Below are 144,179 nucleotides of genomic sequence, written 5' to 3'. Positions count from 1 at the left end.
GAATGGCAAGAGCAGCAATATTAATAACAAAATTGTACAAAAGTGACAGAGTGATTCACATGCAAAATGCTCAGCGTGGAGCCCAACCTGACCAAAGCCATGCCACCCTGACCACTCCAGCTCAGAACCTGCACCAACCAACTGCTCCCCCTGCCTCGCTTACGTGACTGGAAGAAACCCCTTCTCCCCATAAGAGACACCCTGCCCTGGCAATGATGAACCCAGAGGTGCTACAGAATCACCTCTGGGTCCTGGCCACATCCCTCCTGGCTACAACAGAAGTTAAGCCTGTCCTGGATGGAACCAGGAGAACCACATTGTGCAAATGCTTTATTCCAGACCCACTTTCAAGAAATGCACAAGTTTGACTTTTTGAAAGATCAGGGATGTCTTACAAATTGATAAGCAAGGAGAAAGAGAAATGCCTGAAGTGAGAAGCACTGGCTCCTTTTGGAGTCTGACTGAAGTGCCTTAAAGATGCCAGGGGCTCACTGGAGCTTTATGAGATGCTGTCTGCAGTAAGTGTTCTTTGGTTTTGTTTGGAAATCAAGATCTTGCTTTGATTTTGGTAGCTGCAGACAAAATCAGCACAGGAGACATGTTGGTGCAGATAGGCCAGATTGTATTTCTGCCCCTGGTAGACTTGGCTCAAAGGGATAATGTGCCCTGATCCTGCCACACAAAAATATTATCTCTTTCAGCTCTTCACAAATTCAGTTACTTTGCCAAGAAGCAAAATTAGCAGGTTCACTGAAATAAAATACATGATATAGTTGCTACCACAAAATCACAAATGAATAAGAAATTAATCAAACTAGCTATACTTAAGGTCAGAAAAGTGCAAGAACAGACAGGTCTGTCAAACCTTCTGCAAAAGTTTAATACCAGTCTAAGGGTTGTTCATGTATGCCACATACTGTAGCAGTTGCTTGACAAAGGACAACACTGGAACCATGCTATTTATTACTATACACTTGGTAGCTTTTTCTTCTCCTCCTTCTTTCATAAACACATTGGCTGAGAATCATTGTTTTGCAGCTGCCAGATGCAATAAATTTCCAGCACACTCACATTCCTAGCTCTAGCTTGTTCTCAAAGAAAAGGCAAACACTAAAATTTAGTAAACAGCTAGCCTGCAAACTGAAAATGACCTAAAGACCTCCCTGATAATGTCCCTCAGACAAGACTGAAATCGATTTAAGACAACAGTTATAATTATATTTTTTGGCCAAGGAAGGAAGGGGTAAAGTGTGGTTTTCATTTCCTTGAGAAAAAAAAATGAAGACTTTTTAAAATTTGACTTTTGAATTTGTTAGCTTTCTCTGTCATAGGCACAATGGCTAGTCAAGGGCATCACTTTTCCAGAGGCAGAGATGGACAGATACTAGTTATGGCATAAAGGAAACGATTGGGTGGATCCATCAGAGAACAACACCACTGAACCTTAGGAAAGGCTGAATTTGAATCCGGCATTTAGTGTTTAGGCTCAATTCTAGAACAAACAGTTCTGCTGTGCATGCTGCAAAAAATGGAAGAGTGATTCACTACAACATGCTGGCCTAAAACAAAGCCTCCTATTCTGCTCAGAAGTGGAAGTTCATTCAGGAGCCTGCAATAGCGCTGGATCCTGATTAAAAGCTCATAGTAATAAGTGGGAGATTTTGAGTGGCTAGGAGTGGCTTTCAATCCAGATGAATTCCACTCTGTGCTTTAAATACTCCTCATCCTTCCTCCACACCTGCATATCAGCAAAGAGTCATGTTGAAGAAGTCCAGATGAGCAGGATGGGACTGGAAGCACTCAGCAAAAGCTCTCTGAGAGTCCTCTTCCCCATCTTCTTAACAGTTTTCCTTTCTTCCTCAGTGTTGATTTTCCTTCTTGTTTTCCAGGCTTTTCTTTGCTAATGTAATCTGGATTTAAAACATTTTGGAATTGTAATTCTTCCACATTCTTGCCTTGAAGACAATTATAAACAAAGATATGTTACTAAGATTCATATTGAAATGGACCAAATGGGGAAATCATGGGAGAAAATGTGACAGTGATGCAAAACTCACTGTGTGAAAATCTACTGGGTTAGATGACTTTCAGAATTTCCTACGAATACCCTGAAACTATTCTTTAAACTAATGCTTTCATCCAGCAGCCGCTCACAACTGGAGAGTTTATAGGTCTATTATAAGCCTGCCAAGAGTACTGTGGTCAAAGGCAAGTCTAAATAGCCTCTCTGAAAAAATCCACATTGGGAAAAAATGAAATAAGTTTGGTGTGTTTGGACAGAAAAAAGCAAAAGAAAATTTAGTGCATAACTAACAATTGCCATCTGCCATGCTAGGAATCAGTATTTTCACTTCCCAAGATAAAAAACAATAGGCTGATAGATTCTTAGTCATTACTGCAAATGACTATTATGAAGGGGAAGTTGGTTCTGAGTTTAAACATTAGAATCTAACTTTAAATCAGCTGAAAAATCACAACACACAGAGTAAGAATTTAAATACAGACAGGAAGAAAGATGCAAGATCCTGACTGAACATTAGGCCTTTTGCACGTTTCCCAGCAAAGGAAAAAAAAAAGAAATAAGGAAAAAATATCCACACTACAAGTACAGGAAATGATTCAGCCTAAAAATTTAAACAGCAGCCCAGAAAAGAAATGGGATAAATATGCCAAATAAACATATATATTTCTGCAGTTGCTATCAAAACTTAAAATAAACCTCTCTCCATATTGAGGTCTCCACATTGAAAAACTATCCATTATATAATTTCCAGTGAGGTCCTCTAGGAGCTGGGATCTACCAGATCAGAAGGAGATTTGCCTAAGAGTTTTACACTGATCTCAGCTGCTCTGAAGAATATATCTCCCATCATCCAGGTTCAACAATTGGACAGTGCATCTTGGAAAGCAATTTTATTCTGCTTTTCAAAACCACTTGGACTAGACATCGGGATTACTCCCAGTATCTAGCACAGGACAAATGGACACGATAATTTCCTCAGACAGTCCATTCTGATTTTTTTCAGAAATTGGTCTCTGCGGGGTTTTTTGGCAGCAGCTCTCAATCTGTTGCCAGCTCTAATAACCTGCCAGAAGTCTTTGACCATTGCCATTCCCTATGCCAGGCTAATAGTCCTGAGTTTTTGTGCCTACTGCTCATTCCAGGCCATTGTGCTCTGTGGCATTGTTATGGGACTCAGATCAGGCTCATTGATTCTTGCAAGGTAAACAGGCCCATAGACAATATGCTAAAGAGCTCAACTAATCCAGAAATAATCCCACTATTAAAGCTGTTTCTTCACAATGAAAATTAAAGGAGAGGGGGTGGGTAAAGGTCAGGAGCAAAAATGAACATCTAATGAACGTAATCCTGCCAGACTGACGTGACATGCTGTGCTGATTCTTCTGGAGGGTGAGTAGGCAGTTGTGCATATGTGTGTGTTTGAGAACACATGCATCCTGAAGAATTCTTGAATACAGAAATTTTACGACTCCAAACATGCCACCATAAATTACATATACACTGAAAAAGAAAAAAAAAATTGCCACAGGACTGAATTTCATATTTTTTTTGAAATCTCAGTCATGACATCTTTGGAACCTCACCAAGAAAATCTTTACTTCACATGGCAATTTGTGATCCTAATTATTTAAACTTAATGTTGACCAGAGTAAGATCCTGCACCAGTTTTCTATGCTTGTCTGAATACCTAGTTGAGGTTGTTTTACTTCTGAGTCTATCATCAGAATATATCACTGTCTGTAATAGGGATAAAAGCCAAGTTTCCTTGCTGTCAACATCAAAAGCCTCATGCAATTGTCACACACTTAAAGCATAAATGTTCAGCAGGTTCAGATTGTCACATTGGGCCTCTGCTCTAAAATCCAGTCTAGGAAAGAGATAAGACATCTTGTCTTAATTCACATACAGAAGATACTTACAGAAAGTATTTGCTAGTGTTAACACATTTAGAAATTTCTAAGTGAGCAGCAGTTAGGAAGGGCTTTTACTGCAAGGAAATTTTCCAGTGGCAATAAGATGACAACTGAAGGATGGCATTTTGTCCATTGATTATCTCATCACAAGGTTATCAAGAACTAGATGCTGGAGGAAAAAAAAGACCATGTATCTTGTCATACGGACTGATAAATCATAATATTTGAAATAATTATGAGTGTCAGTGTGCATTCTTCAGTTTATTTCTGGCTAACCAAGGACAATGACATTGTAAAAGACACAGTAAAGGCCTCACTTTATTATCCAGAACATACAAATAACATATATATAAGTGTGGCACTCTAGACCACAGAGAACATTTGCCATAACTATCTAGAAGAACTTTAGAGTCAAAATTTTCATCTCCAGAAAATATGTTGACCTTCAGTTTGTCTATGATTTTGAAAGTCATTGGATTACAGCTGTAAATTGCATTAGACCATCAATACTACAGCAAAAAACCCAGGCTTGACCATGTTGGAAGTCTTCTTTTACCAAAAGGTATAGATGAAAAAATTAGAGAAAGTTTCTCTTAGACAAACCCCTTGTCAGCCTAAGATGCTTCAATCATTTTAGAGATTTTTACTCTTACAATCTTTCCTCATTTTATGTGTTCCCATCTCCTTTGAATGGTTACCAACTTCTGACCCAAATAGAACTTCAAAACAGACTTTTATTTGGAATAATAACCCTGCCTCAAAAAGCATAATACTATCTTGCTCAATTTACTAACAGCAACAAAACCCAATTAATGATTGAATTTATGCCAAAATGAAAATCTGGGTTGGTTGAGGGTTTTTGTAGAAAAACCTGTTAATGATTTCATATGACTGCAGAATCTTGATCTCTGCAGATACATTTACCCCTCAAACAAATTACCAGAGACAGTACCACATTCTAAACCAGACAGGAGAAAAAAAATTTAAAAGACCACCATCAGAGGAAAAATTACCAGTATTGTTCTCCAGCAACAGAGCAACTGTTCATTTTTCTGGCCATTGCAACACACAAGTAACCACTACTCTTCAGATGATATGACATACTCATACTAACAGTGATTCTCCTCCCATCTCAAGAGGATAATTTGCTATTTCTTTCTGAGGTCTTTTACAAACCAAATATTTGTTCCCATTCTGCACATCCTGAGTGCTGATCCCAAAATCTTTTGCTAGAAAAGTGTGTTCTAGTGTATGTTCTTTTGCATGAATAATTTGTACAGTAATCTCCTTTCCTTTCCCCACATGACTGGATTAAAGTTTTATGGGGCACAGGGTAAAACCAAACAATAAGAATAATCTTATTGTCATCGTCACCAAGTTTCACAGCAATTCTGTTCTCCTGTTTTCCTCATTCCATCCTTTTCCTCCTCCCTTTTTTAGACAATTAATTTCTCAACTTGCTGTCCCTCAGTCTGAAGTCTTCCCTGCTGCTCACATGAAACAGTGTAAGTTACTGACTGTTGAAAACTTCAGCTGAAATGCAGCCAGGTCAAGATGAGGTTATATAAAAGTTTAAAGGCAACATTTTTAGGTCACATTCTCAGCAGCGCAGATTCCAAATGTTTCAGTAAGCAGACTGCACTTAACACTCTAACTGACAGTATTCATTAAATTAATACTGTGCCTATAGACAGTTCATAAAATGTATTTTTACCATGCACACCATATAAGCATATGCTGTACCATTCCCAGACTACCTATACAGCCAAGCATTTATTTGAACTCAGGCACAGACAGGAAAAAAGTTTAAAGTAGTTGTTTTTCCCAAAATACTTTAATAGAAAAAAGATGGCTTTTCTTTCCTTCTCTGTGTGAAGATTACCTAATCTTTGAAATTACAAACAAAATTAAAAGCCTAGTCATTCTAAATACTTTATACTGTGCATGCTTATTTCCCTTTCTTAATACCACTGCGTGTGCCAACTCTCACCACCGTGAAGAATCCTCACTACATAAAACCTTAGTTTTGATTTCTTTTCCTTAGTAAAATGGCCTTTATGGTATTTTGGTTATGCATTCTTATGACTGGAGATTTATTTGAACATTTTAGACATGAAACCTCTTTGTAACTCTTGGGAATGTATTCTGTTTGATTGCAAATCCTGAGAAAACATGTATTTCTTCATAGCTTCAATAAATTGAGTCTATGACTACAGGCATGAATGGATCAGAAAAGAGCAACAATATAGCTCTAACAGCAGGGCAAAACCTATCTGCCAGAAAAAAATCACTACATTTTCCTTGTGCATTTCCTTAAATTATTTTTTAAGCAGTTTTCTAGTGAACTAGTTACAACACATTACCTCCTATTTCCTGCTGGCTTCTGACTGAAATGGATAATTTGAAGTCTGGTGGAATATTAACAATGTATTATTTGACATAGATAATACTTTAAATGCACTGAATTCATAACATTATTGTACCTTTGATATGCTGTATGTATTTCATGGCTATCCTACCATTTGTGCTATGGTCCTCATTAATGGGTGATTGGAGGAATGAAAAATTGATTTGGCTTCTACATGGCAACCAAAGCAAGTGAAGGGCAAGGCCCAGATAGGTAGGCTGCTCATCCTTTGTACTCCCACCAAGTGTACTTATAAATGTTCTCCTCTTTTCCTTTTTCCCTTCCTACTTGATTCTACAGTTACTCATCTTTATGTGGAAATCTCTGTGGTTGTTTGATTGCCAGACAAGTTTACATTTTAATAATTGCTTATTCAGAATTATACAAGCTGGGACGGCAAAGAATCAAGAACAAAACCAACATTCCACAACAGGATGAGCTTCCAACTGTAGAAATAACAATGGGAATTAAAAAGGAGTTTTGCAGTTATAAAAATTCTTTAGCTATAAAAAGGAAATAAATGAAAATACTCATGGTGTCGCTAACATCTTGCATGATGAAACAACTACAAGCTAGTGTCCTTAAATCATCATTTACAGGACAAATAAATAAGCCAACACACTCCCAAAAGCAGTTGGATTACCATACATTAGCCACCATTCCTTCCATAAACATATCAATACATGTATTATAAACACTGTCAGAATTTCTCCTTTGTGGTTAGAATTGATATGCCAACTAAAAACCCCACAACCTTTATACACATACTTTCTGTATTTTGTTTTCATGTATTCACTTATACAGTCCTCTTTAACTTATTAATATACTAGTATCTTGTTTATATGTGAAGTTCAACACACAGAATGTCTCTTTTGAATGAAGAAAACTCTTGTTTCATCTCCTTCAAAACATGATGTGGCTACCAATATATTCCCCTTAATGAAGATGTCCTTAAAGAAGAAAAGGAGTCTTTTGGTTGACAATCTACTACAGGTGAAAAACATGTGGATCATCATGCAGTCAACAGCAGCTAGCTCATTCAGGTCTAGGTCCCAAAATCATGGTCATAACTGGGACAGCAACTGCTGACTATTGGCACGTTCCAATCTGTTAAAACCTTATGATCAGGCATGTTGGGGCACAGAAAACCATGCAGAATATCCTATTTCTAGTTCATATACTTAGATGCTTGCCTCCAAAATCAAGACCTGCGCTGCCCAGGGAATTTCTCCTCAAACACCCCATTCCTTAACGTACTATAGGCAATGGGGTTTGGATTTTTGCTTTTTTTTTTTTTTTTCCTTTTGTCCCCTTAAGCCTACATGGGCTACCTGACCTCAAATAACACCTTCCAAAAAAAAAAAAGGAAGTCGCCTACTTTTTCATGCCAATCCACATACCACATTCCACTGCCTTTTTAGTTTCTAACTCCTGAAAGCTCTGATTAAACATGTCTTCCTACTTGTTCACAGAATGGCTATTTTGTGTGGAGTATCACTGGCTCAGAAGTAAAACCTCAAACACAAAGCAACATAGAGTGATTTATTCAGCAACACAGGGGCAGTTTCTAGCATATGATGAACCGAAAAGCCACAGGCAGAGTAATGAACTCTAGAAACTAAACCTCTTCCTGATTTTTTTTGTCTATTTTTATCTAAAAGTAGAAATACTGTTTATCTGTCCCTGAGGATATATAAATTATTAAATGCAATATGCATATACTTTATCTGCTTATGTTTTTGCAAGTGAATTGGAGGCTTTTTCCTGGTTTGTGACTATTGGTCATACTCTGAAACATGTTCTAGCAGTTTCAGCTTTCTTGCATCTGTATGTTGAATACTATCCTGTCTTTAGCATGATTAAAAAATTGTCCAGAGCTACAAAATCAGCATTTCGTTTTTTAGGCCTCTTTAGCATATGGAGTATATTTGTAGGAAGAGTCATAAGAGGAGAATACATGTACTGAAAGTCACAGTTTCTTGAAGGTAAACTTCGTAAAGTTTGAGAATTGTTTCTCCTTCAGTAATTTAGTGATGAAAGAGAAAAAGATAAAATCCAGAAAGGACAGGCTCTTTGGATTAAGAATGGCATAATTTAAATCTGTATATACCTGCGAATGTGTACAAAGATACTGGATGTGAACAATTGCATGCAGCAGTCAGCAATCTAAAGGAGATTCTGCGCTGATGAATTACACTTTTAATAAGTATATTTGGCACCACTGTGCACTGGGAAGCTACAGGTGGTTAAAAATTTCTGAGAGAAAATTGCAGCTGGTATCCTCAAATCTTCACTTTTATCAACAAAAAATGTTAGGCTGCCAATGTGAGGCAGTACAGTGCTTTGTCTACCTGTTGAGGAAAAGACTGAGAACAAAGATTCAGTGTTTGTCTAAATGAACAATGGAGATAGTCTTGTATTAACTCTACTCACAGACTGAGCCAGCTAGACACAGCTGTGGTACAGAGACACTGCTGGTGAGTGCTGTGCTGGAGTTAATAAGCATAGCTGCAAGGCTGTATATTTTACTTCAGACCTGTTGCCAAGACATAAGATAGTATGTACTCCTAGATACAGACACTCAAATTACATTCCAGCTTATGCCTTGTTTATGCCTTGGCTTGATGTTTTCAGATAGGTTCCTTAGGACAAAATTTTCCAAATGGTCTTCAAGTTTGGATGTCTTTACCATTGCAGGAAATCAGGCTTATTCTTAGGAAGCAAATCGTTTACATTTGGCAAATACATCCAGGGCTGCTCTGCAGGGACAAAATTTTGGACTGGCAGTTTTTTAAAATCTTGTTTTCAAGTCCTTCCCTCATGTCTCTATTTTCCACCCCTGAAATTGAATAAAAAGTCCACAAATATTTAAAAATATTCTTGAGCACTTCTGTAATAAATCCTCTAATACTGATAGTAACTTCCAGGACTTGCTGGTTTGCTCTGTGCAGTCATTCTTGGTCTTCACTTACCTTAGCAAAGTTGTCTAAAGCCATGTTGAAATGCAAACTGTTTTACCTTATAAATAGCCTTGTATATAAAGAACAAAGTTGAAATTCATCACAGGGAAGACCAACTCCTATATATATGAACAAGAAATTAAATACAATGCAAAAATAACTGGCAAGACATCAAAAAACATTGACATGACCGAAGGTCTGCATTAAACTGCAGGTAGCACAAAAATTAATGATATGACACTTTGCAAAACTAAAATTCAAGGAAAGAAAGAGGAGACCACTGTCATACCAGTACATGCTACCAGAAATAGTCTATATAGAAGAGACTAAATTTTTTCCCTAAGCCTTACTAAGTCTTTAGATGGAGAATTGCATTGCATAAGAGTTTTTATAACCATGCCTTTCAAAAAGCTAAAGAAAAGCTGGAAAAAGTCCAAAGTGGAGATGAAGAGGTTCAGAAAATATGAACTATGAAGAGAGACTGAAGAAACTGGCTTTGTTTAGTCTAGAAGGAAAGACATGATAGGAGGCTTTCATGCATACAAGATTGCTTGTAAGGGGATGGCAACCAATCTCTATGTCTACTGAAGGAAGGACAAGAAGAAATCAGTCACTTCCAAAACACAAAACTCTACTGTGAAAGCAACTCTACAAGAAGAGAGGAGTAAGCAAGCTGCATGGGAAAGCTGTGGAACTAAACTAAAGGTTTACAAAACAGGTTGGGCAATTGGAAATGGTCTGCTGTACTTGAGCCTCTTTAAGCTCTCCTAAGTACTAGAAGGTCTCGTTGGAGCTTTTTCTTCTCCAGCATAAACATCCCAACTCTCAGCCTGTTTACATAGGAGAGGTGCTTCAGCCCTCGGATCATGTCCATGGCCCTCCTCTGGGCTTGCTCCAGCAGGTCCACAAATTACTCATGCTGGAAGTCCCAGAGCTGGATGCAGTACTTTGGTGGGGTCTCACAAGGGCAGAGCAGAGACAAAGAAATTCCTCTCTCAACCTGCTGACCATGTTTGTTTTGATGCAGCCCAGGACATGATTGGCTCTCTGGGTCGCTGTCACTGTCTGAGGGTCTCCTTGTGCCCAAGACCACTCAGATGGACATAGGATGGTGGTTCAAGGCGCAGGGTATTCTTGAAGCTGCTGAAGAAAGGCTGCAGGAGACAATCGTCCGGTCTCAAGGTCTGTTTTTTATTTCTTATCGATACAGTGTTCACGCTCGCGAGCAGCAGTCTGATCAGCACCGTGTCCAGGACGAAAGTCTGCCCACGAAAGGCAAGACTTATCTTTTATACCTTAAACTACGTATTCTATGTTTACACTATCTTTCCAATACTACAATATCTTATTACTATGTCTAGTTTTGTCCCCAACCAATCTGTGATTCCCAGCATCCCTCACCAACATGGAGAACAAGAAGAAGAAGAAGAAAGAAGACACCACACCCCAAATCCTCCATCTTGGCCTTGTGGCTGCTAATATAAACCATCCCAAAAACTACCTTTTCTACATACTAGCTATCTAATTCACACTCTAGATTCACTTAACGGTTGCATTTCTTCTCTGAGAGAAGGCAGATGTTCCCATGGTGCAGGACCCAGCTCTCTGACCCCCCTGGCTCTATTCGGGGGTCTTTCAGGGGTCTGACAGGGGGGTTCTCTCACCCACAGAGGGTTCAGAGGGACTCCCTGGACCCCCACAGGTTGCAAGTGCACATTTCTGGGTCATGCTGAACTTCTCAACCATCAACACCTCCAAGTCCTTCTCCTCGGGGCTGCTTTCAATCTGTTCTTTGCCCAACTTGCATTCATGCTTGGGATTGCCCTAAAACTGGTGCAGGACCTTACACTTGGCTTTGTTGAACTTCATGAGGGTTGCACAGGCCAACCTCTCAAGTTTGTCAAGATCCCTCTGAGTGGCACCCCAATTTGGGTTGTCTTTCCTTACACAGATGCCAATTTCCATAGACCTTCCTTAAATATATATATATATATATATAAAACTTCCTTAAAAATGCTCTTCCTCTCCTGAATTTGTGTTTGACTGTGCTTGAAAACAGTTTTAAAGTTATCAGTGGGGTAGGAAGAGAAGAATTTGTTACACAGACATATCCAAACAGACACAGAGCATGATCACAGATGTCTCATCTCCTTACAAAATTTGGCTAAAAAAAAAAATCTACCCCCATTCAAATCAGATGCGAAGTAATTTTGATATATACATTCTCAGTTCCTAGGAAAGAGGGAGGTATGTGCTACACATCAGACTTCTTTAGCTCCCGCATGACTCTCTCCAGAACTGCTTACTCTACTCCACGTGCTGTGCAACTTGGCAATGTTACAGTATCCAGCAAACTGCTAAGACAACTTTCTCAAAATTTCCTCCCATTCCCAACAATTAAAGTAATTAAAGTGAAACAATTTGGGAGACAACAGTAATTGATATAGATATAATGCTATACATGATTTGAATTTAGAAAGCATGAGTCACAGCAGGCTGCACTTCTGTCATGGATTAACCCAGGAGGAACCTTAGCACCACACAGCCACTCACTCCCCCATCAGTGAGCATCAGAAGAAAAACAAATAAAAACTGTGGGCTAAGACAAAGATTAAAAGGACAGAAAAAGAAAGGAAAAATAATAACAATACTGCTATTAGTTATTACTATTATAAGAACTAAAATATACAAGGGATGCCCAATGTAACTGCTCATCACTCACTAACCAATGCCCAGCCAGTTCCCAAGCAGTGAGCCACCATTCCCACAACAATTCCCCAATTTTATCATACAGTATGATATTATACTATGGTATGGAACATTCCTCTGGCCAGCTAGTGCCAGCTGTCCTGGCTGTATCCCTTTCCAGCTTCTTGTGCTCCCCAGACTACTTGCTGGTAGAGTGGGGTGAGAAGTCCTTGGCTCAATATAAACACTACCTAGCAACAACTAAAACAGCAGTGTGTTATCAACGTTATTCTCATCCTAATTCCAAAACACAGTGCTGTACCAGCTAATGGGAAGAAACCCAGGGAAAATCAGGATAACTTCTATGAAAGCCGTGTAAGAACCTGATTCTGAAGAATTTTTGACTTTGTGTAAGCAAGTCAACAGGGCTAATGATGTATCTAAAATTTACAGGAATGGGAAAGGCTTTGCAGTATTCAACACAACTATTATGACCGCCAGGATAAAGAAAAGGCTAGACATAATATGTACCCATATTTTCTATGCACTTTTCACCTCATGTATATACATTATGTGGCTTGCAGTTCCACTAAGTAGCAGACTGCTTGTGAGTTTCAGCTGGGGTGTGTCAAGGATTCTTACTCATAAATTTAATAGATCATTTTATTTGCTCAAAATAATCTCTTGGCAAGACATCTTACTTCCCTGCCCCCAAGGCATTGTTTGTAATAAAAGCCTGAAAATAACTATACCAGGCAATTTAGTTATTCAGTCTCCTTCTTCAACATGAAATGGAATCTCTTCCAGTCTGTGTTCTTCCTAATGTGGTTATTCTTACTCTGTATGTGCATGTTGTGCAACTGCTTCTGCATTAAACTGTGCAGAAAGTTGTGCAGAATAAGGGAATGACTAAATGCCAGTATTCTTTATTTTACAGCTCAGTTGTGAAGTTCATCCTTTGTCTAGTCTTGTTAACTCTAGACCAAGTTCATAAGACAGACTGTAATATAGATAGATTGCACTAACAGTTTTCGTGCAAGTATAAAAAAGGAGAGGTACAGAAATTGTGATAACACAGAGAAAAGATTGGAAATTACAAACCAGGCTTTTTATTTTATATTTCTGTCCCTCCATTTTAAGCAACTGGCCTTTAAGAAACTCCAGGCACATCACTTCCTAGCACAAAGTTAATCTTCCCTCTCATGAGCACATTACTGTTTATTCATCAATTCTCTTAGTTATTTTAAACACATATCTTTCAAGTTGTGTAATGACAGAACAGTTCTTTTTTAATATACAAGTTATTCGTTTTTTCTACCACATGACTGCCAGCAACACCCAGCTATGTATTGCACACATCTTTCAATGCTTTTTTTCCTGATGATTGGAAGATATTATGCAATATTAAGCAATTAATAGCATTTTTAGGAGTGTTCTATTGGATCTGCAATAATTGATTGCTTCTGCCTAATTAAAAGAAGAAAAGGATGGGGTAAAGATTTGTATATGATATGGTATTTTGCTAAAGTGTGGTTTCATGTTGTGGCAAAATGTGTATGTTCTGTCTTGTGCATAATCAATCCTGCCTGATTGTGTAATATGAAGGTAATGGAGATGAGAGATGCCCTGATAGGTGAACAAAAAGTTAAATCTCTTTTTCACTTCATCATGATTATGCTGTGAGGAATATAAGCTCTGCAGCTGCTTGTTTACAACTCACAAAAACACACTGGAACATAGACTGCTAACGGATGTAAATGAACAGCTTTCTTTCACTTCATAGGATCAAAGGTCCCAGTATATAAATGTACAAACATTTGGTCACCTCTGCTGAATAAAACATCTGAAAACACATGTCCACAAGTATGTCCACAAGAATTCTAATGAAAACCAAGGAAACTCTACCATGTGCTTGAATGTGAATACATGCTCTAATGATTCACTGACTAGAAATACTTCACTGAGGCAGAGACTAGATGCCTATATCTACGGTTACTTTTGATCTGCTACATACAAAGGAAGTACATGAAAAAGCCTTTTGACAGAGAATACTAGGGTTTTCCTCTTTATGCCTTCACAGACAAAAGAAACCAACTTGAACTCTGAAGTACAGTAAATGTTTTTAGTTTCAGGAATAGAGTTCAGGGGATTTTTTTGGTTCATGATGAAAATTCTAAATATTTCTTTAAAATAAATGTTTTCTCCTTCTAGGGGGAAAAAAAAGGCTTTAAAATTACTGAATGGTTTCACTTTTTCTGGTGAAAAAAATGCTACTGACATTACACTCGTATAAAACTATATGCAACCCTGCAGGAAAATTTTATCACTCAATTAATCCCTTTAAAGTATATTCTTCTCTTTAAATTGTAGTACATTTTGCAAATCCCAAAATCGGACTCTTAGTAAACAAACGTGCTGCACACCTACTACAATTTTAAGAAATTAAAACATTTCTATTTTTTAAGGGGTAAGGGCTCAGCTCAATGAGTTAGCTATCTATTAATCAGACACTGTAATTTCCCACTTCTTTCTGGTATGGGAGAAGATCTATTTTTGATGGAAGAACTTAAAAAAAAAAAATCCAATCTGACTTGTGCATGCAGATGGATTACAGCTATGATTAGCACACAGAATATGCCTGCAAAAAAAGAACACTAATAAACAAGGTATTCTTGTCAAGAACGTACACACCAACATAATTTTTAACTCCAAATTATGTAGAATGACACTTTCACAGACATGACACAGGTTTGCCAAAAAGCAATGTCCTGGATTCCACCCCAGAGTGGAAGGGTTATGCCCTGCATTGAAATCTACACTCCTCCAACAGGTATCCACCTCCCCTTGGGAGGCAACCATTACATTCCTTACTGTCAGGACAATAAACAGCAACAGAAATCATGCCACAGAAAGCCATAAATGATGAAAGCCATAAATGGTGAAAGCCTTGTCATCTGACTTTAGCCACAGTCCTACATTCAGCCAGGACAGGGTTAATTTTTTACAGTAGCCAGGAAGGGGGTGTGGCCAGGCCCTAATGTTATTCAATACCATCTCACAGCAATTTCCAGGGACTGGATTCCCATCAGAGGGAGAAATTGTGGTGGGCAAAATGTATACACCAGTAAGTATTGTTTTACTTTCCCTCTTTCACAGGCAGGTACGCCTTCCACTAGACCAAGTTGCTCAGAGCCCCATTCCATCCAGAGATGGAATAAAGAATTTCATCCTAGTATCTAATCTAAATCTACTTTCTTTCAGTGTAAAGACATTACCCCTTTTCCCACTCCTACATGCACCTGTAATAAGTTTCTCTCCAGCTCTTTTGAAAGAGTAGTAGTGAAAGGCCACAATAAAGTCAATCCACAGGCTGAACAATCCCAATTCTTTAAACGTTTCCTTGTAGCACAGGTACTCCATCCCTCTAATTGATTTAGTGGCCCTCCTCTGGACTCCCTCCAGCAGGTCCCTGTCCTCCCTGTGCTGGACCCCAGAGCTGATCAGCCCTGCAGGTGGGGTCTCAGAGCAGAGCAGAGGGGCAGAATCCCCTCCCTGCCCTGCTGCCCACGCTGCTCTGGATGCAGCCCAGGACACACTTGGCTCTCTGGGCTGGCAGTGCCCATGGCTGGGTCATGTCCAGCCTCCCAGCCAGCAGCACCCCAGGTACTTCTCATCAGGGCTGCTCTCCATCTGTCCATCCCCAGCCTGTGCTGATACAAGGGGTTGTCTAACCTGGATGCAGCACCCTGCATTTGGCCTTGTTAAATCTCATGAGATTTCCTTGGGCTGGTTCCTGAGCTTGTCCCAGTCTGCCTGGATGGTATTCCATCCTTCAGGTGTGTCAACTCCACCGCTCAGCTTGGTGTCATCTTCAAACTTGATGATCCCTTCCTCTACGTAATTGAGAAAGACATTGAATAGAACTGGTCCCAGTATGGACCCCTGAGAGATTCATGTCCATCAGGACTCTGAGCCCTTAACCACCACCCACTGGATGTGACTGTCCAACCAATTCCTTATTTTGCAAACAGTGAACAGGTAAGCTGTTCTTTTTTGTACCATTATACTTACAGAAGCAAAATACTCTGTGATATATGTTATTGCATTCACTATGCTCTTCAGCTTTCTGCTGAGAATACTGACTGCAAGAAGGGAGAAAAATTATCTCAACTAGCATAAAAAGTTAAACCTGTCCAGGATAGAGCAGCCCATGTATCTTACATGCTCTCTCTCTTGATCTTTTAGGGTTTTTTTTACAGACAAGGCTCTCATCATCACCATCACTTCTCTCTCAATTCTTTATCTTGAGACACTTGAGGTTTTTCTTTTATGAATCACTGTACTGTAAGGAAGCCTACTTCAGATGGTATACTCTAAGTAAAAGGGCAGACAATAATTTTGGCTTTGCCCTAATATACACAATTCTGCAGCTATCTCAATCTTTGGGCCAAGAATTTCCCAGAGCATTTCCTAGGATAATCCATAGTGCAGTAATTCCTCCTCATACATTAGCCAGCACAATTGTCTGATGCATTTTACACAGTTCAGAGTCCAACTCAGTCACTGCTCACTCCAGTTTTCCCTCCCCACACACGCAATTGCCTGACTAGGTCCTTCTCGTTCACTGACACTCCACTTTCCACAGAAGCACATGCCAAGCATACAAAGGCCAGGGAATGCAGAGGAATTGACCATTTTTGGAATTCAATTACTTCAAAGCAGTTTCACACGCTCAAGCCACTTTTAATAATTCAGAATATGACATGATGTAGGGAACCTACCTTTTAACCTTTAGATTTCCTGTTACCTGGAATTCACATTACGTGGGTAATTCTTAGGTGAAGTTAGGTTAGTCATTTTGTTTATTAAACAAAGCTGCTATGGCAGAGTCTCAGCTGCAGTACAAAGATAGCAATTTTATTCCTATGTTTGAGGGTCATCCCCACACACCTTTCTCCAGGGACAGGGAGAGGTGGAGTGCAGAGGAGAGGGCAGGTCCCCGCTGCTCCAGCCTGCCGTCCTCTCTCCTCTCTTCCCCCTCAGGGCCCGGCTCTTCCAAGGCTGGGCAGCACGGGCTAACGGGAATTCACATTATTCCCCTTTCGTGAACCCAGTGTCCCGTGTGCTGTGTATTGGAACCAGTGGGCAGGCACAGAAGGTCTCATTAAGTGAACTGGGTTAATTAGGTGAGGGATGCTTTCGCCAGCGCCTCGGGACAGCCGGCGGCAGCGGCGCCCGGCCGCACCTCTCCTGCAGGGCCCCGCCAGGTGCGCACGGCCGGCCGCGGGCCCGAGGGCAGGCCCGGCACGCCGGGCGGGCGGCGGGGCTGGCGGCAGCGGGAGCCTGGCGGGTTCACGGCCGGCCGGGGCAGCTCGGGCCCCGCGGCCTCGCCGCGCTCCCGCTGCCGGCGGGGAAGGCGATGGGAAGGTGATGGGATCCGGACGGCGGGAGGCCCCGCGGGCCCAGCGCCCCCTCGCGGCGCCGCCGGGCGGGAGCGGCTCCGCGGCCGCCCGCTCCCCCGGCCCGCGGGGCGCGCCCGCCCCCGCCCCCCGGCCCCTGCGGAAAGTTGTCCCTGGCCCCGGAGCCACCCGGCTCCCGCCTCCCGCTTCCTGCCCCGCCGCCGCCGATTGGCCCGCCGTGCGCCCAGGAATGCGAGCCATCCCTTTATAGCCGCGCGCGGCGGCCGGCGCCCGCAGAGTCCCGGCAGCGCCGCCGCAGCTGCCCGCCGCTGCCAGCCCTCCCGCGCCGGGACAGCCGGGCACCCGCGGATACCGGTGCCGCTACCCAGAGACCGGCGCTGCCCGCCCGCATCGCTCTTCCCGCAGGTAAGTGCTGGAGCGGCTCTCGCTGTCCCGTCTGAGGTTGGCCGGGACACCTGCCCCGTGCCCGCTGCGCAGCTCCCTGCCGGCCGGAGCCTCCCTGGCGCCGGCCGAGGGTGCGACGGCAGCGCGGTGACCTTCCTCGTGTGTGTCCCCAGGCTAGTTCACAGACAGACCTTTGCCATGGGGCCAGCGACTGCTCTCTGCCTCCTGCTCCTCGTGCTCGGCGGCTCAGAGACCAAGCGCACTGCAGGTAAGGCCAACTCTGTGCTGGTACCCGGGGCAGTCAGGTAAGGGAGGAACAAAAAATAACTTTGATGCCTGTGTAGGCAGATGAAGTTGTGCTCCGTGGTAAAGTGCTCCAAAGCTCTCAATGAACAAAAGCGTTTTAACCTGAGGATCACCTATTTGGGAACGGGAAACTTATTTTTTGTGTGGAATTTGTGTAACCTTCAGAAACAGGAACGCAGAGTCTCCAGAACTTGAGCGTGTAGTTTGTGTACCTCTGCGCTGAGCAGAGGAAAGGAGGAACATGATGTAGGAACCGGCTGAAGAAGGAACGGGGTAGCAGACTGCCGTCTGTGGTAGGGTGATATAGAGAAGCTGCTGCTGCACTGCTGTCACTCAGCTGGATTATGCCATGTTGCTTTGCCATGTCCTAGCATAGGAATATTGCAGTCTAGGCTTTGCTCTCTATTTCTGTGCTGCTAGAGTGTAATGAGGTGCCAGAACGGCTGCTACCTTTGTGTGTCAATCAGCGGGTACCTGGCACTCCTGTGCCGACTGGCTCCCGTACAAGAATGCACATGTACTGCTGCACAGCAGCTCCTGGTGGGACTGCTGCACCGTCAGAGCTACTGTCTGTGCTCTGATGTGAGGCACTGTGCCTTGCAGGTGTGCACCAGGAGCCAGAATGTTAAGCAGTCCTGGGAGATTTGCACCTACTCAGCCTCTTGTCCTTTTCTCACGATGCTTGTCCTGATCTCTCTCTGCAGAGTCGAGGAATGATGATAACAGTGTCTTCGATCTCTTTGAACTCATTGGCTTCATGCGGAAGGGAGCCGGGCGCCGGGCCCCCGGGGTGTACCTGGTGAAGGGACCGGAATCCTCCAGCCCTGCTTACCGCATTGAGGATGCCAGTCGCATCCCTGCTGTCCCTGACTCGAAGTTCCAAGACTTATTAGATGCCATCCATGCTGAGAAGGGCTTCATTCTCCTGGCTACTCTCCGGCAAGCCAAGAAGAGCAGAGGCACCCTGCTCTCCGTGGAACAGAAAGATGGCTCTGGTCATGTCTTCAGTGTAGTGTCAAATGGCAAGGCAGGCTCCCTGGACCTGAGCCTTTCTGTTGATGGCAAGCAGCAGTTAGTGTCAGTAGAGGATGTCTTACTAGCTACAGGACATTGGAAGAATATCACCCTGTTTGTGCAGGAAGACCGAGCTCAGCTCTATGTGGGGTGTGAGAAAATGGAGAATGCTGAACTGGACATCCCCATCCAGAACATCTTCACTAGGGACCTGGCCAGCAGTGCCAGGCTCCGTATTGCCAAAGGGGGAGTCAATGACAACTTCCAGGTAAGACTTTCGCTTATGTTTTTTGCCTAGAATTTTCAGTCATCTGTTCTGAAGGTGCATTAGCTACTCAACGAGGCTAAATAGTGACAGAGACCTCTAAATCTACTAAACTTTACTAATGGAGTTTGAAGGGAAAAGCTTTAGATTTACAGGGATGGAACTTTCTGCAGCAATAAGAAAGCTCTGAAGCTTCCAGACAGGTAGTTTCAGCTTCATTGCTCTTATATGAGATTCAGAAATCCGTGGGTTTTTTCCTTCCTGCCTGGAGAGTCGCCAAGTCCTTATGCTTAAGGATAAGACTGCTAGGAAGCAGGGCTGGTTTTCATTAAGAAGAATAGAGCAATGTGTTTTACTTTTCTGTCTGTCCGTCACAAAATTGCTCTGTGAGATGTTGCATGACCTCCAGTCTTCAAGTGCCAGTGGTACTTCTTCCCCTTGCAGTTGCTGCAAGTAGCTGTAATTCTTCCTCTGTCCACAGGGTCTGCTGCAGAATGTGCGGTTTGTGTTTGGAACTACTCTGGAAACTATCCTGCGGAACAAAGGCTGCTCCAGCTGTAAGTTTACAATCTTCTGAATCCAGTGACCTATTAAAAATAAGATTTCTCATTACGTTAGAGAGACAAGTTGAAGCAGAACTCAGAAGTATGCTGACATGCAAATCCACATTGCATAAGAAATAAGATTATATTTCTGCAGGCACCCTAATGAATCTGGTGGCAGCTGTTTAGCAGGTGTTAGCCTGGAATGATAAATGCATGTGGTATAAAATGCGTTTACTTCACGTCTGTTTTTTTTTCTCTCAGCCACTAGTGCAACCATTACTTTGGACAACCCCATCAATGGTTCCAGCCCAGCTATCCGCACTAATTACATTGGCCATAAAACAAAGGACATCCAAGCAGTCTGTGGATTTTCCTGTGATGAACTGACTAATATGTTTGTGGAACTGCAAGGGCTACGGTCCATGGTTACAACACTTCAAGACAGAGTTCGCAAAGTGGTGAGTGATGGTTAATTTCATGGTACCTTTCATTAACTAGCACTTAGTGAATTAATTATAACCTGACTTTTGAGAGCCTGTGTAAACAGCAAAAACATTGACTTTGACTTTTTTGAAAAAGGGTATTTCTGTATTAAATTCTAAATATCTTCTTTTTGCTTCTTACCCCGAAGACTGAAGAAAATGAAATCATTGCCAAAGTAGTCCAAATCACTCCTGGAGCATGCATTCATAATGGAGTCCTCCACAAAAATAAAGAGGAGTGGACCATTGACAGCTGCACTGAATGTACTTGCCAGGTAAGATTCCTCATTCACAAATCACCTGAGTATAAACTCATAAATTGGAATTAACAGATATTTCTAAATGGCATTGTTTGAGAGAGTGAATCATACACAGAACTGGGTATACTAGAGAGGCTGCAGAATTACTCCATTTATTTCATTCTACTATATCTCTGCTATAAAGGCAGTTTCCATACCTCATCTCAACAGCAGTATTCTAGAAAGCTGTATGAAACATCATTCTGATATAGCTATTTACACTTTTTTTTTCCTTGATTTGGAGAATGCCTGTATTTTTTACATAAGTCCATCAGTAAACTAAAAGTAAGCATCAACAGAATATATGTATAGTACTATCAGCTTTGCTTGATCTACCTTCTGTCCTCACTGAACCTCCTGCTGACTTAGTAGAAAAAGACATTCTGGTACTCAGTAAAGGCACTTAAACTTGTGGTGTTTATGTGGAAAAATGCTTCTAGGTGTGTCCTGTTAGCATGTACAGATTATATGGAACAGCAATCCCTTTTGGATTTCAGTTTAGCTGTTTAAATCCCAGAATCACCTGGCAAGATACTTACACTTTGTGTTTTGCTTCTGCCCAATGTTATAAATATACATAAAACATACAGTTTCAGGGTTTCTTTAAATTACTTTCTTGTTACATTTAACTATACCTTAGCAAAAGCATTTTGGGATACCAGTGTACCAAAGAGTGGGTTAACTAGCATGCCACTCTTTAGAAACTAAAAGCTGACTATTTGTATATGTGCAATACGAGGCAATTCATATTCTGCATCTGCTTCTTGAGCCCTCTATACCTTTTGTCTTGTAGTCAGCAAATGATACTGTGACTTTTGCATTTGCCTTGTTCCTACCAACCTGCTTACTCAATGTTAGTTGTAATTGCCTTAATATAGTAATTTGTTTGGGAGATTAAATAGTAATCATAGGAGCATTCTTCTGACCAAGCTGCTACCTTCAAGAAGAAAAACTACAGAATGCCCTTTAGCTCTTATTGAGATTGGAGGTGGGTGTTCTTACCCTGCCTGGTTGGCTTACAGATCAAAAACCTCTAAGTATAAGTTCTAGATTGCATAGTGCTTGAGCAGAGTCCACTAAACTCTTTATCTGTACCATATAATCATCTTAAATCCATATTAACTGAAAAGGAAGTTGGCTTCTCATTATTGTTTTATTCCTTTGAAATCTGACCTTGTACTTTGGGTATCACATAATAGTAATTTACTCAATGACTGTCTGCTCGCTGATAAACTTTTAGAGAACTAAAATGTTTCTGCTTTTTGACTAAAAAATAATGGGTGAGAATGCAAACAAGATTAAGTTCGACTAAAAATTGAGTTGTATTAGCTCTAAATACAAGGGTCTTTGCTTTAAATATGCAGCTGAGTCTTAAAGTTCTGCAGAAGAGGTCTCTATTATTTAACCAGATTCCAGACATTGTTGATATTCCACTTGGTAACTGTCATTGTCACAACTCTTTACAGAACTCCGCCACTATATGCCGGAAAGTGTCCTGTCCTCTCATGCCTTGTTCCAATGCCACCGTGCCCGATGGGGAGTGCTGCCCTCGGTGCTGGCGTAAGTACTTAATACTTTCACAGCTCTGTAGCAGTTGGCCACATCTCACTGGGCACACACTGCTCTGCAGTATACCAGAACTGGTTCTCCAAGGGTAACCTTGTACTTCTGAAGTAGGTTAAGCTGATGTTTCTTTGAGGCTAATCACTTATGTGATACATGTTCAGATATTTTCTACAATATGCAACATACTGAAATGTTTGAGTTCATGGCCTTTATCTCATAAAAGAAGGAAGATGCATGTGGCTTCTGAGGGCAGTTGTGTCCTTTTTTGTGGAGAGAGGGGTGGGAGAAAAGACATGGAAAAGCATGTATCTGGAGTCTTACTCAGAGCTGTATCCCTCTGCAGCTAGCGACTATGCAGATGATGGATGGTCTCCTTGGTCTGAATGGACCTCGTGTTCTGTGACCTGTGGTAATGGGATTCAGCAGAGAGGCCGTTCCTGTGACAGCCTCAATAACCGCTGTGAAGGCTCCTCTGTGCAGACTCGGACTTGCCACCTTCAGGAGTGTGATAAGAGATGTAAGTACTTAGCTACTCATGCAGCTGGTAAAACAGAGGTTGCTTTTATTGGATGCATGTTAAGAGCAAAGATTAACATGTGGCTCTGTCACTGGCATGGATCCTGGGCTTCAAGCTTTAAGGACTTGTATTAACAAGGTAGAGGGGAGCAGACAGTTAATGCAGTAAACAGGCATGTTTGGGCACTGCTCCCAGAACGAAATGTGATGCCAATTTAGGTATGAAATTTCCCTAGTTGCAAAACTTGATCTGTGACAGTCAGGAGGCTATCCATTACACATGGAATCTTTGGTACAGTCCTGGTACATGCTGTGTCCTAGGTGCTGTACAGCTGAAGTCTTCAGAAACTATGAATAACAGAAATCTCTTACAGTTAAACAGGATGGTGGCTGGAGTCACTGGTCACCATGGTCATCATGTTCTGTCACTTGTGGCACGGGCATCATCACCAGAATTCGTCTTTGCAACTCTCCAGTACCACAGCTGAATGGCAAACCTTGTGAGGGTGAAGCAAGAGAAAACAAGCCCTGCCAGAAAGATCCTTGCCCAAGTAAGTGTCCTGGTGTTAACTAGTATTGGTAGCTTAAATAGTGAATGTCCTGAGTAGTTACTGAATAAGCTTGTTCTAGTATTCTTCTCTCTTTAAACTTAGAGGTGGGCTATGTGAAACCTCACAGGTTAGTTTCAGATAAAACTATTTTTATGCCTTTTCCATGGAGTCCATTAATTCTGTTACTTATGTCAGAACAGTGTTTAAACTGCTCTCACTACAAAAGTAAAGCCCTTAGGTAGAAACTAGTTGTAGCACTGAATTTCAAGCTATACATGTTTTCTAACTTTTCCCTTTAGTTAATGGCAACTGGGGACCATGGTCTCCATGGGATGCTTGCACAGTGACATGTGGAGGAGGCCTTCAGAAACGGAGCCGTCTCTGCAATAATCCCGAGCCTCAGTACGGTGGGAAGACTTGTGTAGGTGAAGCTAGAGGGACTCAGGTCTGCAACAAACAGGACTGTCCAATTGGTGAGTATCCATTTGCCCTTAAACACCTGAAGGTTGTTGATAATCTTGAAAATACCAATGTAAAGTCTGCAAACCTCAAGTGCTAGAGTTTTAACCAGGATATCAGCCAAATACAGTACTGTAGCAGCATGGTAAAGCATCCTTCATCATAACATTTCCCTGCTTGTTTCACAGATGGGTGTCTGTCTAATCCCTGCTTTGCGGGGGCTACGTGCACCAGTGCCCCTGATGGTTCCTGGAAGTGTGGTGCCTGTCCTGCTGGCTACCATGGTGATGGTATTCACTGCCAAGATATTGATGAGGTAAGAAGACTACAGTTTGCTTCTTGAAAGGGAATGAAAGAAAACAGAAAGGGGAGAATAGAATCACTGTTTTACAATGCTAACTGTTGTTCTCCTTTATCTCAAATTCATATTTAAGTGCAAAGAGGTTCCTGATGCCTGCTTTGTCTTCAATGGAGTGCACAGGTGTGAGAATACTGAACCTGGCTACAACTGTCTGCCTTGTCCACCACGTTTCACTGGAACACAGCCATTTGGCCGCAGTGTTGAGGATGCCATGACTAACAAACAGGTATTGGCATTTTGAGAATTGTTCTGGGTTATGAAATCTCACACAAAGTTTCTAAAAAACAGAAAACACCTATATGTTTTAGGTAAAAAAGACTTGGAGCATTTAATGAAACATTATCATTCGTGATTCAGAACAGAATCATTAACTAGTTTCTTTTAAAGATCAAAAGGAGTTTTAAGTATCATTGACCTCCACAGTCGTGGAGTGTTCAGAGGCTACCAATAATTTTAAGAGTAATTCAGGAGTAAATCAGTTTTCACTGATACAATAGTATGTGCCTCAGATATCTTAGTGCTTGGTTCCATTTGATAATACATAAGGCTTGAACAAGAAAAATAATTAGTGCTAAGACTGGTTCTAGAGTTGAGGACCAGAAAAAAGCCAGGGTTTTTTTTTCTTTTCCTGATTGATTAGTACGTATTTGAATTTGAGGGAAAAGTGAGGGATAAAACAATGTTTTCAGTGGGTTTAATTTTTGTGTGTGGTCTTCTAGGTCTGCAAGCCACGTAATCCATGCACAGATGGAACACATGACTGCAACAAGAATGCCAAATGCAATTACCTTGGCCACTTTAGTGACCCCATGTATCGCTGTGAATGTAAACCAGGCTATGCTGGCAATGGCATCATCTGTGGAGAAGATACTGACTTGGATGGATGGCCAAATGAGAACCTGGTTTGTGTTGCCAATGCTACTTACCACTGTAAAAAAGTAAGTTTACACTCTTTTATCATCTGCCATTATAACAGCCTAAGCTATAAACTATTCCCTCTGTAAATAGCTTTCTAGGGATAGAGGAGGTGTAGGGATACCATTGTCAAAGCATTGTTAGGAGTCTCCTGCTGTTGCTGTACTGCTTTATATATTCTTGTGATGTGGGAAAAAATGAATCCTGATTGTTGTAAATGTTCTAGGAAGATTCTAGTTTAGGTCATACCTATATCAGCTCTGTTCTGACAGCAATCTCCAAGGGAAGAAAAGCAGGGTAAGATTCTCAAAAGCAGTCTTTATTTTAAAAATAACTTAACTGTGGCTTTGTTAGACTTATCACTGTAATGACTAATTTAAGTGAATTACAGTAAGGTTACTCCTACCTGATTGAGGTAATACAATTTTGCCTTCTGATTAGATTTCTCCTGCTCAAATTCATATTGTAATAATGGCAGGAGTGAACATCTCTGTGTACTTCTTTCTTTGTAGGATAACTGCCCTAATCTGCCTAACTCAGGGCAGGAAGACTATGATAAGGATGGGATTGGTGATGCCTGTGACGATGATGATGATGATGATGGCATTCCTGATGATCGGGTAAGGAAACAGAAAACAGCCTTGAATGTGGCTTTCCCATTCCCCTTCCCAAAGCTGGGGTCTAGCTTCTAACCTTGAGAGGACCATTGGAAATTGCTGGCACTGACAGCTATCCTAGAAACCTTAAATATGTATAACTGTGCAGACAAACTCTCTGCAGCTGTTTGAGCTTTGGAAGTCAATTTTCATTTTTCATTCAGCCATTCATACACTCATGCCAGCAATGGGTGTTTTGAGATAGTTAAAATTCAGATGCTACTGTTTCCCCACCTTTCATTTCTTCTTTCGTATAGCAGTACAAGCATAAGCAGAATCTGGTTAATATGACTCTTTTAAAACTTGATTTTTCTCACTTTTGCAGGACAACTGTCCATTCATCTACAACCCACAGCAGTATGACTATGACAGGGATGATGTTGGTGACCGCTGTGACAACTGTCCCTACAATCACAACCCTGATCAAACTGACACTGACAACAATGGGGAAGGAGATGCATGTGCAATAGATATTGATGGAGATGGTAGGTGGCCTCTAACCACTCCTTTAGATGATTTTTCTAATCAGCCATTAATCAAATGAACCCAGTGTAATCCTGATTTCCCACCAAAACTTCATCCCTGAACACAAAAAAGTTCCCTTGTGGTGGTTTCAGGACATGAAGGCTAATAAGGAACAGTTAGGGCTAATAGAAATTCACTTTGGAATATATACATTTTGGCATAGTTCAATTCTAGCTCCACTCTCATAAGGCAGTAGGAATAGAAATGTGTGGCAGAGCTAGTGATGAGTAATGTTTCAAGGCTTTTAAATGCTGCTCAAAATGCTTTAAAAAAGGTATCAAGAAGTGTGTGGTGGCTTTATACAGTCCTTTGCAGCATTTAGATGTCTAACTTCCATTCATTAACTTTCACAGGGGTGCTTAATGAAAGGGACAACTGCCAGTATGTCTACAATGTAGACCAGAGGGATACAGACTTGGATGGTGTTGGAGATCAATGTGATAACTGTCCACTGGAACACAACCCTGATCAGGTAAGGGATTTGAATTATATAAGTAGAGGACTAGTGTGCTAAAAAATACAGCATGTTGTGTGTTGTAGAAAATACTTCAACAGGTTACACCTGAAATTTGACTTGTCAAAAATCATTCTTATTACTTTCCCAAATGGTGCCTTTATCAAATAACATGCCCTCAGAGTTTGAATCACTACCAGGTATTTTCTGAAAAGTAGCTATAGTGAAGATCTGTGAGACTACTGCATGTACTTGCCACCTAAACATTTCTTAGGTTTGTCAGTTGTGGTGATTCTCACAGTGAGAATATGAAATACTTTGGGAGCATTGTGTAAAATGTGGGTAGTGAAACTGCTCTCTTCATAGCTGTAGTAGTGCTGTGTTCACTTAGACACAAAGTTGTTCTTTAAACTTTGTCCCTGAGATTGAAGCCAGCTGCATTTTAGAAGGTAACTTTTCTAGCAGTAAGTAGAAGGCATACAAGTTGCTTTTCCCTAAGAAAAAGTCATATTCTGACACTTAAAATTCACCTTAATAAAAATCCAGGGGGATCTGGACTTGTAGACAACTTACTGATTCAAAAACCAAAAGCAGAAGTATATAAAGCCTGTGACATCCTGTCAGTTAAAATACTTAGTTAAACTGTCAGTTTAATAGCTTCTGGAATATAACTGGAATGTTTGAAGGGTTATAAAAGCTGTTGCAAATCAGTGGAATGTAGTGTAGTGTGGCCATGCAGCCTAAAAGCAGTGTTACTTGAAGGATATAAACAGATAATATAAAATGTCTCAGTCATTATCACTTGCTTTACTGCTTCCCCACTTGAGGGATGGAATTGCCTGAAGATCCTTTGAGGCAGCTCCTTTCAGGAAGATCATTTCTCTCGTGACTTTGAAATCTTAATTACAAGACTCCAATAGCTTTCCAAACACTATCCTAATCATGTTCTAGAAGTGGAGATATTAGATTTCAAGTGCCAAAATTAGTAGCTATTCCAACAGTGTATGGTATGCCTTCTGTCTACACCAGAGTCATCCACCTGTGTTCACAAGACTATTAGGCTAAATGTGAGGCAACCTCATGGGTGATGGGATTGTTTTTCTTAGATCAGAAGCTGATTATGCAAGTGATTGGCTAAAATAAGTGATCAGCAGACAGACTGCATTAACTAACTAGTGTGTCACCACCAGGGAACAAATGTCTTGACTGATGAATCAGGAGCATGAAAAGTATTTATGATAGAGAAAATTAGGCTGTTGTGTAGAAGATGTAGCACCAAGCATTGGTAGACTGTTTTAATGTTACAGTCTCTACTGACTAGGTACAGAGTAATCCAACCCTGACTTGGCCCCTGAAACCCCATTGCTGCCAGGGAAGGTAGGAGATAAAGTACCCTGCATCCAGTATGGTAGACTAGTGACAGAAGAGGCATGTGCAAAGGCACAAGATAGCTGATGATCACACTGTTTTCTGATACTGTGAATTAAAATTAAAGACTAAAGGAGCATAAAACCAGTTAGCACAGGCAGTGTTATGTGTGTATTAATCCACCCACTATATCCATCTTAGCTGTTAATAAAGCAAACAGAAATCTCAATTAATTCTATGTATTAAGACTCCTATTTCAGAGACTCCTTCCTATCTCAGCCTTCTTTAAGTGGCTTTTTAAAATATTGGGGTTTTTTCCTCCTCTGACAGGAAGACACCGATTCTGACCTCATCGGTGATCAGTGTGACAACAACCAGGACATAGATGAAGATGGCCATCAAAATAACCTTGATAACTGCCCCTATGTGCCCAATGCCAATCAAGCTGACCATGACAAGGATGGAAAAGGTGATGCCTGTGACCACGATGATGACAATGATGGTATCCCCGATGACAAAGATAACTGCAGACTGGTTGCCAACCCAGATCAAGCTGATTCTGATGGTAAGATAGCCAGTATCATAATAACATTTTAAGAGTATCTTCCAATAGTTTGATGCTAATGTTTTTTCACACTATTTAATGTTGGACAAAACCAAGTAAAAAAACCCCTAATGTCAGTGTCAGAAAAAAAAAATAATGTTGTTAAAATGCTTCTCAGGAGTAAAGATCAATGTAAAAATGACCACATATCCAACTTATTCCTAAGCCTATCAGGCTGGAGTGAAAGGGCATTTATACAGTAGCTGCTATGGCTTCTGTCATGTGTTTGCCAAGTACCTGGGCAGTCAGAGATCTGCAATTCAGACTTCAATTCCCAAGCTGTAAGGCTTCAAAGTAAACAGTGGTAATAAAATGGTAAAATTACCTTTATCTTACAGGTGATGGACGTGGAGATGCTTGCAAAGATGACTTTGACCAAGACAACGTGCCAGACATTGATGATATCTGCCCTGAAAATGTGGAAATTAGTGAGACTGATTTCCGAAAATTCCAGATGATTCCCCTGGATCCCAAAGGAACATCCCAAAATGATCCAAACTGGGTTGTTCGTCACCAGGGTAAAGAACTGGTTCAGACAGTCAACTGTGACCCTGGCCTTGCAGTCGGTAAGGGGAAAAATTTAACAGGAACTGTTGTTTGGGGTGATTTGATTTTTGTTTTGTTTTGATTTGGATTTTGGTTTGGTTTTTGTTTGTTTGTTGGTGGAGATGGGGTGTTGTTTTGTTGGTTTTTTTTTTAGTTGGGGGAGGGGAGAGGAAGAGAACCTGAGTAACTATTAGGGAGTTGTTTAAGAATTGTAAAATGTAGCACCTAAAACTTTATGCCTTTATGTCCCCATAGGTTTTGATGAATTCAATGCTGTGGACTTCAGTGGTACCTTCTTTATCAATACAGAAAGGGATGATGATTATGCTGGCTTTGTATTTGGCTACCAATCTAGCAGTCGTTTTTATGTGGTCATGTGGAAGCAGATCACCCAGTCTTACTGGGACTCCACACCAACCAAAGCTCAAGGCTATTCAGGTCTCTCCATCAAAGTTGTGAATTCCACCACTGGTCCAGGAGAACACCTTCGTAATGCTCTGTGGCACACAGGAAACACTCCTGGCCAGGTAAGAGTGCCACTTACTATGTGCTGAAGCACTCTTAATGTGATAACATGAGTACTCCAGTGTAATAACATACTCTTCTGCGTAAGGCAGGCTGTTCTTCCAGTGAATTAGACACTTGGAGGGGGCCTGCACATGCTGATCATGTAGGTTTCTTGGGAAAGACCAGTAGCTTTGTAACTTTTCCTAATCAAGCAAAAAATTGTATACAATTAATGGGATTGCTTGCTGCAGACAGGCATTCCAGCAGCAGTGAATCAATTGTTTCTGGAATTCTGCTGTAGCTTCCAATTTACATATTTAAAAAGTAAATTACAATGCAGTCAATTTCTATTATTTCTATCTTTAGGCTATTACAGAGCCTAATGATTTACTTGCAGCCTTTATTAATAAGGCACCTTCATGCCAAAATAACTGCTGTGTTATCTCTGATCTTTGGTTTATAAAAAAAAACATTCTTTCCTAGGTGAGAACTTTGTGGCATGACCCTCGTCACATAGGCTGGAAAGACTTCACTGCATACAGATGGCGACTTAGCCATAGACCAAAGACCGGCTACATCAGGTGAGCATCATCCTTTTATCTGAAGTAAATGTCACAGGAAAAGTGGGTGTCTGAGAAGATGAGCCTCACAGGACCTTGTCAAAATGGCTGAGCTGTTGTCTTTTTGTAGGGTTGTAATGTATGAAGGGAAGAAAATCATGGCAGACTCAGGACCAATCTACGACAAAACCTATGCTGGTGGTCGGCTAGGATTATTTGTCTTCTCTCAAGAAATGGTGTTCTTCTCAGATCTTAAATATGAATGCAGAGGTAAGGATGACATTGCATTTTAGAGATCCTGTATAAATGAATTGTTTCAAGAAAGCTCAAGACATAAGAGCCAAGAGGGAAAGTTCAACTGTGATCTTTCATGGTTCAGGTTCCAAGAGTTCTGCAAGCAGAAACACGACACCTTGATAAACTCTTCACAGTTAGAAATTTAAATATATAAAATCTAAGTATATTTCTGTTGTGTTATTTCAAAGTATCAGAAATCCATGTTGACTTCAAGAAATGAAATACATCTTGAATCTTCTTTGAAGTGCTGACTAGAATGAATGAGCACATTTGACAAAATCTAGGGTAGAAATGCAATATATTGACTTTAGCAAGTAAAAATCTTATTTGCTTAAAAGTAAGCAAAGTAGAAGGTTGTCCTTATATTGCAGTCTTGAAGTTCAGTGAGGTTAAGGGTACACAATTTGTTCCAGCTGTCCTAGTCTTCTGAAATTGTCACTTCATTATGTAATGATACTTCCTTGAGTTAGACTTCATAATCTAATTATTATGAAGTCTAACTCAAGGAAGTACCTAATTGAAAGTATTTCCAGTTTTCTCTACAAATGTCTCTCGGCATTAATGACTTGGACATAATAATCCATAATACACAGAAATATTTAAATATATATCTCCTTTTTTTTTCCCAGATTCATAATCACAAGATTGTTGGATTCAGAGACTATTTAAAAATGCTGGTAATTGCACCTTTGAAACGTTTAGCCTTACAAATCCTGGGACCATTATATTATTCCTTCCTTTCTTCTTTCTGCGTAAATGTGGACTCGAACACATGACCTGCCTCAAGAGAATGCTTTTGAGAGAATGAAAGTGAGAACATGCTTGGTATCTGACCTCTGCTGAAGTGGAAGGAAACAAATGTGTCTTGCAAATGAGAATTGTCACTGAACAAGCACACTTCTTTCAGTAGGAAAGACTTTTTGCTGTTTATCACAGTGCGGTGTCACTGCCTCTCTAACTGGAGGTCCCATGGAGTAGCATTTTTTAAAAGAACATCTTTGGATGTGCTGTGGACTACTTAACTGAAGACCTTTCATTGTGTGGGGGAGAGGGGGTTTGGGTGGGAGGGGGAACTCTAGGTTTTTCTTTTTTCTTTATGGGGTAGAGAATTTTTAAGGATGGCTGTGCTAATTTGGTTAACATCCATTTAACTTGGAGAAATTGTTTTCTATGTAATACCTTTCAGATAAAAACATAGCCTTACTCTACTTGTGGTGAGCTAGATCAGCTGCTGTACTAGGCAGGACAAAACAGATACCCTAAAACTGATTTGTGTCATGGCAGGGGGAAAAGAAAACTGGTACACTGGATCACACCAGCTTTGGGAGAACTGGGATTTATGATTAGATTCTGTTTTTTCCTGATTGAAATGCAGATCTTGCTTACCTTCAAATGTATTCTTTAAGATAAGGTGCCAGAAAGCACCACCATCTCAGCTAGTACTGTGCTGTCCTTCAGGAAACCAGCACATGCTTCACTTTTTATGGTTAAAGAGGCACAAAAATAATGTAATAAAAACATTCCTTTTCTACATGCCATAGATGTTTTAAACCCCTCGCTTCTTTAGAGGGGAGGAAAAGGGGCCTGTAGATAAAATTGTAAAATATTTATTTTTGCCTATTCTTGATGTTATGAGTGAGGGATTATTGATTAAAACAACGAGAAATGCGTCAAGACTATCCACCTAATCATTGTTACAAGTCTTCATGACTGTAAGATTGTAAATACAGATTATTTATTATCTCTGTTCTATACTGAAACTAGAGGGGGTTTAGTTGAGAAAAAAAACCTTGTCTGGAGCAGATAGTGGTGATGTATTTGTTACAAAGAGCAATTTTCCCATAAAGGCTTTGAGGCGCAAGGAAAAGTGACGGTGTGAGCAATGGGATGTTTGTTTTTCTCAGTCTGAGCTCAATGTTGGCTTTTTCTTTCTTTGTGCAAGGCAGTTGGTGGCCTGGCAGGCTGCAGTTCTGCAGTGCTAAAATTGAAGTCCCTTTAGATGGGAGCAGTTTCTGTCCCATCCATAGCACTAGAGGTGAGGGAATGCCATCCACCCTCCTAGTGTTCTCTAGTGCTGGGAGATGTCTGTGATGCTTTACCACTGGTCAGTGGCCTAACCCAGAGCCAGGATAGCTGCCCTGAGGAGATTGCAGTAAGAGCACAAGGACAGCCCTCAATAACCATTTAATAGCTTTTTGGGCCACTCCGTGCTCAGTTTGTAACTAGTGATGTGCAGCTACAAAGGAGAGAATTCATCACAGACTAGACAATTTCAGGAGCTCCTTGCAAAAGAGGGAGATGCCTTGATGTACATTAAAAGACTGTTTTCCCCTACAGAAGGGGCACCATCCTTATACCTATAATATTTCCTTGTCTTTTCAAAAAACAAAAAGAAATGAACATGGTGAAAGTTTTACGTACAAATATTACCTCATTGTTGTGTGACTGAGAAAAACCTTTGGAGCAAGCAGAGTTCAAATGTCTAACAAACTTTAAAGCTACTGTAGTACTAAAAAGTTAATGCTGTACATAGTCAAAATTTCTTTGCAGAAAATGTATTCCCAGAAAGGAAATGGCATTGGAAAAAAAAAAGTCAAATACAATTTCTAATGTTGTATTATATTTTTTCCTGTCATCTTGTATACCATTGCTTGTATTTTTATAAATTATTTTTCTCATTGCCATTGTAATAGTTAATCACATAATTGTGTAGATAGGCTATTTAAATAATTTATCATGAAATGCTACCTGTAGAGTTAGTATTTCTATTTTTATAAAAGGTTTGCACACTGAAGATTTTTTTGCTTCCCTTCTCCCAATGTTTTTGCTAGTATAATTTTCTAAGAACATGCTTTTTTTGTAAACATTTTTAACCATTTTTCCATTCTAAAGTTGTGTAAGTTGTACAATAAAGCTTCTTACATACAAAGAACAATAAACCACCAAGGACATTTATATGTATACCTTTTGTGCTCTGGTTTTATTTATGTTTTGCAATCCATCTCTGCATCACTGATGTGTTATTTGTGTCAAATTTGGCTTGGATACAAGATATTCTCTGCACTCTACATCACAGGGTTGCTGAGGGGGTGCCCTGAGCTGTTACCTCCATGTAGCTGTACCTACCTGAAGGCACTGTGGCTGTCGCACAGCATGAGTAGCTGGCACGTTTGATTCTGAAGGCTTCACTTGGAGACTTCTGAGCCATGCTGCCCTTGATGCAGCCACAAGGCAAAACAGTCTGAGTGCCTGTAATTATGCCCAGGCAGGCCTGCCCCCTTTCACATGAAAAGATGCCTTGAAATTTTGGCTATCTGCAGGGGCTGGTGCATTAGACTCTCACAACTGAAACTGTTAGTGTGATCAAAGAGCTGATGCCAGGGCCCTCAATCAACTTCTAGAACATGCTGCTAAAACTAAGAACAGCCAAGATTGGCTCCTCCATCCCACTTGCAGCAGCAGCAGCTTGTCCTGTGCAACCCTTAGCAAAGGCAGGTGCTGTAATAGGAGTGCTAGATACCCACATCAGAAGTGTTGGGGGTCCTGCAGGTGCAGAAGATTAATCTTTACATCTTCTTTTCCCGAGGATGAAGATTTCTATTCTATGTCACTATACTTTTGAGGGCAGTCCTGTATATTTGATTTTTTTCCCACTGAGAACAAGGAGAGCAAACAAAGAACTCCTGGCCTGTTATGAGGGTCCAAAAATTTCTGCCCTCATCAGTTACAGTGGAAGTGCACTGTCAGTGTAACCCATCTGGTATTACCTGGGGCTGCAGAGCCACAGGTCCTGCAGGTTTGGACTCTTTAATTTTTCTGGCCTCCAAAGGACACCTAGAGAACTACAAAAAAACAAAGACAGTTCCAAACTGGAGAAATCTCTTCATTTTCTTGCAGGAAGAAGGACATACCTTAAAGTCAACCAGTTTTCTGAGCATATATCTATATCTGAACATATCTATACATGGATATATGTAGGTTTAATCAAGTTTGAAACAGAAAACTGCTGCTGCTGTGGGGAAGACAGCCTTGGCAGCCCATTCCAATGATCTTGTCTAAACCATGCCAAACTTTCATGCTAATTTATTGCATGCATTTATGTAACTTTCCTTGTCATTAGAATAAAAAAAGGCAAGCTATGTGCTTTGTGGTAACCTATAACTTAAGTCCATCCACTTTTTGCTTGGTGGGTGTGAATGCAGTAGGACACAAGAAGGAGCTATAGCTGAGGTAAGTTAGGCCTTTACTTGTCCAAAGAAACAACTACTAAAGAAAAACTAAAGAGGAAGTACATGGAAGATGGCCAAACTTCACAGAGCAGAGAAGCCTCTGGGAAATTTGCTGTTCCCAACCTCCCTGGAGACTCATCAGTGGAACATGTAAGTGTACCAACCAGTGCATGCCACTTCTAGAATTACTTGGTATTGGCCATCTATTTTTGCATAAGTAATCTTTTAATTTCATGCCATTGTTGAGAACACAATGTTTTCCTTCCTCAACATGGTCTTCTCACAGCCCACGCAAATGCAGCACCTTAAGTTTTAAAGTGGTCACCTGCATCAAACCTCTATTCAACAGGTGTAATAGTTTAACCAGTAGGCATTCATAAGCTGTGGAGATAAAGACTGAGATAAGTGTAGAAAGATCTGCATCTTAATGACAATAGTGCATTTTTTACTGATACTGGCATGATTTTTGCAGAGAAGCCCATACTGGTAGATTTTCAACATAAATTCATTTTGTAAAGGACTGTTGAGATTGAGAAGTAAGCATCTTTAAGTATCCACAAGGAGAGTTCTAGTTCTTATTTCTCACCTTTTCCAAAGACAAAAAACAGGTGCACAAAGTTGTGTGAATATTTAAGCAGACTTACAACAAGAGGAAGAGAACTCATTAAAATAAGTGCTTGGCAAGCAGAAGTCTTAAAGATAAAATCTTTTACAGGAAATCCATAAAATCAGACAAGTATCATAGAGAAACTTGGATTTTCAAATTTAAACAAATCCCAGGGAGCCCAGACATCATTTGTCTTTCATTTTTCACCTGCTTTCAAAATGAAGAACTGCTAGCCTAGGCAGAACATACAAGGCTAAACTGAGGGCTGCTTAGACTCTGAGTGCATGTCCCTTGAGGCTCTGCTCACAAAATGTGTATGGAGAGACCATTTTAGTGTTATTGTAAAATTAGGGTAGAATGCTTCTGGCAATGCCCTTCCCACCAAAACTATGCATACCAAATACACAAAGCAAACAATAAGAAAACAATGGCACAGAGCAGTATTTCCACAAGAAAACAGCAGATTTTTAAGGGAAAAAACATTCTGAGTACAGAATACCTGCTTACAAAGCAAAATTGTTTATGCACTTTAACGCTCTACAAGTTAGTGCACACTCCAGAATATTGCAGTTTACTGGGGTTTTTTTTAAGCATAAGAAGTATTGCAGATTTAGTTGCAAGTAGTGAACTATTTCACATAGACATAAATGACAGGGAGCCTTTTATTCCAACTACTGGATCTGGATTCTAGCCAATCCCTCAATGAAACGTATAATTGGATAAATGTAGGTTATGGCATTAGTAGCATTCAAGTGCCTCTATTCTATTTGAAAAGGAAACAGTTTTTCTGACCTTTAAATCTCACTACAAATAAAGGAGCAATTATTTCTCAATAAGTGCATCTGTTGAAAATTAAATTAAATTAAAGAAAAAAATCAGTTACTATTTTTCCTAGCTTTCATAAACCTTCCTAACTTGTCAGCTTCCTGAGGATCTGCCAAACCACCTTGTCTTGTGTCTATCCTTCACACTGTGAGACTCCCAGAAGTGAAGCTCTCTCTTCATAAGTGGGGGAGGAAACACGCTTGGAAGTGTAAACTCTGGCAAATTTTTCATGTAAAAAGCAAGAGAGAGGGGATCTTTTTCAAAGCTGTGCTTAGAAAGCCTTTATAAGAAGCATAACAAAAAGGTGCATTCTCAAATTATTTGCTGAAATTTTATCCAGCAAGTAGAGGGTTTTAATAAAGTATAAAAGTTCTTGTAGTTAGTGAAATCACAGAAATTGAGCTGCCAACAACTGCCTCTCACTTATCCATCCCTGATGTGGAGGTGAAAAGGCACCTTTCCAGCACACGAATTTACTGGCATACTTTTTCTCATTTCTAGACTAGTCCTTGTTACTCTGATGACATGTTCAAGCAGCCCTTTCCTCTCTGATCTATGCAGCAGATAATTTCTGCACAGCCTGTTTTCACTCTGCGCTCAGCATGCCCACTGGCTCTGCAGGAGTTCTGCTCGGGAAGTGAGAAGGAAAGCATGCACTACAGATCCACTAAGCAGACACCAGCCCATGTCTGTCTTGGAAAAAGGCATCAGGCTGAGGATTTTTGTGGGGGTTCTCTTTTTTATTTAATGATGAAACTGAAAGTTTTTTACACCCCTTGGTAGAACTACTTTAATTTAAACTTGAATTCTGGACATAGAAGAACAATTTCACTAATTTTATTGCTGTCTAGATTCAATAAACTTTTTAAATTTTCTTTAATCAGGAAATTTACTATGTCATTTCTCTTTAAAATGAAAATCCCTCAACCACTGTAAAGCTGGAATGAACTTCTGAAACCATTACAGAATACAAAAATCAATGCTGCAATCATTTAAAATATCCCATTCGAATATTATATGTTCAACTAATACATACAATTTATATATGCATATATATATATATATATATATACACACACATACACAATGTTCACAAAATTATTGAGCCACCTTAATTTTCCACTTTCAGAGGAAAATAATACTCAGTTTGCCATTTAAAAGGGCAAACCACGGCAGCACCAAAACCTACCCACTGGAGCACTGGCCACCACAAACACCAGCACTGTATGTGTATCACTGAGGGGGCTCTGAATGATTTGGTCATGTACTGCTCAGCAATGAGATGCAAGCACACCAGAATCTTTTCTTCATGGCTATGTTCCTTTCACCAATATTACTTTTTTGGAACAAAGCATCTATCTGTGCTGTAAAATCATTGTGTGAAAAAAGATAAGGAGAAAAGCATAAATTTATATGCACACAGGAAACTTCTTGTTCCTCAGACATCTCAAAGCCCAAAAATCAGAAGGATAACTTTAAAAAACAGACTCCTGTGCTCTGCAATGTTTTGGATTAAAGGAGCTAGAGAGGACAGTAAAGAAGTTAGTTACCAGAATCTTTTGCCAAATACAACTTATGCTGAATGAATGTATGTATTTCAAAAAACCTGTTTCCAAATTCCAATTTAGGCTGAAAAAGAAAAGTAATTTAAATATCTTAATCATCAGTGCTGCATCACTCCCTGAGGAGAAGCTGCCACATTCCAGTGCAGCTGGAATTCAAGTGGCGGCCCCAGTCGAGGGGTTATTGCAGGTCACAACACAGAGTCACTGGAAAAACAAAGAAAAACCCATGAATCCTCCTGGGCTCAACTTTCTTTTTACTCTGGTATTGGTGATGTTTTAGCAGATGACCTTGTCACTATATTTTATATAATATCTCTCTTATCGACCACCTCTCACCAGTAGCACATTTTTCTAAATAATTTTATTTCCAACAGTTTTACTTAAAACTGAGAATACAAAAAGAAAGGAGGGATTAAATTGATATTTCACCTGTAACATCAAGAAAGAAATAAAATATTCCCAAACAACCTTTTGTTTAATATAATGCAGTAGAAACCAAGCACAGATAAATATTAGGTCACTAATTTTTTACAGTCTATGAGCTTTGGGTACTGACCCAACACACCTCTGGAATAGCAAGCCAGGAGTGCTAGGTCCCTGTGGTTTGCAGTGACTACAACTGTTGCAGGGTGCTCTGCACTTCCCAAGACTAAAAGTTAAGTTACAGACCTCCTGTTGGAATATACACTTCAAGTCAATAGCCATTCAAACTTACCTGCTTATCCCTGAAGTGCCAGATGCAAATAAAATGTTCTGTGGCTTCAGGAATGTTGTCAGTCTTCGTTAGCAACAGCAATCCTTCCTTGAAGGTGCTAGCAAAAGCTTTTTTATAGCAGGAAGAGATTCAAGATAAAAAAATAAAACAGGAAAATTAAGAATTATTTAGTATTTTTCTTAAAGATCTCTAGATTTAGATTATATATGTAATCTTTAAACATAACTCAGATTTCCTCAAAAACTTCCCAAGCACTTGAAACACTGCTTTTGAGAAGGTCTCTATAAAACACAAGTTCCATGTGAAAATAACTGGACTGTGGAAGGGTTAGAGTCAGCAGACAGTTCAAAATTAATATCATACAGACACAGTAAATACTCTTAAAAACACTTGTCACTATTGCTTTAATTATATTTATGCTAACAAAATTATGACACAGGCTATATATTTTTACTGTAACAAATACATGTAGGGAATATTTGAAAAGTTCCATGAAATATGCTTACAGAAATCCTGTGCAGAATATCTACTATCCAAAGGTTTGTTATTGCTGTTAAAAAACAAGTAGAAATATCAGAAAGTAAAAAAAGAAATAGAACTGCTTGTTGCAAATATAATGTCCCATTCAGATTTTTAACTAAAGCAAATAGATTAGATTCTGATCTCTGTTATATCCACACAAAAACAACTTCCCCAGAAGTGTGCATCCACTCCTAGGCAACTCTGTAAATTAGATTAAAATCTGGGCAAATATGTGCATTAATTTAAACATTCATATTAGATCAAGTAAACCCTATGCAATAACAGCCCATATACAGTAGTTACAATTAACTGTAGTTAATATTCTATCCATACATCTTTTCTTGCTGAATGTTAAATGACTATAGGTATATAGGATCTGAGAAATAATTTGTTCTTTTAGGTCAAGTCACATGAAAGCTCATCAATGGGATAAATCTGTTGAATCTTCTTTGCTAGACTATCTCTCCCCGCTTAAAAAAAACTTTTAAAATAACCACTTTTTTAAATAATGTTTTCTTATTCTGACATTGCAGCACATGAAATGGACAACTCACCATCAGCTGAGTAAAAAAGGAAAAAATCAGGAAAAAATACTAGTTAAAGACTAGACAATCAAAAATCTGTAATGAATTGTTACTATCCTCTCAAACCCAAACCAGCTGCATCACCCTCCCCCATCACTATAAGGTTTCACAATCTAGTAGCTGCCAGGGAAAACTTCTGAATGCCTCCACTTTTACTCCCACCAAGCCTTCATCAGGGGCTGCCATCCTTCCCCATTTAATTACATTTCTTAACTAGAAGAGATGAATGTTTGCTGTCTGGTTACCATTTTCCCAGACAAGAATCAGGGCAGACCTGAGCAAACTAGTGCTAGTCCTGATCCAGCAGAGCACTTGAGCAATTCCAGCCTTCAACCAAACCAGGGGTCCAGCCAACAGACAGCCCCGGGGCAAAAAACTGAGTAATGGGATGCTTCACTGAGTCAGGACTCTGAGTCAGGCAGGCTGCAAGCTCCTGCAAACTGCAGTGAGATAACAGAGGCCACGATTAACTAACTTGATGAAACAGCTAGACTGTCTGTGTGTGTGAAGAAAAATTAAATTATTATATATATATTTCACACCCTCTCTAATACAGCCCCATCAGTAAACACTAAACTTTATGAGTTTGGTTGGTTTTTTTCACTTGGTTTGGGTTTTTTTTACAAATAAAGACACACAGCTCCACAATATCTGTGTACATTTCTTTATTAGGCAGAACACTCCCAGGAAATTTAATGAAATGCAACAGTTTATTTTGAAATCAAACTGCAACAATATATGATAATGACAATAATAATTACCTCTAGAGAAAAAATCAACTCATGGAACATTTTCAATTATGATAATTTATTCCCATCAGGTTGCTTGATGTGATATTGTATCAGTGTAATAACACTGATAGAGGTTTAGCTACACCTATAGAAAACAGTTGTGCAGAGAAGCATAGAGATTTGCTCTCGCCTCAAATTTCAATATTCATTTGATCTGCAAAAAAGAAAAGAAAAAGGTGCTGAGCTGCTGTAAGCACAACATTATTTGCAAGATGAAAACATAATGGTTTGTGATACAGATTCTGCTTAAACTTAATATAGCCCCTCGAAATAGAACTGGAAATAATTATTTTTGGCTCATACAACTATGAGATATAGCAGCCTCTTCATATCCACATGTGGGCAAGTCTGAATTCTGTTAACCTCAGTAAATATCATCTATGTTTACATACATATGAGCTGGGTATAGATTAGTGCTTCTTTCATGAAACAGGAATTATTTATCTTTGAAGGTACATGAGAGTTTCCTTCATATACATACATTATGATAATAATTATGTTCCTTAAAATATATTTACTTTAATGTATTACAGTAAATCTATATCACAGAATACAGTACCATAAGAAATGCAAAACTGAAATTGTGCTAAACCAGTTTCACACTATTTTATTTGCTTAACCAGCACTATAAAGAATTTAAACCACATGTAGAGTGGGCAAGAAAATCAAATTACTTACAGAAGATTATGCATACATATTTAAATGTCTTTAGAATTAAGACAATAACAAAAGTCAACTATGCAAACACCTCTTACAAATGAAAATAAATACCTGACATTTCTCATACCATCATCTGCAGATGTATTTGCCTTAAACTGAATTGCACTGGGATCTCCATTTCTCAATACAATTAGCACATTTAATCATGTCTGAACTAACAAGCAAATTATCTACAGAATACGTTAAGAAAGTTTACAAATTTGATAAATAACACACCCTTTGGCCTATGTCCAGGACTAATTGCTTCAGACAAACTGAGTCACCTTTGTAGGAAACCAATTAATTAGCTTCTTAGTAAAAAAATGAAAAAAAATCAGGAACTGAAAATTCAGAATACTTCACCTCTCAAAAAAAGAATTGGTGAGCAAAAAACATCATAAAACCAAGATGCTTATTAACTTTACAGCTTTGAGCTCTACATGATTAAACATTAATCATCATCTGTTTCAGTCACTATTGAAAACAGATAATCAAAATACCCCATTACATTACTTTGACACAGATGATTTTAACTCAAAGATATTTAAATTATTATGTGATAAATGTCAACACATTCACCTTTTAAACTTCTACAATGAGATGTCCCATATGGAAATTCACTTAATAGTGAAAATCTCCTTCTACTCTTGTGCAATAAAATTACCTCACAGTGGTACCTCACTATATCTACAGTTAACTGCTCATTTCACTACCCAGTGGTCACAGTGCATGGCTCAGTCCTTGATTTAACACATCCCCTCTTAAAACACACTCATAAAGGGAGCTGGGAGCTGGGGCTGGGTCACACTTGGCTGTGACCATGCTACATCTGTTCAGACTAAAGGAGAATTTTAACTCAAGTGAAGGCAGCAAGTTACTGAGACTTTCTCACTGCCAAAGAAGCCTGATGGTGTAGCATGAGCTCAGGCTGCCCCTGGCACAGGTGATCTCTGTGGTGTTCCCCATGGCCACCACTGCCACCCTGCTCTCCTCTGGGCTCACCACTCTCTTCCCTTGCTCTGCTCCTCTGATGCCTGCATCTACACGAAGAGCAAATACAACTTGTGAAGGGAGCTGATAAGTAAACCACCAGGAAAAAAAAGCACTAAAACCACCCAACCTTTTCTACAGATACTATTTCTATTCTCTTCATGTAGAATCTATCACTTAAATCTCATAAGGGGAAAATGGTGCAGGTAAGTACAGATATCAACTTCATCTGGAAGTGTAAAAACAGTAATAACAAGACTTCCTGCATTCTGACAGGCAGAATTGCTTTGAAAAAATATTAACATTCCCCTCGCTGCAGAAAGATTAAGTACAAAGCATCAAAGAAAGTGTTGTGATCCTAATTACAAAATTATAACATAGCAGAGAGATATTCTAAATTACTAATGTATGTGAAAAAAACAGTTTCTCTAAATCCAGAACAGATTACCAGTATAATAAAGATTAATTGACAAACATAGCAACAGGTATTGATTTCTAGTTAGATTAGATTGTAGCACTATAATCACAAACTTCTTACTGTCAAAACCTTTATGAAAAAAGTGAAAGCTTTACCTGCCTAAAATCTGGCTTATTTGAACAGTTGGCCTTCCAGGAAGATAACTAGTTTAAGGTTAAAAATCTAAATATAGATTTAGATAACCATATCACTATGTAATTCTATATAAGTAAAAATGCAATTTATAGAAATTGTTCAGTATTATTAATTTTGGTATCTTATGCATGCAAATTTGAAATCCCTAAAAGCAGTTTATTATCTTTAATACAGCCAGGACATGTTTGTTTTTATATGACCGAGTCTACCTTATTAAAAACTCACATGGATTTTCATGTGAATTTTTTACCAGCTACTGCGAGAATATTTTCTCTCCACAGAACAGTGAACATGACTTTCTACTACCAAAAAGGTAATCCATATGTGTTTTCAACACTGTTTTCCAGTTGACAGAATTAATCAACATCAGTGATATATTTCATAAAACTCCTAGTCAATTATTTCAGGGTAAGAATTTTAATAAACATTCCGTTATTTTGTGTGTATTACTTTTGGCACAGTTTTATGTTTTCTGAAAGAACATTCTTGTGCCCCCATAATAATCAGTGTGTATTGGTGCATACCTTTGGTGAGAACCTGCTTAGGTTTTTTCATTATAATCAAAAGCCTATTCTAAAGGGTTGTTAAGAGTCTCACCTCCTTTGGTTTGCAGTGGTATGCTGGGAATGTCAGCCTCTGTGGATGGCTCATTGTTCATGCTGATGCAATATAATGGTTCACCCAAGAAAGAAGGTTTCTTCAATCTTTTTGTGTTGAGTGCTCTTGACATAAAGTAACCTTCAGTAATACTCTTATCTTCCATCTTCTGTAAACCTTCTAGGTCATCAGGTTCCTCTGTTTGGGCCAGTGAATCCTTTGATAAGTGACTATCAGCCAATGCTTTGCTGATATAGTAGCCAGGGATTTTGCTCTCTGCATTAACACACAAGCTTTTGTCTTCGAGTCCAGCCTTTTCCTGAGCCATTAACATCCCTACAATATGGTCTTCAACTAACATTTTGGAAAGACTAGATGTGGAGTGAAGAGTGGAGTCTTGACTTGTGTAACAAGGGGGACTTAATCCAAAAGAAAGGGATTCCTGAGACTGTGGCATGGTAACGTTACTTATTGTTCTCTGAGACTGCATACATTCTTCCAGAAGGGTCTTAAGCTGCTCCTCAGAGAGACTCGTTTGTTCTTCAGTCTGAAAAAAAAAAAAAAAAGCTAGAATTTCTTCTGTCAAAATATAATTAATGAAAAGCAGTGCCATAAAACAGCTTGAGAGGTACACTGGCAGAATCCTTAAACAAATATCAATGTTTTTCAATTCAAACAGAATTTAAATATACATTTCCATAATCACAAAATTTATGCAGCATCCTCTCTGGGTTCTAGATAGATTCTGTGATGAAATTTAGGAAAGAAGTCTGATGTTCACAAAGCACTGAGAGGCCTATGATTTTGCATAGTCTTCCTTGAGATCTGACTGATTTTTAATTACTGGTTTTTAATGTACTTTTTCATATTTCTTGGTTTGCTGTGAATACATACAGACACACACACGTGCTCGTTAAGATTTTAGTTATTGAAAGCAAAATAGCACATTGCTAAAAGGCTGTTGGGGCAATGCAGCTGAGGTTAGAAATGATTTTGGACAGCACCAGCCCACAAAGAATGTCACATACTGACTGAAATATTCCCAGTACGAATATTAAGAAATATTCTCATGGTAGAAATGCCACATAGTCTCTCTTAACCATGTGACACAAAGCACATCAGTTACCTAGCATGGCAAGCATGACCCATGGCATGTGACAGAAGAAAGCTCCTGTCCTGTTCTGTAGGACACCTTTAGTGCTTCCTTCAAGCTTGCAGATGTACCTTTTCAGTTAATTCCTTATTCAGAGACTGGCACACTCCCATCGTTTTTATCACACAGGTCTCCTTCATTGGACATTCCTTAAAGTTTGATATTAAAGATAATGACTGATATTAGCTGGTTATGGTGAAGAATAGCAAAAGAAATTTTGCTTAAAGAGGTTAGCAATAGGGAGCAACTTCCAGCTTTTACAATCTTAATGCTCCTGAAAACAGTAGCACAATATTCCCTGACAATTTAAAGATTATAATGATAAGGACAAGACTGTTTTTAGATATGTGTAATACATTTGCCCATTAAATAGGAGCTATAGAAGATATCATAATATATATTAAAGATGTTGGAAATGTTATGCAATATTTATTAGAGAAAAATGCTTTCTACAATCAAAATCTCAGTTTTACCCAACCTCCAAGACACTAAGGATCAGCTGAAACAGTAATGAACCCTTAGGCTACAGTGATTTATGTAAAACAAAATTTTTATTCATTGTGTGATGACTTCTACAGAGAATTTATTTTACATTGTGCTAGAGGATGGAGATACTGTCATTTCAATATTAGATGTTCAGCTGATCTTTTTTCCCTGAAGGTCTCTGATCCAACTACAGGAGTCATATTATCCTGTTTGCTGTATATGACATGACTTGGTTACAGCCAAGGTACCACAGGGCCTGTGGATTACACCTGAAAACTGATTATTCATGTTCATCAACAGGGACAGTTTCCAGTCAGGAAGGAAAGAATTTTTCTTTGAAAAATTTGTGGCTATTAAAAATTACAAATGACACTAGAAGGTGAAAAAGAATGGCATTTTAAGTTACCTTCAGTCACCATTCTGTCCTTGCATATTCAAACATTAATAATGGCTAATAATCACTGCTACAGACTGAATACTGTACAGCTCAGGCAATAACTGATGTGCATAAACTCAGCTCTGTAGTGTTATTTAACCCAGTAGTCTTTTCCTGCAGATATCTATTTCTTTCCCAAAGATATTCCAAGTTTTTTTCCTACACATAAAACAGAAGGCAACTGCATTAAAGAAATCAAGATGTTAAGGGCTTTTAAACATTAAAAAAAAAAGGAAAAAGAGCACTGACAGACTATCATTATGGGTAGAGATCATCATTTAGATGAACACATAATCAGGTAATTATATTGAGATTCAAGTAATCTTGGTATCAGTCTATGTATTGTTGATAATATTAGCTGAAAATAAACCACAAGCTTACACACTCAAAATTTGTCTTCTAAATTTTGAAGTCTTCTAAAGTCTTCTAAATTTTAATCCTAGTGCAGAATGCACTCACTGATGAAAAATAACTCAGGGAAAAAACTTAGTAACAAAACATTATGATGAAACAAAACTGAAACATTAAATTTTTAAATTGTCACTTTTAATCTAAATCACTAGCCCATCCTGAATCCTTTGATTTCTTGAAGAAGTATTTTAATTTGCAGGATAGCATTTATTTCCAAGCAGTGATTATCAGAATGGACTCACTGTAAGAAACAAGATGCATCCACACAGGAAGAGCAGAACATGAGACCACTACTGGAAGCACAGCTGCAGAGAGGGCATATCCACAGAGCAGATTATGCTGTGTAAACATAACTATATTTGTAACACAGAAGATCCTCACATCTGGAAACCCACATGGATTCCCACATGGAAATGAGTGTGTGGTTCTACACTAACATATTTCAAAACTCTCGGCCAAGATCATTTGGAGCTAATTTTATGTTAATGACAGGGCAGTTCACTCACTGCAGAAAGGAATTATGTATATGAAGCAAATGAATGATCAGTACAAAATTAACACTGTGAGGAAGATCATCTTGTCCTGCCTTTCTTTGGTCCTTTTATTTCCCCTATCCCCACCCCATTTATCTGCTGTCCATTTTCCCTCATTAAATTTTTTTCTTTTTTTTCTTTTTTTTTCTTTCAGGAAGATCATATGGCTTGTATTCATAGATTTCCTTGATTATTACCAGAGGGGGAAGATTTAGAGCCTAAGGCATATGGGGTGGGAAATGAATATAAGAACTATAGAGTTAAAAAGTTTGGGAACGAGTGGACTTGTTTTTCTCCAGAGTGGCAGGCCTGCAGCCAAAGCAGACAGTGAAAAACATTTCTTTGTTCCTTCCTTTTTTCTTTCTCTCTCTCTTTTTTGGATTTTTTGCAAGATATGCATGTAAAGATAAGCAAAGTATTTAATAAACCTCTTCAAAAATTACATTTTAAATACTAAAGGCACACTGTTATTTTCTTTTGCCAAACTCAAGAGATGACTATAGGCTTAAGGAAAAATACACAGTGGAAGAGAAGATAAATAGCCATCAGTCATCCACTCAACAGCCAGGAATTTACACTGAAATGAAAGCAGAAAGGCTGCTGTTAAAATCAGGGAACAGACTTTTGGGAAACACTGTAGGGAAAGATATCTCAGTGAAAAAGGCAGTGCATTTGCAACCAAATGAGCATTTGAACTCATGGAATTGCATAATAGAACAACTATTATGTATTAGGAGTCTGCAGAGTATATATTTGCACACATCAAAAGCAATCCAGTCACAACCAACTGTAATAGTTCAGAGCCATGACCTGGAATCAGTAACACAGTCCTAGGGAGACACTGGATTCTACATCTCCCAAGCTTTCACTCCCCTCATTGTAAATAATTTACAAGATCTATACAGAATAAATACTTCAAGACATTTCTTTAAAAATACAAGAACATAAAATGAGTGTCATTCAAAATGCAGAAACAACCCACTAGACAAGGGAAAATGAGGTATCAGGTCTGGTTCCCATTAAAAACTAGAAAACCTTTTAATTGTTCTGGCTAATTTTTAATAGGACACTGAGTCCTATTCATTTCCTAGGCTTTTTTACCGTTAATGATCCAAAAAACTAATTCCTAGCCAGGAGTTTAGGAGCCTGCTAATGACCTTTACTGTTTATGTGTGGTTAGCTTTTCACACACTTGTGGCCCTCCTCTGACTGAAGATTTCTTGTTCCTTGCTGAATTCCTCCGTGACAGGAGTCTATAGAGAAAACCTTACTGCATGTGGTAGGAATGCAAACTTGTAGTTCGCTGTGGACAGCCCTGCTGTGACTACAAGTTTTCAAGTTCAAATCTTTAGGCTTTCTTTCTATATCCATACAGTAACAAAAACAGACTAACACTGAAAGCCTTTATCAGATTTTACCATTGGGAGAAAGCTAACATGTCAGGATTATTTCTAATTATAGTAAATAATCAAAAAATGACAGACAGTAAATGAGTAAGCACTATAAAGTCAGGATATTTAAGGACTCATGTAGCTGGCACACGTATAAACATGGAAATTTTGTTCCTTAGTCTGAAAATGCTGCAATCAATCATTCTCATGATACTTTGTTGGAAATAATTTACTTTGATGCTTAATTTGCTGACATTTTTTACTGGTGTGTGAGAGTACAACAGCCAATTCTAAGGTAATTGCTTTCTTCCTGATAAAACTGCTCCATTTTAAGAGAATACTGATCTATCAAGACAAAGTTCAGATTTTTGATTGATCAGCCCAGGAATTTTTGTAACTTTTAGTTATTCAATAACTTATTGACAGTTTCTCAAACAATCCTATTCTGCTTTGAAAAGGCAATCCTTGCCTTCTATCTCCACATCACTCAATTCGATGTGCACCATCAACTCCAAGGTCTTAGCTTGCTGCATCACACCCAAGCATCATGTACTTATCTATGAACTGGTCAGTGCAAGTGTAAAATATTATTAATATGCTGCATACAAACCACACACATCAAGTCATTGTGGAAGAGCTTCTTACAATCTCCAGAAATGATGAAAGCCCAAAGTTCTTTTGCACCACAAAAGTCAGTTTGGTGTCTGTAACTTGTAAACTGATTTAAATTAATGTAATATGTCCATTGTGAATTAATCCCAGCAGGTAGCTAAGCACCACACAGATGCTTGCTTACTCTTCATCCCCTCATCCCAGTGGGAGAGCAAAAGAGGAAAGGAAGAGCAAAAAGAGGAAAGGGAAGGCGAAAAGGGAAAGGGAAAGGGAAAGGGAAAGGGAAAGGGAAAGGGAAGGCGAAAAGGGAAAGGGAAAGGGAAAGGGAAAGGGAAAGGGAAAGGGAAAGGGAAAGGGAAAGGGAAAGGGAAAGGGAAAGGGAAAGGGAAAGGGAAAGGGAAAGGAAGAGTGAAAGCAATAAAATCTGTGGATTGAGATAAAAATTGTTTAATAAGTAAAGAGAGAGAAAGATAACAAAACAAACAATGTAAAGGCAATCACCCAGCATCTCCCAAGGGCAGACCAACACCCAGCCAATTCTGAGGAAAAAATGGTTAACTTTGTAGAACCTTCTCTTTTCCCTTTATATTACTGCCCATAAGGTTATATGCATTGGCATGGAATATCTCTTTGGTTAGTTTGGGTCATCTGTCTCAATCCTAGCCTGCTGCACATCCTCAATCCACTCACTGGGAGGGCAGACAGAGAACCAGAGAAGGCCCTGATGCTGTGCAAATGCTGTTCAGCAACAGCTAAAACAAAGGTGAGTTATTGGCACTTTTTGGTCACAAGTCCAAAACACAGCACCCTACAGGCTGCTAAGAAAACACTAAAATCCCAGCCAAACCCAGTACAGAGACCCACACATCTGTTTTCACAAAGAAATTAAGTGTTCAGCATGTCATTTTACTGCTCCTAGTGGTTGCTTGTTTGTTTTACAAACACTACATTAGGAGAAAAAGCTTAATGAATGTAAGAGAAAGAAGTTAATCTTTCCTCTGTATGGCTGCTTCAGAAGGGTTAGTTCAGAATGCAATGACAGAAAATATTAAAAGGAGTAGACCAGAAACACAGTCATAACTCAATGAGCATGTTTTTGGAGAGATCAGTAATGTGCATGGATTTGACAACCTTAAAAATTGAGGTTGAAAGCTGAATAAGGATTCAGAAATTAAGAGCTCTTTACAATCATGATTTACCATCTGGTGGTTCTGTGCTTATGTCCAGTGGGCTTGGGGACTTGTGCAGTGTTTCAGCAATGACATATATCTTCAAGAATAAACAGGATTCCTAAGCCATAGGAGAAAACCTCCTGCTTCTGTTTTTCCCTTCTTCTGCTGTATTTCCTTCTGCTAGTTAGATTTTCCCTTCTCTTATATTTTCCACTGTTTCTGTTTGTGTAAGGGCAAAATGAAAAGGTCTACTAGTCAATTTTTGGTAGCTGCTGCTGCTGCGAGCCAAACTGCAGAAAGCACAGAAGTATCTTGGCAAAAAAACAGAAGCATCAGACAAAAAGAGGAGGAGATTATTGGGCATCTGGTAACATCACTGTCTGAAAAGAAAATTCAACTTGTACCATTATGAGCATCAGAACCTCAACATTAAAGTGATTATCAGCCTTGTGGAATAATATAAAATTTCCACTACAGAAAACAATTTAAAAATTTTAGAAGAGAAAATGAACCTTATTAAGAACTTGAAAGAAAAAAAAAAAAAACTTACAATTTTTTTCCCTTCTTTCTCTGACAAAGAGAAATTTTAACAGAAATCAAAAGAAGACATGAGTTTGTACAATTTTGATCTTATTTAGAGTAGCAAAGTAGGTGAAAACAGTGGAGACAAGACATGATAATTGCAGCAGTTTTTTAAAGGTAGGCTATAGGTTATACAGGTAAAAACAAATCAGTTTTGCCTCCAAGAACTTCTCATAAACATGCATATTTTAGTCATTACAAAGAGGTGCAAGACTTGTTTTAATTTTACCTTTTTCAAAAATATCAAGTCAATAGCTTGTGGCTTGAATGTCCCAATAAAGGAATAGTGTGTTTCATCAGCTATGCCACACTCTGTAAACTTTAGAAAGAAAAGCAACTGGTTGCTAGAGGCAACAGAAGTTGGAGGGAAAAATAAAAGGAAGCTTAAAGATCTTTTGCAATTATTTATTTTTCATGTGATGCTATAGACACTAAGCTACATTGCTCACAGCTGAGGAGTTTACATGGTACTATACAAAGATATAATTAAGCAGTTTGCAAGTGGGATGGCTGTGAGAATTACTTCTTGCAACTCTATGGAATAATTCCATCATTTTTAAAGACACAGAAAGTAGTATTTCTGAATTGCTACAAGTTTTACTTTTTACCCTAACTTTCCATTTTAACTTTAGTTCATGGTAGCTTTTGATCTACAGGTTGCACAACATTTTCTAGATGCTTACATATTACCAAGCTCTCACCCATGGGCACTAAAATCTAAATTTGTATGCCCTCACCAAGTTTTAAGGAGGTAACCTTAGGAAACAGAACCTGAAAATGTCATGCAGGCCTAAAGTTTCTAACATTTCTATCAAGCACATATTGCAATTATGAAAAAGCATTTTTCACCTAACTGAAAATTAGTCTGCATCATCATTTTCTCAATTGAGTATATTTGACTTTGAAGCTCTATTTTCATTATCTGAACCAATAGGCTATTTTTCACCTTTAGAGCCTAAGCAGTATTGGATTCAATCCAAACAGTTAAAATATCAAATATAACTCATTAAAATATGTATTTCCATTAGCATGATGTCTTTTTTCGTAATTTTGGAATTAAAACAACATAAGACTTATGCATCATGTTATAATGTACCATTCTCCCTAAGGTCCAAACACTGGTTGTATAGCATATTTGACTTTTATATATACTGTATAATAAAAATTTTCTTTAGTGAAGTTTCAACATTGTGCTGTTACTCAATTTTGGTCCAGCTTCCATCATTAGCAGCAGGGCACAAATTACAAGTAAGCAGAAATTACCAAAAGAAGCAATTTTATTCAGCATCTTTAACTGAACAAAAGAACTAAAATTCTAAATAAATATACTGTAAATTGTGTAATTAAATGTGCATATTTTCCTGGCTAAGGCAAAGAGATAGTGACTTGATGTAAAGAGCCTGTTTAACTGGATATCCTACTAGTCACTAAACAATAAGACTTGAGTGTTTCTTAATAATGTAATTTCAAAGTTTAAGAATTTTAAAAGCTGCATAAATCATGATGTAAATCCCCTTCATTTAAACACTAAACTATGAGAAAATTCTCCAACTTAAATCACTTTGAATTTGAAAATCCATCTACTCCAAGGCTGTCAACAGATGTTTTGCAAGAATTCAACTCTTCTCACTCCAGATTAGTTCAAAATTTAGCTCTTCTACTGTGTTTGTAGATAGGAAAAATCTAAGTATTTTTCCATACATGAGCCACTTTAAAATTTTTCATTTCTAAAATCTTTCTCAACAAATGGATAGCTCCCTTGATTTCATACAGTTTCAAGAGTTCTTAAATTAGAAGCAAGTTGGTTTTAACCAAACACACTGACGGTGTGTGAAAACAGAAGACACAAATGCCTGAACTGGTATTTACAATCCATTACTCAGAGTAAGACTCTCATCTTCTAGCCTCTACTGAAGAAGCAGAACTTCTGCAATCTAGACTATTTAGCATTCAAAACCAGTTTTCTAAACATCCCTTTTTGTGTTTTTAACTGTTTGTTATTAAGCATTTAACAGATTTCATTCCATAGAAATCTCTTCCTTGAATATTAAGTTGTGGCTTTAATTTTCAGCAAAGCCAGTAGAGTAGACAAAAATGCCTTGATGTGGTTGCAGCTGTTTTCTGTTACAAACCTTTTTTTTTCATATTGGCTTAATATTGTTTTCCAAAAAATAGTGCAGCATAATGGGATCACCCCCACATACAGCATTTTAAAAAATGCAATGAACTATCCAGAGATTTTAAGAATGCTTACAGGTCTGTAATCTACACAAGGAACAGAAAATGTCCAAGAACAGAAGTATTCAAGGCCAGGATGGATGTTGCTCAGGATCCTGTCTAGTGGAAGGTGTCCCTAGATATGGCAGAGCAGTTGGAACTAGATGAGATTCAAATCCCTTCCAACCCAAACCATTCTGTCTTTCTATAATTCTATAAAAACAGAGAAACCACAAACACATGATCTAGGTGACCTATGCAATTAAGAGTACTTTAGTCTTACTAAATATGGAAAGAACTGGCCCAAGGAGCAGCAGGCCATGAAGACTCATCTAAAGCAACTACAGACAGAAGCTTCAGACTCTATTTTCTTACACTTTTTAGAGATATCTTTAAAGTGACTCTAAAAAAACTGGTTGGCCTTGTGTACCAATAGCAACAGGCACCTCTAAATATTGACTTTTTCTAAATAACATATTAATGTATATGACAAGCCTGACCTGCAGTACATATTTTGAAGGCATAAATATTCTCTTCTGATAGCAGAAGCATTATATGAAGGAAGATCTGCTATATGTAGAACAGGAAGATACAGAAACCCACAGGCTTCTCCAGTGAAGTAATATAGGCAGGGTACAATCTCAGTTATCCAGGTTAAGATAAATCAAAGTCTCTTTTATGAATGGAGTTTTCTTACAGAGTTTTTGACATTCCCTCCATTGTTTCACATTCATACCACCTGAATCAAGAGCCTCAGCCAAGTGCTAATGTCAGCTGTAGTTCCCTAAGGTTCTCCCAGGCAGCAGAGAGACACCAGCACTGGGAATTGTAATACAACTCAGCTAAAATTTAAAGACAGAACATTTAGAATTTTGCTTACTAACTACTGCTTTAAAATTGAAGCCTTTCTGGCAACACATTTAAAAGCCTACTCAACCTAAAGAGAATCAATGGGAAGAAGTAGAAATCAATATTAAAAAATAAATTCGGCAAGTCACAAAAAAGCAATAAAATATACTACTTTTCAGAAACTTGCTGTGAAGAAATATGTTGAAATATAGAATTGCAAATCTATTATCTAGCTTCAAATAACAAAACCTACACTGTGTCACACTCCTTTAGCATTTCATTGTCTTGCTCCTACAAACTTACTATAACACATGTACAGTATTGCCAAGTATTGGCAAATGCAAGAATTCAAACACTGAGAGATAGCAGACCTCTCCAAAAATATCAGGTCTAATACAATTGAAACTATAATTTTTTTCTTGTTTTGGTCTTTTAATTGTTACAGTTCTAAAGAAAGGCTTGGGTTTGTCTCTTTTTTTATAAGGAGAAAAGATTCTGTTGCAGTTATGGTACTGCTAAAATCCTAAGCATTAACAGTACCAAAAATCACACAACTAATGGGAATACAAAAGAGAAGCTGTCAATCTTTGTAGCTGTTAATTACAAATATGGACTCCTATCTCACAGTCTCAGGACATAGAAGTCTCTTTAAAAAAAAGAAAATATCAAGCTCTCATTCACTGCTTCTGAAATGTTTCTGTACTTTTCAATTCACGGCATGGATAATTATACCCATAAAGGAAGATCCAATCTAAAACCTAAGAAACTGTCATTGTCTTTAAGGGAAAGATCCCTGTACATAAGTATAGATAAGTGAGTAAAGATATTAATAGTTGCTTGTGAGAGGCCAGAGAAAGAAAATTCTGCATCAGTTCTGTTTGATGGGGCCTGCTGCCACATGGCAAGTGCAAAGTTTCTTCAGGTTGTAGCTGTGTTTATCAGTGTGGGCGTATATTTTATGGAGCGCTGAAATAACATTTTTTTTTTAAAGAAAGAGAATAATACTAAGCTTTTTTTTTTTTACTGAAGAATGGAAGGGTATTTTGAAATGAGGTAACTGCATCTGGCTCTTGTATTTCCATTCAAAAGGAAAACCCAAAAGCCTTTAGGAAGAATGTGATGAACAATATTGCCCCAGGCAAAACATTTTATTTGGAGTTTCAAGCCTTCCTGCACCCGTTCTTGATTTTGGATAGGGAGCAGGGCACAAAACCTTTCAGAAAGTACAAGAACAGGAGTTAAAGCTTGAAACACTCAAATATACATTACCAGAAAATTCTCATTTACCACATAACAGTAACATTAAAAAAGCTGAGACTAAGATAATATGAGTGCTAATCTATTGTTTCCTCTTGATGTTTGGCAGTTTGGCAGTTGTTTTTACAAAGACACATAAAAAAGCAAAATTATAACATTATTTCTTTTTTTTTTCCTAACTACAAAAGGAACTGCACAGAAAGTCTAGGTGTTAAAATAAACTTCAGTTTTGATTATTTATTAAAACACACTTTTTCCTCAGGCTTCTCTAACAAAGTAAATTTGCAACAGTCATAATGTCTATATTCCTGCTGGCATGATAAATTTCATTTATTATTATAACCAAAACCCAAGTATTTTATGTCTTTGCCAAACTAGAAACAGCATAAACATTTTAAGAACAGGTAAGAGAGCAAACCTGCTTTTTTCTTCTGAGGCAATGAGGGAAAACCTCAGCTACTTTCTGCCATTAATTTTATAATAGTTTTTAATTCCCTTGGCCTTAGCAATAAAAACTACTTTCAGCATCTTTGATTGTTCTTTTCCTCATGTCCTGTAGCAAGGACAACAGAAAAAGCACATGCATTCCAAGTGTTGCAGTTCCTCATTGTTATTATCCTGGCTCATCAGAAGCCCAGGCATATGCAAATAGATAAACAGCAAGAAACCCTTTACTCAGTTTAGAGAGAGAGGCAGTAAGTCGGTTTGGCAATGGAAGCCAAAGACCAAAAGGTACATAACACACTGCTGTAGAACACTTGTCCCTGTCCCCCTCACTTTGCCTGGTAAATCCATGCCTGGTAGATAAGAGGTGGCTGCATGTCTGTAACTAGAAGCAACAATGGCATCCAACAGGTCACACAATCACACTGGACAGGTCCCTGTGTCCTTCTCATCACCAAGGAGCATGCCACAAGCCAAGTGACAGAGGCACAGGAAAGCAGCCAAAACAGCATACACTACACGTAAGCATACCAGCTTTCCTGCATCAGGCACAAAAAATAATTGCACTCATGTAGAAGGCTTTATAGTAAAAAACTCATGATTTAGAAAATAATGTCTTGATGATGGGGGAATATTTAAGTGCTTGAATTTTTCTACTATTTTCTGCAGAATGTGCTCATATGTAAAATGCAATTCAAAACAGCTGAGTAAATATTTATTCTAAGAAATTTTGCTTTTAGAGAAATTAAAACAAATCTAGAAACAACAAACAAATTACAAAAATGTAAAATGATACAGCTGCATGTAACTCAGAGAAAAGTTAATATTTTGCAGTTTGAAATGTATACTTGCAATAGGAATAGCTAAAATATATTTTTAAATTAAGCTTGTGACAATCCTATTTATATTCAATGATGTACACCGCAGCACAAAAAGGAAAAAGAAAAGTACAATATTTCCCCTAATGAAAGACATGAAAGTACCAAAAGGCTCATGTTTTTCAAAAGAAAGTTATGTAAATTTATCATGCATTTGGGATACAGGTAACTCTGCTGAAGCTGGAGTCTTTCGCCCATAACGTCAAAGTTCACATGTCACTCATAAGATCTGAAAGATTAATTTACAAAAAGTCTGTGTGATCACATTACAAGGTCAATGGCTTAAACACAAAGCACTGTGCACTCCAGTTGCTTGGAACTTTCTTTACTGCACATTGGAATGTTTTTGCCCAGTTGCTTTGGTAAAAAAGAACACTCGAAGTTCACAGCTGTGTTTCTGATGAATTAATGATGACATTGTTGGTTTTAGAGGACACTATACCACTCTCAGTTATGTGGAATCACAGCTACCAAATCACCAAGCAGTGACACTCAAGTGTTTTCAAGTGTTTTATGTGCTTCTTCCAGGCAGTTGGGAGAAACCTACTTATTCATTAGGTTAATTCAGATAGAGAGTTCCTATCAAAAAACACTGAGTAAAGAATTGATCATATTTTTGAAACAAATCATAGCAGCTTAGGGCGAATGACAAATATTTTAAAATCATAACTTCTTTAACCAAGGACACTCACTGCTTAGGTGAACATGATTTTCCATCAGGCTTATTAAAATTTCAAACTTTTAGAAGACTTCCAGGATAGATGGGCAAATTATTCAAATGAAATGTACCAAGAGCCAGACTGAAAAACAGTATATATATCAAACAGAAGACAAGTATAACATATGTTCATAGAAAAATATACATCTCTGAAAACACATAGAGCATCTGCCGTTTCCAGCACTATTATACTGCATATAAGATGCAATAAAAGGAAATTAGAAGAGATGGAAGTTTCCTATATCTAATATTTTTACACTTATGACAAAAATAAAAACATATATAAACATCTAACCTGTTGTTTCAGACATAAAAGTGTATGTAAATATCAAGCTTGGATACAGCTACAATCTGGAAGGATGATGCTGTGTATTAGTAGAGCCTTTACAGTGTGACATGTATGTATACCAGCCTAGCTGGCACAATTTGAGAGTTATATTTAATTCCTAAAATGAATGAGTTTTAATTAAGAAAGACACACAAGGAATTTGAGCCACACAATTATATTGTATCCTTTCCAGAGACATCAGAAATTCATTCCTTCTGGAATTTTAAGAATGAATTGTTGTGGATCTCACTGGTCTGCCTGGCAGGAGACACCATCAGCTTGTTCTTGCCTTATGGAATCTATTCACACATGTATCCCCTTACTGTACTAAGCACCACTTCATACAGGAATTATTTAAATGCACTTGATGCATTTGACACAGTCTATGTTTTATTTCATGCATTATTGGAATAATATTCTTTACATACAGGAATTATTTAAATGCACTTGATGCATTTGACACAGTCTATGTTTTATTTCATGCATTATTGGAATAATATTCTTTACATAGGTGAGTCATCTGTAGCTTTATGTGAGCCAGTTTAATATTGGCTACTGGGAGTTCCAGGCTGTCAGGCACCATAGTGAAAAGCCATAAAATGGAATATGGAGAAAATAGCAAGGCAAGGGACATGACCTAAGTACTTTTGTATTTTATCCTAAAGTGACTCTTGGGAAAGAGGATTAAGGCACTTCAATTTCCCTACTCAGAGATGGAAGTGCTAAGCACTGTGTCACAACATCTTGCACCTTTTTAGGCACGCTCTCTTTGGCTTGGCTTTCTCCACATGACAGCCATAAACAGGAGTACACTGAATCTATGCTACAGCATTTTGTCAAGGATGGAAAGGTTTCTCTTAGAAGACCACACTTTTCGTTTGAAACAGCAGGCTTACAAAGAACTAAATTTAGTTCTCCATTGCCAAGTGAATGTTTGAACCATGACATAAATTGAGTAATTAGAAGAGCTCTTCCTTGTTTGAAAAAAAAAACATTTTAAAAGTGCCCAGCTTTACCAAATTCCTCTAGGTTTTAGATCTTAAGAAGACAAAGGCACCTGACTGGAGCCCACATAAAAATACCCAGACTCCAGAAAGGGTGAGTCCACAGACATTTGGGTTCTGAGTTTGGTTTTTTTTCCCCTCTTATAAGTTAGCCTTAGGCTGTTCCCAGCTCAGTAAACTGGCTGCTCTGAATATTATTCTAAACCCACATAATCCTCACCCTGAACTGCAGAGAAAGCCCAGGAATTAACATACATTCTCTCAATACAGCTTTAACTGACTTGCCCAAGGTGGGAGGGCAGAATGTGCTAAGCCAATGTACCTACCTGTCTTTCACGATGTTCTTAGGATAGAAATTCACATCTTGTTGAAAAAATAAAAAAAGAAAGGCTCAGTAATGAAAAGGATTCAGTAATTTGAGTCTCTCTCTCTCTCTCTTGATTTATATCTCTGAATGTGGAATGGGGTAACAGTGTGCAAGTATGTATGCACATACCTACTATACACCATAATTAGTTAATTAAATCATTTACTGGCTTATTTACAAAACCAGAAATATAAGGATGGGCACAGGAAAGAGCTGCAAATGAAACCAGTACAAAATAATAAAGTATTAAAAGTAAATTAGTAAGTGAAATGAATGTGTAGAATGCAAATTCCTAATCAGCAGTACGTAATTAAAGAATTTTGTAAAATCCCAATATTTGACTCTAGGACATGCAAATCTGGATCACTGTATATTCCAAAACCACAAACCAGACCCATATGCTCATGAAACAAACCATATGGAAAAAAAAAAAATAAATCTTTCAAAAATATTCAGGAATATTTTTAACAAGACTCATCAAAGAATTCTAATGATTTCTATAATGAGAAACTTAAGATTTATTCTTCTCATGACACAGGAAAAAAGTTCATGCTGAAATCTTTAAAAGGCCACTCTGGGAAAAAAAGAAAACAAACAAGAAGTGGTGGACATTTGGTAATAAAAACAAATATAATGAGATAAGAAATAAAATGATAGCTTTCTTTCTCCAAATGAGGCCTCTTTATTACAGATGAGCAGTACTAGGTTGAGAGCCTTACCAGGAGGGAATCTTCTGGCTTTTGGACAGCTGTGAGGGGTGAGTACTGTATTGTCCATGCAAAAAGGGGAACAGTGTGGCAAGGAGGAGTGAAAGCCTTGCCATGCTCCCCGTGCTCACGTGTGGTTACAGCTACAAGAAAGTCATGCCTGTCTGAATCAGAGCACTGCAGAAAAGGTGCCAACAGATCCTGAGACAAGAACAGTTGTGCAGTCAAGGAACTAACAATACATCTTATTCAATCTCTCATCCTAATACAAAAGTGAACCTGATCCTAAATTTAAGAAACACCTGTGACTATTCTGAAGCTGCTGCAAAGTAAACCAGAGTAGTTTAACCTGCTAAACTTCAATTGCTACTAGAAGTTTTATATACAGCTTCGATCATGAAGGAAATAAAGACCAAAGAGACACTGTACCCATAAAAGGATATTTTTGCTTACAATCCAATTTCTGTTTCTGGTTTTACTATACAATTTTTTCTGTTCAGCCACTTACTGTATCTCGCTTTAATCTATTTGAAAAAAATTACTATTAAAAGGACAAAATGGTTCAGTCAAAAGCTTGACTGGAGAACTCTGAATTCCTTGAATAAAATATGATGCACAAAAGAATACTAATATGGGCAAACTGTGCAATATTGTATATGCTGAAAATGAGAAATCAGACCTATAAATCCTATAGAACAATATATTTTTGTTCATACAAGTGATGACAAAATTTTTATGAACAAGTGAGCAAAAAGAAATTAGAATTTGGGAAAGGTAAGCACAAAAAAAGAGTCCAGCAATGAAGAGAAAATTGCATTCTATATTTCTTCTGACATTAGACACAGCATGACACCTCAAGTGAATAAATTTTACATTATTTGAACAGTAAAGAAGTGAATAAATTTTACATTATTTGAACATTAAAGTAAATTATTTTATTGACAACCATGTAATAGTAAGATTACTATAAAATATTGGGAGGAGGAAAACACTGATGAACAGAACTAAAAACAAGAGATTACATACTTCAGAAAACTGAAGGAATGTTTAATTCAACCTCCTCAATTATTACTGCCTCCATTATATATTTCATGCAATTTAGGACCATACTCTTATACTACCATTTTCTCTTCAGTTACACAAAGAAAAATAACACAAGCAGAAAGTGTATGGTCTATTCATCAGCACACATCTTCTAATCTCTGCCTATGCATTGACACAGACTGTAATCACGCCTGATTTATTAGTGCAGTTCAGTGACTCTTTTATCACTGTTTAATCCTGACTGCTATATATCCTACAATAGGCAGCTATCTACACAGCACCTATTGCACAGTATGTCTGGTACTATAAAAGTACTCAACTGTAATTAAAATTACAGCATTACTAAGCATACTAAAACCATTGCTAAAGATGAGAGACCTATCTGAAGGTGATTAGCTTGGACATTCTACAGCACTACCTGATAAGAACATTACATTTCAAGCAGAAGAACATTTCAGACAACAGAAAATATCACAAAGTAAAGCCAAGGCATACTCATATGCTCTTTGCACCTGCATATTTCAGTGTTCTTCTCATATAACTACAAGGAGTTTGAGTAAAGCCACAGACAATATCCAGATGCGAGATTATCTGATGCATCTTGTAATAGTACCAAGGAACTCACAGCCTACAGAAGGTAAAGGGCAAAGGAATTTAAAAAAAAACTTTTCCTTTTTAATTTTGGCTTGTTCAAAGGGTTGCTCAGGGGCAAGGTGCTACAAAAACCACTTCAGGGTGGTCCACTGTAGTTTAATTCTCCTGCTCATCACTCTCCTTGGCATCTAAATATAAGAGAAATTCTTGTAAAACAGTGTTAAATACTTGTTTGTATTTCTCTGCTTCAGAGGATTTTCTTCCTGTAAATCACAAGACCTTTAGAGTTCATCTATATCCTCTAGCACCTTTACCCAGGATATTTTCCAAAACCAAGATAAATATATCTAAACAAAATTCCACTCTTTAAATTTTCAGACATGCACCTTTATCCCAATCTTCCATAAGTCAAGGGCTGCTATCATGTAATTTGTAGTTACAGCACTTGAAGCATGGTATTCACATGCATGGTAAACAAAAACCTCATTTATGCTTTTAATGGATTTCCTCATTTCTTCATAAACATTAAGATTACTGGTTTTGTCTGGCTTTTTTCAGTACGAAACAGTCAACCAATTCTGTATATCCAATAAAATAATAAAAATAAATAGAAAAATAATTTGGTTGAAAGAAGCTAGTATGAGTAGGTATCAAATACTTAGATTTCTTCAAAGACACAAACTCATTTTATCAAATACAGAATCACAGGATAATATCATAATTGAGGCTGGAAAGGACCTTGGGAGATTGCCTAGTCCAAATACTCTGCTTAAATCAGAATCAACTAGAGTAGTTTGATCAGGCTGTGTCCAGTCAGGTTCCAACTCTCTTTGGGGATGAAGACTCCACAACCTCTTAGTCACCTGTACTAGCGTTCAATCACTGTCAAAGGTTTGGGTTTTTCCCCTCCTTATGCTTGAAAGGAACATCTTGTATTCCAGTTTGTACCCATCTCCTTTTTTTTCTGAAGGCAAAGATATGAAAATAATGCTTATGAAGCATGATTTGTGAGCTAGTTTCCACCAATTGCATTCTGAGTCTAGTTAAACTTCAATAACCCTGAAATACTTACAAAGGAGTGTCTGAAAAACATTCACACAATGCCAGGAATTTAATACTCTTAACCAACACAAGATTTTAACGCTCTTTCTTAGAAAACTCAAACAATATGTGCCACCACCAATAAATACAAGGAATACTCTCTATCTCACATTTCATCTTCTAATACCAAGTTAATTAACTTTCCTTTAACAGTCTTGGTAAATCATCGTAACAGTTTAACAACACATTGTTCATGAACACCATCTTCTGGACTTGCTAAAGCCATTATTTACTTGATGGTTCTAAAAAAGCTAAAATCATCAGCCAGTTGCTGGGTTTCATACGATGGCTAACAACACAAAGATTCAAAAAAAACCCAGACAAACATGAAAGAATGGATGAAATTCATTTGAGTTTCACACTGGAATTTATTGTCAAGTCAAACATTTACCAAGAATTTTTTAGTACACAACTGTTCTTTGTCAAATATATAAAATAAATTTTTTAGTCTAAAGCTGTGCATGAATTGCCGTCCAGTGTGATGGCTGCTGTTTGTGAAACCATACATAAACTATCTTGAGAACAGCTATTAGAAGGAAAACCATGGCAACAGAGAACCCAGTGTAGGCTAGCTATCACAGAATCTACTCCTGATCTCCAGAGAGCATGTGCAGTCCAAGGGGAATCCATTCTAATGACGGCTCCATTATCAGTACGAGCACCACTGCCACCGTCATATTCCCAATGTCAACTGAGAGATGGAGAGGGTGATACATTTAGTACTTGTATTTCTGATCTCCTACAGAAATTGCATACTTCTGCTTTATCTCTCCACTCTTTTGGGACAAGGAGTCCTCTCTGCCAGTCTTGCTGATCACTACTCTCAAATACACTTTTTTTACCATATTGTTTTAGGGGCAGCTGATTCGCCAAGCACTAACTGTGCTAAATATCATATCTGTTCCCACAGCATACAGGCAAGTAACTCAAGAGCCACAACCTCCTCCAGTTCACAGTGTTTCTTTCTTCAACCACAAAGAACAAGCCTCACATTGCAAGTTAGGAAAAACTCTAGAGTTTTTTAGTATGAGAGTCTAGACATACAACATCTGCGCAATAAAACTAAATTGATGCTTGCTACATCCTATCACGAAATCCAAGTGAATCACAGAGCTCACAAAGATTATTTTAGTCTCAGTCTTGGCTACTTTATTCATGAAACTATAAATTAATACAAATACTCAGTCAACTTCTTCATTGTCCCTTTTGCTTTTCTTCCTATCTCCTTTTTCAATTACAAAAATTTTACAAAAATGAAGAATTTGCTTCACCAATTGCTAAGTGTATGAGTTTTCTCTGACAATGAGAAATTTACTAGATGTGTGCCTTAGCAGACCAACGATTGATTTAAAATTGGATTTAATAATTGGGGAAATACTCTCCTGTATTAGGGTGGCATTTTTTCCTAAGTGATTCATTCTGTAAGAATAAGGTGTTCACATTATGAAAGCAGTTCCAGGTCTCAGGTTAAGTTAATACTGCATAACCTGAGATGCAAAGCATTTTTAAATTTTATTGAGGCTTCATGACTGCTTGAAGAATTAAATCCATACTTAATGCTTTCAAATGAACATAATTAAAAATGGAATAAAAGATAAAATATATCAAAGAAAACATTTATTTGGCATGTAACAGTGTTATATACAGTGTTATATACAGTTATATACACACTGTTAATATGCAATGAAAAATAAATTACACTACACAGTACGTGTTGATCTTCTTTTCATGATTGCTTCTCTCAATTCTTCTCTTGACTAACTAAGGATGTTTTACAGGCATTTCACAGACAATTTACTGGACTGCCTTCAGATGAAACATAGTTTGTATTCAGCATTTCACAGGTACAGGTGTATTGATAATTTACAGAAACTGCACTCCCCCCACAATGTCTTATTCAACATATCCACTCTAGATCCTGCAAAAACCAATTATTTTGAGGACTGCAGTTTCCCTATTACTGCTGTCTCTCACTGCATCTATCCCTTTTATGCAATTCTGTGACATCTCCTCTTAAATAGAAAAAATAGAAAACTAGACATTTTGAAAAGAAAATGGAAAATCACCTAGAAGACTATGAAAAATCTCCTATTTCAAACCCTCTAGAAATATTTAACCATTCTCATTTCAAATTTAGCTTTTGCTTAATCTCTTTTCACACCCTTAGTGGATACAGGTTACTTTAAAAAACAAGCTATTTATTGTTTTCTTAATATCTAATCTGTATTTTTTTTCTTCAAATGAAACACAACTTCTCTTTTGTCTTTTCACTATGGAACCATTTCCTTCATTCCACTTTGTAGAAGTGCATCCTTGAAGACTGCTCCCAAGTCACATCCTCCCAAGAGTTCTCTCATTTATTCCTACTCTTTCCATATTGGTGTAGTTATTTTCTAGGTCTGTGATCTAGGCATCTAGACATGGTTTGATGAAATAGTAAGGTTAGAACTTTTATACAGTTTTTTTAGCAAAGCGTGACATAAAAAACTATTTTAAAATTAAGAACTTTGTCCCTAGCATGACTTAAATTAGGTTTGGTCCTCCTTTTAGTAGAAGGATTTTCTAACATAGAATGTTTCTTTCTTTGACATACTTTACTCATATAGGGCCTATTAACCTTAGCCTGTATGAAATTCTCTTTCTAACCTGATATTTTTCTTTAATATTTATCTATATTACCTTATGAATGTGAGATTATTTTCCCTTTTCATACACTTAGTGTGTTTGAAATCAAGAAATTAGTTCCAAGCCTTCTTTTGCAACTGGATTACCTTCACTTCTGACCTTTCACTTTTAAAATGAGTTTGAAAGTTGGGGGGGTGGGAGGTTTGTTGTTTTTTAAAAAGCTTTCCTTTCAATCCTTATTCCCTTGAGAAGTTTAGTCCTATTAGTTCTCAGAGTTTGCTTCTTGACATCCACTGTTTCTATTTTGTTTTCTTTACTAAACATTGTGAGTACCATCATTTCACTGTCACATCAATCAAGTTGCCATTCATTTAGCCATTTCTAGCATGTTTCTCACTATTTAAAACTACATCTATAGAAACTTTCCAGCAAGTTGCTTTCATTTTCCTTCTAAAGAAAGAAAAACCAAAACACTGTGACATTACTAAAAGAAAAAAAGTCACCAGTGAATGCTTGTTAAACTTACTCTATTATACCTTTCTCAAAGGATGTCTGGGTAATTAAACATTTTGTCACACCACCAAACCCTAAATTGCTTCGTTAACTGCTTACAAAATTCTGCATACATTTATTCTGTGGTGATCTGTTCATTTTGACTTCATCTTATTTTCCCTTGAGGCCTTATAATTTATTTAATAACTCTAGATTCCTCTAATTTTTATACATATGCTTTTCTCTTGATTCTTTGACCTGACTTGGAAGGGCTACACCCCATTTATAGTACCCCATCTCTTGGGCACACTCCAGCACCTCAATGTCCCTTCTGAATTGAAGGGCCCAGAACTGGACACAGCACTCAAGGTGTGCCCTCACAGATTCCTTTCCACTAGGCAGCTTTCCAGCCACTCTTCCCACAGCCTGCAACACTGCATGGGTTATTGTGGCCAAATAGCAGGACCTGGCACTTGGTTCTGTTGAACCTCATGCTGTTGGTCTCAGCCCATCTTTTTGTCTGCAGAGAACTATCCTCCAACAGATCAATACTTCAACTCGGTGTTACCTGCAAAATAGTAGAACTATAGCAAGTTACCTTGCTGATAGTAGACTCAATCCCCATCAATAAAGATATTAAACAGGTCTGGACCCAACACTGATCATTAGGGTGCACCACTGGTGACTGATCCCCAGCTGGATGCAGCACTGCTCACCACCACTCTTGGCCTGACTGTCCTTAACCCAGCAAGGAGTGTTCCTGGCCAAGCCATGGGATGCCAGCTTTTCCAGGAGAAGGCTGTGGGACACAGTGCCAAAGGCTTTACTGAAGTCAGATAGGCTACATCCACAGCCTTTCCCTCATCCACCAGGGGGTCACCTGGTGACAAAAGGAGATCAAGTTGATCGGGCAGAACCTGCCTTTCCTAAACTCCTGCTGGCTGGGTCTGATCCCTTGGTTGTCCTGTATCTGCTGTGTGATCACACTCAACATCACCTGCTCCACAGCCTTGTAAGGCACCAATCTTGCATGCTATAAAAGCAGAACCAGATTCCACTCAGAATTTGTACAAGAGAGATCTAATTAACTTCTATTTCACAACTCAGATGGCTTTTTGAACTAAAAAGCCCTACTTTCCTCCTGTCCTACAGACATATAGGGGTTCTATAGCACAACCAGTCTCATCAGGAATTACATCTAAAACTGGGAGGTTTAACAACTGTGCTAGAGGGATCCCTCAGCACTTTAAGCACTTAGGTTTTAAATTTACCACCTAAAGTGCCCAAATATTCTTTCTCTTTAAATTCTCCCCATATTTTCCACTGGAAGAGATATTTGCCCTCATTTCCTGCAACAAAGCTGTTACTGTGCTTTATTAAAACAACTGTGCTATAACCCTGCTAAAATCTGTGAAGGGTTACATTTACTGGTTGGTATGGATTTTTTCTTAAATGTCATAAGTGACAGTAAAAGTGATTTTAAAATGCCAGGCATCAAGCCTAAGCAAGATAGCAGTCAGTAAGGCTTATCAGCATTAAAAGATTAAAAGGAAGAGGTACATCTTTATATTTAAAACACGATAAACATACAGATGCAGCAATGTGAGGAAAGCCACTCCTATATAACTTGGCTCCCATTTGCTTCATAATGCTCCAGGCTGATACTCACTAGCTGGTCAACTAGCAAGTTTTACTTGAGTTTAAATAAAGTAGGAGTTGATCATAATTCTCCAATTATTGGAGAATGCCCACTACAGATTTTAAATATCTGTACAGTCCTTCATATTTCTAAAAAGCACTGGCAGAGCCTTGCAGCATTTCTCAGCACTACTTATTAAGAGATGGACAAGCATCCAAACACAAAGCCTTTTCTTTTCAAAACACAAAACATCCACAATGGACTAACATCATGTAAACACCTCTTTTTCCCTTCTTTTAAGATACAGATATTCAAAATAATAATAATTATTTCTGTGAGAATGGCAACAATTTCACGTGAAGAAATTTCAACTTCCAGTCAACATGCTGAAACGAAGCAACACATTTCACATATATGCAAGTTTGCCCACAAAAAGAAAGGAAATTTGCCCAAAATTAAAGAAGCAAAAATCCATAAAATAGATAATAACAGAAATGGAATCAGACAATGGGCTCGTTGTTTATAAATACAAAAACATGATAGGAAATTAGGATAAATAATACTAAACTACAAAATATTAAGAAATCATATGGAGTCTCTGCTCCTGTAAATACTGTCTCAGATGCTGTTGGCCTGCTCTGCTGCCAAGGCACACTGCTGATTGCTGGCTCCCGTGCAGCTAGACCCCTCCATCCAGCAGGAACCCCAGGCACTTTTCAGTGGAACTGCTTCCCAGCCTGTAGGGCCCCAGAACTGTTGGCAGTTCCTTTTTCCCAGGTGAAGGGCTTTGCTTTTACTCTTGTTGAATTTCATAAAGTTTCTGTTGGCCCATTTCCCCAGCTTGCTGGTTTCTCTGCACAGCAGCCCTGCTCTCAAGTGTACTGAGCTGAGAGTCACATCACTCTCTCTGCCCTCCCCCCCAGTCTGGTATCACCTTCAAACTTGAACAAGAACACTTTTTATATTGTACTTTATAACCACCCCTGTAAACATGCTTCCCGTTTTCATCTTATTCTATGGAAATCATTACCCAACCTACAAATCCCATGACTAAGTAAAACCTCAAGAAATCATCCATATCCCCTTCCATCTTCAGTCAGTAGCTAAAGTACGTTTAATTTTTCAAAGTGATGGGATTTTATGAACTAAACAAAGCTTTGTATCCAGCTTAAACCAACTTTGAATATTACAACAAAAGAACCTGAAGCTACATGCCTCCTCTGACTGGCTGGATTTCTGCCATTCATGCCTACTATACAACACAATACCATTAATTGATGTCACAGTGGAAGAATTTTCCTCCCCTGGAGTCACATATTCTAGAGAGGCGAGCATTCAGGACAAATACCAAATTCAGCACCCAATTACATGCTCATGGCAATAAAGACTGAAGAGCACAAGAAAAAATACAGCTATATTAATAATCATAGTGATACTCCAAATACAAAAATATTTCTCTGTCGCTCACACTCTCAACGCTTCCCCACAATATGAGGTTAGAAGGGACAATGGATCAACCCTTTCTCATTGAAGGGAACTTGGGCAGAAATAACAATGTGTGGTGCATTGAGAGCAATAATGCAAGAAACAACAGGGGTTGAAGGATTAAAAACAGTTTGAATTTAGACAACAAAGAAACGGACAAAGATACCAAAACAATAGCTTTACTTTTTTTTTTAATATAATATTTCTTAAAGCATTATTCAGTGATCCACTGTGCACTACTTAAATTCTTATTTCAGTATAAAGAAAAGATTCTCATCAGGGTAGGTATTGTGATGTAGAATTCAACACAGCACCGTTAAGAGACATTGTCTATTCATCTCTGCCACCTGGTTATGAATCCAGTCATACTTATGGCAAATAAAAGCTTCCTGAATTTAAAAGCTCTACACACTTTCCCTAGTAGGGGAAAAAAAAGTGCTTCTAAGAAGGCATCAGAGTAGGGAAAAAATTTCCCATTCTACCTTCTTCTCTTCAACAAAAGGAGAAAGGATGTTAAAAGAGATTATTATACTCCCCTCTATTTTCTTGACAAAGAGTAGTTTCTACAGTGACTAAAAATCAGAAATTACTTGGAGGAGACATAAAACAGAGGAAACACACAGGTCAAAGAAGGAAGCTACATAAACTAAAAGAGAAAACACAGAGCATGAGACAGCAAAAATGACAGAAAGATTTTGTAAGAAATGAAGGGATGAGTGGGTTGAAATGATCATAATGGTTCAATACCTGAAAAGGAGGCATCTCTGTTATAGAGAAAACAGGGAAAGAAATGAAGAGGAAAAGAATATGATACCAGAAAAGGCAAACAGAAGTTCATGTGGGAAATACAACAAAACCAAAATTTGAGGAAAAATAATCAAGTAAAAATGACGATTTTCTGCTTTATCAAAACAGTTGATTTGCCTCAAAATTCTATCAAGAGCAATGGATCAGCTGCACCTCCAAACATTTTATCAACCGCCCTGCTACATTACCACCTGAAATCACCTAGGGGAAAAAAGCACACACAAAACCACCCTGCTCTAAAAAGACAACTCATGCTAAAAACAAACAGCAAAACCCAAATTTTCAGACAACAGTAAGAATGCTGAATGTTCCCTTAACAGTTCATCTCCTCCAAATAAATGCTTTGAGCCTCTTGTTAGTGGTGTGGTCTACTTAGAATAGGAAATAATATGGGTAGTAGTGTATTTGTATTTCCTTTCACTCTAGCTAGTATTACAATGGTTTTAACATTATAAAATTATATTTTATAAGCAGAGTCAGTAGTATAACTATGTTTGCTATTTTTTCCTTTATGGCACATTGTTTCTCAGATGACTTCCCATCACAACATCCTCACAGCCATTTCATACCTATAATGACTCCTAAAATGTTCAGTGAGAATGTGTCCTCAGCCACAGAGAACTTGTCAAAGGAAAATATGGTGGACTGTTTGCAGTTTCCCCACCCAGTATGACAGCACTCTCTCCAGAAGTCTTGTCCTGTATTTAAAGGAACCTACAAATAACTCCTCTTTCTGGACTTAAAGCACATTAATTTACTGGGCACAAATTATGGACACGGTAACATACCAATGGCTTAAAGGCAGAAATAAAATAGTAAAATAAACTTACTTCCTTGAAACAGTCTAAAATGCCAAACGCCAAAATCTATGGAAGAAATCAAAAGATGATAAAATAAATGAGAAAAAGGAGGCAAACTGGCAAACATGCAGGTATCCACGTTCTGATCTGTGTGCAGGGGTCTAAATGACTCCATCAGTCCCAATAGAGTCATCATTATCAATTGCACAAAGAAACAGGTCAAGAAACCAAGTAGTTTAACCCTACATAATAAGATTTCTAAAACCTAATTAGGAGACTGAATTCTGATCTCTGTCCTTGCATTATTCAAAAAAAATCACCAGCCCCTGAAATGATTTCCCCCTTTGAAACAGTGCATACATCTCACTGCTGCTTCTTCAGAGACATGAAGTGTTTGACTTTAGACATACAGTTGTCACAACTTAAATATTGTTCTCCCATACTACTACTCCAGATGTTTGTAAAAATTAGTTCTGCCAACATAAAAAAAAAAAAACAAAACCAAAACAGAACAACAAAAAAGCCCTGTTAATTCCATTTTCTAGAAATGTGGAATTTTTCCAATTACTAGATGTCCATAATATATTAACACTGATTTCAACAACCAGATGGTTGCAGAAAAAAAAAAAGGTGAAGATTCTTGTGCTTATCGAAATTCTAAGTTACTTTTGGTGATCTCCTAATTAAAAAAAAAAATATTTATTTTATGAATTCTACATTTATATGTTGTAGTTTTGAAGGGCGGTCAACAAAACAACTTGCCAGTCTTTTTTCTTTTTTTTTTTTTTGCCTCTATTTGTCACAAACAAGCACTCAAATATCTTTATGCTGGACTTTAAATTTAAAATTGGGTATCTGTTAACAAAAATGATGTTCAATTAAACATTTTAATGTTAGTAACATAGAGACTGGTCATACCTCTTCACCTGCCAACCCAAGCATTTTATTGAAGAAGAAAATTAGGAGCTAATTTATTATAAAAATAACAATGATTTTCTAAAATCTTGAGATCTGGGGGTTGTACTCATAGTTACACATGTACAAACTATTATTATTACTGTTACATATAATAGTTCATATTATTCAAAATCCACAGAAGTAAAGAAAGTGTAATTGCTATTTCATCCCCCATGTATCTGAGCTTGCAGTTCTTTACATTTATTATTTCTAATGTCTTCCTCTTATGACAATACTTCTCCTCAGAAAGAAGGCTGATAACTAGGACATAATTACAAAATGTTATCAATGAAAGAAATGCTAGGAATTTTTCTGGGTAAATACAAATGACCATCACCTTAAAATAATGATAGATTTCCAGCCCTTGAAAGGAGGTTATATAACCATATATATGTGCACTGCTTATCTGTATTACAGTTATTGATGAAAGTGAAGCAACAATTTGGTTCATTGCTGTTTTCAGAAGCGGCTGATGCTTAAGTCTTAAGAATAATGTATTTAAATTTCTTAATAATATATAAAGTTGTATCATTCAAGTTTCTGAGCACCTCCAATTTCTGTTGTCATCAACATAAGCAAAACACATTCAACCATGTGTTGCAATTTTATTTGCCCTATGTATGTCATAGGAAGTACAAAGCTTACAAACAGCAACATATACATGGAATAAAAAATATGAATAATATGAACAATTGAAACATTTAAATCTATTACTTTTCTTTTTCCATTAAGAAATATATTTCTCCAACACAAGATTAAGCTACCTCTCTTGAAATTAATCCTGCAGCCAGATATACTCCTTATAGCTATGTAATTTAAGGAACAATATTAAGTTTTAACAGTAAATCACCTTCAATATTTTGCATGCCTTTGGGTATTGAATTTTACATCTGCAGCTAGGAAAAAAAGACAACCGTCTTGCTATTACTCAGCAGGATACAGATTCCTTTTTGTAAGTGGAATTCCAGACATTCCGTCTGTTTCCCATAAAAGTAGAAAATAGTTGGTCTTTAAGTAGATCAGTTATAGTACATTTAAAGAGTGTAGGTAAAAACTACATCTAGCCAAACATGCTATAGCAAAAAAGTTTTATTCCTTTATACAAAATTCATGCATATGAACCACTGCTTAAAGAATTACATGATTTACATATCAGAAGATTAATATTTCCTGACCAGTAAAGAGACGAAACAAAATTTTTAAAACCAATTCTACAAAATTCTTACTTATAAGACAACTACTGAGGTGGAAAAAAGGAATATCTATCCTTTTTTTTTACTGGCTCTTTTCACAGTCAGCCATCTCAAGGTGTAATAGCTACCTTGCAATGTCTCATCAGCTCATGCAAAAAACTCTTTTCACATTATTAGAGTTACACATCTAATTTATTATGTGCACACAATGGGTACTTTCCTATTGTGAAAGCAAATCTCCACGTTACTATGGTAAAAGCAGTAACTAGATATGCAAAGAATAATTTGCATGAGAAAACGACTCTGCATACAGCCTGTGTGCACTATGCAGAGCTTACTGATGCCACAGTGTTTTGAAAATTTGGATATGGTTTCTATGGCCTGACTTGGCAAGACAGCACCTAAGCAAGCACACATAACTGAATAGACAAGTATAAACCTCATCTAAAAATAATTTTAAAATCACATAGAAGTAAAACTTCACAGGTAGGACTACCATAAATTTTTCTGCCCACCTTTTAGTGTAGCTGGAGGAAGTTCATAGTTGTTATTGCCATAAAGAAAATGAAAAAAGTATTCCACTTAACAGAAAATTACACTTTTATCCTAGAAGTATGCTTTTTTCTATGTTAAGAAATCTCTGAAATGGTCTAGACATTTTGTTGAATTATTTTTAAAAATGGTCTCATAGGCATAGACCAGAACAAAGAGTTATGTTACTTTTCCGCCACTTTCATAATTTCCAGTAACATCAATAAACACAGGAAAAAATTAAACTATAGATCCTTCTTTTAATTCACATTACAAGCATGGGTTTGCATGATCAGACCTTTATAATATGAATTTAGTACTGAAGACAGATTGACAATGTCATAAAATAATTAATAAGTAGACCCTTCTTTTTGTACTTGAACAGCCTTAAGCATGTACACCTAGTTATGACACTCCATCTACCCCTTCAGAGTAAATGCAAGTATATAATTAAAACATCTGTGAAACTTCACCACCACAGAAGCATCTAAATACACAAACACTGATCACATATTTTAAACAGAACTATTATGTTGGTTGTGGAAAGGGAAACAATTGAAAACAAAAGTGAGGAGATGGTTACGTCCAGAAATACCACGTCTTACCCATATGATATGAAAGAGAACTCAATAGTATGTCTTTGAGGTAAGACACTTTGAAATTCAATATGAATTCTTGACACTTTACTTTGACCTTTACTGTTTAGTCTACTTGTCACACTAACAAAACACTACTTACAGCAAGGTTTCCCATTTTATTAAAGATTGTTGTGCGGATATATGCCAATAAAGCATAATAATAATTAAAGGATGCCAAAAGCTAGAGATAAGCTACTGACATTTTGAACACTCTAAGCCAAACTACCACCCTGCTGTTATAAACAATAATTTAAGAGTAACACATTTGTTATGTGTATATATTCTGCTTTCACAGAAAATAAGCCTAAGACATTTCCTACTATTTCATGTCTTATATAAATGATCCTGATAAATCCGTCAGAACAGAAAAATAAATATGCTAACTCAAGATGAAAACTATTTCTTACATTGTCTATATAGTAATAGCTTTAATAGTTCTTTGACCAATATTCCCTTTTTCTAACAAACCTAGTAAACCTACGTTTTAATTCTGAGAAAACAGATACTGTACTGAGCTAAAGATGTCATTCATTGTGCTCTGTCTTGTACTGCTGTTCAGCCAAAGTACAATATTTGAATGGTTAGTTTCTTTTTCTTACTGCTTCACACAACATATGTTCAAACACTAAATACATCTTTTGACTTATCACTGTATTTTATTTTATTGGTAACTTTACTAGTTAAAAAAAAAGTAATTCACAATCAAAGAACAATGAAGGGGGAGAAGGATGTGGAGCACAAGCCCTGCTTGGAGCAGCTGGGGGAGCTGGGCTGGTTTAGCCTGGAGAAGAGAAGGCTCAGGGGGGACTTCATTGCTCCCTACAACTACAAAGAGAAGATTGCAGGCAGATGGACATTCTCCCATGTAATGAGTGACAGGACAGAGGAAATGGCCTCAAGTTGCACCACAGGAGGATTAGATTAGATATTTCTTCACTGAAAGGGTGGTCAAGTATTGGAATAGGCTGCCCAGTGAAGTGGTTGAGTCATCACCCCTTGAGTATTTAAATGATGTGCAGGTGTGGCACTTCAGGGACAGGTTTAGAGGTGGGAGTTGGCAGTGCTGGATTGGATTCAATGACATTAAAGATCTTTTCTAACCTAAATGATTCTATGCAAGCCTTCTTAGTCAAAACCATACTATGTTTGGCAGAAAAACAATCTGTAAAAAATTTATTTTAGAACTATGTATTCAATATTTTTTAGTTTATGTGAAAATATTTGTGATGTTTAGATAAATGTTTTGAACAACTTCTACTCTATCAGTTCACTACAGAAGACTGAGATACAATACCACTGTTTCTATCATCACTACTTTCCTATTCCAGAATTCTTTCTTAAGGCTACTGTGCCCAAACACAAAATATCTACAAAGAGGAGGAAGAGTAATGTTTTAAAGAAAATTAATTCCATTTGGAATATTTTTCTTTAAGTATGTGTTCTGCTCTTTCTCTGTCACATTACAAAAACATAACAAAGAATATGACTTGAACATTGCCGATAAGCTCTGTTCCAAAAGCCATAAATGTTATGGCTCATTAAACAACTGCCTAGTTTACCTGTAAAGACTATTAGGCATGCATATTCATATATAAATAAAATGTTCAAAAGAAGCAATAATTCTGAATTACTAATTTACAGAGTTATACAAAGGCCTAAGAAGCAGCACAGTATCAGGCTATTCTCCCTCCTTGCAGAGAGATGTCAAGATGATACTATTTTAAAATTTATGCCACAGGTAATATATTCTGTTTGATTCATTCAAGATTTAGGACAGGAAATAAATGCTGAAGGAAATTACCACATAAATGACATTCCTTGAAACTAAATGGGCCTGAGAATGAAAGACTTCTTATTTTATCCAAGCTATAATGCTCATCCTGTACTCAAAATATAGAATAACAGTATTCTGCTCAAAATGAAAAGACATCTGTCTACTTTCTAGTTTTTCAGAAGGTTAACTAGTAAAAATCAGTCTAACAGACTTTTCAATTTTAATAAAGGCAATCATGAGCAGATATTATGATTAGCTTTAGCTTGGAACCTTAAACTGACTGAAGACTTGAGCAGACTCCTTAAACATTTAAAGTACAAACTAAGAAACTGCATGAAGGGCTTTTTAAAATATATTTTAGGCACCTTGACATCCAAGCACAAACAACAATCATAGAGAGCACATGAATGCACATGTAGCTCTAAATGGATTTCATTTATTTGAAAGTAGCCTTTCCTGCAGTGTACACTTGTTTATATAATATCAAGTTTCTAAAGTGACTGGTCTTGACATAATTTAAGCACTTATATATATCTTATCTGAAAGAGATGCAGTGATCTGATAGAATATGAATTAGCAGATTATTCAGGGGAAAAAATCTTAATCACCTAGAGAAAAAAAATAATATTGGACTTACAAATTAATTTATACAAGTAATCTCCCTCTGAATTTACCTGACACCTACCCAACTGCATCTATATTTAAAACCTTCAGAGTAGAGCAATTTGCATAAGTCACTTTGTTTCCTGTACACAGGCATTCTGTGAAGAATCTGGCAGTACACAGAGTTTTAGATAAGAGCTCCTCTTTCTTAACAAAAAGAAACTCAAAAGGCTGAAAGAACACCAGTAATGTCAGTGTTAAGAGAAATACAGCATATTTTTAATTATTGCTTAATTATTTGAAGACTGCATTTTTTGGGGCCAAAGTAATACTTACTAATCAATCCATCAAGTTGAAATACATGTCAATTGTCTTCAGGCATTTTGAACTAGACAGCTATGCAAGAATGATTTAAAGCACTTTCACACAATCTCACTTCAAATCAAGTGTACCTTTATTTTTTTTTCTCTTGTATTTTCTTGCAATAACAGGTATCCAAAAATTGAACGCTTTTCTTCAGAGCAGAAAGTCTGCAATTTTCAGCTGTTATGGCTGCTATGCAGATAAAGCAAACTCATTGCAGGGGGAATTCATTTCACAAAACCATTAATGATTAATTAGAGTCTACTTTAAATGTTCTCCTATAGAGAAATGCTGAGCTAGTTCAAGCCAGACAGGTTGTTAAAATCACTAAATTCAAAATTTAGTGTGCCATACCATAAATCTGTCCAAAATGGGATTTTTCAATCTTGTACATTATATCTTCCTATACTATATTACTTTACTAGTTTTTACACTCTTCTAAAACTTCTCTTAAAGACGTTAGGAGTTTTTACTGTAACAAAGAGCTGAAAGTCATTCCCATCTTTACCTTTAGTTAGTTTAGTTTCCTGCCTTTTGTCCACATCACATTTGCACAACTTTAGAAGAAGAGTGTAGGCTTCATTCAGGCAACTATTCTTCCCTTTTAGTGAAAAAACAACCTAGTAAGGCTTAATGATACATGGAGATTAATTAAGGCAACTTGATTGTTTCCTCTAGCTTTCACCAGAAGATAAATAATATTTCTGCATGAGATTCTGGTATCCTGTACCAAACTACACATCAACACTACTTAATTTAACCTTACTTAAACTTCTTATTTATTTGCACTTAGCAAATCTGCACATCACCTGGCAGTTTATAGTTTCAAATACATAATTGTGAGGTAAACCACAGAAATGGTTTTAAATTGAGAAGATTAAGAACAAATTGAATTAGAAAGTGTTTGCTGCATGCAGTGTTCCAAAAACAAAATGAAAGAAAATTATAAATCAGGATTAAAATTGCACATTGAAATCTGTTGTCCTCACAGTGTATTTTGTTTTCTGTTATTTGCCTGCTCAGTGGAATTTATAAAAGTAAACTCCACATTCAAAACTAACTAAACATAAGAGGAACAGCTGTGATCTACATTGCCCTGCTTAACATGGTTAGTCCACTCACACACTAAGAAACTCAAAGAAAAAACACTACAAATAATAGCAAACAGAATACAAACAGGAAGCCTGAGAGACAGTAGAGAAGGAAAAGCTAAAGAGTCAAGAGCTCCATGCAAATATATAATTCCAGTACTGAAATAGGTTCTACCAATGTCTTAGATACTACATAAAAGAAGTATTTTACTTTTATTTAAAAGTATTTTTTGTAATGAAATGACAAGTAAAGTTGTGAATGAATAAGAGTGAAGGATAGAAGTGGAATTAAAGTTTTCAACAAGCAATATTAAGTTTGACAACACTTAAGCACATTTTTCCCCACAAAATATTACTTCCCATGGGGTTTGGTTGAGTTTTGGGTTTGTTTTTCTGGGTTTTTTTCCTCCTCTGTGGGATTACTGGGAGGTCAACTGTGAAAGAACAAGTAAGATTTGGCCTAATCATTTTCTACCTGGCAAAACTCCAGATAATAAGTCATGTAGTATAATATAATTAGTAGCTTAGAGTTGTTTTGTTGTATGTATTTGCTTATGAAGCAAGATCAACAGTTTACCAAACTTTAACTGCAACATCTCTACTGATTAACCAAGCTCTTTCCTTCCCATATTCTCAGGACCAATTACTGTTTTTATCCAGTTACCTGTGTTCTCAGATGATATCTGTCAAGCACAGAAAATACTCCCATTAAGGTCTTACCAAACTAAGCATTTACTGAAAGGTCTGAGTATCAAAACCAAGTAGTAACTTCAGCATTCAATATCAAAATTATTCTGCCCAAACAGATCTCTACAGCCAGTCATACTACTCTGTGACTTCTCAAAAGTCTGTGGGATTACGGCAGGTCCTAATTGATGTAATCCTTTAAGAAAATACAAACAGAAGAGCCCTAATAAAGGTAATTATACATAACAAGGATTAACAACAATGAATAGAGTAGATACACATACAGAAAATGTGGGTTGTATTTAAATGGTTGATCTAATACTATCTTCAGAACAGGTTTACAAACATGAGAAAGAAAAAGGATTATTCAAAAGAGAAAAAGTCATTTAATGTCATGGACCATCTATCTGGTAGATTGGAGGTACCTCCTCTAACTACTTCAAAATGTATTCAATAAGCTCATAGAAAGATTACCCCAGTAATTCAAAATCAAGCTATTCAAATAAGAGCTTATTTTTATGTACCACCTTTGTTTCTAAAGGCCATTGAGGTGCTGCATGAAACTACCTAAACTGTCAGTTAGAAAAATAAGTCAATCAGCTCTTGAGAAAAGCTCACTGAAGGACACAGGAAAAGAGGAGAAGGATCCTAACCAAACAACATACCAGAGCAGAAAAAAGAAATACCTTACACCAAAGAGGAGTTGAAATAGGAATAATAAAATTAACTGAGCTGGAATTGGTTCTGACACTAGTGTTTATTTCTACAATAGTTAAATACAATTCTGATATTTAAAGATTGAAGTACCTATTATTTCAGCTTTGTTTCCCTGTTTATACTGCCAGGTCCATGTCAATAATGTAAAAGGAAATCCATCTGCTCTACTTGAAGAAAATCAACAAAACAGAGAAAACAGTTTTTATTCCAAAAGTACTTGCAAATTGAGAAGATAGGAAATTTAGTATCTTTCAAATGCAAAGATACTTCTTATAAATTTAATAACTTAAATATTTTGCACATTATCTCCCAGAGATGAAAAGTAAGCAAATTTTATTTTCCATTTTATTAAAAGACCATAGATTATGTCTAATCCAGCAGTTTTGTGGATTGACTTTTTAATATAGAAAAAATAGTCTAGCAAAGCAAAAGACTAGACAATTAACTGTAGCCGAACACTGATGGCACAAGATTTTGCTCTTGTTGTTTCCATGACACTGAATTTAAAAGAAGACTTTAAATCAAAAGATTGCAGTTACATCATCAGCTTTGTCACTTGCCCACTGAAACCCTGGCCATGTTTTTTTGTGTCCACTACACCATTCATAACACATCCAGTCCTCTAAAATGCTTTGACTTCTGTAATGCAACACCAGAAAAAAAAACCCCTTATGTAATAGACTATTTTTTTTTTTGAGGTTTTTATTTGCCAACACCATTTTTCTGATTTTAAAAAGCATCAGTCGCCCACATCATCTTTATTTTCTTTGCCCGGTCTTGACACATGCGGTTACTTATCACATGGAGAAAAATATCTGGTTTACCACTATTATCTGAGAAATTTGCATTTGGACTCTTGATTTAACAATTTCCAAAGCTTCCCAAATGAGCAGAATTAATTGTATTAGGGGGGAAAAAAAAGCACAAAACAAAATAAAACAAAACCACTAATTTCAGCTTACTTTCTAGATTTTCCATAGTAGCTTAATCCCATAAAATCCAAAGTAAAGCCTGTTAGATATAAAAGAAAAGTGCAAAGCTCCCCATTTAAGGACTAGTTACAACTCATTAAAGTAGGGACACATATAATTTGAAGCACTAGAATGCATGCTGAAATATAATTAGTGGCTATGAATCAAACCAGGATGGATTGAACTAATTCCTGGAATGCTATTATAGAGAGTACCTTGTGGAGAAAGAATGATCCTTCTGTTTGCACAGCAACTAAACGGCTTCACTTTACTTTTAAAATTGACTCGAATTGGGATAAAGGTCCAGGATTTCAAAATGTGGCCTTCTAAATATAATCAGCCTGAATTATGCCTGTTTCACACTGTGATACTTGCAACCTGGTTACCAGCAACAGGGATAAGGCTGCACTCAGCTTATTTCACTGCTTAATTTATATGGTAATTACCACACCACAGCCAGAATGGAGAGCATCTGCCAAAACTGAAGGCCCCAGAATAATAAAACTGACATGTGCTGTGATATTGTTGAAGTGCTGACTAAGAAACTTCTTTTATCTCCTCTTGAAGCTATAAAATGGTATTCGTGTTATTACTAGCAGGGAATTTTAACAGCCTTGCACTGACAGCAATTATGTAACACATGCACAAAACAATAGAGTTTCACATCACTTAATAAATCCTTGAGCTCTCTTAGCTCCAGATCTCTCGCTGGCTGGATTTTATGGTCTGGTAGTTCTATCCGACCTTCAGAACACTGAAGTATACAAACCACAAAAGCACTAGAAAATTATTAGAAACAACTGGCTTTTCTCCCTGTTACATCTATTTAATGAAGAGGGCATGATGTATAATGACGGAGGTTAATTAAAAGATTTGTCCACTCACTTTACTCTGTAGCTAAATGCTGTTATGAACCCCTGGCATAAAAACAAGCAAGACACAGATATTACTTTTCCTACTATGATCATCCTCTTATTAAGCAACACTTGCATTTAGAAAAAATAAATTATTCAGCATGTAACAATAAAACAGATTTAATCTAATTTTGTTTTACTCATTTTTATGAAAATAAAACAATCATTAACATAAGAAATCTAAATTTGCAGCTGATTTTTCTGTTAACATTATCAATTCTGTTTCCAGTAGTATGCTTTAGTGTTTTAGCTTTCATATACTGCACCTGAAACTCCTAGTGACAGTACAAAAGTCTCATAAAAGAACTAAAAAATATTGTACTAAAAACGTTTAAAAAGCAAACTGTCAGATAAGGAACTCCAGTTAAATGAAAATAAAGAATACAAAGACAAGTTAAAGGCCATTTTTGTATTAGAACTTGTATTACAGGATAGTTTTCACACTTCTCCGATCAAAAAGTGTTTGACAGGTGGATTGATTAAAAAGGGAGAAACTCTGTTACACCTTGAGAAAACTACACAGTGGCTGGAAGTCATTTGGTAATGAGACACAGACTGAAAGACCAAAGTTACTCATACAGTAATTTGAAACACTGATAATTCAGTTTTTATGCCATTCAGGTGGAAAGGCATTTGTTTGCATAATGGCTGTTTGCATGAATTCACTATGCATCCCTTATTTATCTCCACACTTCACACCTATAATATTTACAGGTTACAGTCTATGTGTATCATTCATAAAGAGTCTGAATAATGTATGCACAGTGAGTATTTCTGATCTTTCTCCACAAATAAGTCAATATTCTCTTCATTCTATACAGTTCTTACTTCTGTCATTCCTTGAATTAACATAAATCAGGTTTATTATTATTGTTATATAAGTTCAGGTTAAAGACATGCCTTTCTGAGAAGTACCATCACACCATACTCAAAATTTCTCTCAACACATATATATAACAAATAGAGGTTACAATGCATTCCTTCATATCCAATAGCAAAAAGATCACCGTTCTTTTGCTTCTTTACTGAATTAAAAATTCTTAGCTGGTTATTGCTATCATTTTAAAGTCACTTACCTCACTACTGCTTTCTAGCTTTGCCTCTAGAAATACTAGCAATAAAAACATTTGTTGGTACTTATAATGAGCTTTATTTCCTCAATCAATTATCCTAAACAAAAAAAGGACAAGATATTGTATGTGAGTGACAATTCCAACCATAAGCAACTCTAATTACTTTTCCAATTACACACATATGCCTGTTAAATATATAATAAATCAAAAAACTGTAGCAGTGTGTCATATTTATATGCAATTTCACTGAGAAAGTAATATACATGGCTTCAACAGAAAAGCCTCTGTAGACTGCTTCTCACAAACCACAAGCTTCCAGCACACTCTTAATAGGCTTCTATTACATTTAAGCCAATAGCAGAGGACAGGCACAAAATGTTTGTTTCCTGCAGAATGAAGACTCCCTGCTGAGAGACACCACTCTTCCTTGATATTTCTCTGAAGGAAGGCTTTGATTTACAGAAAGAAAAGCAGCTAAGAAGAAAAAAAGAACAGCTACAACCACATGTTCATGTTTGTAGAAACAGTTACTCAGTTTTAATCTTCTTTTCCATGAACATCTCAAAATGTGAAACTATTCACAACATTGAGCTAAATACCCGTCTTAGCAACAAACATTGTTCAATGTTCAACACATACCACAGTATAATTACATTTTGCATTGAGGCACTAGGGAAAATAAATGCAATCAAAAGTAAAATACACAGTTTTAAATAAAGAACATCAATAGTCTAGGCAGGAAAGACTATATGATATGAATAATGACTAGATCCCACCAGAATGGAATGGGGACTACTCTGCATGTCAGAAAATTGAGGCAACCACATAAGGAATAGGGAAGTGTTCTTAAAAAAAGGGCAGTGACAGAACTCATAAAAATTTTGGAAACATAACCTACTACACAATTGGTTTACTCTTTAAATTATAACAAAAAGCAGGAGGAAGAGTCTATGAAGATACAGTGCAAATACTCCTAAAGGAATCATTCAGAAATGCGAAAGTTCTTCTAAAGAAGGAATTCAAGCCAATTCACTCCTAAACATAATTGGCAGAATAGAAAAACAAAAATGGGTCATATTAAGAAGCATTTCTTACAAAGTCTAGTCTTCCAATGTCAACTTATTATAATGGGCTTCTTTTTTGGGTAGTACATGAATAGTTGAAACTAAAGGTAAGACCCTATACAGAAAGCATTTCTCCATAATTAAGTAGTACAGAACACATAAAAAGTGATAATTATGATGCAGTATTATACACCAATGTACACTTCTCAGTATCTCTAAGCAGAACAGTGCCAAAATGAAGAAATAAGGAGGTGAATCACACAGAATATTCTGAGTTGGAAGGGACCCACAAGGATGATCAAGTCCAACTCTGAAGTGAATGGCCTGTACAGGGATCAAACCCACACCTTTGGTGTTTTTAGCACCCTGCTCTAAGGGGAAATCAAATCCAAAACCAAACCAGACAATGGAAAAAAGACACAGAGATAAGATCCTACAACCCTGCTTCTTTAAGAACTGGAGGACAGTGTGAAAGATTAGGCTTTATTACAAAGTATGCGGCTATGCTTTTCACATGGACACAATCAATTTGTGGGATGACAATTACACTTGCCCTGCATAGTCACAAAAGTACATGCCCAGAAAGCCATTTTTAATTCCCCTTTTTATGAGGGGAGACCTCGATGGCTAGAACATAAGTGAGTCTGAAAAAACCTCATCACAGCCCTGAAAACAAACCACAACAAAAAAAAATGAAGACTAGTCAGAACAAAAAAAAAAAAAAAATCATGGTGCTAGAAGCCTTTAATCTAAACCAGAAAAAGGAAGTTCCTAGTCCCCACACAACAACCTGTTGATGCATTTTGCATGAGATACAACCAGTGTTTAATATTCCACCCATCACCAGGCCAGAGAAATATCATCCTGCTAATTTATTCTGGTTTGCCCCTGAATACTTGTTCCTGGATGAATATTGTAATAGCACTATGGGAAAGATGATGTCCTTCCTCCTCTAAATCTTAGAAAAAGAATTATGTAGGGTTAGGTCACTCTCTTGCCAGAAGCAAAACGGAGATAAAGCAGCTGAGAGATGAAATTGTTGAGGTTGAATAACGTGGGGGAGTACCCTAAAACAGGTTGTGTTTCTGAAAGAAAAGAGGCATCATTTTGTTTGTGCCTGACAACATGCTTTGTACCTATGGCTGCTTGGGTGTATTGGCATGCTCTGAGCATGTGTAGCAAAGAGAGGCCATAGACAAAGGAATGCTCAGTCCAGCATCAAAAAGCAGACTTAAGCATGAGACAAGCCACGAGGTGCCCAACCCTGCCAAACTGGCAACCAGTACAAATACTCAGTAGCAGAATGTTGGGCATTTAGGTATTTTTTCCATCATAAGTTTATACGTCCTTAGCTCTAATGAGAGGGAATATTTTAAGTGCAGATTTTCTGGAAAGGGGACATCCCAGCCTCTTAAGTATTTTTTGATACTGACCTGTGCTGTGCAGCACAACTGAAAGTATGATGTATAATTAGACTATTTAGACACACAAGAAAAAACTTTCAAAGCTTTTCTCCAACCAACTTTGTTTTGACTCCGTAAACAAGATTACCCTGTTACTGAGAATAAAATTACTACATTTGTGCTAGAAATACTGCTGTTGTCATCACAGGAAATTTTTTCTGGAAGCCAAACTTCCATCAGAAGTACTTCACGCTTTCAACTAAGCTTTGTCATAAAACTGTGATTATCAGATCTATCACAGTATGCTATCAGTTTGCTTTAAAACATTCATTGCAGTATCCCTCTTACCTATAAATTCAATGGGATTTTTATATTCTTAGGAATCATGCTGAAAGTTACTTCCTGATTACCACTACTACCTTTCATAGGTGAAAATACATAAAACATTATATAGTTTAAACCGAAAAAAACAACATGCCAACAGCAATATTACAAATATTTATAAAAGTCACATATTGCTAGGACATTTAAGAAGGTTTTGGCCTAGGAACCCCACATGGCCATCAAGTAGTTTGATGTTTACAGGAGTATCTCCAACCTGTGCATCTGCTATGTGCTTTATATCTTCCACGCTTAGAGATGCTGTATGATTACATTTCCATCCTGGTCTGATAAGCTAAAGTATCTTAAGAAAAAAAAACAAAGCTCTACTTCACAGTTGGTACATGCAGACATACCAACACACAAGATAAATTTACAGCCAAAATTTTTTATGTTGACATTTATCACAGACACAAAATCACGCAGCCACCAACTATAAGATGGAGAGATGGATTTGCATGCTACTTATCAAAATATTAAGATGCTAATACTCACCCACAATGGACAAATGACACCTAAGTACACAGGAGATTTCCTCCACAGCAGCCCTGTTGTTTTTCATTCCTCATTTTGAATGGGACATCCTAGGGCAAAACAGAAACAGCCTTCCCCGACAACATTTGCAGAGAAACAGGCGCTTTTTCCTAACTATTTCACTTAGAGTACAGAGATCAAGCAGGCCAACAAAAATAATACTTTTACTACAGGGATTAAAGAACAGTGCTAACTTGCAGCAAGGAACAAGGAAGACCTGCATTTGCTAGTAGAGATGTGTGACAACAGTAAATACCTTCTCCTTGCACACATAACCAAGTACCTGGGAAACACCAAAGCTCCACTGCTCTATATGCTTGACTGTATTTAACCAGAAAACTTCAGGAATGAGCAGAGCAATATACAATTCTTTTAAAAACACAACCATAGGATGAAGGGCACCATCCTGCTTTGAAGCCATGCATTTATCTCAACCATGAACTAAAGACAGGTTGAAAGGGGAGTTAAGAAGGAATGAAAAAGAACCTTATAAGTAGATACATGGAACCCAGACTGGACATGATGAGAGAAATCAGGAAGCAGAAATATGGACGGCACAATAAAATAAAGTAATAGGCAAATACAACAACACTGTTATATTTGTTGAGGTTAGAGAGGACAGCAGTGCAACAAATATATACTGAACAAATAACACAAGAGCACAGAAGCAAGTCAGTTTTCATGGACTCACCATCTAAGGAAAAGCACTTTTCCAATAATAATCTGTTTGATGGTGTTAAATGTCATTTATAAATAAACAAAACTAAGAAAGCAGTGAATTTACACTTCAGTCATGTTAGAGACACAAAATGGGAGGAGATCAAACAATGACTATAACTAGCAGTACGTGAATTTAGAGATAGGTGAGTAGTAAAAGATGATTTATGATGGCAAACACCACAATGTAGTAGAGTTGTTAACCAGCAGAGTTGTTGACTTACCCGGAAATTACATTTTGGCAGAAGTAGGATCAGAACATTGAATTGACAGAAAATTTGATCATTCTTACCTAGAAATCCATTATATTTAAAACAGATCCCATTACAGGTATCTAATTTCAGCAATTATTTCTCATACAGAGTATCACCACATTATTAATACTTATGATGCAACTGGCAATATTAATTATCACCATCATACGGATGTAGCTCAGCTTAATAGGTATTTACGTAAATATCTTAATTTTCTATATAAACTAGAAGCAACATTAAGAGTTTAACTGATCAATATTTTCTGATCAATAGACTTTATTTTGCATCAAAAAGATACAAATTATCCTTTTTGGAGTAAGCTCCTGTAGGTAATCAAAGCTCCTGACAGCACTGTCACACTTATTATTTTTGTTCGTCATCATCCTCACCAATTGCTCACCTTTCTGCAAATTTCAGCTATTTCAATAACCAATGTATATTCTCCTAAAACTTCTTGGTATTAAAAAAAAACCTTAACAATTAACAATCACAAAATGCATTTGGCCACGATATTGCATGAACTCGTGAAAAAAAAGATTCCTAGAGGTGTACAGACATCTGATAAATTTAAATTTAAGACTAGGATAACTATATCTAGCTTCTGTCTTAAAAGCACTTACTAGAAGTAAGAGGACACCTTTTTTTCAAGTAGTTATCAGTACCTCAGTCATGCCAAGAGGTAATTGGCATTTATATGTGTGTATGGACACTTACATCCATATATATTCAACAGGCATTTGAAGTATTTTTGATTTTATATACTTAACCAAAACTCCAAAACAGATATGTGTAGGTAGACTTTTGGCATAAATTAGACAGCATTAGAAATCAACACATGTATAGCCAGCAAAGGTGAAGCTATCTTATATAATAGCTTGCTTTGATGTGCATTTAAACCTACTGTCTGCCATGAAGAAATTCAACACACCATCAAACGTGCCAGTGGATTATCACGGAAGGCCAATAAGACAAAGGTACAATTGAAAAAATAACTAAATTTATTATTCTTTCTATATAAAATTCTTTTCATTAATGCTCAGCAACACGCATTTGGCAGCTGAACTGAGTATTTTTTGAAGCAGCAGTTAACAATGCCATCCACAAAACAAAGATAAGCTCAGTGGTTTCCAGGAAACTGAAAGATGAAAGAATGCGGAGAGAGTCAGACATGGTTTCAAATGAAGAACAAGTGAACTAAGGTCAAACTGAAACCTAAAAGAAATTCAGCAAGGGCCCAGATACCATGGTACAGATAGATTTCAGTTGGATTGAAATTTCACAATGCATTTCAACAATGCATACAATACATTCTTTGGTATATTAATTCACTGGGGACAATTTTTTTCAAAGTAAAGGAGGAACTCAGATTCCAAAGCCCTTCGTTTCACTAATTCAAGTGCAATATTTAGCAGATTTCATGTGTTTATATTAAATGTAAATTAGATTGAAGTTTTATCTTCTGATTTTGTTTTGTGTGTTTATTCACAGATTTTGCTGAGACTATGAAGTTTTACAGCACATATGAGGTTAACTGTAGTGGAGGAATCCATAAATGTTTTCATTTCAGAAGCCAGCACCTACTAAATAGTCTCCTCCAGAAATAAGATTAATGTATTTTTTTCCCCTTGAAGAGAAGGTCATTACCATTATCCAAATAAATTTAAATAATCAATTTTACAATAGTGAAAAAATAAAGCATTCTACCACACACACATCAAAGAAAGCTAATAGAGTTACCTTTATAGCTACTGCAAGTAATGTCCTAACACACAGAGCTAAATTCTGTTTAGTTAAACTATTCATAATTTCCACCTAGGAACCAGAAACAAAAAATATTTTGTCCAAGGGACTTGTCAAAATTTCAAGGTAAGTTCTCTCAGATACTAAGTTTGTAAAATACTGTATTTTACAACTATCAAGTATTCAGGAATAACACTCCTCTCTGCTCCTCTACTCAGAGCAGAGAATTTATTTATAATTTTAAATAGCAAATTACAGTGGTTTAGGAAAGAGTGAATGAGAAATTGAAATGCAATGTGAATTTAAAAAACATGGATTTTAAATATACAATTTTAAAGAAAGCTAGAAAAACAACAATGCTAGAAGCTGCACACATGTACTCTTGCTACAAGTGAGAGGCAAATCTCCCACAGCCTTCACTTTATAAAGCAGAAATGACCACTTTATTACCAGTCGAAATATCCCCTAGAACTATGCCTAGGCATTCCTCTTCTGACATACAGTGAAGAGTGCCACCTATTGAATAAAAAACAGTATTTCCAGAAATTATCAAATTACTCTGGAAACATGCAGTCTATGTACTCCCTTTCCTCAACTCAAGCTTTCAGTTTAGTTTTCATTATGCAGTGTCTTGGCACAGACCAGATTTGCCAAAATATTACTTTGGTATAGAAACAAGGTCCAAACAAAACTGGATACAAGTTATCTGATTTAAGGAAAAAAATAAAAAACAAAACATTCAACTATTTGTGTTGAATTAAAAAGAAAAAAAAAAGTCACTCTTATTTTAAGGCTATTCTTTTTTCAAACAAGAAAGTGTATCCTTTCTATATATTTAACTGTACTGTTACAAGGAAAAGCCTACTTGCATCCAGACCTGAATACTTCTTTACCTTCACTGAGAACTGAAGTATCTCACAAATCTACTACTCACATATTTCAGATGCACATGCCATGATCTCAGTCATGCTACAGAGCAGCAGCTGAGCAGAAGACAGTGTGTTCCCCTAAAGAAGCCCTGCCAGGTGCTGCATAGCAGGCAGCAATGCTACACATTGTTGCAGGTGACATTCTATATTTACAAACAATATATATTGGCATTACAGTTTATCAATTTGGAGTTTTAAATACACACGATCCAGTCAAGGAAAAATGGGTGGTATACTGCAAGAGTAATGTGATACCAAATGTCACATTACAATGTAATGTGATACCAAACAAAACTGCTATAACCCAACCAAGATTTGGAACTGACCTATTTATACACAAAATACTTGAATGAGTCAGCAGTCCACTGCATTTCCCAGGCTTGCTGTAGACTATCATACAATTCCCAGACACACTTCCTCAGATTGTGCTTGCCTCATAAACAAGGTCAGTAGTGACAAAAAGTGATATAAAGGTCAATGAGTAGAAAAATATGACAATATGCAGACTTACTTTATCTGATTACCCATTTACCTAATCAATATACTGAAGTTCACAGATTTCCCCTATTTATTTGTCTCTCTCTTTTAACTGTTTAATACAACAGTTATAAGAATAAGAATAGTGTATTATAATGAAGTTCTACTATTGTTTTGGTACTGTGAATAAATAAGAATTAAATATGCTTCCTTACTTAGTCACACGCACACAAATGAACAGCCTCTAAAACAATCAGTGTTTCCTTGTCCCAAGTCTTTGTTTCCTTACTTCATATATACTCCAGCACTGCCAGAATAAACCTTGCTAATGTAGAGTGCCTGAAGCTTTTGCAACTATAGCAACAGTGCTATAAGTAATTGAAATTATATCACTGTGGTTATGTTGCCACCTGAATCATAATGCTTTTGATCAGCACTGGAGATCCTTTTTTGAGGGTGATAAAAGATAACAGGAATAATACTTTTCCTAATTCTGATTATTGTGAACAGTAAGCCTACTGCTGAATAGAGACCTCCAAGAGAAACATGGATTTTTGGTCCGTCATAACAAACTTACATATTTATGTTTTTCTTACTAAGTGAAAACTCTAAAATCAGCTACACACAATAAACAAATTTCTACAATGCACAGACATAAAAATGCTATTTTTCTTTCAATGTAGTGATAATAAAGAAAGATTACCACAATAACTTGGTGCATGCAACATTCCTATCAAACTTGGTCCTACAAAGAACACTGAAGTACATGAGCCATTAAAAAATCCTTTTAGGATGTATTTATATATTACTATTTATGCTATGGCCCTCTGGGGAAGAAGAGAGGAGGATAATGTATTTTACTTTGAAAGACCCTATATTAAAGATGAGTATGCATTACAACTGGAAAAAAAAAATTTCCCAGATTAAGAATAATTATTTGAGACTTTTGCCTGCGTATCTCTTTGGGGATTCTTGCAGAAATTTACATAAGGTTAAAAAACCTGATTTTATTTTAAGACATAAATGGAGAAAGATAAACTCCAATGTTCCCAGATTGAGGGAAGAAAAATGGGACAAAAATAGGAAACTTACAAGACTTCTCTCTAGCGATTCCAGCTGATAATCTATTTCTTTTAGACGATTCTGTTGATCACGTTTTTCCTTAATGTCTCGCAGAACCTTTTCACCTGGAACTGTTTCTAGGCTTCTGCTTGCATAAACCAGAGACTCCTGAGAAAATAATTTATAGAAGTTAAGCACGCAATTTTATGTTGCTTCACAGACAGATGACTATAGATTTCTACTAAGAAAACAGTGAAATGCTGAGAATAATACAAATCCTGCAAAAGGAATAGTTTTCATTATGTATATTTTCAAATAAAATAGCTAACTATCAAACAAGACATACTTCAATAATAGAATTTTTATCCTTTGCATTTTAAGAAGAATTTAGTCTCCAGATCTAATACTTGGATGCTTAATTTCTACTACAACAATAAAAGCACTCTGAGAATAGAGGTGACTGAATGACTGGTTCAAAGTTTGCTCTTTTTAACCATACTGGGATCAGAATTAAGCAAGAAGGAAAAGGAATAACTGAGCCCAAATGAAAACAGCTTTTGTTTACTAGATATCATGGTAAACGAGGAATAATCCTCTCTCTGTAAGTTGGAGTTAGTTGCCCAACATTTATTAAAGATCATGGTTACACATTCTCACATCCTTCACCAATTTTGGACTAGATTCTGAAGTTTGTATCAGTCCCAAATACATTCAGGTTTCAGTATTACATGTAATTCAGTTCATTGATAATGACAAGTACTGGCAAAACTGCAAAGTTATGTTGTAGTCAGGAAAAAAACAGAGCTTTCTCTTGCAAACTACATATTCTACAGAAAAATCTAACAGTGGTAGAGGTAAAAAAGCCTAAGCAAAAACCCTCCCCCCACCTTGATAATCAATTCAACCCAAAGGAACATGAGCAGCCATAGAATAAAAAAATACTCTATTATTTCTTATTGTGAGAAGCAGCTCAAGAAATCTTAATAGACATACAAGGAAAATAATTCCAAGTAACATACCTAATTGGAAAGAAAAACAACCTTCACAATTCAAAATTCAACAGTAAATTCCTCACTTACAATACACAAAAAACTGTATCTCTAAACATCAAGCAAATCTATGAGTTATGACATTTAAATCAAACTCTTAGTTGCCTGAAAATAAACTTATTTCGAGACAGTAAAAATTTTTGAATATATGTTTACAATCAGCAATAGTTGGCAGTACCACAATGAAAGTAAATTTTCCTGTAACAGACAATCATATTTTCTGCTTCATTCTGTACTGCTTTCAAAATTATTCATAATAATCTATTTGATGACTCTACAGCATTAAGCTGCTGCTTTCTCATAAGTAGTTCTTACAGCCTCACTTCTCTCATCCCTGAATAGTAACTCATAGAAACTCACACAATATGAGTAAAGTCAAGGCTTTTCCCCACTTACTAATTTCTTAACATTCTTCTCAACATGTCATGAAATAAATGTATAAAGTGGAAGGAAGGAAGTATCAAGGAAAACATTTTATTGTCAATGTTTCACATAGTTTAGAGTATGTTATGTTTCAATTATATAGCACATGTACATAGTAGAAATCCATCTGAGATTATTTAATCTTTCTTTTTTTTTTTAGATTTGTAGAAAATAAAGCTCTTAAACATTTTACATAAGAGAAAATACAAATACTTAGCAAGAGCCAAAAGCTGTAACAAATATAAGCCAAATATGCAGAATTGAAATATCTGTAATTATTTTTTGCACTCTCTTTTCTCCAAATTCTATAAATAAATGATAACAAAATCCCACATAATGAAGTATATTAGTATTATAAAATCATCTTGAGGCATAAAACTGACTGATCAGTTTATTAGCCTGCTTCTAATCAGGCTCTGAAACATATATAATCTGTGAAATTCATCTGTTTTGGCAAAGCATAGGCTATCAAGGAGTTAATTTATTTAAAAATTAGTGTATCTTCTGAATTTTGAGTATTTATTTAGTCTTAACCTGTTAACTTTAGTCCACTTCTACAATAGAAAAAAGGGAGTATTTTCCTTATTAAAAAACCCAAATCAGTTATGAAAGAGCTTCTCATAGTAATATACATTATGTGTACAAATAAAAAAAAAGTCTACAAATATTATCATTTCTTTAAGTAACATCTCCATTTTTTTTAGTTTTCAGGTAGCTTTCCAGTTTTTCAAGCTGGTAACTGTACTCATCACATACAGTCTTATATTTCATACTCATCAACCTATCATTCTCCTGTTTCTTTCAGGATTACATTCAACATAATTTATTCTTCCCCAAAAATATTAAGACAGAAATATTTTTAAATATTTTGTTAATTTGGCACCAGAGGAAAGAAACATTTCAGAGAGAAATGCAATTCTGACGAGAAACATTTCCATGTAAAAGAGAACATTAGTCATGGAAAGCATTCTTAATCCAGCTGGACTCCTTGCACAAAAAGATGAACATGTCTGCCCCTCTTTTACAGCTCAGCCATGGTACTGCAGGATAATTAAAGCCCATTATTAAGATTTCAGAATGAGAGAATAGTTCCTGTATCCTGTGAGAATATCCATCAGTGAGAAAAAGGACATCTCCCACTGAGGCAACAGTGATTAAATGTCTGCATTTTGAAAGCTATATCGAATGCAATTTTTGGAAGAAAACAATGTGCAGCTTCATAATATGCAACTCTAAGCTAATTCTAAATCAAAATAATAGAATTACATCTGAAAGTCTTTTACATGCTGCAAAACAAAACTGAAAGGCAGCTGCTTTTCACTGATGAAGGTAATAAGGAATTAACTACCTCTTTTTTGTTGTTAGGTTTAATATTATTCAAAAAAGATAATACATTACTCTTTAATTAGCATACACCTAAATGCACGTTTTTATTCAAGTACTTCTGAGCTATTACCTATAAGAAAGCAACAACAATAACTTGGACAAACATTTCCAAACAGAGCTTTCACTATCAGAGGCAAGTCACATTAACTTCAAGCTGATGTTTTGCAACACTGAATACAAAATCAAGCAATCACTGGCAAGCTCAGGATAACAACTGCATTTTTTACGTGATTACCAACGAGGGGGAGGCACTTTTTCACACATTAGAGCCACCTGGTAAATAATCAACAGCAAAATGTGACTCCCCTGGAACTGAGCTACAGAAAATACTGCTAGAAGTAAAACAAACCTCACATTCAAAAAGAACCCAATAAAAAAATTACCTTAAAGTGCCCTTACAGAAGGCCAAAAAAAGCCAAACCCACAGTATTTTAGCCTTTCAGAGATGTTTCTCATACACTGGTAACTGAAAACAGTTTTGCAAATTAACATTTTTACAGATATTCTCTGATTTATCAGTTCTGGCCATAAAATGAAAATATTACAGAAATAAATAAGTTTTGTGCAAATAAATGCAAAATAAGAATTAGCGCTTTTTATTTTAGATCCCATTATATTAGAGGCAACAGTACCATGGCATGGGATAAATTGAAGTCTTCTAAGTAAAAAATTCAAACAATCGTTTCTCAAGGCTGAGACCTTGACTCTTAATCTTCAAAACTCAATATTGCTGGCAAGGAAAAAAAACACAAAGGCCATTAAAAACAATTTCAATCAATCTTCTACAGTCTTTAACATTGCTTATCAGTCATTGCCTTATCTTTCAGATCATAACTGAACAGGCACTTTTGTTATCCTGAGATAAGAAAAAACCCAGTTCTCATTTCCAGAGGTAAATGATCATGGATAATTTGTTTCTATGACGAAAAAAATCACCCTCATGCAGTTAAAAATTTATGAAGTATCTTGGAAGTGTGGAATCAACTGTTAAAAACTAGACAGTTCTCAAATTAAATACAACTCAAAATAGTAACAAACTGTTTTTCCATTGTTTTTTATAGCTAAAATTTCTTGCTTCATTCCTTAACACATTGACTTTATGAATAAACAGAGGATCCTAAAGAAAAATGCAAAAGATACAAATACACACATATGTGGTATTGATCTCAACACACACTTCAAATAAAATATCTGCAGATGAGCTCTGATCTGCAACCTACCTGATATATCTGGCTTGGACATTTTGAGCTAGATCTGGAAAGAGCAGGAAACCCCCCATCAGACAGCAGCAGTTGAAGCTTATTGTCTATCTCATTTAGGAGATTAAATTCCATTGGTTCAGGTGTGTATCCTTCTCCTGGTGCCTGCCAGACAGACACATTCTCCTGCTGGAAGTACAGAAAATACTTAAGCCTCATTTGCAAAGGAAACAGACTTTAAGGGCAGTTGCATATCAAGTGGATTTATTTTTCAGATAAACCATACCTAATATTAAAATTGAAATTTTCATCCATCTCAGTATACAGCTAAAATCTCCCAAATATTCATGTCCCTAGCACACCTGAGCAGCTGTAGACAGAACAAGTAGAGACATTAATACATTCAATGCTTTTAAATATAATCAAGAAGCAACTTTAATGGACAAGCACTTTCCATCTGATAAAGGAGTCATAAAGTGAGAAAGCCTGACCAAAACTTGGCTTGGAATGAAACTGCAGAGGTTGATACTATGGCAGAAACCACCTGGAGCCAAATCTCAAAAGGAGGGTATGAGACATAATGTGATACAAGCAAGGTACCAGCAAAAAAGAAAACAAGGCATTCATAGGAAATCAAAGGAACTGCTGTGAGCTCAGTAGCTGCCATCCTTCTAGAGCACCTATATGTTATCACAGAAACTCTGGGAGAGACACAAAGCAGAGAGCTCTTTTCCTGATCATGATTTACATCACTTTTTCCTCTTGATAGCAGTTAACACCTGAATAGCACATACAAATATATACTCCTACATACAGCTGCATATTATGAGTGAGCTAGGCCACTTAGCCCAAGCAAAATGAGCTCATGCCTACAGAGATGCAGGTTCTCCACAGCAACTTGTCACTCCCTGACCCACACTCAGGGAAGCAAGTCTGCACAACCCCCATTCACTGGGTATCAGAGTAATCTGCTACTCTCTGTCCTGACCACAGTGAAACACTAGATAGAACCTCAGAAGAGCAAGGATGTGTGGAAGGACATGAGTGTATTGCTGGTTTCCTTTCTTTTTCCTACCAGAATAGGACCAGCACCTTGCCCTAATACTCTAACATCTGTTCTGCAAGAAATTCATGTCCACCATTTGTTTCCAGCTTCCAGATTAGTCCTCTGGCTATTCAAACAGTTGCATCCATACAAAAGGAGGAAATACCAGCCTCCAATTACAATACCACTGCTATGAGGTCATTCATGGTTCATCCCCATTACCCTAAAGCACACTAGTTGCAAAAAGAAAAAGGAAGCCTATCCCAAACACCTGTCATAAATTATCTTCACAATAAATGAAAAAGAAAAAAGAAAAAAAAAAGAGTAATCCTTTTTCTGAAACAAAATCAGTTCTAATGCTTTCTCAGATAAGTTTGATGAGACACAACTAATAAGCCTGACCAGACTTGAGTTGACTCCAAAACAGCCACTCACAAGTGTCTTAGATGCTTGCCAGCTTTGTGAAAACATCTGTTCACGTGAGACAGTGACCACCAAAGCATAAGTATCCAGCATGGTACGACATTTGTGTAGTACCTCCTAATTTGTGTGTCCCTCCTGATCAGAGAATGAAGATCACAGTGCAAAAACACAGAACTTACTCTACAGGAGTCCAGTAAGATGTAACTGGGCTCATTAGCTACAGCTCAGTGACTGTATGCCATAGTCCAAATATCCAAATTACCCCAGTAGTCATTTTACTCCAGGATGAAATAGACTCACACATTCTCTTTTGTATTTTCAAGATAGCTTTGCCTGGAAAATAAGCTTCTGTCCTGTCAATGTTTCCTGTGTGTTAACTCAGAACAATACTTTTATAACAGCACAGTCAGTGCTTTCTGTGGAACATCTGAAACAAATTATACCCTTGCAGCTTCAGCTTTGACAATTAGATTAGCATGAATATGTGTACTTCTAAAATATTTTAAACACTCATAAAACATTCTTTCAAAAAGTGAGAAGTGCTGTTTGGATATTTGGCATATATAGTACTACAAGTCAAATGAGGTTATCTAATCCACATGACACCATACAGAGGAATTCATACAACATAACCAGATCTGCCTTGATTAACAGCCTCCAAAACATTACTTCAGCCAATGTGATTACACCAGCTTTTTAAAAATCAGAATAAAATAAGATGAAATAAGCCATCAGCTGGATAGTTACCTGGGCCAGCTTGAAGTTGTCTAGATAACTCATTAGATGATAATTTCCTCATGATTTTCATTATAAAGTAGCCACAGGAAATGCTTCACCCATAATAAAATTCAAATGTGGGAGAGGATGAATCCATCACTAGACTAGACAGGTCTTAAGTAACTATTATCCTTTCTTTTACTCTGCTTTGATAAGAGTTAGGAGCTTTTTTCTTTACAGAAACAATCTAGTACAGACTAGTGTAACCCACAAACTACCATTCTTGTCCATGGTATTAAGAACATACAGCAACACACAAGTCCTGTGAGATGATCTACTCCATATCTAATATTAACAGTAAAATCTCAATAAATACATAACAACATGATAGTGACATGTGCCAAATACAAAATGTGGACAAATATCACATTTTTCCATTGCCCTGATGCCTTGATAATTGATGCTAAAAGAAGTATATGCTGTTAGCTGGAATTTGCATTAGCTACTCTGCATAAATGCCTCTAAATTCTATGACAAACACTAGCTTAAAGAGAAAGAAATCCTAGTAACTACACATTTTGAGAGAATATTTTTACAATCAGTAAAATAAATTACAAAAAGAAGGCACTATTCCTTAGGACAGAAAGCCATGTTTACTAACAGAGGGTTGTTTAAAACATCTCCATATCTTTAAATGATGACATTTATCAAACTGAAGACCATCTCCTAGAAACAGTGATTGATGGGACAATCAAATACTCTTTGTCACTCTCCATGAGGACAATTTTTACTCACTTCAGCTCCTGCTAGTTACTGAAGTATGCAGAATGTACAAGGTTTAACAATATTATGTTAAAGCATAGATGTCTAATGCTTAAGCAGACTTTATATACTTTTAAGACAGACTGAGTAGGAAGCCACAAAAAGATGCCACATTATCTTTCAAGCTTCATAAATGTGTATTTCCCCAGCTGCTGCTTTTTGAAGTCCATTTATCAGTTGTTAAAAAACTGTTGTTGGGAGTTTTTTGCAAGCAGTTGCTGGCCTCTCTCCCTGAGACTACAGAACTAACCACTCAGATTAATACTCCAAAACTTCACATTTTATGGGAAAAAAAAAAAAAATAGGCAATTTTCTCCAAGTGTAGTTCTAAGGTTACTTCCTCTTTTCTTTCAGGTTCTGCTGTTAATAAAATTAACAAAGAAACTAATGAGAATTCATTTTTGGAGACAAATTCAACAGGATTTGTTCATCTTTTCTCTCATATCTCAGTAGGGGACTTCATAGTAGGACTATTTAGATTTACTGTAAAAATAAGCCAAATACAACAGAACAATACAGATTAAACTTGTCATACCTCAAGATCTTGCTTTTCAGTTCCATCTTCTGTATCTTTCAGTAGTTCAGTTAGCCTTTTCCTTTCTTCCTCAAGCAGAACAAACTGGTTTCCTGAATCCTTTGCTAGCTGAAATATTTACAAAAAGAAAAAAACCCCATACTTTAAAATGCCACTGACTCAAAAACCTCCAAAACAAAGTTTTTAGACTCTTTAAAATTAACAGCCAGATCTTGTTTATTTCCATAACAGAAATTATCACTCTGATAGAAAAATATAGCAGCCTACATATAATAAATTTATAATCTTATCTTAGCCTTTGACATAGCAGGGAGGCAAATATTTTTCACTGGATGAATAAACCATGATACCTACTAAGTTCACATTGGAAAAAAAACAAAAGCAGAAAAATCAAGGTATGTATTTTCTGACAAAGAGTGGTCCAGTCTAGGCTACCCATGAATAACCTGTGTACCTATCCCTTATTTATGCATCAGGACATTGTCCTTTAACTTAACAGTAAATACATTTTTAAAAATTATTAGGATATTGCCCTTAAAAAAAAGCAATATCCAGGCTCAAACACAACAATTCAGTTTCCAGTCCTCTATTAAATGCATAGAAGCAGTATTATCCTAACCAATATGAGCATCCAAGTTGAGAACTGCCTAATATAGTGCTCTGCCATAAATAGCAGTTTTAACAGAAAGGTAATGTTTTCATTTCTGCCTAATTAATTTCAAAAGTTCCTGATTTTAAAATAAAACTGTCTTCAAAAGTACTTATAGACTAATTTCTAGATAACATTTTAAAAAATGTTATTGGTTTTATGCTTTAATGCTTACCTCAATGTTCTTTTTAATGAAATTCTGGTTGGTTTTATTTTTGCTATGCGTTTTTTCTGCTGCTTTTTCTGTTTCTAATTCTCTTGGATAATCTGATGTTTGAGGAAGAAAAGTTGCTACATTATAATCATTCCTGTTCTGATTCAACAAGAACTGTAATAACATCAATCCCACTCAAATCTTTAAGAAACATAGAGTCAATAAACTTCTTATATGACCTTTTCATTATTTATGTAAATAATATTCTTATATTTAAAACATACCATTGCCAAAATTTAATTTCATTTTCAACTTTTTTATTATACGAGATCACTCAATGTTACAAAGGCTAAAATACTTTTGGATTTCTGACCTCAAAAATCTTAAACACGGTGGCTTTGAAAGCCACAGCATTCCTTCAAACCCTATCATCGTTGCAGTTTTCTCATCATTACAAAACCAGACAATAATTTTTTTGAAAACCACAGAACTATCTGGAGACATATCAAGTACATTTTTCTAACTAAAACAGCTGAAAAACAGATGATATAGTTGATATTATTATAACACAGCTTATAAAACAAATTTTGTTAAAAAATAAAACTCATCAAACAGCTGTAAATCTATTAAACAGACACATGATATTCTAGTAACAATTGGTTTCTATCCATGACCAAAAAAAAGGGCATGATTCTGTTTTTCAGAGACTTTTACCATGCTTAAAATAACAATTCCTTTACAAACAGCAAATATTAGTCACATGAAATAACAAGTCTAAGCAAATGCAATCAATTTCTAAATCTCAGGAACTACTTCAATAGCAAGCATGGTACTTTTTGCTTTTCTGGAAAGCAGAAATTTGAAAAATGGGTGGCTTATTTCCCTACAAAAAATGAATTTGACATTAGATAATAGAAGACAGGCTATATGGAAAGAACTTTTTCAGAGTGAATAGAATGGAAGCAATCTCACAAAGATATGAAATAAATTCCGTGCATCCTTTACACAAAAACCTTAAAGGACTGAGGTGCTGAATCTGACCAAGAAATCCCCTCACAGTTCAAATGCACAACTGTTTTCTGAAAGCATCCTAAGCTTTCTTTACCATTACCAGGCAATATCATGTGTCAAGGAAATGGATGATATAGGAATTTAGCAGCCAATTATAATATGACAAGCTGCATCCTGAAATGAGCAGAACACACCAAACACCAACATAACACCCAAGATATAAATTACAATAATATTTTTGAGAGGGAACTGTCATACAGAACATCTCAGAACATTGAGGTAAAGAAGGGACAGACATGAACCACTGAGACAAAGAAGACATTGAAGACTGCCATGGGCAATTAGAAGACAGATTGCAGCTAAACAAATTTTGTGTTTTGGTAGATTTGGCACATCTTTCAAAGATTTGGTATAAATCCTGATGACACTGATGAAGTAATAGCATAAAACTAGAGCATACATTCTTCTTCACAAGCTCCTCTTGTTCAGGGTCTCCCTTTATGACAGCTGTGACACAGAAATCCAAAAGCAACTAAAACAGTAAGTCTTAGCCATTCAGACACCACATCAAAAGCCCCCAGCAGAAATAGTAAAAGTCATTTAAAGCAATATATATTGCCCACAAGCTGTAAGTGATCTCTACTTCACACATTCCCAAAGAAGGAACATGCAGAACATCTCAAAATAGTGTAAGTGATAGCATTTCCCAACCATGCCTGTACTGGAAGCTCCAGAACACAATGTTGTACTGAATACTGGTAATGAAACCTGCCATTCTTATTCAAGGGCACTCCAGCCCAACTCAGAAATTTTGAAGAAGGAAGCTGAGGGTCGAGCTTTATTTTAAGGGAGGAATGAAAGCATATGGTAGAAAGACAGAGAAATTAAAGGCTCCAGCCCACAGAGTTAAGGTCACATACTGGGGAACTAAGACAAGTGGCAAAATTATAAAGGAGCTGAGTTCCTTCAGCCTTGAGTTTCTATAAGCTGAGTTCAGCCTTGAGGAATGCACTACTATTATGTCTTTGTCATCCTAGCCACTCACCAGGAAGATAGATTCCTTCTGTTTACATAGAATGGTAGCTGACAACAAAATAAACAATTGCAGTTGATAGCAATGACAGTTGAAGCCATTATTCTTATATCACAACACATGTGAACAGTTACTAACCACACAAATTTGAATTTCAAATAGGGAAACAGAGGCATACAAGCCTCATACAATTCCATTTATTTTGACATGCTGCACACACTACATCACTAACAGAATTTGAAGTGTCTATACAGTGCATGACAATACATGGTCTCTAAAAGAATCAGCAGGTGTTTCAGTTTTGTCACAAAGTACTTATTTCATAACAGCAATGCAGACTTTACAATAATCAGCATTGCAAAATATAAAATAAATTTTCTGGAGATTTATGTTTGACAAATCCATACAATTTCTGCTGAAAAAAAATACAGAACAATTGCAGCTGGACTCAGCACCACTTGTCATTTCTAGATGGTTTCTTGAATATCAGCCTATTAATAAAAGCTACGATACCTTAGAGTAATAGCAAAGATAAATATTTAAAGAATTGCCATGAAGGATCAATGATACATTTTACAATATATCAGTTACACACCTCTTTCTTTTAAAATGAAAGAAAAATGGTTTTATAAACTCAAAAGTAAAGATTTTCTTAGCATATTGCGTAAAATGTTTTAGATAAGTCACAAAGCTGTTCTCTTCTTTAATTTGGAAAAAAGGCAAGAACTCTTACTGTTCCAGTAAGTAACCTTGCTTTTTTCTCATTTCACTGGCCTTGCCACAAAGGCTGAGTCTTCATTACCCACCCACTGTACATGTTGTGTTGCCATTTCTAAAAATACAAACTCTACCACTAATAAAGCTTACCCTGGTTTCCTTGGGCTTTATGGCAGACATAATCTAAAGGATTCACGTGTGTGTTAAACACTGAAGTACATATTTCATCTTCTTTAGCATGGGAGGGATCTGTAAGGAAATTTTTCCAATAAAATTTAATTGTATTTAAGGACGATCTAGCATCATGTGTATCGTAAGATCTCACACTTGGAAAGTAAACAAATTCATCTGGATAAATGACATAAGCACTGTATTTCTTAAGAAATAAAGAAGAGAAATAATAAAGGGAGAAAGTGTAAAATGTGAGTAATTTGTATGCTGTTTCTTATGGCTGTGCTCTTGTTTTTAACAACTACTGCCCACAGAAAACAATTAATCACATTCTCAAAGATATAGCCCAAGGCCCTAAAGTTCAAATGCCTCTGCAGACACCATGTGGCAAGTCATCTAAAACTTTGAATGAGAATAAAGCATCCAGGTTTTCACAGCTGGTGTCTGCCTGTGCATGACTTCCAAGAGACTTAGGTCAAGGGCATAGTCTAGAAAAACAGTGTTCAAGCATCCTAGTTGTTTCAGTTACTCAAAGAAAAAAATAAATCAATTGAAGTATTCTTATGTGTCAACTAGAAATATAAGTTAGAGCAGTAAGTTGCAGTCTACACACAGCACTTACAGAAAAGGACTCACATTGCACAGAACCCTATGAATTACATATGATTTTCACAATAAAAAACATACAATAACCAGTAATAATGAAGTGTAATGGACTCAACTGAACAAATGGTTTTGTTAAACAGAGTACAAGGTAAGGAATTTAGGGCTGTTTAATTAACACTTGATTTACACTTCTGTGAGTGTGTCAGAAGGTTTTGTTCTGCCTGAAAAGTTTGGAACTCTTAAATTATTAATCATTTTTTACCCAAACTTGTGCTTGATTTCACAGCTACATTAAAAGCTATAATAGCTCCCATATATAATTTACTTAATAAAGGTCTATCAAATTCAAGTTCTGAAAAGCAAAATACATGAACTGTATTCCATTTCAGCATCAACCGTGGTGGCCATTAAGACATTCATTTAATTAAATAAATACCAATATAAATAAGTAAGACCTGAAAAGTAAGGCACTAGCATGATATAGAAAAGATAAAGATCAAGCTGGAGAAAAAACATATATCTAAACTATGCAGTTGTGTCAGTGCAGTACACCAGACACTACATTTGCACATGGTCTCTACAGGAGTTACTTTTGAAATAAAGGAGTTAGAAGTCATATAGTCTTGCTTGTCTGCTGTTATTTTAATATATCCTGACATCTACTGGAGACTATCTAAATATCACCCCAATCAAATTGTTTTCTTCCCTTAGCAACCCAAACTTTAGCATAGAAATAAAAGCAGGTTACATTGTAAATAGTAAGTTTTGCTGAAATATTTTAACTACACACTGCTACCATTACTATGCATGTACTTCCAACATTCAAGCTGAGATTTTTGCTCAGCAATAACCAGACCTCCTTATTCTCTCCCCAAAAAGAAAGAAGATAGAATGTACCACAATTCTGTTTCTCTTTACTTACCAGCTGTATCATGCTGAGATGAGAACAGAGCTAAAAACTGGTTTGTGTTTTCCACCTCCTCGTGGCTTCCTGTGGTTCTGATAGACTATTCAAAAGAAATAAACTATGCATCTATAGATACATGCATGTATTTAAAGCAAATTCTTTAAAGTGAAATATATTGTCTGCTTATCAGATCTAATGAACTTCAGACACTATTAAAAATTACTTTTCTCACTTTATTTTCTTCTTGAGGCTATCTGAATATCTCCTGAAGTTATGACAAAAGTATGGTGAAACTTTAAAGCCTCTGTTACATATTGTCTTTTATATGGAGAAACACTTCACCAGACAAAGAAGTTCTGTAATGTCTGTGTGGCTCCAAATCCAAATTCAATGAAATTATTAAATACTGTCAAACCAATCATGGTTTTTAGCAACTCACATTTCTATTTATGCAAAACAGAGGAAATACTAACTTGTTTCAAGGCATTTAACTGCTAGAGGCCAGGATAGGGATAGGGTAAAGAATTTGTGCTCAAAGCATTCTTATGCCTTCTTCAGGTGGCATCTCTAATTTCTTCAACAATAGGCAGTACTGAAATAGCTGGGCCAAAGAAGGACCCCACTTGAGCAGAATAAATGCTGTTCAGCCAGGGTTCACAAACATTACCCCTTGACACACCTTACCCTCCCTGCAAGTGGTGAACTCAAGCATAATACTATGCTAGTAAACTACACACAGACAGCTAGATATTTGGAAATTTGTCTTATCAATTTTTAAGGACCATGTCGTTCTTTCAAAGCCTGCCTAGCCAATGTATATAAAAAACTATCCATTTTAAGATCCATTTCTTAATTTTAGTTAGCTGTGAATTATTTAATAATAAGGCTTCTGTGAAATACAATAATACTGTAAGACAGTACTCCAAGATACATGAGTAGCAAAATAAGCAGAACACTTCTAACCTGAAGTTCTTCCCAGAGCATTGCCCTCATTTCTCTGCCTTGCTTTTTAACTACTTTTTCCTTAAAACATTGTTTTTCAAGTATTGTGTCGAGTTTATTCATTTCCTTTATAGCTGCTTGAATCTGAGCATTTATATCAGTGTCTTCAGAACATTCCAGGTCAGAAGAGTCTTCTGGAGAATATATTTGAAATTAATGCTTGCTTGAAGCATGTCAAAAAAACAAACACTAAAAAGCAGTTCAAGTAATCTGGCAACACAAATAGACAAGAGTGCAACATTCTCAAACATATGTTAATTTCTAAACCTGTTTGTAGCAGAGAAAAACACAGAAGTCTTTGCAACAGAGTGCTGAATCAAACTCTGAGCTGTAGCAGTTGGATATGGAGGTGTGGGAGAGGAAAAGTCACCTATTTTTGAGCAAGTTATTTGATTCAAATTTTTAGTGGAAAAGCAACAACATCTCCACAGTATCAGCAAAATTAATTGAGTTTAAAAATATAAATTTTTTTTCAGCCTGGCTGATAGAATACATTTTGAAATTAATAGTTCTGGGGTAAAGAGAGACTCTGTAATATCTCTTCCTTTAAATATTAGAGAAGTTTCAGTCTTATGTCTACCCAAACCAGATTCTGATACTGGTTCTAGAAATACACTGCTATGAAAAAGGAAAAACTGTGAAACATGATGGAAACTACCAGTTGAAGTAGATTACTATATTGTCTCCTTTTTTTCCCCTAAATATGCAGATCATAATTCTAACTTTTACCTTTTCCCCTTCCTACGGCGTCCTTCTGCTCTGTCCTCGTTTATGGCTTCCATATTAAGAGTAGAGGAAACACTTGTAGCACTGTCCCTAATCCCAGATATTTACAGGTTTTGGAGTCCTGCAACACTCTACTTCATTTTCTAATCTTTTGAGGTCAGATGCTTTACATAGCCATTGATCCAAGCATTTACTGTGATGCATTAGTCAACTTATGCCATAAAAAGATGAGGGATACAACAAGGGGAAAGCTATAAAAGTCTAAGTGAGCTACAGGGGACAGATGGACCCAAGGACAGATAGTAAAAAAAAGAGCACTTATTTCAACTGGCCTGAACTCAGCAGATTGATATAAATCTTAAATTACTGAGTGAAGCTTTAGGTTGAGTTTTATCTAATTTCTGTTCTGTAGCTTTTAATATCATATTTGGTGACCAGCATTGCTGCACTGGATAGGATAAGCACTGAATTCTGCCTTATGAGACTGATTGAATCTACGGAAAATTCAAATTATATTATAGGATTAAAGAAAATTAATATCCATTAATAAAACAATCTCTAAATAAAGAATTAATCCAATATCTCCGGAATAGCACAATTCATATACATGTTCAATTGGCAGTTTTCTTTCATAACTATAATAATATACACACAAACACATGACCATTACAAGCTCTCTTAGAAGCATTAATAAGAAAAGGAAAAAGTTTTATTGCACTGCCCATTTTATACACCTGAAAGGTACTGTCTGATTTTGCATTACCTGGATTTCCTGGGGAAGTTACACAGGATTTCGAAGCTTGTAAAGTATTATCTGACTTTGCGTTACTTGGTGGTCCTGGGGAAGGTTCACAGAATTTTGACATCTGTGTTTCAGTGCTTTCATCTCCAGAACCTGAATTAGAGCTGCATCCTGAAAAACACAGGGAAAAGCCTTTCACAATAAACCAGATAATTTTTTGTCAATTAGGGATCACTACAGAGCCGTTGCAGTGGATTAGTTTAAAAATAATAATACTAAAACATAGTATGTACTAGTATACCAGAACTCATGTTAAAAACAGGAGCAGGAATCAAGGGATTTCTTTTGACCCCAATTCTGTCATGAAATCTTAACTAAATTTCAAGACGGTATCCAAACATCTGCTTCACTTACTGGCCTTTGCATCTCTATTTTTAAACAGTCAGAACACTAATCCATTGCCATTCACAGAATAACAAAAGAATGCCATGAAACACTTCTGTAAATGCTTCAATTAAAGTTATACACTGCATACTTATATTTAAAGTATTTTCTTAGTTTTAACATTGTTCAGTTATAACTGAAGGGGTTTTGGACAGTGGACCATTATTAGGATACAATGTTTCTAATCAATCATCATGATTAGTCTGAAAAGTTTGATTAGAACATCTTAATAAAAACAGTTTCTAACATGATTCCATGGAACACACACAGATGGGTTTTAAGCCAGATCACAGCTTATGATGCCACAAGACATTTACTGAACTGCACTGACAGTAATAAAACATTTCTTTCAAAGGTAGATTTCAAATAGTGAAGAGAAGTGAAGGTATGGATTTTGACATCTTCTTTCCCAAAATTTTGCCTATTTCAACCTCTATGCCCTCCATTAGTAGAATTTTATCCAAACTAGTAAAACATGGTATTTGGTCTAGTCACAACACAAGAAAGTTTTAGTCATTCCCACCTGACAACTCGTCGAGGTTCCAAAAACACTTCCGAAGAGAGATGGTCTTACTCCCCACTCTTTGCTGATCTGTTCTTACTTCCTGGACATCAGACTTATCCCTGTCATCACCTTTGTTTTCTGCTGGACAGCAATCTTCTAGACTGCCTCTCTGACAACCATCCGCCAAACAGAGAGGTGAACCAACCTATGAAATGCAAATTATTGCCACCACGAAAACAGGGATGTTTTGGATGAAGATGATAACCACAATACTCACATGCTATCACAAAGGACCACAATTCTGTACAATACTGCAGTGTACTTCTTAAATAAAAGAACCATTTTCAGGTCTGATTCTGATACTAAGAAAGAGCTCTTTTTCTTATATTTCACATTGATTCTCAAGCTCATCATTCCCCAGACTATCAGATTTGGGATTCCCAGGCTAGAGTACATATGAAATTAAAAAAGCAGAATATTATTTCTTTATCATTCTACTATGAATAATTAGTCATGGAAGTCTTAACCTGCTGAAGGAGAGAAAAATTACCTTTTGAAAACATGGTTCTGTGGTTAATAACTCCATAGATTTATCAAGATCTACAATTAGGTCTTGAGCTAGGTGCAGGCCTTGAAATTTCATCCAAGCTCCCACTTGTAATATCCACTGTTACCTAAAATTCAGAAAAAAAACAGTAAAAACATTTCAAAGGAACAGTTTCATAATAAAGCACTACAAGCCCTGCAATATTTCAGCTTTGGATCATGTAAGTTTCAAATGCTTTCTAACAACTTCATGTTGCAAGGTTTTTCCAGTTTAGACCAGCTTGCAATTCAAGTATGTGCTTTTTAATATATGTGCAAATATATATTTATATCATTGAGCCATCCAAGGTATTCAAATATGCTTATCAAAGACATTTTGAATTATGTACATCTTACAAGTAATCTCACAACAGGGGAATTATCATGGCTTTTCTTTTTTTTTTAATCATTGGACTGCCAAAGTTAGCACCAACAAAATAATGAGGGCATCTTGTACACAACCAAACCAGCCAAACACTACTCATGTTCAAATGGGAAGTTCCTAAATCTAAACGTTCACATTCCCAACCTCAGTTCGAGTTTAAACCACAGGAACGCACGTTTCTCTGCAAAAAAGCACCCTGTGTGAATTCCCAGGAATTAGACTTTTCAGTGTGAGCATTATGACACGTGCTGGCAATTCTCAGAAGGCTCAAGTGAATACAAGTCTTTATTTCAGTAGTGAATGCCAGTATTTATTTCAGGGAGGCAGGGAGGGAGATAGGGACGGAGGAAGGGAGGCAGGCAGAGAGGGAGGGAGGAAATCAGGGATGCAGGCAGAGAGGAAGGCAGGGAGACAGGCAGGAAGGCAGGGTGGGGGTAGGCAGAGAGGAAGGCAGGTAGGAAGGCAGAGAGGAAGGCAGGGAGGAAAGCAGGGAGGGAGGCAGGGAGACAGGGAGGAAGGGAGGCAAGGAGGGAGAGAGGAAGGCAGGGAGGAAGGGAGGAAGGAACGGAGGAAGGGAGGAAGGAACGGAGGAAGGGAGGAGGGCAGAGAGGAAGGCAGAGAGGAAGGGAGGAAGGCAGGGAGGCAGGCAAGCAGGAAAGAAGGCAGGAAGGCAGGAAGGAAGGCAGGGAGGAAGGCAGGAAGGCAGGGAGGAAGGGAGGAAGGCAAGGAGGGAGAGAGGAAGGCAGGGAGGAAGGGAGGAAGGCAGGGAGGGGAGGAAGGCAGAAAGGAAGGAGGGCAGGCAGGGAGGCAGGCAGGAAGGCAAGGAGGAAGGCAGAAAGGAAGGCAGAAAGGAAAGAGGGCAGGCAGGAGGAATGCAGGGAGGAGGGCGGCAGCCCCGGCCTTACCGCGGGAGGGCAGCAGCAGCAGCCGCAGCCGCAGCGGGCGCCGCCGCCGTTGCCGTGACGACCGGGCCGGAAGTCTCGCGATAGCCGCGCTGTCCCGGCGCGGTCCCGCCGCTGGCGGGACATTCCCGCTCTGCTCCCGCAGAGACAGTTCTGGGCTCCTGCTGTTCCTTTGGTGCCCATGTGTGTTAAAACCAGGCTTTCATGGGCACTAAAAATTCACCAGAAACAGTTTCTTCTGAAGAAACAAAGTGTTGTCGTTCCAAGTAAGGTTTTGATCGATGAATTTTTGTGCCAAAATAAACCTTACTTAGCTGGTGGTGTTATGTACCGCAATCTGCAATAGAGGTTTTGTTGAACTTACAGTATATGGCATTTTACTGTCACATGTGCCCCTAAAAGAACAATTTTTCCTGGTATTTAGTGTAGCCACAATGCAATGTGGTTCACAGTTAAGAACTGGAGACAAACAGAGAAAATGCACTAGTGAACCCTGTGGGATTTTGCCTCCTCCCTAAGCATACTGAGCTCTGGTACATTAAAATTTTAATGTCTTGTGGTTGCTAATGCGGTACCATAGTGGTGTTTTGAACTTGTGGTGCTTTCCAGATGGTGCAGATGACAATTTGAAGAAAAACAAAACAAAACAAAACAAAACAAAAAACCGAAGACAAAACAAAACAAAACAAACAACAAAAAAAAAAAAAAAAAAAAAAAAAAAAAAAAAAAAAAAAAAAACAACAAAAAAAAATAAAAAGAACGGGTGTTTTCATGTGCAAGTTGAATATCTAAGGCCACTAATGACAATGAGAAAGCAGAATAAACAATATCATTCCAAACTGGCTAAACTATGGGGTTTCTGTATTAGGAATTACATTAGCTATGCATAACGAGGTATGGCAAGCAGATAGGTGGAACTACCCCTATATTTTTATTTTTTTTCCTACAGTACAATGCATATGCTTAACAGGTGACAGTTTGACGTGCTAACAACTTTCCTATTACAGACTGCCTACAACCTCACAAGAGCCTTTGAAAGGAGACCATCTGGTTCTGAGTCTGGTTACAAATGGACATAAAATTCCTTTGAAATTGGTGCAGGAATAGGCTTCTTACTGCTGCTTGTCGACATAGAACCAGTGAAGGTTTTCATGAGGCTTAGATTGAGTAATAATGGCTTAGCAGGGATATTTCAAACCATGGTTGATCTTATCATCTGATATGTGTCCTGGAAGACCCCGAGATGAAGAGGTTTGTAGAGCTCCTCTCAAATCCTGTAAATCGGGTCATAAGAGTTTTCCTCTCCAATAAGGACTGAACTTTGTTAATAACATTAAATATTACATAATCTCATATATTGCTATAGGTAGCAGCTGTACTTGTACTGAAGTTTGAATTAGAAAAGTAGAATCAAGGGTGTGCTTTCTTTTTTTGCTTTTCCAGGAACAGGTCAGTTTTGTTCTAAGATAAACTAGATAGTTCTTTGAAGTATGACAATTAAAAAAACAAAAAAAAAGTTGGAATGGAAAAAACTCTTTGTGTCTTGGAAGTGAACAGCAAGAAAAGCAATCCAAGATGTGCTTTTCATCCTAAAAGATAGGAGACATTTAGACAAGCTGTTTTGATACTCACAACACAGTTGTCATAGTAACAGAATTTATTTATCCTTTTTTTCCTGATCTAATCAAACAGCAATACAAACAACAGGGGACATACATGGAACTTGCTCCAAATTACTACTGCTTACCTCCATACTCCTCTTCTGAAAAGCTTTTTAGTACACAAATAGGTAGCCAAAACACTTTCATTTCATTGTCTCATACATGTTGGAGGAAAAAAAACAAGAGCTCTTTAATGCTCATTAGTTATTTACCTTTGATTGTTTTTTGTGTCTTTTTCTGTACTCACCTGAAGTACCTTTTATTTACCTTAGTCAATATTTCTAAGGCAGACTGTAGCAGTTCCAGTAATCAGGTTAGGGGAAGTACAACTAATATTCACTATATTAATTCCTCTAGAGGTCGGGGCAATAAACAGACTCTTCTCTTGCAAGTAACAAGTGATTATGTATTAGTATCTTTTGACTGGTATGTACCAAGTCAAGGGCAAAGAGCCACGAATTTTCAAATTTTCCCTTGGTGAGGATGAGTAGAGTTCTGCAGTGTGCTCCATCAGCAGTAGTGATACAGCACTACAACCTGTCAGCTGTCAGGGAGACAGGCCAAACTAAAATGCTAAGTCCAGAGTCAATGGTAAGACTTCCATTGTTTATTAAAGCCAGGTATTAATCCTTTGACTTGCATTGGAAAAGCTCCTGTGTTGACAAGACTGCCTTCCATGTTGCCACACCGTCTGCTGCAGTGTCTTGGGAGTTTACTATCAAATAGGTGCAAGGCAAACCAATTCAATCCTGCAAGGTCTCAGGACCTTCTTTGTGGCTTAGGAAGTGATCCAGGCAAAATGTAGAGGGTGTAGTGTTACAGAACCAAGGCCAAGAAGTTACAATACTGCATAGTCAAGTAGTGTTGGCCAAGGAGTTTCTGGAGTAAATCACCATCCCAGTGTACTATGCCTAGCTATAGGGAACCTTGGGATGCAGAACTGCTGATGGAGGAATCCTGGTTTGCATTAACAAATGAATATTCAGGAAATGGATCTCATTTGGTATTTCTTATGCTTCCTTTTAAAAATAGTCCACTTTCTCCTTACAGAGAAGAGCAAAATACCTTTTTAAGTAGCACTAAAGGACAGTTTTGGTTTTTCATTTCATTCGGGTTTAGGGGTTTTTTTAATGTTTACATGATGTTTGTTTGAATTTAACAATATTTCTTAAGGATATCTCAGAACAAGATATTGACATTGTCTTTGTAGTTTTTTCATCCTTTTAAAATTATTTCCTCATTTGTTTAACATGAGCTCTATTTTCCTCCCTTAAGTGCTAGAATAATGGGTTCTGACTTTCCTAACTCCAAATTTATTCTCCAGTAGTAAAATTTAACCTTTAAATCCATTTGCACTGGCCAGATTACCCTAGGTTTTTTCTTCTTAAATTCCCATTGCTTTGCTTTATATTTCACTTTTGTTCTTCAATAAGGTAGAAAGAAACATTTCCCTTACCAACACCTGCGGTGGTTAAAAACAACCACAAACAAAGAAGCAAAAAGACTAAGAAAAAATCCCCCACAACTCACTTGTGTATAACTTTAAAGTAATGTTATAACAGGACTTGTTTGGGTCTTTTTTCCTGTTGGACACTGGAAAACATAAGGAATCTTTCTTCTGTCTGAGTTCAGGCAAGCTATGTCTATCTTCTCATCTCTGTATCTAAGAAGGGCAGCTCAGGCTCCCACCACCCTTCTGGACCCCTCAAAGACTGTTCCTCACTCCCAAGCTGAGAAGATCTTTTCTAAAATAGCAAGAAGTGAAATCCACTGAAACCAAAGAAAAAAAATGAGAAAAAATATTTTACACACTAATGTATACACTTTTCTTTAAATACATTTTTATTAAAACATTTGCTTTTAATGACTTGTAGAAATCCACGACCTTGGAGCCATCAGAAGCTGGTGACTTCCTTCAAACGTGAAAGGAAGAAAAGGTACATTCTGCTTTAGCAGAATTTTTTCTCACTTTTAAGATTAACTGGTTGGATTTAGTAGGTTACTGTGAACTTGTCAAGATTCTTCACCTTGTCCCTTTTAAAGTATGCTTCAAAGAAAACTACTTTCATAAACAGACAGTAATCACAGATACAGGTTCAGCATGCACCAAAGGGCTGAAGGACAGGGAAACCACAAGGAGCAAACAGGTGTTATGAGATTGTGCTTTTAAGAAACTACCCACAGAGACAACAGTGAGTGCAGATGAAAGATTGCTTGAAAGTGAACAAGAACTAAAATGTCAGGGCTGCAGTAGTTTTAGGTCATCTAACAGACAGATATAGTTTAAAGCACATTCAGTATAAATGAGAAAATATGCCTGTCATTACATAGAGAGGCAAGCTGCAGCACAATGCCTGAACTCTCCCAGAAAGGCTGCTGAGCTGATACCAGGGTTGGCATGACTGACTCACTCAGGAGTTAGGCACCAGATTTGAAAGTCTTGTGTTCATACGCTGGGTGGTCTGCTCTGCAAGGCAAGGGGAGCAGGAGGGTTGGTATCTGTATCTGTGAAGATAGAAGGAAAACTTCTCTACCTCTGGCAATATCAAGCAACAGCATTAGTAAACCATTGCCTTTTTAGGTCCGTTGCCAGCTTCTTCACCCAACAGTTCAGTTGCCACTGAACGCTCTCTGTGAGTCTGTGTGAGAGACAGACTCAGAAACTGAGACTGTCACACTCAGAGAAAGGCCACTAGCATTTCACACCTATTTCTTTCATTTGCTAGCTCTCCCAAAAGAAAACAGCAGAGTGCACCAGCAGCTAGGTTTGTTTCAAGGCTTACCCCTTAGTTACTTAATACATACATTACACTTTAGGGACATTTGTATATGCCCTTTATCACAGGATTCTTAGCACATACATATTTGTTCATTGGAGTCAGGATTTGCCTTGCATGGTCTCCAATCCAGGTTATACTTAAAACTACAAGAATATATATGGACTCTTTATAACAAGAGGTCTTTCTCAGGTTTAACACACATGATGATTTGGGTACTCTTAGCTTTGTGGATGTTTTAAGCCAAAAAAACAGTGGTTTAGGTTTTAAAATACTTTAGGTGTTTGGCACATGCTTGGTAATTAATTTGTGCAAAAAAATCCAGCAAGTTTTAACACTGATCAAATAAATGTGTGTAACAGAAAACAAATGCAGCTAATGGTCCATCCTACTTCATTAATGAAATGGCACAGTCTTGCTGTGTCTATATCCAGGAGAGTAGGACTTACCATGCTGCATGTCTTCTGCTCTCTACAGCCTTTCCTGTTCAGTTACTTTGATGCCCAATCCATTTTAATATAACATAATGTTTCCCAGAAAACTGACTGCCGTTTTTCCATAATTCAGCCATAAAAACAGTTCCAAAATTCATTACTTTTGAAAGTAATAACAAGGTACCATTTTAAGGATTTCAGAGATCAAACTACAAATTTCCATATATAATTGATGTATTATTTCCATTAAGTATTTCATATTAATAAGGAACACTTGTATATATGTTTTTCTTTTGTTTGTTCGTTTAACTTATATTTGTCAAAAAATCAGGCTGTAACAAATTTCAACATAATAAAGATCCATGGGATCAAACAAGTAATAGAAAGTGACCTTCCTCTGTCACTTAAAGCTCCTGCTTTTCCTAAGAATCCACCTTGGGAAAAATACTGACTTTATTGTTTCTGCTGACTTTTCTTTCTGCTTTACACTTAGGCTGTTTTGTCTGAATTAGTTCTTCAGGGGTATTCCCCAAAGGAGGCAGGAGTCGCTTCTTATTATTTCGGTTTTCTGAGAGCCACTGCGGAGGCAGCTCAAAGGGTCCAAAACCAAACTGCATGGAATACTTGTCATTTATTGTATCAGCTTCTGTGGGCACAGCTGGGGCCACCTGAGCTGCAGAATCTGCAGTCATCTGTGGTATAAACCTGTGAACCGAAGTCTGTCCTAGCTCTAAATTGGTGATAGGAATTTCTTTCTGTTGAAAGTCACCACAGCCAATGGATTTGGTCTCATTCTCCTCATCTTCTGTCAACTTGAAGATTTGTTGTTGCCCAATGTGAAACATCTCCAGAAGCTGGCTTCCTGAATGGACACTGGGCTCCAGATTATCATCTGCAATACCACTCGAGCTGACAACGTTTCTCCTGCTAAACCTCCGGTGCAGCTGTAGTATTGTCCCCACTAAGCACTTCCGTACTGATTTGTTAACAGTTAAAAATAACAGAGGGTTGGCCAGCAGAGAGACCTTGGGCAACCAAATAGCAGTGAGGAGCAAGAAGACTGAAATATCTGAAATATTGAGTATGGTGCGGTAAATCACCAAAGTCACATAGGGGACACTACAGAAGATAAATATCATAACCATGGAAAGCAGCATGATGTGGAGCTCAGCTTCTCGCTGGGAGGCATATGGGATAGAAACTGTGTTCTGAGGGGTCCTTAATGCAGCTATGATGACTTTTTTCTTCTGGCTGGCACTCAGCGCTCTGCGAATAAGAATCATAAAGAGAAATACCACAGCCACTGGTACAATCACAGTGGTGATGTTATAGATGATGACATATATCAGGTGGCCAAGGGAGTAACTCCAAGATGCAGAGCAAGTAGACATGGCATAAATATCAGACACATTGGTCACAGCAAATACTGGAATGCTGGCCACTATTGCATGGGCCCAGATATAGATAACCAGGTCTCGGGATTTTGCATCAGATATTTTTCTTTCCAGAGGGTATAAAACAGAGTAGTATCTGTCAAAAAAAAAAAAAAAAAAAAAAAAAAAAAAAAAAAAAAAATTATAATTATTTTTGTGCACATACTACTTATGAGAAACTTCTCAGGAGCCATCTGAGCATAACACTCCAAATCCCTATCTGGGTTGCCAACTGACTTGCTGTTTATGAAAGGAAAAAAAATCTACACAAAGAGCCACCCAAAGGTCTGCCTTTGCAGGTCTGTCTGTAGAAAAAAACTGAATATTTTGGTGGTGGAAATTTCTTTCAATACACATCACTTTGGCTGATGCATACAAATATTATTTTGAAGATTTCACCATTTACTTATTTGTTATCTAGACAGCACATTGCACACACTCAAAATTTCAAAAGACATTCAAAGGCCAGACTCATCGTTTTAAAAGTGGGTCTATAACAGATTTTTTTCTGGATAATTTGAAACAGCTGTGGATGACAAATTACATGTATCCATCTATTGGAAGTGCAAGGTGTTTTGCTTTGCACAAACTGTGGCTGGCAAGCCCTGAGCAAAAGCACTGCTGAACACTGAACATGCTATGTGCATTTTAAAAAAAAATTTAAAAAAAAAAGTGCATCTCTGACATGCACTTCAAATTTCAGACATTGATTGTTTTCGTACTACTGGAGTACTGCTGTGGACTTTTAAGCTCACAGAGTTTTTGTGACAGACCTAACTTTTCACACTTATCATTATAAGTGGTAGGAGTTGCCTTTGGTGAAGCATATCACAAGTTTTCTTGGAGAAGAGCAAATGATATGCTGTTCCAGTGGCAACATTGGTGAGCATTACAGATAGTGATACCACGTTTATCAAGACAAAGGGTGAAAGAAAGAAAGAAAAATCCAGGATCATGGTAAATTTTCCCCATTACCTGTCAAGAGCAATGGCTGGAAAACTAAGGATGGTCACTGAGCAGAAGACTTTGTGCAGAAACTTGGCAATTCTGCAGAAGAGCATTGTATAGATCCACCAGCAGCAGTGTGGACTGGCACTAAGAGCAATGTCAAAAGGCACACAGACTAGGCTGGCACAGATCCCCGAGCAGGCCAAGTTCTTAATGAACCGGTTTGTTACAGATTTAAGAAGCGACGTTCTGCAAGTTGACCACAGCACCATGATGTTACCTGTGAGTAGAGACAGGAAGCATAAAACAAGGAAAACTGACAAACAAAGAACTAACCCCAGGCCCAGTCTTTAAAATTTGCATGTTCCCTAGTACTGCAAATGAAAATAATTGTTTGGAGTTTGTCAGGTATCACTGCTTTGGATCATGATGCTGCTCAAATTAGGAAGTCTGTAAGGGCTAGTGGCTTTATGAATCAGAAGGCTGAAAACAATTACACCTCAGCTATCCCTTCCCAGCTTCTGGTATGAATTAGGGGATTTCAGAGGCAAATGCCAAGGAAAACTATCCAAACCATATTTTTAGATACTTATGTTGATTACTGTATCAAATGGTCCATCTTGAGAATTCAAATACAGAAACTGGCTAAAGTGTTCATATTTTAATAAATAGTACAGAATTTTTTTTTAAAGATAAAAATACAGTAAGTAAATACAGACACAATTAAAATATAAATATAAGTATGTTTTAATCTGTTTGTAAGTGGATCACAGCAGCTTGCTTTTCTTTTCACCGACCACTTCAATGGCACAGACAGGCCTGTGTAAAACCATATCCAGAAGAAGCCTAACTTTCCCCCTCCCTCAAGACATACTCTACATACATAATAACAAAATGAAAGAGATGAATGGGACAAGCAGAACAGGAAAAAAAAAAAAAAACTTGGGGCACGTAACTTCACAGAAGTATACACAGAGTGCAACCTGCTGATTTGGGTGTTCAAACTCTACACATTTGTTTCAAATAGGGTGGATGGATAGCAGTGAAACAGAAGTACAGAAAGAAAAAGAATTAGCTATGACAATATTTTTCCTTTATCATTGCATTCCATCCAAAGCTCAGAAAGAAATGTCATGTGACAGATACAAGTTCTCCATCACAAATTTCCCTATGATTCTATCTTACACAGCAACAGCACAAGAGTAAATTAGTGATCTGTTCTTACAGCATGGGCCCTTTCTAATGCATATGAAGATACTATAAAACTCACAGGATTTTCACTCTCCTTTAAAAATCTGTTTTTAGAAAGATTGCAGAATTATAGAATAGTTTGGGTTGGAAGGGACCTTAAAGATCATCTCGTTCCAACCCCTCTGCAATGGGTAGGGACAACTTCCACTAGACCAGGTTGCTCTAAGTCCCATTTAATCTGGCCTTGAACACATCCAGGGATGAGGCATCCACAATGTCTGTGGGCAACCTTTTCCAGTGTCTCACCACCCTCACAGTAAAAAGTTTCTTGCTAAAATCTAATCTAAACCTGCCCTCTTTCAGCTTAGAGACATTTCCCCCTGTCCTAACCCTACATGCCCTTGTAAAAAAATCCAGCCAGCTCTCTTGTAGCCCCCTTCAAGTACTGGAAGGCTGCAGTGAGATCTCCCTGGAGCCTTTTCTTCTCCAGGCTTAACAACCCCAACTTCTTTAGCCTGTCTAGATCAAGTGCTCCAGCCCTCTGATCTATGGAGAGAAGGATCTCTGCTAGCAAGCTGAGTGTGGCACACTCATGTAATATCACGTAACCTGGTCCCAGCTTTCCAGCCCTGACTTCACAAATGTTATTTTTCTCCTTTATTTTATTTTTCCCAAAGCTGTACAGTGCAGTACCACCAGATCAGTCAAAGCATAGCTACCAGCATACAAATACTGCTCGACAAGACAAATCCATTTACTCTCTGCAGCTGGACAGCATGCAAAGTAGACTTTAGCTGCCATCTCCAAGCAAAATTAAATTGTTCTTACTGCAGACTATATCAACGGCCATGTTGTGGATACTCTATATTGTTGACACTTACCAGAAGTTCTTTTGAGCTGAAGTGTAATTGATTTATATGGCAGATTTGTTAGCATTTTTGTAGGTTACCTACAAATAGACATAATGAGAGAAAACAGCATCTTAAGCTGCTGATTGAGATATGAAAAAGCAGCTGCAGTTCCCCAACACTTCTCTCAGCTGACATTATCATTCTTTGCCTTGATTTCTCCTCCAGTCTGTAAAACCCCCCAAGCTTTTATGTGAGTTTTCCTATGGCAATCCATGTAAAATACCAGCAAGATCATATTCTTGTTCGCACAGACAATGTGTACACCAATCAGCAAGTACCAAGAACTAGCAAAAAGCCTAGTTCTGATTCTTGATAAAACAGCACTGTTTTAACAGAAGTATGCAGTATTTATTTTAAAATCTACCTCACAGACTTCCTATTTTAGTCTGCAGTACCTGAGTGTCATTTGGGATTCAATTTTCTATATATTGTATCATGTGTCTTATGCACATTCCTGATACTGACAAAATATTGAGTTACGTCTCTACTATGTGATGTATTTTAAAGAAAGGAATCATCACCTGGTTTTGGCAGGTGCTTTGGGCTCGATAATGTATTCCTCAGGCAGTATTCAATCAGTTGTATTTAAAGCTTTCTAAGTTGCTAGGAGGTAGTCAATCAAACCACTTGCTTTCAAAAACATCTCCAACTCTCCAGCTATTTGAAAGTACTTCTAACAGTAATAATATATTTTTATAATGCCATGGAGAGGGGAGAAAACAGGATTTTTTTGTGTGTTTTTGTTGGTTTTGAATTAATTCATATCTTTCATCTAGTTTCAATTGCACTGATTTTACAGCATTAATTCCCAAGCAAGTTTCACCTTCATTAGAATTAATAAATGAAGAATGGAAAACTAAAAGAAATCAGAAGTGTTTTCATTGATACTTCAGAAGCCTCTAGAGAAATACTGAGCTACTCTTTGAGGTCCTGCAGAGGAGCTTCATTCAAGACTCCATATTCTCAGCTGTTGAATTACTTCTACAAATTATGTCATATTGTCATTTATACATCAGAGAGTCAAAAGAAAATGAAATTAGCTCTGGTTCTGACTGATCCTAAATGGAAAGAATGAAGTGTAAAAAAATAATATTGGTTCGAAGACGAGGAGGAACTCTTTAAACAGATAAAATAAAACCAGCCTGAAAGGCAGAAAAAGGATAAGCAGACAGAAGTGTCTACTTGGGACACTGGAAAATTAGTCAGGGAATATCCCTCAGGGAAACATTATTTTTTTATTTGCAACTATGATTTATATATTAATAAACTGCTCTAATGAACCAGATCAGTTTTAGTATAGACTGTTAGATCTTTGTGCTGATGCCTTCAAGTCAAATATTTCCCTTCATGTATCCCAAAGCAGAGGAAAAAAATTACACCAGAAACTTTGCATGGCATTAAATATAGGAATATTTGGAACAAACTGCAAACATTTCCCATTTCACTGTTCCTCAATTTTCCCCAGTAACTCCTTTCCATGGAAGAAGATAACACTGTTCTAGGCAACAAGGCAATTCAACAAGCAATTGTGCTCTGAATAGCAGCTATGCTCTGAATCCTTTCACAATGTCTAGGGGCTCTTTTCCACTCTCCATGTATTAGTCATTCACTGATGAACCTGGGAAAAATTTATTCTCCATAGGTTACAACTGTACTGGGCTGTTGCACATCCTCAGTGTCGTTTTCTACCATAGGTTAGTTTCAGAAGGGTTTCTGCTGGATAACTTGTCTATTACTACATAACCTTGGATCCAAACTTCCCATAGGGTTTGTAGCTGGTTAGGTGGGAGGCATCCCAGAAAAATTGGAGTGAACAAGCAGCTGGAAAATGCAATATCTTGTGATTTCCTGTAATGCTGTCAGGAACATGAGTGTCATTTTTAAATGATCACGTCACAAAGCATATCCCATATTGCCAAGTTCCACCATTAATGCAGAAAGATAAAGTGTTTTTAATTTCAAAAGGAAAAGTATATCTTTGGTCTTTTCAGAGAGTGAGCTGTGTCTACATAAAACCCTTACAATATGACATTATCTGACAACCCTCTCAGTACACAGACTGACTGAGCAGGACTTAAAAATCAAGCTTATAATACAATAGCTGAAGTTGGAAGGGGCCCAGTGAGGTTCATGGACTCCTTCAAGACTACAGACTCAAGACTAAGAGCATCATCCAGACATTCCCTGAACCCTGTCAGGGTTGGTGCTTTGATCACTTCTCTGGAGAGCCTGTTCCAGTGACCAATCACCCTCTCAGTGAAGAACTCTTTCCTAATGTCCCATCTGAGCTTCCCCTGGTGCAGCTGGATTGCATTTCCTCATGTCCCATTGCTGGTCACCAGAGAAAGATCAGCACCTCCCATTCTGCTGCCCCCCTTGAGGAAAGCTAGACTGAAATTAGGTCACCCATCCACCTTCTCCTCTCCAAGCCAAACAAACTAAGTGACCTCAGCTGCTCCCCATAAGGAGCTCATCTGTGCCTTTGACCATTTCTCCAAGTAAAAAGAAATGTAAAATATTAGAGGTAACCACTACAAAAGAAGCAGCTCTTTTCACATTAGAAACATGTTTAAAGCCTGCCAAGTCAGAGTTCATTTTATCCTGTTATTATCATAACTGTCAACATTCAATAAATCTTCATGTACTGTATACCATGGTTGTTTCCTTACTTTTTTTAAATTCAGAAACATCATAGATAAGCAGCCACACTGTACATTAAATTGTACAGAAGTACACTGAGGAAATAAATACAATGGTTCACCACAGAGTGCTGTCCAGAAGTCCTTCTAGTCTTTATTGTGGTTCAAGTTCACAGAATCTGAAAACAGTAACATTCTCTGACCATGAAATATTATCAGAGTCCATTAGTCTGATTCAGAGTAGCAAAAATTACTTTTGCTCTTCTTCCAATTTATACTCCTTGAATTTCTCTGCCAGACACAGTATGTTGATGCAGGCATCAACAGCTGAGATAGTCCTGAAGTACTAGCTTTTAGCAATACTTCAAATAATGTGAAAGAGTCTTAAAAATACCTTTAACAAGCAGAAGTAGGATCACCATGGAAACCAGAGACAGTTAACTGAAGAAATGCATTTGTCATGCAGTCATCCAAAGAAAAAAAAATTACTTCTCTTTATTGATTAATTCATGGAACTCAATCCATTACCTGGGCACAACATCCGTCTTACATTTTTGTTAACTTAAATCAGCACACAACTGAATCAAAACAAAGTCCACACTCCAGCAAAATCCTCCTCCTCACAACCTGCCATCCTCTGCTTGCTCACTTCCCTCCAGAGCAGGGTTCCAGGAATCCAGCCATCCTTCCTAGCAGAGAGTCTCTGTGTACCCCACCCACACTCCTTGCATTGTCACAGGGAAGGAGCTGGCAGCCTTCATTATGAAAAAATTAGAAACTAGGCTTTAGCGTTAAAATAGTTCATTAAAAACTAACTGAAGAAGTTACAGTTTCTGTGAGCATGATGAATGGGAAAAATTCTCATGTTGAAACACCAGAGTGATTAAATTCCCAACTCTCCAATACTATTTATTGTTTTTCAGAGTATTTTGAGGAAGGTGTTTTTCACAGAATTTACTCTGACAAACCACTCTCAAAAAAAGTGGTTAATTGGAACATTTTTGGCACCCATGACAGGTAGCTATCAAATACTTTTCTGATTAATATATGGGCTTACCTATGCATTTCCAGAAAGAATACGGATATATCAAGATACATTTTGGCTTACACAGCTTTAAGAAATGTGTAAATTTATCACAGAATCACAAATGGTTCAGGCTGGAAGGGACCTCTCATGTCAGCCAAACCCAAGCATGCATAAATTCTTGCAGTTCTTTATAATTCTTTTTATATTAGTTTGAAGAAGTGCAGCCACGAGACTGATGGAATAACCTTTATAGATGAAAGAAGACCATAAAACTAAAACAAAAAGTAAACTTCCTGAAACCAAATCCACCTTTTCTAACATTTTTGCTACCAACTTCAAAATTCAGTGATAAAATAACAATTGCAGTCCAGTTAAAAATAGTGGGAAAATGTCATTTTAGTATATTTCTTTCAATTTCAGTTTGTGCATATGTGCAACCAAAAGTTTTATATCCAAATGAAGTTTCTGCTGCAAATGAACTACCTTGGAACAAGGTTTGCTGTATGCCAAACCTTCCTTTCCCTTCATAAAACAGGTGAACTCCCTAATTTTAAGATGTTTCTCACTCCTATCCTTAGAACTCTCATTCACACATACCTACTTTCATCTTAACTGATTCAGAAGTGTAATTATGTAAGAGATTTATCAGGTCAAATGAACTACACAAAGCAGGAATTTTCCCAGCTTGGGGTAGTTCCCTGCAGAGTGTTTCAGCATAGATTTAAATTATATTGGAAGTCCTTTCAGTTAAAGTGTGATACTTGTCTGCATGGTTTTTGTTCCCAGCAATGTATAGTTACAAGGTAGGAAAGATTTTATGGAAGGAGCTAGTTCATAGCAGCTTAGTCTCAGAATGTGAACAAAAATTTCCTTGCAGGAACAGGTATGTCACTGGCTTTGGTTGCAGCACCACTTAGAATCAGTCCAAGGCCACAACCTGCCTGCATAATCCACTGGCATCTGCTACTCTGACTTGCTCTGAAGGTGGAGCAAAGGTAGAAAACATATATGAGGAATTTTAAATTGTACTTACAGCAAGGATAGCTTGTGGGATATGATGTTATTTTTCTGTCAAAATCACTATGTAAAATTACCATTAATATATTTCCACCGTGACTTTTTTTTTTTAGTTTTTTGTCCTTAGTATTTGATATGTTTACTGTCTGTAGGGAGATTCTCAAGCAACTGCATCCTGCTAATGGTTTTGTATTCCCATTTGTATTTCTTTCAGATATGTTTATTTGAAGGAAGGTAAAAAAGCATTGCGCTGGTAGTCTTCCAGTTCTTCATATCCCCTGCCACTTTTTCCTGCCTCACCTTTTGTATTTGCTATCCCACTAAATGGAAAGAATTTCTAGACAGGATCATTTTCTCCCTTTTGATAAACTATGGTGCTTCAACAGCCATCAAGACCATTTCAGCCAATCAGGAAAACAACTGAACCCACTTATTTTACTTAAGTACACTTGACTTGCCTGAATTCCTGGCCTCTATTTTAAAACCAATCTCCTCAAAGAAGCTGAAACTCTTCAAGTTCCTTTGGAGGAAAAAGTTTAGAGAATATTGCATCTGCAACTTCAGAATCATGGATTGTTCCCATGTCAGAAAAATATGACAGTAAATTTTAGCATTATCGTTCAAACCTAAGCAAGGAAATTGAAAACTTTAAAAAAAGTCTAGATGTACTGTTCCAACCATAACAGGAATACAAAGTCTTTTCAAAGTAACTTTCTGAATCACAGTGCCTAAGGGACCAGCCTTAGTACAAAAATGTAACCAAATTTTTTAAACCAAGGATTTTACATGATCTCCATGAGAGTTCCACATGATATAGGGACCAATGTTTTGACCAATTCTACAGAGAAAGGAAATACAAGGAACAGATATAGAAGAGGTAAAAATATTGGATGCCTACATCATCAACATATGTGAAATCATTAGCAAAGTCTGGGATCCCGAATCTCCTTTGCCAACAAAGGATCATATCTAGTGATAGGTGTAAGGTGGCCACAAGGCTTCATGCCAGTCTCCCTGAGAGAGGAAATCTGATGTAGTCAGTGAAACACTGCAAGGCCTGAATGCAGGTGAAGCAAATAATCTTTCTGAGCAGATAGTCTGTCTATTCTTCACCATCCTTGGCACTAGAGGAGTAGCCATTGTCCCTTTGTTTTATAAAGCAATCAAAAAGAGCTATTTTGAACCTGTATTGTAATGAGAGGACTGTGTCAAGCAACAGGGTGATTTACATGAGCAACCCTGACCACTGTGCTGAATCTAACTGCAAATAGCAGTCTTAACACAGGAAACAAACAAGTTTTAAGATTTGTTTTTAAATAACACTTCTGTCAGCCTCTTTGTACTTCTTTGTTTGCAGAGAGCCTGCAGTCACTTTTGCTGGTAGCCTCCCTGTGTAAGTGCAGACATGACTCTTCAAATGCCTTTTTTGTCTGTCTGCCCACAAGCACCTGCAATTCATGGGCAGGTATGTTGGTGCCATTAAGGACATAAGATCACAAAGATGTGTTTTCTCACATCACAGATGCCTCATTTAGAAAGCCAGCCCTAGTCCCTAACAAGGTTATTTTAGGAGGAACCTGTAGGACCCCTGTCATCTCTCTTGGCATGCCAAGGGGAGATCTTGGAGGAGAATGACAGTTCTGCACTTGTGAGGCTGTGAAAAAAACATTTTAGAGCAACTCCAGCACTTGGCCTGGGCTGTAAGCTTCTCCACCATCAACAGCTGACAGGAGCAACTTCCCACCTTCCACACTCAACCTGACGACCTTCTGTGCTGTTCAGAATCTTATTCTCTCCTGCCTTCACACTTATATCCACCCTTATACAAAAGGCTACCAGACCAGAAAGCAATGCAGATATGGTTCAGCATTCCTATGCAAAATTATTTTTTCTGCATCCAGTACTTTGCTAGTTGTTCACTCAAGATTTTCAGATAAAACTTTTAAAATAAATTAGTTGCTGTGCCATATTGCAGTATAGTGCATATGCAGAGATCTATGCAGCCTATAGAAACAACTGAACAATTTTAATTTTACTGAATTACTGGGTAGCTGGTTTTCCCTGGCTTGCTTATTGAGGAAAAAATGAGAGATATATAAAATTTAAAATGAATGACACTTAACAGAGAGCAAAATTTTAAAAGTTGGTGTAATTACTAGTAGTTGGAAGACAGACTTTATCTTTTGTTTGGAAATTGAAGTTATCTTGCATTCTTGATTTTTAAAAATTCCTACCCATTAGCACCAATTTTCATCTCCCATTACAGCTGAAATTAGGGAGTTTGTAGCTGAAAGACACCATACTAACAGCCACTTCATAGAGCAGAAATTATTTCTGGACCTACCCCACAGTCCTGAGACATTTCTTTTGCTCTATACAGCCAAGAAAGATCTGACATCATTCCTGCATTAGTTTGCCAGTGCTTCCCTTTCTCCAAGTGCCAGTTCATTAGAAACAAAATTTTACTTTTTATATACTTGTGCCATGCCACCATTCACCAGGTCACCAGCTGTGCATATTTGCTCTTCATTTTTCAAACACAGATGTCTTCAGACAGGAATTATATATGCCTAATACATCCTGTGCAGTGGGATTAATTTACATTATATTTAGAAACAAGCTTTTTTCCCTCCCTGCCAGCTGACTGTAATGAATGGTTCTCTCCACTCCTCCCCGCCCTGTAAATGTACTCAAGTAACACTCACTAGAAATAAGAAAGTATATCTGGGGACTCTGACACACATCTGAAAAAACAGGAATTATAAAAAAAACCAGTACAATCCTAAATCAAATACTATTTAAAAAATCATATGGAAAAATATTCTATTTAGTTACAAAGTGTGGTATTTCTCTGAAGAAATATAAATTTATGGAACCAAATCAGATTTATCTCATCTGTCAAACAGAAGTGTTCCCATGGGATAACTCTAGGCAGACAAGGTGCTTCACTGATAAGATGATGGTGGCATTTCTGTCCCAACAGAATGCAAGAAGTGGGGTTTAGTTTGATTTGGTTTGATCTTAAAATATATAGAGGCCTAAAGTAAAATTTTAGAATTTTTTATCAAGTATTTCACTTACAGAATCAATTGTTGACAGAGACTCTCCCCAGATTTATTCTCCCTTATTTTTTTTGAGTCTGCCATAGAACTCAACAACTAGACTTCTGTATTGGCCACTCCCAATCTGCTTTCTTTTACTCTTTTTATAACTGAATTCCCTTTTCACAGTTCACAGGTCCATTTTTTGTAAAACAGCAATGTTAAACCCAGAATAACACTGAGCTTGGTGAAATGGGCCTCAACTTTCAATCTTCAAATGCCTTCAAAGGAAACACCAAAAAAAAATTAATATTAGTACTTAACACTTTCATTCAATTTAAAAAAAGACAAGAATACAGCCCATTAGGGCTTATGGCTTAGAATCCAGAGCAACATGCAAGTGCCCAGGACTGACTGTAATAAATGGAACCAGATTAAGGTACAAAAACTGGAGAAACATTGAAATTTTTCTTAACCTTAAAAATATATATATATTTTTTTTAATTCTAGGTCTGGACACTGTCTAGCAGCAGTTCTGATAGTAAAATATGCTGCAAAACTGCCTAAGTCACCCCAAACACACCCCAATGTGTGGAAATAGTTTTTAACTTTTCTTTAACCTTCCGGTAATACAGATAACTGCCATACTGGCAGAGAACATGGGCATTTTTGCTTTAAATCTCCTTTTCTTCCCTAGTGTTAGAAATACAAGTAGACATCCATATTTGAACTTCATAAATTGCTGGACACAGCAGAAGGTAATGTACCCTGAAACCTGCCATAACATTGCCAGTATTTTGCTGCATGCTACATTGCACTACTGCAGCAATGTATGACCCATCCTGTACTGATGACACAAACTCCCTCATCAATCATCTGCATGCAGTATATAATTTTAAACTTGTGTTTTGCTGATAGATGCAGCTGAACAGTAGCTCTTTGCTGGCAAATGGAAATTTTTGGCCTTTTTGCATATTAAAATTAAACTGATTTTAATATGAAAAAATGACAAAAAGCTGGAACAATATAACATAAAATTAGTTTCTAGTTTCCAAAACTAAAAAAAACAGTTCATTGCCTTCTTACATATATATATATGTGTGTATGACCTGATAAGGTAAATCATGTATTAGCCATATGCATGTAAAAATTAAATGAACTTAAGACACCTGCAGAATACAGCTAACCCTGTAAAGGACAGCAGCCTCCAGCAGAAATGAGAGAAAGGCTCTGTATGTGCATGTCCTACCACTTCCACCAAAGAGGATACATGGCACACAGGCAGTGACTTGTTTGATTGGGGCAAATCAGCAAGTGGGTACATCAAATCACTTACAGCTTGCTGTGTTTTCCTGCACACATCTACAAATACATGCTCATTAGCAAAGCTTTCCACAGTTCATGCATCTGTTCTCTAAAACAACATTTCTTGTTGTGACACAGGCAGTAAAACCACAAATAGCCAAGATGTTATCTGCTGTATCATTGACCTCTGCTTATTAAACATTCAATTTACTGCTGCAAACCAAGGCATGTATTACTTATATTTCAGCTTTTGTATTTTTACATTTCTCACACACTTTTCCCCTTTTGCTTTCCTACAAAAACTACATGTCACACTGGTTGGAAATGCTTGGATGACACATTTAGGTAATTGCTCCTCTCTTGTACTGAATCATCCATTGTCAGCAGGTGAAAATGTTTCGAATCTCTCTATGCCACATGTAAACAAGCAGAAAGTAAAAATAATCCAGCAATTTCTCTTGACTTCAGCAGACAAAGTAGCAACAAAAAATATGCCAAATATCTATAGTGATTTCAGCTTTTCCATTAAGGGACTAAAATTTGTCATTAACACATGAAAACACTTCAAGTTGTACCTCTATTGCCTGGATGCAATGTTTTCAGTAATAACTATATAATTAGTCTTGTTACATTAAAAACAAACATGGACGTACTTTGTACCTTCAGGGGGAATATGAAGAGCAAGATAAGGATTGCATATTTTAACAGTCCCTCAAAAATCACTCTGACAAATCCAAAAGGTCTTCCAAGATAGCAGAGACAAAGAAAAAGCTCTTGTTTATTTAACAACAGAGGTTTTAGCATATTCAACTTGTGACCTTAAAACAAGAAAGAGTAGTGGATCCTTTCCTGAGCCTTTTAGGGATTTGTCTGTGGAGACCTGCAACAGAAATACCAAGATCAGTCTGAATGAAATGCAAACAGAAGAAAATATGTGTGAAAGTATCAGCGAAAACAATAAAGCAAGAATGTTTTATTAAAATAATGTTAACAGAATGTCATGTAGATAAAACAAGGATACCACTGACAGCAATTCTTAGACTACAGTAACAATATTACATCAGATAGAGGCAGTACAAAGCAGATCTGCTTTTTTTTATTTGATCTTGGTCAATTTAAGCTGTTGTATATGAAAGACTTAATTCTTCCCTACCAAAGTGGTTTTGATAATTTTCAGATGAAACCTTTCAGAAGTGATCAAAGATTTAGTTTTTCTTAACCACACGTTATTTTTGATATGGACAACATTTCAGTTTTTTCACAGAATGGTTGGAGTTGGAAGAGACCTCTGGAGATCATCCAGTCCAACCCCCTGGTAAGGCAGGCTCACCCTGAGCAGGTTGCAGAGGATCACATCCAGGCAGGTTTTGAGTATCTCCAGAGAAGAAGACTCCACACTTTCTTGTGGCAGAGTGTTCCAGTCATCCTCAAAGTAAAGGAATTTTGCCACATATTCAGATGGAATTTCCTGTGTTTCTATTTGTGCCCCTTGTCCTGTCACTGGGCACCACTTAAAAAAAGTCTGGCCCCATCCTCCTGACATCTGGCCTTAAGATATTTATATACATTGATAAAATGTATCTTCTTGATTAATTTGTGAGGAGGATTACTTAATATCTTTAGATTACTTTATTTCACCATTATACTCATTTGTATCAACAATGACTACAAAAGCAACTTAATAAATATATTCACAAATATAAATGTAAAACCACTCCATAATTAAAGCAACATAGTTGTATTGTTTGGATTTGGAATGTGTTTGGGGTGTTTCATTAGAATAAGTTACTAGATATATGGCACTGGAAATATGCAAATCTCATCAAAAAGATATGATAAATGAATTGAAAAAGAAAAAAGTAGAATTGTTTAAAAGAAACCAACAGTAGTGTATATGGTGAACGTCATGTAACAAAATTACTCCCAGTTTTGTTATCAAATTGTCATTGAAGTTCCAAAAGCAAATCATCAGCATGCTTACCGAGTCTTAAATGCAAACAAATGAATATGTATCTGAGTTGTTTTTCTTATGTTAATTCGATCTGGATAAGACATTTTATTCAAAAAAAACTTATTAAGAAAAAGGCATTCCAAAAATTCTTCTCACCTAAGAGACATTGTAATAAACCATTCAGGTACTGAAGTGCCAGTACAAGCATCAGTAGTGCTTAATGAGGAGACACTCAAAGAACAGCACAATCCACTGTCAGAGGTTACCTAGACTCTTTCTGATTTTCCAATGGGAGACATCCCATTGTCAGTAACTGTTCAAAACAATTTGTTTCCAGATGTGTACTGGAGAAAATCACATGAGAATCACTGTGTAAACTTCAAAGGTAAGTTTAATACAAGCAAACAGAAGGCTTCACTGTGATATTAATTTTAGATTGCATAATTGTAATAATTTCTCATGTTTTGAAAATTATATAAATAAAGTAGGAAAAATAGCCACCTGTGTTCCAAAATGTCTTCAATAAGATGCTTTCAGTTTAGCAAACTAGCATATGGATTTCTTTCAGATTCTGTTGAAGTGATCCCTAATTTTTTTTTAAACAAGGTATTTATCACCAACAGACTGCAACATTCCAGTGCTTTCCTAGAAAAATATTCTGCTCAGGAAACCATATGACAACACTTTGCCCTGTCCTGAGAACCCATTCCTATGCACAGAGAAACCTGTGAGTTCTCCATATCCGTGATCCATTTGGATCTTTGTGCTGTAAGAGTGACTCAAACAGTAATGCTGCTTTAAAAGCTGTAATTTATGAGAATTGCATTCAGAAGCAACCTCTTTTCTAAGAGCACAGTAAAGGAAGACTTCAGCAGTCAAGCAACAAACTTGAAATTTCAACAGTATGTGGTCTAGATTGAAACTAAAGAAAGAAAAAACAAAAAGCCCACAGTGTTTTAGTGAGAGTCTACAATTGCCTCCAGAGCCTACTCAATTAAAAATTAACTTCAGAAATTAGCGCTGTAATGATGCAAAAAAAAATCACTGCATCAGAACTCAAGGGCATTGTTAAACCCTGACTCATTTGGCCATGGCTTGTCTGAGCTACTTGACAGAACACAGTGGAACCTGCACACTGAGGAGAGCAAGGCATCCCAACCTGCATCCTCAATTTACATGACTGCCCTGATTCCTCTAAAATTATTTTTAGTGGAGATTATTTTATCTTTTTTTCTCATGTCTCACTGTTCTAACAGTAATCAATCAAAGAACTCCTGCTATTTCAAGGATGGAAAAGTTAATTTACCATTTCAAGCTTTATTGGCAAAATATGTTAATAGGGATGAAACTTTTATTTTTATAAATATTTTATATTTTTATTATTTATAAATTTTTCAGAAAGCATCTAATGTATGTATTAATCAAAAAAAATTGAACTATTAATGTTTGAGTTGTATATACATTACTGGTTTTAAATTCCTGATTAACAGCCTACTTATAATCATCTTAATCTGACATAGAGTTAGATAAAACAGTGCCTCCATTATTTAACATCTAATTCACAATATGTCTGAGGGTTTCGATCTTTTGTTTGTGGGATTTTGGCTTGGTTTTTTTTTTTTGTTGTTTTGTTTTGTTTCTTAAGAAAAGTAGCTCTTCCAGATCAAACACTTGGCTAGTGATTTCTACCACAGGAGGCATTACAATATGATGGCAGTCATTTAGCTTTATTTTTGGCAATGTTTTGAAACACCCAGACCACAGATATACCTGCCTGGGTTCAGAAAGCTCCCTTACAGGCATCAGTAGAAGCCACTACTCTCTCAAGGCTGCATGTTTTTAATGTGACTTGATAATGATATTCTGCAAAAAAAAAAAAAAAATTGAAATTAAAAATAAATTTTGTATTGCCATACGCTAAGAGAATTGGGGAATGAACCAATGGACTATTTTCATGTTTTGGAAGTGAGCGGATTTAATTGGGAAGCATTTTTACATATCCTATTTTTGCCATCCCACTGATCCCAGGCTGCCTGTTTTATGAAGTAGTTGTAAAATATTTCATAACTAGCTTTCCTTTGCTGAGATGATAGTGTCTCTGTAGGAAATGCAAGAAGATTTACATTATAAATTTACATTTATCTTAGAAAAGATAAAACCATCACAAAATGCAAAACTAAGACTTGAAGCCACTTTTGATCCTTGAAGCAAGTCACTGTCAATGAATCTGGATGTCCCAATACTTACTTAGAGGAACATGATCATAAGGCTATTTTCAATGCCTATTACTTAAGTTATATGGAACTGCTCTTTGGGTGAGGTCTTTACATCTTTTTAGAGGATGAAGCAGAAAAAAAATCTCAAGTTACCATTTCAGTACAACAAACAAAAATCATAGCTCTGCCAAGTGAGAAGAGGAAAAGATGGTATGGGAGGCAATCTTATTAAACCAGCTGCAAAAGTTGAGGGAAGAGAGAAAGAAAATCTTTCAGGCTGAAGACACACCACTCTTGGACATGTGACTTGTTTAGTACTCTTTGATTTGCACTTGTTTTCTTACACAAACTCCTTTTTATCTGAGTTAGCACAAACCTAGTAGGGCATTTCTTACATATACTAAAATGCAAGTAAACAAAATGCAAAATAAAGCAGATTTATGACATGTGAATATTAAGTAATCTTCAAAGCTAAGTTTTGTGACTCTGATGATGCTGTTGTTGAGACAAATACTGCATTAACACTGCAATGTGTACACAGCTCAGCTGCTCACATGGATGGAATAAAATTACTTGACTTTTTTCATAGACACTTTTCAGTATATTTCCCTAAGAACCTTTATTTATGTGCCTTTAAACTCAATTTTATCTATTTGGACTGTAATTGCACACATAATCACACAGCCTGCAATCAGAGCAGGTGGAGGTAACACTCCAGTGTAATTGCTTTTTTTTGGTACCAATGGCAGGATCATCAAGAGTTCTCTATTTTGCTTTCTGTGGAAAAAACTGATTTATACTTTTGTGATCTTTAGCCAAAAATAAAAATAAAAATAAAAATAAAAATAAAAATAAAAATAAAAATAAAAATAAAAATAAAAATAAAAATAAAAATAAAAATAAAAATAAAAATAAATTAAAAACCGACAGAGGAACATGTTTGAAAAATCAAAAATGTTACAGAAATCTCTCATATTTCTCACTCTGCACCTTAAAAAAAAGAATCTTGCATTATTTACTAGGCCAAGGGAGGTTTAGTTCTAATCATGTTAACTAAATTAAGCATAAGACACCAAAAATAAACTAACTTGATTAAAGTCAATCACTTTTTATACAGGAAAAGTTGAAGGTTTACAAATTTAGAGCTTTAATCATGTTTTCTAAGGAACAAAATTTCATTTGTCATGAAAAACCTATATAAAATGCAGAAAGATATTTTATCAGTACCAGAATGGCAGACCAACATTCCTCTTTTTTAGAAGCATTGAGGCACATAACTTTATTAAACAATAAACTTTATTAATCCGTTGTAATGAAAAATGTTACAAAATGAGCCCTCTCAGTGCTGCAACATGCCACAAAGATTTGATAAAGCAATAAACAGCCATGAGGAATCTGAAGGCTTATTTCTTAAGCACAAATCTTATTTGTGACTTCACACTATTGAATGCAAAGGATGAAAAGCACTTGAGCTTATTTCCAGTGTACCTTGAGTCCACACAGATGGGACAGAGCAGTTCTGGAGCAGCCCCTGCTCCAGACATGGCACTGAGCTTCCTGACACCTACTACTTTGTGCAAGGAAAACAAAAGCATACTCCCTAATAATTACCTACCACACTACTAGTCTGAGACTCCTATTACATGCTGCTGTTGCAGTAGTTACCATGCCAAAGACAACATCTCAAAAAAAAAAAAATCTCTTCTCACACTCAGTAGGTTTAGCAACAAAACAGTCAAAAGGCTACAGGAAAAAGGAGATGTAAGAAAACTTTGGTTTGCCTGCTGTCTTCTCCATAGACCCAAGTAGTTTTTGCAACTCACCTTCATACCTACAGTCAGATTTCAGTCTCTTTTCCAGTTCTTTACAGCAACTGAGTTTAAAAAACCACAGAATTAATTTTTTTTTATTGCATGCTCCTGTGATTATTTCAGTTTATAATCAATCTTAGAGAACCCCTAAGCAGCAGCAAATCATTTAAAAGACTTTCCACATCATGGCAGAATTATTCCACGCAGTGGTAGTATCTGATTAATCAGAATAACTAAAAGCATTTAACTATCAGCAGGGATTTTCTAATTAAGACTCTTCCAGTGTAGTGAATCAAATAAAAATTTATTATAAAAATAACTTGACTGAAACATAATAGAAGTGTGTAGGAGGGAGAGGAGAGAATGTGGGTGTGGGAAGGAGGAGGTTCTAAAATCAAAAGTATATGAATATTTTATTTCTAAGACCACAGTATTCGCTGAGGAGCCATGCTCCCTTTGGAAGTCACTTATGGCCCAATTTTGCAAAAGCAGAGAATGATTCTTTGGGTGACATCCCAAGTCTGATACTCAACAGATGGTGACCATCCATCTGGATGGCTTCTCAGGACAGACAGCCAAAACTCACTCATAATTTTGAACGATTTGAGCTGTATGAATCTCTATGAGCATCACAACCATTGCTCCTTCTGCTACCTTCACATACTCTAGCTTCTTTTACTCTTTGCTTTGCTCTCTGGACTTTAGTATGTCTTTTCTTCTACTGACTATGTTTTAAAAAACAAACAAAATAAAACAAAAGGAGTTCTTTGTTGGACTATTACAATCAGAAAAATTTTAGTGTGGTGGCAATTTATTATTTTTGCAAATTAAACTGCAGACATAGAATACTGAATACTTAATAGAATACTTAGCCAAGTTTCACATGAACACTAGAGAAGTGCAGTGGATGAAAATAAGGATAATAGATAACAATTTTTATAAGTGAAGTAAAAGAACATTCTGTAATACACTATTGAGTTCTGAAGCTTTTTCTGTAAGTATAATAATAATTCTGATGACCTGTACATGATGTTCCTTGCAATGTCCCCATTCTCTATGAATGCATCAGTGTTAGTGTGGGCAAAATAAGCCTCTATCTTTTAAAATATGGGCTCAAAAAAAACCCATGAACATGTCAGAGAACAGTGTATGTGGCAACATCCCCCTGTCATTTCCTGATGATTAGCAGTAATACACAGTGTTACTGTACACGTATAGCAAGTTTCCCAGACTTAACTTAGGCAAGATGGAGACACAACATCAGAAAAAAAGATAAAAAGCATGGATGCTATGTCCAGCCATCACAGGGCATCTGTGCACACCAAACAAAACAGGATGAATGCTTCTCTCTCTGAAGAGGGAGTACATGTAGCAAACAAAGGGCAATCAAACAGGGCAGGTGGCATATCTGTTTTGCCCAGGAAAGACAGGAGCAGGGGGAAGGCCAAGCAAGACTGGTGAGTTTGGGAGTGGCCTGCTTCCTTTGATGGGCACATGCTTTGGGTACATGGGAGTTTGCTGAGCCTACTCCAAGCATTTGCCAAGCAATCTTACTTACACCTTAGCACCTTACAAAGGCACCATCCTACAGTACAGTAGGGGGTCAGCAATCTTAGTCACTGAAGCAAAAGACAAGTTAAACTAATAAAACTTTTTAAAACTAACATGGCTCAATGTGCCAGGCAAATTCCAGAAAGAAACAGTGCTACTGGCCAGAGCACAATATATGTGATAATAACATATAATAAACCTTCTCAGGGACAGAGAAGTCTCTAATTCAGACTGACACAATCCAAAGGGGTTGTAGCTAATGCTTCTCTGAAGAGGAATTGGGAAATAAAGAGCCTAATGCCACAAATGGAAAAGGCAAATCAGACAATTCTTTTTGTTCAAGATACTCCTAAAAATTACAGATATTAAACTCAAACAAAAAAGAAAAACCACCCTACCTCAGTGTTTTCCACTTTTTCCAATTAATTCAGGCAATAACAGAAGAAAATGTACTTTAGCCCCTTTTATGACTGACTTTTTTGTTTGTTCTATGGTATCAAAGAAATTATCCAGTTGTGCCACACAGAATATAGGTACAACAAAAGTAAGGCCTGCTGGGGTCTGGAAGGAAGATTGCTTTGTATCAGTCTTCTGGAATAATTTTATGAGTTTTTGTATGGAATTGCTTTGACAGACAAGAAAGTAAGTCAAAGATCATAGAAAAAAGCAGACTAAAATTAGTCTCTGTCTCCCAAACAACTTTTTCCCCCTCCCAAGAGAACTGGCAGAACAGAAGGAAGGACTGTATTTGCCAGGATGCCAGACTATTCATGATGGAAAGGAATGTCAATTACAGTATTGAATATCATAACTAATAAACAATGTTAAAAGGCAGCAGTCCACAGCAATCTCCCAGCAATCACCAATGACAGCAAGACCATGAGCAGAGAATAAGACAATTAGAGCTCTCCCTGCCATCACCATTTCAGCTTCACTACTGCTTTCATTACTACCATAATTGCCATTTGCATTGTCTGGCTAAATTCATGCCTTACCACGAGAGGTGCACAATTTCTTATTCAGCCAGCCTTCCAGTCCAGGATATTTTCCTTATTGCAATGTTTCTATAGAAGCTGGCTGACTACAAGGCACCAGTTCTTCTCCCTGCTTCCAGCTGCTAAATCTAATTTAAAGATGCTAAAAATAAAAAAGACTTACATGTAACAGTACTGTTCAGAAAACAGGAGGCTGTATTTCCTGCAGGGAGAGCACTTAATCAGCAGTGAAATGAAAGAAGGTACAATACAATAATTGTTTCACTAGTATTTTTTCCATTTGCAAACTTTCTAGCAGTACCAGCCCACTATCAAAACATTTTGATAACTCGTTCCTCGTTGGATATTGAGAAAGCAAGTATAGGAAACATAACATGGAGAAATCCCAAGTCTTTGTGCATCCAGTTTAGCTATGGCCCCAGTGACCACCATACTGGACACCCAAGGTTATTTAGAGTAATTTATAAATTCTGTGATGGGCCGGTTGGGTGCAGAGATCAAAAAAAGTACAACAGGAAAACAAAACAAATTACCAAAGTAACAGGGAATTTTTTCCTTAAATATATACATGATGCATAAAAAATCCTTTTTTTTTCTCTGCAAAGCACTTCACGTTGATATTCCCACTGCGTGATCTCAGAGCCTCAGCTTAACCAAATATCAAAAAGAAGTGGTTTTTAGACTATATTAGCAAATATGATTACAGGCTCACCTCCATGAAGGAGCAGAGAGACAGCAAGTGTGGGAACCTCAAAATCCTACTCAGAGAAATCCTCTGCCCCAAACCCTCCCCTGAAAACAAGACCATATGCAAAAGTCAATAATACGAATTTTATTATAACAAGGAATGTGAGGTAGAAAGAAATAGAAAAGGGAGTGGGGGCAGTGGAGAAATCAAGTAGCAAATAGTCACCACCCGTGGATCTAGTGATATTCTGTTGGTCCTTCCTCACCGTGGGCTTCTCAGTGGTGAGGGTCCCAAGGTCGTTCTAAACTTTTCACTATTTATACATCCTAGGAAACGAAGGAATTAATGCTCATTGGCTACAGAGTTCTCTTATTCTGTAGGCTGAATTATTTCCTCACCTCTAACACTTTTAAGTCCACGTGCTTATTCTTTCTATTCTTTTGATCTGGTGGACTGTGAGTCCATGGTTGCAATCTGCCCCTGCCAGAATGACTTTCTAGTGAATCTGAGCTGATTTCAGCACAGTTACCAAATTGGCTTTCCTTGTGGCTTCTAAATCCAGCATTATTTGTCTCCATTACCAGCAATAGATTCTTCTCCCCAAGCTTTCTTAACATGCCCCTAGCTCTGAGATAACACCTGGACAATAGTATCCCCTTTATCTTATCTCAAGTTCTGTGGTGGATTTTCTTACAGTTCAAGCCCCAGATATCCAGCCATGGTGGTTTGGGTAGGAACAAGTGCAGGAGACCAGAGGGAAAATGAGATAAAAGGCATCTATAAATTGGCATTTGGTTCATATACTGACTGGTCTGGCCACACTCTGCACCTGATCAGCACAGTCTGTCCCACCTTCTCATTCAACTCCATTTCCAACTCTTCTCATGGGTGAGTGGCTCTCTCCTCTGTGGACCTGTGAGCAAATAGAAATCCAAGTGCGGTAGCTGGGGAAAGACCATGGGACATCAGGGTTGATGCATCAGGATGGCAATGCCTGGAGAGACAGAGTGTGAGGATTTGTGTGGGTGTGTGTCAGTGTGTCATCACAACAGAACATCAAGCCAGCCAGCAAGCAGGAGATGCTCAGGAGGCAAGTGTTGGCGTGGCCATGGGTGTGATCCAGGTAACCACGGGGGACAAGAGGGTCTGAAAGTTGGCCAGCAGAGGACCAGGAGCTCCAACCCAGCTCCTGGAGAGAGCCATCTACATCTGTGTGAGGCAACTGGGAGGCAAGGGGATCCCAAGCTGGGATAGACTGAATCTAGGACCAGCTACTGCAGAGTGATCCATATCGACTTATATATCTGTATACTATTATATTTTATACTAATGGGCTTTCATCCTCAGCAGCCAGAGAGGGGAAGAGGATGAGGCCATTGATATTCCTTGTGTCTGCCTGAGTGCTGCATTTCCTTTCTGTGTCAGTCTGTGTGGGTGCTCATGGATAATAGGTATAGATGTATTGTGTGCATGTGTGCCTCTTGGGAATGCTTGCTCAGCCTTGCTGTTGCTCATTCTGAGGTCATGGAGCTGCAGCAGGAACACCTCTATTTGCCTACATGATTTAGCAGCACTGCCAGCACCTTTTGTGGAGATGTATAGAATTTCCTAGATCTTGAAAAATGTTCCTAGGTGGCAAACTTACTTTTCCAACATCACACAAATAAGAAATTAATTAAAGATTAACAAAATAGAATAAACCCTTCATTTAATAGCCCATGATGCCTGCTGAATAGCAAGCCAATAAATGAAATCTGTAACAGAACTAACACTATTTAAAATTTTTGCTAAGTGCGTGGGTTCATTCATGCTTGTACTAGCTACTGCCCATAACATCAATACAAAATCTTGTATCTAGATTTTCACTGAAGTTCAAAACAGTCAAGTGATACACACCAGCAGGAGTTTCAGCCACTGTAACTCACAATAAAAAGCAAAATCCAGTCATTTAGTTAAAGAGCTGTGGTTCATAACCCTCATTAAAGTGTTCACATGGGGAGTACAGACAGTAAAATGACTGGTATTAATCAGTTTCTCCCTAAATAGTATCAGTCTACAACTTCCTCATGAGAGGAGGCAGAGGGGCAGACACTGATATCTTCTCTGTGATTAACAGTGACAGGATCTGAGGAATGGCCTGAAGCCATGTCAGGGAAGGTGTAGGCTGGATATCAGGAAAAGACTCTTCATCCGGAGGGTGGCTGGGCACTGGAACAGGCTCTGCAGGGAAGTGGACACAGCAGCAGACTTCAGGAAGCATTTGGACAATACTTTTGGGCACATGGTGTAATTCTTGGGGCTGTCGTGTGTAGGACCAGGAATCAGACTGGATGATCCTTGTGGGTCCCTTCCAACTCCGGATATTCTGTGATTCTAGGATAAATGAGGGTTGGTTTAACATCCTTGACACACATGATCTTTAGAGACATTGGTTAAACCTCCAACACGGGTCTGAGGAACTCTTCATCACACAGTATCCCCACAGTATCAGGCACGTGCATTTCAGGTATAAATCATTGCATCTCACACCTCCAGGCTAGGTAAAAGGCTGGTTTCCCAAAGCCTCTCTTTTACAAGGCAGCAGCAGTGCTACCTGAAGGGCCCCTCAGCCAAAGCCAGACAAGGCACCTCGGCTGAAGCTCGGGGAGAAGAGAGGTCTCCATAGCAACAGGGGCCCCAGCACTCTCACAACCCTTCTTCTTCATCCTTTCCTCAAATTCAATATTTCTTCCAAAGAGAATTGCTTAGAAGTTCAACTGAACACACATAAAAAAAAAAAGCATAATATTTATTCCAGGCAGACTTTATCAAGGTGCATCCTGAACTGAGCTTAACTGCTGCACAGTCCATGACTCCTGAGGCTTAGAACTACCCATACAAAACCACAGGGGAAAATCATTACTATAATGTTATGATACTGCAATATATTATTACTATGCAGTTAGTATTACATGCAACTACCATTAATATCATCATGTGCCTAATGCTTCTTTTTAAGCTTGATTTTCAGTCACTTTTCACCCTGCCAAACTTTATTTCAGCTAATCAACAACTAAGTTAATCTATGGAAAGTGCCTGGTTTAGAAGATTTCATCTATGACACTTCTTATAAGTGTGATACAAGTGAAACAAAACATCATCATTCCCACCCCCAAACCTTTTCATTTCTTCCCCTCAGATGACTCTCCCCTTTTTGTAGGCTGTCTTACTTCAGGTTTGTACTCCATAAGGGATCTATCCCTTTAAAAATTAGTTGCTGCAGCAATACCATTTTATATCTCTCTGCACAGATATGAAGACAAGGAGAAGATCAATTTCAGGGGCAAAGAGAGACTGGAAAATCCTCATGAAAAGGGGCAAGCCTGTTCTGCAGGACACTGGGAAGGCAGCAGGGGTTCTCTTTGCACTGTGATATTGGATGCCTCTTTCAAAGCACATAATTTTCCTTCAAAGGGTGGCTAGAAACCAGGAGGTAACCAGTCTAACCCATGGCTTTCCAAAAAGTGCTGTAACAACTAAAATAGAGTTGAAACAAGCAGAGCATCCTCAGCCTTTCCAGTTAAATTTCCTTCTGTACAGGACAGATTTAGGAAGACAAAAGAGCAAGCAACAAAGAGCCTAGTTCCCCAAACCTCAAATAAGGCACTGATCTAAAAGGTCTGGGAAAGTTTCCTGGATTTGGGATTATGTGGGATACAGTTAGTAAAAAATGCATAGAAAGTAAGATGCACATTCAATCTGGGGAGTAGACATTAGCACTGAGAACATCTTTTCCCCTCATGCATCAATTTTGTGCATGTGGATTTTTTTCCTAAATGATCAACAATAATTATTTTTTTAAAGAGGAAATTTAGTTTTATCCAACATAAAAATTGTGAACATACTCAAATAGCCTCAGGAGCAAATATTGATTCTCAGGCCTTGGAAATATGAAAAGAACAGAAACCACAAACCATGAAAAGGGCAAACTGAAGTTAGGTATATGGAAGAATAAACTCTGAGGGTTTCCCAGGGAAGCTGTGGATGCCCCATCCCTGAAGTGTTCAAGACCAGGTTGAATGGAGCATTGAGCAGCCGAGTCTAATGAAAGGTGTCTCTGCCCATGGCAGGGGTGCTGAAATGAGATGATCTTTAAGGTCCCTTCCAATCCAAACACTTCTGTGATTCTATCCTACAATTCTACACTGGGATATAATCTTACCTAAACCTAACATGTCATGAACATTCAGTTATACTGTCAGTAAAAGCACAACTCATTAAGCTCCTCCATTTAACTGCTGTGACTTTATATCCAAGTAAGTTAACTGTGGGAAAGCCCAAGTTCAGAGTGAGCCCACATCCTCATCTGCCTCAAAATTGTTTCTTCTGGTTTTCCCTTCGTTTCTCCTGAGCAGGTGCTATTGTCCACTCCATTTCACCCATCATTTTTATCTCCCTTTCAAACTAAGCTCACTGTGCATACTGGTTCCAAGAGTTCTTTGGAGACCCTTCTCATTTCCAAGATCTCATCCCACTGCTCACACTCAACTGAAAGTAGCTGCAGCCACCTCTGGTAACTTCTCCCCACCAAAACTCAGAATTAATACACTCTCTTTCTTCTTTCAAGGCTAAAGTAATAATTAGTCTCTGCAGACTGATTCCTTCTAACGGCAAGAGGAGAATACACCTTGCAGATCAGTATTGCTGTACTCCTATATTCACCACAAAATTGATCTCAAGAATTTTCTTTGCTAAAAAGAAAGCTATTAGAAATTTACTCACTTGGAAAAGGAGCCCTATGTCATCCCAAGCTTAAAACAAAGAAAATGAAAATATTACTCTCTTGCCTTCAGCAGGTATAATGAAACAACGCAGCACTGTTCTGTCATATCACAAAATCACAAGAATTTATGCTAGTGTTCTAAGTCTTCCTGCAGGTCTCAAACAGAGGTCTTAAATGGGAGAAAATAAAACCATAACATGCATCTCTCTCACAGCTGACAAATTCTACTGTGCAGCAGGTACCTAAATGAAATTCACAACACCAACTGTGATTCTTCCCTCTTGCAGGACCTGAACCTCTCCATGCTGTAGACTCCTGCTCATGTCAGACCCCTGTAATTATTATCAAGGCTAAATCATATGGGTTTGTTCCATTTCAAGCTGAAACTAAAAGGAATTTCTTTCTTTAAAAGGGTAATGCTATTTTATCAACAGCAAAGTGCCTTGTGCACACACTGATGATGTGAAATTCACAAGCTGGACATCTACCCAAATCAGAAAGGATTCAAACCCACACATCCTACCCCTGAGGGGCATGACCCCCATCTCAGGCTTTAGGGAGAAAGACAGTCTTATCCACCTACTGAAGGGCTGCCCCTCTGCAAAGAGGAACCTGGGACTCAGTAGAACAAAGAACTGCTATTCTGCAGCTTAACTGAGGGGCCCACCTGATGGAGAAAAGGGCTGGATGCCACTCATGCTGTAAGGACCATGGCAGAGGATCAATAAGTTAATTAACAGTGTTTCTGCAAGCATTAATGTGAGGTAAATATCCAGTTGTTATCCCTTGCTGATGCAGACATACTGTCAAACATGTGAACATGCAAAACTTCTGCCACATATGAGAGATGTGGCTTTCCATTCAGTAAAGAAGAAATAGTAGCATTGGGTGGATATGGGAAGACATGTTTAAAGACTCCAAAGTTTTCAGCTGTTATGATAGTGTGTATCATAAATGTTTTAAATTAGCTCTTCAGGGACAAAGGGAGACGAGAAGTGAAGGCTGTTTCAAAAAAATAGTTTAAATTGGTTTCCATCACTGCAAGTACATGAGGCCCACTGCTAACATTTGTCATTGGACTAGTGTATTTTCATAATTAAAGAAATACTTTATTTCCTCCCCTGTTTAGTTCTTTGATAGGCCTGGAAAATTTAATTGATCTGGAAGTTTCATCAGCCTCCCAGCCATCCAATCAGCAAATAAACCCCTTGTGACATATTGAAATGTTTTCTCAGTCCACCTCTTGAAAACAAATTGCAGGAGTGCCAAACCATAACTTACATTAATCTTGCAAAATTTGTACCTACAGTATTTTTTGGTTGGTTGGTTGGTTGGTTGGTTGGTTGGTTGGTTGGTTGGTTTTTAAAAGCTCCTAGCTGCTGAAGGAATGATTACGTGATAATGTCTATTTTCTTCTTCAAATAATTTTGCAGGATCCATGCTCATGAAATTAAATCTGAACATTTGACTCAAATTTATTCTCTGTAAGGTACAAAACTCAAAAAAGAAAGAATTCTAATTCTGACTTTTCTCATCTAGTCTTGTTATTTCAGGACACTGTTTGCTGGCTATTGTTTTGTGCCAGGTACTATCCAACATACAGAAAAAAAAGAGAGTACCCATGATATAAAAAGTATCCTTTCCCCACACTATGTGCTAAGAAGGTAAAAAGCAAGAATCGTGAGGATTATCCCCAATGCACAGAGGAATAATTGATGCCAAAAGACTCAGTGATTTACAGTAATAGCCAGTAAGTGCATTGTTGACTGGGACTCAACACTGTTCCATGGCTATGCTTACCATCTTCTTAGAAATTATATAACTGATATTAAATATTACCAGAAGGAGATAGATATTAGAATTTACACCATGACCACAAAAATGGACTGTAGCATTACTCAAGGTCAGGAAAATCCAAAACAATCCTTGATAAAATGAGTCAATGACCACCAGCAAATTCCTGAAGAACTCCCTTAAGAAAGCTGAACGTTTTCTCAGTCAAACCATGTGTAAAGCCTTGAATGCTTGAGATAGTAGAGACATTTTACTGAAATCCAGCTTACTTATCTCCCAAACAGCGCTAACTTGACTCACCATAAGGCTTATTTGCCTTGTTTGGTTTTTGTTTGGGTTTTTTTGTTGTTGTTTTTGTTTGTTTGGGTTTTTTTTGCCAAGAAATGCACTCACATTCCTAACAAAACAATTTGGTATAAGCATCAAGAAAGCAAATGTACACACATTCGTAAAATTATGTAGCAATACTTTACTATGACATATCTAATCTATGATTCCTACTGTAAGAGTAATAAGTAGGCAAGATTGCACATGGTTATACATATTTACAGTATAAAGCACTTCTAAAGGATTTATTTAAAATCTGCGGGACACAAATGCCAAATTACTGCAGAGTGAAACAGAAATTTTGCAAAACTTGTTTAAAACACTCCATACCCCTTTTTATGTGTAAGAGAACAGATCTCATTGCAGCTGAAAATTAGCACATCATCAACCCATTTAATTTTTGCCCGTTTAAATTCTGGTGGAAAAGCTTACTAAGTAATACATACATCCAATGTGCAAGCTCTCATCCGTGACGAACTCATTTTATAGAAGCAGCTTTTACACATCAAAACCCACAAGGAACTTGGAATCATACACCTGAGGAACCAGAAATGCAGTAAGAAGAGTCACGAAGGCAACCAGTGATGCCAGTTACCTTCTGATCTGCAGTCCCTGACCGCAAGGATAAAAAGTAAAAAAAAAAAAAAAATAAAAAATCAACAGAGAACTCCAGCAACTCTCACTCACCCAGCAGAGAGCCCACGAAGATGACAACCTGCACGGAGGTGGTGAAGTGCCGGTAGCTCTGCTCCTCGCCGTGCTCCTCGCTCTCGGCGGCGCCCGCCTGGCTGCCATTCCCGCCCCGCCACAGCGGCTGCCCGCCCGAGGCGTTGCTCCCCATCTCCAGGGCGCTGCTGACGGCCTGCGACGGGGCATGGTCGCTTTCATTCACCAGCACCCAGCTTCTGCCGTACCCCATGGCCAGGTTCCCGCCTTCCTTGCTGCCGCCTAATAACAACACAGGTTGTCCAGCCCTTGCCTTCAGTGAATGAACGGAGCCCACAGGCAAAAAGGCGCTTCTGAGGATAAAGCCCGCTCTCTGCCTCTGGGAGGCATCTTCACCACATTCCTGTGTCCCGAGAAGCAGGGCTGGCTGTTCGCGTTTTCACCTTGTAAGTCATGACAGCCAGTAAACAAAACCAGAAAACAAGCCAGGCTTCTCTTTCCGCTCAGCTGTGCCATAGTTTTTGCTTCACACCACCGCAGGTCTCCTCAGCATGTTTTACCGCAATGAGCGAGAGCGAAGGGATCACACTCCGCACCGCGGCTCATCTTCCCACGGCTGCCGAGGGTCGCACAGGCTCGCACGGCCACGGGCTCACTGCACAGCAAAAAGGCCTGCAAAAGTGGGGCGGCACGAATTCTGTCCCCTCACTCTCAGCGCTGGCTCTGGCTTTGGTCACAGCACTGAGAGAGGAAAAGCATGGCTTTCCCTGTGGCACATCTGCTCCCTCTCTCTCCTCTGCTCCTGCCCGCTCGGCCCGCGGTGGGACACGGCTCCCTCCCGTCCCCCTCCTGGTCCTGCGCGGTGCTGGCGAAGACCCTTTACAAGCGTCCACAGAGGACAGTGGATGTTCAGCGACTGCTCAGCGGCTGCCCTGCGCTCCCGCTATTTCTCGGGGAAATGATCTGGGGCTTGAAGCGCCAGGCGGGGGGCGCTCCAGCGTTCGGCGAATCGAGGCTGCTCCGGGCGATCCCTGCGCGCCCCGCACTGAGCGCGGCTGGCAGCGACACCCCTGCCCCGTTGTGCTCCCACATCCCGGGCGGGCGCCGAGCCGCTGCGGGCCGCACTGCCAAACCCCGCGGCCATCCCGGGCAGGAGCCGCCGGCCCCGCGCTGCCGAGGGCGGGCGCGCCGCCATCACGGAACCGCGGCCGCGGGCTCGGCGGCGCCGCCATTTCGCTCGGGGGCGTTTTACAGCGGTGTTTTAAAACAGGTCCTTAATTCTGATGACAGACTTTCAAAAGGCGGTGCTGGGTTCTAGATACGCATGTTACTTGTCAAAATAAATATTTTTCTAAATGTATAA

General features: G+C 37.5%; 3 protein-coding genes across 5 annotated transcripts; 1 reads left to right on the top strand and 2 right to left on the bottom strand.

The window, feature by feature from the left end:
* The first annotated feature begins 17,676 nt into the window (after positions 1-17,676).
* Positions 17,677-33,552, top strand: THBS1 (thrombospondin 1). The gene is made up of 22 exons (XM_056492732.1): positions 17,677-17,816; positions 17,969-18,063; positions 18,806-19,383; positions 19,862-19,937; positions 20,187-20,383; positions 20,557-20,682; positions 22,173-22,266; positions 22,616-22,789; positions 23,163-23,339; positions 23,639-23,812; positions 23,987-24,114; positions 24,233-24,385; positions 24,879-25,097; positions 25,587-25,694; positions 26,056-26,215; positions 26,609-26,727; positions 28,408-28,642; positions 29,020-29,247; positions 29,483-29,754; positions 30,218-30,315; positions 30,425-30,564; positions 31,221-33,552. The coding sequence occupies exons 2-22, from the start codon at positions 17,994-17,996 to the stop codon at positions 31,226-31,228; spliced, it is 3,534 nt and encodes a 1,177-aa protein (XP_056348707.1). The 5' UTR covers positions 17,677-17,816; positions 17,969-17,993; the 3' UTR covers positions 31,229-33,552.
* A 6,737-nt stretch (positions 33,553-40,289) lies between these two features.
* On the bottom strand, positions 40,290-107,737 carry FSIP1 (fibrous sheath interacting protein 1). 3 transcript variants are annotated; one of them, XM_056492729.1, is made up of 13 exons: positions 107,675-107,737; positions 106,350-106,473; positions 105,818-106,004; positions 104,872-105,021; positions 103,344-103,516; positions 102,396-102,480; positions 100,847-100,945; positions 97,957-98,048; positions 97,133-97,240; positions 93,612-93,779; positions 89,564-89,701; positions 43,329-43,875; positions 40,290-40,583 (listed from the first exon to the last, which is right to left on the bottom strand). In XM_056492729.1, the coding sequence occupies exons 2-13, from the start codon at positions 106,440-106,442 to the stop codon at positions 40,561-40,563; spliced, it is 1,863 nt and encodes a 620-aa protein (XP_056348704.1). In that variant the 5' UTR covers positions 106,443-106,473; positions 107,675-107,737; the 3' UTR covers positions 40,290-40,560. The 3 variants fall into 3 exon arrangements, with proteins under 3 accessions (XP_056348704.1, XP_056348705.1, XP_056348706.1); XM_056492730.1 differs by having other exon boundaries at positions 93,612-93,776; XM_056492731.1 differs by having other exon boundaries at positions 103,344-103,513.
* A 3,015-nt stretch (positions 107,738-110,752) lies between these two features.
* Positions 110,753-143,761, bottom strand: GPR176 (G protein-coupled receptor 176). The gene is made up of 3 exons (XM_056492728.1): positions 142,838-143,761; positions 114,952-115,204; positions 110,753-114,073 (listed from the first exon to the last, which is right to left on the bottom strand). The coding sequence occupies exons 1-3, from the start codon at positions 143,067-143,069 to the stop codon at positions 112,966-112,968; spliced, it is 1,593 nt and encodes a 530-aa protein (XP_056348703.1). The 5' UTR covers positions 143,070-143,761; the 3' UTR covers positions 110,753-112,965.
* Between the last annotated feature and the right edge of the window lie 418 nt (positions 143,762-144,179).

Source organism: Oenanthe melanoleuca, chromosome 5 (genome assembly GCF_029582105.1).
Source record: "Oenanthe melanoleuca isolate GR-GAL-2019-014 chromosome 5, OMel1.0, whole genome shotgun sequence".
Classification (NCBI taxonomy): domain Eukaryota; kingdom Metazoa; phylum Chordata; class Aves; order Passeriformes; family Muscicapidae; genus Oenanthe; species Oenanthe melanoleuca.
This window is presented reverse-complemented; position numbering and strand designations above follow the sequence as displayed.

Coding starts and splice junctions, on each gene's coding strand:
- THBS1 (XM_056492732.1), top strand. CDS start 17,994: ATGGGGCCAGCGACTGCTCTCTGCCTCCTGCTCCTCGTGCTCGGCGGC. Junction 19,938..20,186: donor GAACAAAGGCTGCTCCAGCT/GTAAGTTTACAA, acceptor TTTTTCTCTCAG/CCACTAGTGCAACCATTACT. Junction 29,755..30,217: donor CAGGAAACACTCCTGGCCAG/GTAAGAGTGCCA, acceptor ATTCTTTCCTAG/GTGAGAACTTTGTGGCATGA.
- FSIP1 (XM_056492729.1), bottom strand. CDS start 106,442: ATGAAATTTCAAGGCCTGCACCTAGCTCAAGACCTAATTGTAGATCTT. Junction 93,780..97,132: donor CTGAAAAGCAAGATCTTGAG/GTATGACAAGTT, acceptor CTGTACTTCCAG/CAGGAGAATGTGTCTGTCTG. Junction 40,584..43,328: donor ACCACTGCAAACCAAAGGAG/GTGAGACTCTTA, acceptor TCTTTTTTGCAG/ATCAAATGAATATTGAAATT.
- GPR176 (XM_056492728.1), bottom strand. CDS start 143,069: ATGGGGTACGGCAGAAGCTGGGTGCTGGTGAATGAAAGCGACCATGCC. Junction 115,205..142,837: donor CTTCGTGGGCTCTCTGCTGG/GTGAGTGAGAGT, acceptor CTCTACTCACAG/GTAACATCATGGTGCTGTGG. Junction 114,074..114,951: donor CCAGCCATTGCTCTTGACAG/GTAATGGGGAAA, acceptor TTTTTTTGACAG/ATACTACTCTGTTTTATACC.